Raw genomic sequence first — 144,179 nt, 5'->3', positions numbered from 1 at the left:
AATTGTTTGTTTAGTACCCATTGCATTGACATGACACTTACAAGGTTGAAGTATTGCAACTTCCTAGAAGATCTGCCTACTCAATTTCATGATGATCCAACTTTCCTTGATCCTTGGGAGAATGATGTAGGAGCATCAAGGTCAAGGTTGAAGGCATGAGAAGACATTAAGGTCTCAAGATAACCAACATGACCATGTTAGAACAGTTGATGTAATAAGACCCTGTGAAGGTCCTTTTTGATATGTTTGTAATCATTTTAGTTACATTTGAAAACATTAATTAACAAAAACCATATGTGCAGATATAAACATTAATCACAACATGTCCAATTTATTTGTAGGTATATTTTCTTGTGAAGAAAGACCACGCCTGACAATATGAATCTAGAAGAAAATAATGAGACAATGGCTACATTGTGGGCTCAATTTCGAAGAAAACCTGATAAATGTTATTGTCCTTGCAAAAAGTGTAAGGGTTTAAAGAATCGAAGAATTCTAATCACAACAGCCCAGAGTCATTGTAGGAAATATGGTCATATTGAAGGGGGCTACGATTTTTGTCCATTGCTGAATGTGGATTTCCTACTGGAGGAACATGGAGGTGTGAATATCCAAGTTGAGGATAATGCTCCCATGGAAGAAGATGGTAATGTGCCAGAGGACATGATTGAAGAAGATGGTATTGGGGCAAGTGATGAAGAGGCTCACAATGATGGTATTAGTGAATCTAATAATAATGATGAAGATGGTCTTGATATACCTTTACTTGAGAAGGCACACGAGCCCTTATACCCAGGCTCCCAAACAACTCTACTGTCGGCTATAGTGTTGTTGGTGAACTTAAAGGTTATGAATAGCATATCCAATGTAGCAATGTCACGTATGCTAAGGTATCTCATTTTTGTCATCTTCAAGGTTAGCATACAATTACTGTTCATTATATTAATAATGCATATTTGTTGTTGTAGGTTGATTAGTGAGTTTTTGTTACCACTGTCCAACATTTTGCCTCATTCGTACCGAGAATTATCTAACATTATGGATCAGATTGGAATGAAGTATCAAACAATACATGCATGTCCCAATGATCACATTGTATATCATAAACAACATGAATTTGCAACAAAATGTCCAAATTGTCATGTTAGTAGATATCGGTCAGATCAAATAACAAAAAAAGTGCCTCACAAGGTTCTTCGGTACATTCCCATTATTCCACGTCTGGAACGGTTATTCAGGTGCGCTAGCTTGGTACAATTTATGGATTACCATGCATGCAATAGAAGTCAGGATGACATTATTTGAATGCCTGCCGATGGTTCTACATTTAAAGAGATAGAAGAAACATGGTCACACTTTAAAGAAGAACCTCATAATCTGAAACTTTCATTGGCGGCGGATGGTGTCAATCCATATGGAGATATGAGATCTGTTTACTCAGTATGGCCTATTTTTGTTATTAACAATAACATTCCTCCTTGGATGTCCATAAAGAGGGAGCACATAATGTTGTCAGTGATTGTGCCAAGTTTTTTTTTTATATAGTTATCTAAATTAATTTATAAATAGTGCATGAAAATGGTTATAATAATTACGTAATGTTTATGTTCATTCAATAGCTAGGTAAATACCAAGTTAAAGATATGAACGTGTATATTGAGCCCCTAATTGATGAGTTGTTGAAGTTATGGAATGGCATCACTATGTATGACATCTCTAGACTGATAGGACATTGACAATTTCAATTCCATGCAATGCTTGTATGGACAATACATGATGCCCCTAGGCTAACTCATTTTTGCGGTATGTTATATTGTTAAAATCACATATTTTTGGTCTATTATAGTGCTTACACATTACTATCAAATGCTTAAGTTGCACATGATAATTGTACATGATCCAATTATACATGATATTTTAGGTTTTCAGACAAAGTGAAAATTTGTATGTCCAATTTGTGGTTCGAAGATGAAATGTCGTCATTCGAGAAGTTTAGGAAAATAGGTGTTTGATGAGTTTAGACACTTTCTTCACAATAATCATAGGTGTCAAATTGTCAAAAAACATCTTTTCAATGGGAAAGAAGAGACATCATCAAGGCCACGAAGAATGACACCTCATTTATGGAAGTTGGAATACGATCGACTAAATCGTCGAGGTAATGTCCAATTTGTCGTCCAAAATTTACAATTTGTATTTTGATATTGTCTTATATTTACTAATGCTATAACTGATGCTCGTGAAGGTTGTCAAGGCATCAATGACCAACTTTCTAGAGGAATGAAAAGTTATCCTACTCAATTTATTAGGCTACCATACTAAAAGGATCTCCCAATCGTGCATTTGTTTGATGCTATGCATATTGGAAAGAATGTAACAGAGACACTATGGAAAATGTTGGATGGAAAGCTTGATAGAAAACAAATTGCTAAAATTCGTATTGACATTCATGAATCTAATCATGCACTAAAAGTTTCCATTGAATCAAATAGGAATGGAGAGCACATAAATACAAGTGCCCTTCCTTGGTTATTAACAGAGCAACAAAGTGATGCATTAAAAGAAGTCATAAAAAAAAAAAAATTTCCAACAGGATTTGCTGCAAATATAAGCACTCTTCTATCAAAGAAAGGTGATTTTGGGCCAAGGTTGAAGACACATTATTGGCATACCTTCCTCAAGGTAAGTCATGTTTTCTATTTACAGTATATTTGTAAGATTGAATGTAGTACCAGTTGCATTATTTCATAATATATTAAAATGATCATTTTTTAATGATTGCAGTTTGTCCTACCTCTATCCCTTCCACAACAGTTTGACAATAGTATTAAACAAGTTATATATGATCTTGAAAAATACATGAGGTTAGAAGAGTGTTTTTTCTTAGATTTGTAGCTTTTTATCTGAAATCTATTGTATAGTTTTATTTGAAATCTCCTCTATGTGTTTTTGCTTGTTAAATCTCATTTAGGTGGTTATCATCTAAAGAAATTGATAAAAAAGATATAAAATATTGGAAGAGAAAAATTCCATAGCTTATGTGTGAAATGCAAAAGTGTTTACCTCCAATGTTTTTCAATGCTCAAGAACACTACCTCATACATCAAGTTGAGGAGATTGAATTGTGTGGACCTGTACAAGCTAGATCAATGTGGATGGTTGAGAGACATTTGAAATTTATGAAGGGCTTGGTTTGACAAAGAGCACGTCTTGAGGGTTCTATGATAGAGGGATATATGATATACCAGACCATGGTGTATATCAGTGAATATCTTCCAAAGTTTGCAGCAGGTATCCATCTAGATCACATTTGGGATCCCAACTATAATGACAAATTCAAAGGGGAGTACCTGACGGGGAAAGGTAGATTGAGGAGGGTGAGAGGTAATTATAAGTTTTTTTTTGTAATTTAACAATTCTTATCCATCATCAATATATATAAGTTGTTTCTAACTGGTGTAATTGTCTTCTTTATAGTTGGTTGTGAGTGGGATGCACTACACTTGTATATTGTAAACAATCTTGATTGGATGACAGTGTGGATTGAACAGTCTTAAAAAAATGGTCGCTCATTAACATGGGATGGTGTTGCATCGTTGGTTAAAGAAGCTCATCGTAATGGAGATCCCAATGTTACGCCAATGGTACTTGATCTAATATATGGCTTAAGAGATACAAAGGTATGCATAAGATTACTAATCATGAGACATAAGTTTAATATCAACTCACAGATCAATGAGAAGATTCTTGACATGTTTGAATAATTGCAGGTCAAACAACACAAAGCTATGTACTACCATGGCTATAAATTTTGCACAAAAAAGTTAGATGAAATGAAGAAAATGTATGATTCTGGGATAAGTTTTGTCTTCATGGTCACCAATATTTCATCTAGAACTGATATACATCCTCAACAGTCTGAAAATCGATACTGTGGCATTTCAGATGATATACTTGAGTGCGACTTTAATTCATTCAAAATAGTTCTATTTGTTGTCAAATGGTTTAGGTTATGACTGAATCGAAATGATCCCGATAGGACTATTATTGAACATGACAGTTGATTTACTATGATTAATACAAGGTCATTTGAGCCAGTCAGAGATGAGCCCTATGTTCTTCCAAGTCAATGCGAGCAAGTGTTTTACTTTGGTGTTCCAAAGAAACTAGGTTGGTCATTTGTTGTTAGACATGACCCAAGAGGAAGGTCGGTAAAGTATAATGTGATTGAAGAAGAAGATATTGAAGAAGCACACGAGGAAGTAAATGATTATTAGGAACAATAGTTACCCAGTGATGATGAAGAAGAAGATGGTGATGATTTTGGTCATGCTAACGATAGTGGTGATAATGATGATGATGATGCTGATGACGATCATGATCATGGTGACGAAGATGGTGATGATCATGGCGATGATGGTCATGATGATGATAGTGATCAAGAGGATGATGATGGTGATGAAGATGGTGGTGGTGATGACGACCATCAAAGTGACGAGTACAATGATGGTGATGATGATGATGATGATGATGACATGGATGATGATCATGATGATCAATGAAATCTTTAGGTATGATCAATGTCAACTATGATGGGGTCTTGTATGACCAAATATTTCTTTCCAAATCATATATGCACATATAAACATTAAGTAGAACATGCCAAATATTTTTTTAGATATAAACATTAGTTGCGCTAAATTTTTAACTTAAGACAAATTATTTACATATACAATCTACTTTATTATTAATATATATATTTTTAAGTCTAGTACTTTAATTTCGCTACTGATTTCTAAGACTTACTAATTTTTTTCACAGGGCGATATGGATGCACCATGTCAGACACCTTCAGTAGAGGTAAACATTAATTATTGTAAATTTTAATGTTAATATAGAAACAAATATCCTATTACTATGTTCTTTTCTTTATGACTTTGGAGTTATTTTGATTAAAGTATACGAATATTTGATGTCACAACTGATAGGAAAAAGCTACAATGATCGCTGATCAAATGCAATCTGAAATATGGGCGTCATATCTACATGACATTGGCCTTAGTACTAACCCTGTATTCATCACCCAACAAATTACATAAAGATACACTGATGAGCTTGTTCAAATTATCATCAAGGGTGACAGAAGTGAGGAGAAAGAGGCACTGAGAATAGAATTGGACCGTAGAATCCAATCTTTGAAAGTAAGCAGTAATTCGACTAAAGCAGTAATAGAAGTTCAATAGATATTAATATTTTATAGCATCTTATAGATCATGATATCTGATTTTATGTGTTCTTGTATAGACATATATGCCAGTTGCGACATCACATGCTGAACATGGTCAGGGTTGTTTCATAGTACCTTCGTGTAAGTAACACTTACCTTTTTTTTTGTCGACGTTTCTCGCTAGTATCCCATTTGATCTTTATCCATTGCAAATGTCTTTGCTAAAAATATTCTATTCTTTAGCTCATGATGAAGTGCGGACTCCTCCTTCGGTAGGTGGTCCACTATTGTCTGCTGCATTGTCGGCAACAAGGACCATGCAAACATCATCGTCTATGCCTAGTAGAACTAGTAAAACCTTGTTTTGCTATATTTTGTAATGTGCTATATTTTGTAATGTCTTTCTACAAGTTGATCAACAACAAAGTAGCACATTAGTGCTTAAATGATGTCTACAGAAGCTTGCATACACACACCACACACACACACACACACACACACACACACACACACACACACACACACACACACACACACACACACACACACACACATATATATAGCCACACATAGAGAGACATGGACATAGGCAGGGAGGTAGACCAACAGAGAGTAGTACTAAAATTGTCATTTAATTGTTATGATGTTTCAGTTGATAGAGCAATAGAGAGCAGTACTACTGAAGCTGATCCATTTCTTGGAGCCGTTCGTGTGATTAGTACTGGTTTGTATGAAGGGACATTATTGCTGAATAAGAAAACTATTTTTCCATTAAGAGAACGAAAGCTTCTAGGTGCTTTAAAATTGATTTTTTTTAAAGTGTAAATTTAGTTTACTTTTACATTACTCACTTTGGACTGATAAATCCTTTATGTTTTTGTAAGTAATAATGCTTTCTTTGAACATCTTTTCCATATGACATTGAGACTGTTTGGACCCACCATACGTAAAAGGTACGTAGTTTCATATCATTGCTACGTAATTTTTATTTTCTTCTATTTATTGTAATATATTAAAGTTATTGATCTAACAATCTATTTGTTTTTAAAAAGGTGGAATTTACAAGCTGGGGAATTAAAAAATCAGCTGATTGCATCCATTGAGGAGAAATTTGGGAAAAACATTTTTGACACTAGCCTACTTCTGAAAAGAGCAGCAAAGCATATAAAGACTATGAGGGATCAATATAGAAGGGTCTTAAGGATAACCCAAAGTACGACCGTCCTCCTATGATTCCACCAATGTAGTGGAATGAAATAATAGAAGATGCAAAGGAGAAAAGGCTATGTGAAAATAGAGATAATGAAGCAGCACAGGGCAAAAATAGGTATGTCATTATAGTATTAAGCACATTGTAATCATGCACTAATTATTGATATTTGTAAATATATAATCTAAGATGTTTGAAATTGTTCATAGATTGCAGGACACATCCGTGGCTACAAAAGCGAGAATAGAAAAGGTTGGCCAACACAAACTTGGCTTTGGTGGCTATATGAATTTGCAGTCTCGACTTATAAGTAGAGCAATGAATTTTGTTTTTCTTTTTAATATAATGTTGCAAACAGTTTTGTTTAATGAAACCATACATGGAAAATTGACCTTATCAAGCAAAAACCATAGGGCACAGATTTCAATGTGGAGGTCACAAATGAAGATAGAAAAATTGCCTTGAAGGAAGACTATAAAGTTGTGGTTGCACGCCTACATGAAGAATCTATAAGCCTTTCCCAAGAATCTAGTGCACCAAATGACATCTCATAGGTAAATTGGTCAGATGAAAAGTAAATGAAATTAAATAGTTGAGAAGATTCTTTTTTGGTATTAGTTTTAAACGTAAATTGACTACATAACAATGTGCATAACATTTTACTGCAGCCTTCATATCCTACCACAAAACCTGCTCCTGATGAAGGCCATGATGTGCATTATAGTGGTGGAGGTATTAATTTTCTATTGGAAATTAATTATGCAATTATGAATAAAATTTAACATCTTCAATTGGAATTTGACGTGTATCCTTTTTTTGAATATTTCAGAGCATGTTGAACATCATGCTAAAGGACTGGACCATGTTCCAAGTGTTCAACATGTTGACGCGGTGGCAGATCAAAATGTTAATCTACATGATGTGGCATTGTTAGGTAAGAAAAATGCATTTTATGTTGTACTCGTACTTAATTACAAACTTGTAACAGTTAGAAAAAGAAAAAGAGTATGCCAATTTATCACATTCACTTGTTCTTGCAACAGAGCCCCCTTTAGTGCAGCAACCTCCTGCTCCTCTAAAGAAAAAGATCCATCGTAATTTGACATTACACATGCCAGAAGAGGAGGAGAATGAAGCAGATATGGATGTCCCTATTAGTGTTTTTCTTAAGAGAGCTCAGAAAAACAAAAAAAAGAAATGATGTTTTAAAAATCTTCTTTGATAAACCTTGTTGGATAATGAAAGAACTTTGTTTTAAGTAATTATGTATGAATGATGCGTATTAATACAAATTTTTATTTTATGTTAATGAATATTGTTATGTGTTAATGAAGTTTTGATTAGTATTGTGTATTAATGATTTTTATATCATATTAATGAATGTTATGTGATTGTATTGATTGAATGTTATAGTTCATAAATGGATGAATTAATGAATGAAGTATGTAATTAGATGATAATGGGTACTTTAGATTGATGTTAGGGGGAGAGGGGTGAGGCCAGATGAGCTTCCAGCTTCACATGGTTGGCCTTGTTAAGTAGAGAATATTATAGTATTCTTGAAACCAAGTGAAGCTCAAATTTGTTAAGTCTTCAAACACACATCCCAATTCTCTTTAATGAGACTGAAGTTTTTTCACTTGTAATAGTCTCATTGCAGTCATCTTTTGGTTCCTTGAACATATAGTTCTTGCTTAGTTTAAATCCCAATTATTAGATATTTGTCCACATTGGAGTTAGTTTGGCATAGAAACCTGCATATATTATTATATATATTTAGTCAACTGAAAGAAATGTAGAAAGCGTTCACATAGTTGATGTCTAAAAAAAGAAGACAAGATGCATATACTATTTAGCATGGAAATACTTGTAGGTGAATTGTGTGTGTATGTAAACACACACACACATTTATGTATGTATTTATATAACATCAAACAAATGTGTAGACTCAATTAGCAAGAGACACCAACCTCAAATCCTACAATGCAGAAGGAACTGACCTTTGAAATGCAAAGTGTTTATAATGTAGGTAGATTTTCCTTAGATCTCCTTTGAGGTCTTCAACAAATTTGCCTTGTACTTATGAATAATCCACCAAGATTTGAAATATATTTTTTCAATAAATGCTCTAAACTTGGAATATACCTTCATAAAATTTTTGCCTTAGATCTGCTCATCATATTCAAAATAAGCCTTCACATGTCTGTTCACTTAGGTCTGATTTAGGTCTTCGACAAATTTGGCTTATAATTATGCTCTTGAATCTCTTAAAATCTCCTTTGTATTCAAATGATATTTAATGAATTGATTGATACAAATTTCCTCATACTTGAATCCAAATATCATTGTCATTGTCAAACATAACACAGACATAAAATCATTTTGGTTATTCGCTTGTTATATAAGTTAATCTTATCTTTTTGGTTTTCACAAGTCATGCACTGATGCATCTTTGGGATATCCACAAGCTATTAGAGATGTTTGGATGGTTCATGTCCTTATTTTTTGTGTGTTTTTTGTAGGGTTCTTGCCATGAAGCCTAAGGACAGACATGTTGGATGTTTGTGATAGACATGTCCACCTATAAGAAAAGTATCAAATGTAGAAAAAATGCAAAGAAAAGCTTGTAAGGGTTTTAGGTGTCTTTAGGCCTAGTACAACTCGTAAGGGTTTTAGGTGTCTTTGGAAGGGTTAGTGAAGTTATAAAACCTTTGAAAAGGTTAGTGAAATATATTAAAGGCATATATGATTGTAAGTTGTCGAAGTTGACACTTTGTGTCAACTAGACAACAAATTTTAGTTTATAACTAACTGGTAATAGTCAGATAGTTAGACATCAGTGGTTCTTTACTATTGTTTGGTTATTTAGAAGAGATTTTTTGAGTGTTTGGGGGAGAAGTAGAGTTGGGGTGGTGAGACAAGGCATTTAAAAAAAATTATAATCAATAAAATAATCCTGTTCTTTGCAATTCAGTCTTTGTCCCACGGAACAGTGAGTTCCTATGATGTATCAAATGCATTTTGACTAATATTTAATGTGAGAACATTTTATTATTATTTTTATCTTGTCCACACATTCTTTTAATTTTCATTGCAGGTTGAGTAAGGAATAATAGACTGGTACATTCAAACCAGTGACTGGTTAGGCATAGTCAATTGTGATTATTCTGAAGTTTCCAATGTAGATTCTCTCCTACCACTTGTAGTCACTATTATTGGTGGGAGACAATGAGGTTGTGATAATTTATTTGTACTATATTAACCAAATGCAGGAGAGTGGGAAAACTTGGTGCAAGCTCAGTGTTGGATGGTAATTGATGATGGAGGTTTAGCCTGGATTAAACACCAGTCTAATAGACAGTGGATCATTTCATGATTGAAGATGTTTGGGGGGTGAATCCTTTATGTTTGTGGGGTGTCTCTATTACCAAAAATGAGACAGTAGAGCACTGCTAGTGTTATGGTGGGAAAAATATGTCTTTCATTGTGATAGACTATTTCTAAGTCATCTATGTTGTTTCTTGCTATTGTCAAGCAGTCTTTGTTTTGCTTGAGACCATGAATAAAATTATCTACCATTTTTGCTAATGATAAAATTTTGACTTGAACAATGATAAAGTTTATTAGTAATCATTATAGTGGAACAACTTTTGACTTGTTCAAAAATTTTAGTTGAAGGTGTTGGAATTGATAGTGAACCCCAAGCTCCTACGAATCACTTGCAACCAAAATGCATGTTACATCTGTGTCTGAGAGAGAATATGATCCAAAAAGCATGCCTACTTTGGTGATTTGGCTATTATTGCAGCACTACAAAGTGCTTTTAGTGTTTTTCATTTTCTTAAATAATAGGCAATTAGTTCATGATTTCATCATATCTTATAGTGGAACAACTCCAAGAATCTTGGGTAAATTGCTTGCTATAAGAATTTCTTGTATAGGACACTCAATAATGTGGGCTAAGTGGTGGGCACAAAGAGGAACAAGAAATGATCTATACAAGTGCATGGTGCAGTAGAATTCAAAAATGAAATTATCTTAGTTTCATTCTGATTCTCCTCTGTTACCCTCACATACATACACAACTCACTTCAATTCTCCAATGCTCTTAAACTTATACACATCCCTTATCAGTAGATCTGGTCATAATTCTCCTAAAATTTACAAATATTCCTGGAAATAGCAGCCACCTAAGACTCAAGAATTATATATAAATGAGTTGAGACCAAAATTTATAATTCATGAATAGGATTGAAAATAATTTTGATTTTGTAAGATGATTTGATATGCAGCAGCAAAATTCATCCTTGTTTACTTCTGATTTATAGGACCAGTGCCTTATCCATTGGGCAAGAAATTGACTATTAGCGGGAGATCTAATTCAAATAACTTGTATAAGAATTAATCAACTACAATCACCCATCTCCATTCTTATGCAATATCCCTTTTATGAACTCATAAACCATACTGATTTACTGAAGCATTTATATAATTGCTTGAATTAAAAGCAACAATAAAACCAGCATACAACCCACCCAGACTACATTCAGCCAAATAAACCTTATTTAAATGACTTCAAAGTAAAAAAACCCATAAATTGGAGAGAGAAATTGATGATCCATAGATATAGTGTAAATACCCCTTTGTATTATCCTTTTCATATGACTAATACAATAACCAATAGAAAACTAATTGAATGCCCATAATAGATTGCCATTTCTGTCATTTCAATTTTCTTATCAGAAAGTACAATGAAAGCAAACTCAAAACCTCTGCATACTATTGGACCAACTAAATATGTACTCTTCTTGAAAGAAACAAAAAATTGCACAAGTCTCGGACCATCACAATGCCTTGAGAACTCATTTATATAGCATGAGTTGCAACAAGAAAAGGGAAATTGTGATCTAACAAGTGTCCAAGGAAAAAAGCATCATACAAAAGACAAAAAAAATCACAACAGAATGCCAGGCGTATCAAATATTCCTTCAGGTAGGCCCGTTCTAGTTTTTGTTGTGAATCATCAACTTCTAATTTGTCTCTCATTATTCTGGCTCCTCAGAATACGTGGCTACTAAGCTGGCCAAAGAAGGATGATCTTGTGATACCTCCAAATCGATTTTCTCCTGCGGGTTCTTACTGCTTTCACCCTGAGCAGGCATTATTACCTTTTCCCCTTCTTCTTTTTTCAGTTCTAGTGTAGAGGTGTCAATAACCTACACCTTGCCTTCTAGTTTCTCATCATCATCTAAACTGTCCTCCTCTAACTACTCGTCCAACAGAAGATCTGCCATCCAAGTGTCAAATTGTATATCATCCGACCAGCTGAACTATAGGATATCATTTTTCTTTTTTAAAATATAACCAACCTCCTTTTCAAAACAAACAAATTCTTGCTTCAAAGAATAAAAAAAAATTGGACTTTAACCAATTCCTCTGTCATGGTGGCCCACTGGACATGCCCCTTTTCATTAATAACTTTATTTATCCTTGTGTAGAAAAGGTCATCCAATTCTTTACTCCACTCTTCCTTATTTTTCAATTTCTTCTTTCTATCCAAGGCACAAGGAAATAGATCAAATTTTTTATTCTTGTACTTATTCAAATAAGAAACAATTTTCAATTACAGAGCAACTCTCCTATTATCAAAATCTAACAGGTCATTAGCAATATCATACAATTTTTCAACATGGTCATGGGAAGACTTTATAACTGAATAACATAGAAGGGTGATTTCATTTTCCCTTCTTCGCCATTTATTAACAATAGGCTTCAGGGTATCATCATGAGTTTTCAATTCCTCCCATATATCTATTACTTTTACCAACTGATCAAAGAATAAGGGCCACTCAATTTTTTCTGCTAAATACATTAGAGCCTTTTTAAGCTTATCCTCATACTGCATATTTAACTTGACATGTAAGGCCCATAGTTTGCTCTTCTCTTCTTCAAATTCCTCGGTTGTATAATATTCAGGCCTTTGAGGTGTGTCTGGTATCTCTACAAGGGGGGTGGATTTAAAAGGTTCCATTGAAGGACGGGGGTATGTTATTCTTAGCCTTGTGGATTTTCCCATTGCCTTGTTTTCAAGTTCAATTCTCCTTTTTACCTCCCTATTATAGGCCTCAAGAGGTGTTTCATATTTATTCTATAACTCAGACATAACCTGTTCCTCCTTCTTAGCAGTGGCCAACACAAACTTAGAAGAATCCACATTCCAATATGCTACCTGTACATGTGAAGTGTCAGCAACCCTTCTTACAAGTATATTTCCCATCAACCCAGACTCATCTGATTGTGATGGTGTGGCTCTAGATCCCTTTCTTAACAACCAACTAACCAATATAGCTTGATCTTCAATGAATGAAGTGCCTTGGAAGTCTCTTCTATTTGGGTCTTGCAACTCCAATATACTTGAAATAGAATTGAAAATTATTGCATGTGAAATATCCCAATTGGGAAATAATAAAATGTTAGATGCATTTATCATTTTCCTCCCCTCCTAAGGGCTTATATTATGCAATTCCTTCATCATTTCTTGTTTAATTTGGTTTTGCATGGAAGTTTCATCCATTTCTGGATGCTCTAGTTTCATCTTTTTACATTTCTCCTCGAAAACGTTCATGTTTGTCCTCCATGCAAACTGTTGAAAAGCCCTTGATTTCACAAAACTGTCATCAGTCAAAAATTGATGACTTGCTTGCTCTAATACAGGGTCCAACTCCCTACCTCTATAATCAGCTATTGTTAGATCCAAACTTGGGAGAGGAAGTTCTGGGGTGTTACCCTCATCTAATTCTGCTTGAGTAATAAAAATATCTCCATGTGATCCCATTTGTTCAACCTGTTCACCAGTGAGCTACTCTTCTCCAATCCTCAAAGGGGATTGGGTGGGTGAATATTCCTCATCTTGAGGCCTTTCTTCTGTCATTACCTTTTTCCTCTTAGGACTAGGCTCTTCAGGTCTCTCCTCTTGGGCTATACTGGTAGATCCTATTATTTGTTTGCCCTTGTCTATAGGAACCCTTTTATTTTGAATTATAGTATATCCAAGCCTCTTTTGTACAATTATTTTATCAGTTCTCACATTTGGAGTGAAAGCCAACCTCCTCATGACCTCTCTAGCCTTATCAGGATATGAATCAATAAAAAATTGTTTCTCTTCATTCATGACCTCCATTATTTCAGGGAAGGTATTCATGAGCTTACTTATTTTGTCAGCCTCTGTAATAGCATTATCCAAAGGATCATATTTATTATCAAAACAATGAATGAATTCTAAGACCTAGGAATAAACTCTCCATTTTTCCTTTTTAGTTTCCTACTCCTGCAATGAGAATTCATTCCTTATAATATCCTTTGGATAATAAGAATTGTGCTTGACTGGTCCCAACTTGATTCTATGCCTCAATATCTGATTGAAAAATTCCTCAGAATCACAAAAAATGGGATGGGAGACAGCCATCATATACTGCTCCAAAATTTTATGCAAAAAGATCCATCCCCCTTTTGTAATCACAAACTGATGGGCCATTGTGTAGGTAGGTAAAATTGACCCTAATTGCCTTTTCAACAAAAACATTTCTTCCACTCCCCCTAACTGCCATAAAACTTCAGCCATTCCCACCTTCAAAGGAACTTGGTAAGGCAAAACATGAGGGTTCCCCTTGAAACCATAGATTCTAAAAATAATAGAAACAGGGTAGGGGATGATATCTCCCCAATTATGTGAAACTTTCACATCATGGGGGTTATCCATAGGCATGATAAGACTCATTAGTACCCTAGGGATTCTGGGATTGTCACTCAATATGAGGCATCTCAATTTAGTAGCAAAATATCTATCAAATACGACAAAACTAGCATTACTTGCATCCCAGGTCATATCTGCACTCCACAATTGGACTGGCAGTATTTCCCCATTCTCCTCTCTATTTAGTTCCATCTCATTACCAAAATATGTCACTCCTTTGAACAAAAACATATGCATTAATAGAGAGTAGTGACCAAAAGTTTTTTCCACCTTGCCCTTCGCAATCCCAACTAAACCAATGTGAATTTCTTCAGCCAAAAAGGAAGCAAAATAAAAAATAACATCTACACCAAAGGAAGCAATCTGAACCATCATTTACATGAAACCAATAGGCATAAATTCTTGCTCATCTTCACCAAAAACTTGGCATAAGGTCCTGTATATCTCTACAGCCCGAGAAGTGAAAAGACTCTTCTTAAAAGGCTCTCTAGAGGCTATAGTAATTACTGGCAAAGTTCCTATTGTACCAATATGTGCCCTTAGTGCACCTCCCCTAATTACATCCTTCTTTTCTTTATATTCATTCTCTAATTCTAGCATATTGATTTGCACATGGTAGTCTGATAATGGTTCCAGGTGAAAAACCTCTCTAATTTCTTCAAGAGTAATCGAGACCAGAGGCACACCATCCTTTCTTCTTACAACCCTAATGGCTTGGTCATAATTCTTAGCAATGGCTTCAAGCAAATCATAATCCATGAAAACACTTGGGACTACTAACTTTCCCAAATCAAAATTCCAGACATTAGCATGCGGGGCAAACAACTTTCTTTCCGAAAACCACTTTTTAAACAAGATAAGGCTAGTTTGAGTAGTTGTTGCATCCCTAACCTAGTTCCCCTTTTCATATAGGCCATCACCAATTTTAAGCCTAGGGTTTAAGGAAATTAACTTTTTAACTTGTGTAGGCTATACAGTAGATTCTGGGAGTAATTCTAATAAATCATTGTGGACATTCCTATCCATATAATTAATTTGCCCAGGAAATGGTTTCTTAGGAAGTATTTTGATAGTATTGAGAGAATTGGAATGCCATAGAGGTTATAATATGAGTACTTACTTGACTTGCTAAACTTTTTCTTCTCTGAACTTCTAAAATTTCTCTCGAATGACAGAAGAATAGTTTCACATCTTTACCAGGCTTAACACGACACAATCAATCAGGCTCTTATGCTCAAAAAATTTGCAATCTCTATTCGCGTGGGACTAGAATTAATGAAAATCTCTGTGTTATTCTCTGTTTCTCCCATAGGTGAATCTTTCACTTATCATAAATGTGCCAAATAGAAAAATAGAGTGGCATCGCACTTTATTTTTTAAACTTGTGCCGTTGATCCTTGAAAAATCCCATGATCTGGGAATTACAACTAAGCTGACTCAACTTTCTTCTTAACACATTGGCAGTCAAGCCAATAAAACACCTCCACCTCTACCTTTCCTTCAAGGCTGGCGCTTCAAACCGAGCCCATGCATGACTATGCACACGTGTCATCAATTGGCTAACTCATTATACATAATTCTCGAGCATCTTTCCACAACAAGCTAGTGATGATCACTGATCTTACTTTAATCATGTGGTAGACAATTCAAACAACCTTTAAGAACACAATGGTGGGTCCATTGCTCGTTAACTTGGTATACCTAATTTTTACACATCTCTTTATAGCGAGTCAACAAGCGTTGTCAATCCAGACTTGATCTTGTGGACAACAATTTTACTTCAACAGTAGTGGGCCACACTCACTAACTCGCTATACTTAACTTTCGAGCACTTCTTCATAGCGAGTCAACGCCACACTTTGATCTCGGCTTGATCTCACGATAAAAAATCTTCATACCTAGTACACGAGAAGTGGGTCCATGATATTGCTGTCTATGATATGGGCCCTACAGATTTCTACCAAGCATTGGTCAAAAGTTTGACCAATGAATGGCAGAAAATGCGCTAACAATGCCAACATTTTTTGACCGCCGTATTCTTTGAAGTTTTGACCAAAAATTTTTCAACCATAGCCATCTAGTTTTCCACCATGCATTGGTGGAAATTTTGACCAATGCCTCGTAGATTTCTACCAAGCATTGGTCGAAAGTTCGACCAATGAATGGTAGAAAATGGCTCAACAACTTGGACATTTTTCGACCAACGTATTGGTCAAAATTTTTACCATCTAGTATGTTCATCGAATTTTTGACCGAAAAATTATCGACTAATTCGTTGGTCAAATTTGGTCGAAGATTGGTCAAAAAATGGGTCAAAATTTCAACCAATAAAGGTCAAAAAGTGAGCCCAAATGTACTAGTGAGAAGAGCTTATTCATAGATTGAAATGGCATATCATCTCCTTAGAGCCAAACTTCACTACCATCTTTAAGGAAGAAGTGTGATGCACGAAGGAGATGGTTATGATTGAATGCTTGAAGATGCTTTCCTTGATTTCTTCCTTAAGGAGTGATATCTTATGAAGATGAGATAAGAAAATGTATCTGCCAAGCCTCCTTTTATACTATTTTTCAAGTGAGAAAACAATCTAGGCTAACTAGGGAACAAAATAAATCAATTGGTAAACCTAAGGCATTTTGGGCCCCAAACTCAACAACTACTAGGGTAAAGGTCAACCTAGTCAACCTTGAATTGGTCTAGGTTGACTCAGGCTGACGTTGACCTAGTTGAAGTCACCTAGACCCAAAAAAGGGATAAAATAGGGCTAAAAAAGGCTCAAGAGAAGATGCAAATGAAATTGGAAGATAATAGGCCTGCCGGGACATATGGCTAGAAAGATGTCAAACAATACCTAGAAGAGCATTTTTGAAGGTGAGAGGTGACAAAGAAGTATGGGATGGAAGGATGGTGGTGAAGAAGAGACTAAAACCACATTAAGGAGGGCTAAAAGGTCTCAAAATGAAGAACACCCATTTTAAGACGATATATTTAGCTCTCACTTTAGTGGGAGTATGAGGCAAGCCACACTCTTAGTAAAGGAAGGAGAAAAGAACTACAATGTCACCACAAGATAAAAAATCACTAAGATAAAGGATGTAAGTCTCTAAACCTAGGATCCTAAATCCATTCCCATGCATAAGAGCACAAAAAGAAATTAAAAGAAAACAAAAAGGGGAAACAAAGATAAAACAAAAGAATCTTAAATGTCCAAATCAACTACCGAAAGGGACCTTGATAAAAAATGTTTTGCCACTAATACTATGTTTGGAAGGCTATTAAAAAGCATAAGAGATCACATAGGTATGGCAAGAGCATCACAAACGACCACATCCTTCATGATTATATTCCACCAATATGGAACCATAAAGAGAGTGATTATCTTGCCTAGTAAGTTTTGTGTGCCTTACTATGAATCACAAAAAGGAAGAAATGAATGATCTAGCATGTTTGTGTGCCTTATAGCCAATCCAAAAAAAAACTCAAGATCAAATGATCTAGTGGGTTTGTGTGCTTGGTAGTCGACCATATGCACTCGCTGATGACTTAAGCATGCATGTGTATGTGAATGTGTATGTGTATGCATATGTATGTGCATGTGCATGTGCATGTGTATGTGTTTCTACATGTAGATCATTTTTCTAGTATCACCATGAAGTGTGAATGTGTGTGTTACCCTAGGAGAGATTTAGCAAAAACTAAAAAACTAAAAAGGGCGTGTTTCCTTGGGATGGAGAGATTTCACTAATACCTATTGAGGATTTAGCAAACTTTTATGTGTTATTCATATAGGGTTTAACATGTGTGCTTGTGTGTGCAAAGGAGATGAAGCAACAATGCATAAATTTGAGGATGACTGAGAAATCATACCAAGCAAACAAGACTCAAGTAATCCAAGCCATACTCAGAATTTGTATTTTCTATCCCTTGGTTGTTAGAAGAAACTATGTACAAAGAGGGCATATGTATGCCCCCTCCTTAGGATGACAATGTAGAAATATACATGATAAGGAAGAGTATCAAGGATAAGTACTTATGTCAAAAAGGAGATATATTTTATCAACAATGTATACCATAAACTTAGCAAAGAGAGCCAACTCTCATAAGCTAAGAATATAGATAAATTATGAAAGGATATGTCACTTAGGAGAAGATACCCTTGAAAGGAACAGATCTTGTGTACAAGACATCTACCTTCAAAAGGAGTGTCATGAACATAGATACAACTTGAAGAAAAAAAAGGGGGAAGAATAACAAGAATGAACCTATTTATCCCCCTATCTATAAGTGGAAAAGGGATCCTTGGATGAAGTATGAAAAACTTTAAAGAGTTAGAAATTCTTTACAATAAATGACGGGGGGGGGGGGTTTGAATTAGTTATTCAAGGTCTAAATGTCCTAATAATTTTTTTTGGCTACGTAAAGTGAGCCCATTAAACTATTCATGTATCCAAGCTTAAACTTTCCTACTTAGCAAATTTCTATAAAATCAACATGCAATAATAACACATGAAGAATCAACACATAACACAATGATTTACGTGGAAACCCAATTCGGGAAAAACCAACAGTAAAATTCTACTCAATTTTCACTCTTCTAAAGTGATGCGTTGTGAAAGGCTTGCCCTGTTAAAGGCTACAACACACTGTTAAATGTGACTTGGTTAAAGAATTTCAAGCACACTGTTAGAAGTGGGCCTAGTTAGAGGACTTTAGAACATTCACTTGGAATGCCACTCTATTAAAGGATTTACAATAGTTGTTAAACCAACCTAAGTCCATAGGATTTTACCCTAACTGATACAATTGTTAGAGAGTAACAACAAGGGCTTTTGACCTGATACAACTCACAACTTAATGTGTAGATTTTAGATCTCAGTTTAGCTCTTAAATTTTTTTTGGCTTTTAGTCTCTACATCTCTGACAACTTGTCCTCCTATCAAGCTATGTCTCCTTGAGTCTCCATGCTTGATGTACTAGTGCAATCTTCTATATGGCCACTTATCAAAGTAGAGTCTCTTGTGCTCTATTCTTCCTTCTTTTTTATGCCTTCTCCTTGATACCCTTCAACAAATTTGACCCAAAAGCTCTTGCATCTTGACCTATGACTCCTTAAATAGAAGTCTAGAATACTTTTCCCACTTGAATCTTCTTGCTTTTTCTTTTAGTTTGAATGGATTAGGTAGGTTTCAATGAATCTACCCGTTATCTTATTCCTTCTAGAAACATCATGAAGAATCCTTCTGAATTCGCCCAAAAATGGTTTACCTAAAATTCAGTGCCTGTAGTTCATCATCCTTATCCTCCATCTGGTTCACAAAATTCAAGGTAACAAACTTGTCAGCTCAAATTTGGTGAATCTTTGACTTTTCAAATAATGCAATAGCTTGGCACTATCAAAATTTTGGTGCTCAACACATACTGTGTTACTCAACACCAACTACATTTTACTGAAGCTCAACACCTACTATGGATTCACTTAGCATCCACTAAGTTTTTCTGATGCTCGACACCTATTACTTGTTTGGCACCTGAACTTACTCGGATCCTTTTGTATCACTCGACACACACTAGATTTTGCATTTTCTCGACACTAACTAAAAATCTACTCAGAATGAACTAGCTTTCTCGACACCCACTAATGAACTTAGTCAAGCTTTGTAGATAACTTTGTTACCACTTATTCTTCTAGAGTTTCTAAGTGTGACCAACCTTTGTATCTACAAGTTTATTATCAATACATCATTTTATCATTGTCTTAATTTATCCTTGTACTTCATTACAAAACCATAACTCAACCTTTCCCTTAGGTACTTTTGTTACATCTTGTTGATTAAATCTTCTTCATCAATCAACTAAGTAATAGTACTTGGATCTTATAAGCAATTGTCATTCCAAAAAATAACAGGCTTGACATCAGTGACAAAACAATGATTGAAAACATTCTTTATCAACAATCTCCCTCTTTGCAAACAATCTTCTTAATTCAATAATGATCTTTTCAGTCAGATTCCAACAATCTCCCTCTTTGGCATTGATGGCAAACCAAACTAATCAACCAAGTTATCAAAATGCTAACTAGGTTAAAATAGTAAGTCAAATGCCAAAAATAAATTTTGTTACCATTGCTATTTTAATCAGCTTTCATATCTCCCTTTTTACTGATACATTGTCTTCTCCTCTTTGTTCTGCTCTCTCTCTGCTTTGTTGCTTGTCTGCACTGTTTTCTCCCTCTGAGCTACTATTTTCATTTCTCCTTCCTTTTTGCTATTGTTCTACTATTTTTCCCTCTTACATTTTGATCCTTTAAACTTCCTACTTCTCTCTTTACGCATTGTTTCTCCCTCCGTATGCATTGATCAGTTTTTGTTGATTAGTTTTTGCTCTTTCTCCCTCTTTGACAACAATGCCAAAGACATAGTATATCAGCATCTTATCATGCAAGTGTAGCATTTGGAGGAACTCCAATTTCTCCCTCTATCACCTTGCTTATGACTTGTTTGGAATTTCAGTACTTTGATTACTTCAAGAAAAATCCTAAAGTAGGTATCCTCTACATCAATTTATAAGATTTCAGCAATCAACTCCATTTGATGCAGGGTAGTCTTGTTGTTGCTCAAACAACCTTGGATAGGGGTATTACCCCTAACTTACCTCTAAGATACTCAAATGCATCTTTAGGTAATGCTTTTGTGAAGATGTCAGCAATTTGTTCCTTTGAGCTGACATATTCCATCCTCACCTGCTTGTCTTCCACAAAATTCTCTTACATAGTGATACTTAATTGCAATATGCTTTATTTTGGCATGCATCACATGATTTTTTTATATGTTGTTGCCAGTTGTGTTATCACAATAGAGTACCATAGGTTTAGTCATCTCTTCCTTCATACCTTGCAACAAATGTTTGATCCATACAGTATTAGTGCCGTTAATAGAAATAGCAACATACTCAGCTTCTACTATAGATTGTAACGTACAATTTTCCTTTTTCCTAGTCCAAGTGACTAATCTTTTGCCTAAGAAAAGTGCTCCTCCATTGGTGTTTTTTCTGTCATCAATATTACCTCCCCAGTCTACATTAGTGTAGGCTTTCAATTCAAACTTTTCACTCTCCTTGTAGTATAATTCAAAGTCATCAGTTCCTTTTAGGTACCTCAATATTCTTTTTACTACCATTAGATGATTTTCTCTTGGGTTTGCAGAAAATCTTGCCACTATTCCAACAACTAATGTAATGTTTGGTCTACTATGCACAACATACTATAACTTTCCAATCATTGATCTATACAATGTCTAATATACTTCAGCTTACTCATCATTTTTGGATAACTTATGTCTTGTTACCATTGGTGTACTAATTGATTTTGAATCTTCTAGGCCAAATGTCTTGAGTATCTCCTTGATATATTTTGTTTGGGTCACAAATATGCCATGTTTTAGTTGATGTACTTGCAATCCAACAAAGAATTTGACTACCCCAAAAATTACCATCTCAAACTCATGTTTCATCTAATCAATAAAATCTTTGCATAGGGCATCTTTTCCTCAAATATTATGTTATCAACAAAGATTTTAGATATCAAAATATCTTTACCTTTTTCTGCCTTGATATACAAGTTGTTGTTGTCATCTATTTTCTCAAATCCAATCTTCATAAGATATCTGTTCAATCTATCATACCATGCTCTAGGCACTTGCTTCATACCATAGAGTGCTTTATGTAGTTTGCAAACAAAATCCTTGCTCTTGTCATCAACAAATCCCTTTGGTTGTTCTATGTAGACTTCCTCTTCTAGTATACCATTCAGAAAAGTAGAGCTTACATCCATTTGGTAGACTTTAAAACCTTTGTAAGAAACATATGCAAGTAGTGTTCTTACTCCTTCCATCCTTGTAATAGGGGAGAATGTTTCCCCATAGTCCAATCCTTCATCTTGTGCATAACCTTTGCAGACTAGTCTAGCCTTATTTCTTGTAATCTCACCATTCTCATCAAGCTTGTTCCTAAATACCCATTTGGTACCAATCACATTTTTATTAGCTAGTCTTGGAAATAAAGTCCATGTTTTGTTCTTCTCTATCTAATCTATCTCTTCTTCCATAGCTTTATGCCAATTATCATCTTGTAGTGCATCTTTCACTATTTTGGGCTCAATCTTGCTCAGCAAACATGATTCATTTCTTAGTTTTTTCCTTGTCATCGGTCTAGCTTCCTTGCCTCTAATGATTTTTTTAGTAGGGTGATGTCTTCTCACATACTTGGATAGTCTTGGTTCTGTCCTTCTTTTCGTGTTTGATCTTTCAATTTTAGAGTCACTATGTACATCTGTTTCAGGTATTTCATCATCTCTTCCATGTGTACTAATTTTAGAATCAAAATGTGTATTATCTTCATTTTGCAAGTCAAATTTTGAATGCAGCTTGACATTCATTGGCTGTGACTCAACTGATATTGAAATTTTTTGCTGATTCCCAACTTGATTGGCAGCTTCTTCTTCAATAAGCATTCCTTCATAGAAATATACAAAGGATCTATACTTTTCTAGTTTCTTGATTTCATCAACTTGAGCTTTTGTATGCTCATCAAAATTTACATTTGCACTCTCCACAATTTTTTTAGTGTTAATGTTCAAACACTTATATGCTTTACTTCTAGTGGAGTATCCAAGGAATATTCTTTCATCACTCTTTGAATCAAACTTGTTATTTCTAGAATAGTTAGGAATATAGCATTTACAAACAAACAATTTGAAATGTTTTACATTAGGTGAGTGACCATACCATAATTCAAAAGGTGTTGCATTTATACATTTCTTGACTTGTACTCAATTCAAGGTGTAGACAACTGTACTTACAACTTCTCTCTAGTACTTTAGAGTGACATTTTTCTCCATCATTAATGTTTTGGCACAGTCTATCATCGATCTATTCCTTCTTTTTGCAATGCCATTTTGAGGTGGAGTTCTTGGTGCTAATGTTTTCTTCTTAATTCCTTTGTCATTACAAAATATCTCAGACTCTTTTGATGTGAATTCTCCTTCTCTATCTAATCTTAGGCACTTCAGACTCTTTCCTATTTCCTTCTAAACCCTGGCCAAATACCACTTAAACATTTAAAATGCATCAGATTTTTTTTTTAAGAACATGGTAGTCATCATCCTAGAGTAGTCATCCACAAACAACGTTATGTATTTGTCTCCTTGGTAGCTTTGCACTTCTATTGGGCCACATAAATTAGTATGCACTAACTCTAGTACTTCTTTGGAAGTGTAGGTTTTGCTTTTGAAACTTGACTTGGTCATCTTTCCTAGTTGACATTGTTTGCACATTGTATTTTTAGGCTTCTTTAGCTTAGGAAAACCTCTAACTTTCTTCATTTTGCAGATGCTAATCAGATTATCAAAGTTGACATGGCCTAGCCTTTTATGCCATAACCACACATCATCAATTCTTACAACAAAATAGGATGCATCTTCCATATCTAGGTAAAACAAATTATCCCTAGTTTGTTCTCCTTTTCCTATAAGATTTCCATTAGTGTTATAGATTTTGGTAGTTTTGTTTCCAAATTCTACTTTACATCCTACATTGCCTAATTGTTACACACTCAACAGATTGTAGTTCAATCCTTCAATATAATATGCATTATCACATGAAATTTTCTCTATAAGTTTAAAAGAACCTTTTCCTTTGATTAGACATGGAGCATCATTGGGTGATCCCACAATAATGGGTTCTGCTTTTTGACCAATTTTGGCTCTGAAATCAATATTTTTGCAACAAACGTCACGTTCAAGTGACTATATCTCCAAAACTATAAATAATTTCAAGATGACATAAACTAGTTATTTTGAGTACTTTGTTCCTACTTTGTAACCATATTTTTTAATCTAAATTTTTTTATTTATTTATGTCAATTTTTTTTATCTCCTCCAAAAAGTGGTACATAATAAAATTCAATATTTTTAAAAGTGACAGTCCGTTTGACACACATAATGTTTTTCCTAGAAATGATAATGAAGTAATTCTTTTTGTGTTGGATTTGTAGCATCAATATCCAGTGTCTGCATTTGGTTTGATTTTTTTTTTTGAATATTGTATAGTTTATGAAGTTTTTAAGTGACATGAACCGTAATTCAGACATACGTTCCGTTTGACATAGATAATTTGGAGTCAATTTATCATAAACCATTTTTTTTTTTTGAATAGAAATTTATCTCAATAAGCCAATGCCTCCATATTTTTCAAAATTTTTTTGACCTAATTTACTAATTTTCTCGAGGTTTCAAGGTCGGTTGATGTTCAATCGGTAATGAACCTATAATGAGTTAAACTCATATTTGAAAGTCTTAATGATTAAATTATGTAATAAAATTATAGTCGTTGGAAAGCTTGTTCCGAGAAGCACATTTTGACATTTTTTATTTTATAGTAGGAGATCATTCTCCTACAATAATGGCAGTCAAAAGAGAAAAAAAAAAGAAAAAAAGAAGAAAAGGTTAAAATTTTTTTGATTTTGCATGTTCGTGCGAACATGGCGTTTGCCCAAACATGTTTACCATGTTCGCATGAACATGCAAATCATGTTTGCGTGAACATATATATCACATATGTTTGCGCAAACATACGGAATATGTTCGCGCAAACATGATTAAAAAAAAAGTTCGCGCGAACACAATAAGTGTGTTCGCGTGAACATATGGTAAACTCAATTTCTCATTTTGAATTTTTTTTCATTTTTGTTCGTCCCACTAAAGTGGAACCCATTATTGTGGGTTCACTCCATTTCTAAATCTAACACTATTTCCATCATATTGAGTAAAGGTAACAAACTTACTTTTGTCTCTTGTCATGTGATGTGAGCATCCACTGTCTATGATCCATTTGTCATTTTTTTTCACACAGGTTACCAGTGCTATTGCCTCATCTTCATCTGATTCATCCTTCATGGCTACATAGACTACCTTATTATCATTTTCATCAGAATCCTCTTCTTCAACAATTTAGCACTTTTTTCCTTTTTTTTTGTAATCTTGGCTATCATCTTCTCTGAAGTTCTTTTTCTGTGAGCATCTTGTAGCAATATGTCCTACTTCTTTGCAATTAAAACAAATGATAGGAAGCTTACCTTTTAATTTACCTTTGCCTCTATGAAATCTTCTAGCCAGTAGTGCTTCCAATTGTTCCACATCTTCTTCATTTGTGTTGCTGCCACTGGATGCATATTTTACCTTTTTCTTCTTCTTCTTTAATTTCACCTCCTTAGTGTCTTTTAATGATAGCTTGGCCTTGAAAGTAGATTCAAGATTCTTAGGTTTATAGTTATCAAAGTTGGACAACTCGAATGTAGTGAGTCTTCCTACTATACCTTCAAAAGTTAGTGTGTTTCCTAGTACACATCTTAATTCTTGTATGGCTAAAACTCTAATAGCATATATGGGGAACAAGGTTCTTAAGAATTTTCTATTGATAGTATCATCTTTTAAATGACCACCCAAACTTCTTATTGCACTTATTACTTCTTTCATTCTAGAGGCATATTGGGTAGCATTCTCACCTTCCTCCATTTTCATGTCATCAAACTTTCCTCTGAGGCTTTCTCTTTTTTCTCTTTGAAAATTCTGATCTCCATAAATATTAGTCAAGGATTTCCACATCCTAAATGTAGAGTCACATCCCTTGATGTCATCAAATTCAACATAGTTGAGGGAAGAGGCAATCTCCAGCATTGCCTGATTGTGGTCCTTCTTTTTCTTCATATCTTCTACAGTGCTTATAGCTAGATCAACATGTTCTACTCCAATTGAGGTTTGTGCATAATTACTTATTGATCCAAGGTCTAGCTTCATTAACCTTTTCCATGCAATGAAGTTGTCTCCATTGAGCTTGGGAACTTCTCTCTTCAACATCTTGATCTTCTTGCTTCTAGTACCTTTAAACTAAATCAGAAAATGGCTCTAATACCAATTGTTAGAAATTCTTTAGAATAACTGAGAGGGGTGGGGTGGGGGGGTGTGAATCAGTTATTCAAGGTCCAAATATCCTAGTAAAAAATTTTCACCAAGTAAAGTGAGGCCATTAAACTATTCATGTATCCAAGCTTAAACTTTCCTACTTAGCAAATTACTATAAAATCAACATTAAAGAATAACACATGAAGAATCAACACATAACATAGTGATTTATGTGGAAACTCAATTTGGAAAAAACCACCAATAACATGCTACTCAATTTTCACTCTTCGAAAGTGATGCCCTATGAAAGGCATGCCTTGTTAAAAGCTACAACACATTATTAAATGTGACTTGGTTAAAGGATTTCAACCACCCTGTTAGAAGTGGACCTAGTTAGAGGACTTGAGAAAATTCACTTGGAATGCCACCCTATTAAAGGATTTACAAGTGGCTGTTAAACCAACCTAAGTCCATAGGATTTTACCCTAACTGATACAATTGTTAGAGAGTAACAACAAGGGCTTTTTGACCTAATACAACTCACAACTTAACTTGTAGATTTCATATCTCAGTTCAGCTCTCAAAATTTGCCTAGCTTTTAGTCTTTGCAGCTCTAACAACTTGTCCTCCTATCAAGCTTTGTCTCCTTGAATCTCCATGCTTGATGTACTAGTGAAATCTCCTATATGGCCACTTATTGAAGTAGAGTCTCTTGTGCTCTGTTCTTCCTTCTTCTCGATGCCTTCTCCTTGACACCCTTCAACAAATTTGACCTAACAGCTCTTGCTTCTTGACCTATGACTCCTTAAATAGAATTCTAGAATACTTTTCCTGCTCAAATCTTCCTACTATTTCTTTTAGTTTGAATGATTAGGTAGGACTCAATGAATCTACCCCTTATCTTGTTCTTTCTAGAAACATCATGAAGAATCCTCCTAAATTTTCCCAAAAATGGTTTACCTAAAATTTTGTGCATCTAGCTCATCATCCTTATCCTCCATCTGGTTCACAAAATTCAAGGTAAAAAACTTGTTGGCTCAAATTTGGTGAATCATTGACTTTTTAAATAATGCAGCAACTTGACACTATTGAAATTTTGGTGATTGGACATATTGTGTTACACTTGAAACCAACTACATTTTACTGATGCTCGACACCTACTATGGATTCACTTGTCATCCACTAAGTTTTTCTGATGCTCGACACCTATTACTTGCTCGGCACCTAAACTTGCTCAGCTCCTTCTATATTACTCGGCACACACTAGATTTTGCATTTTCTTAGCACTAATTTAAAATCTACTTGGCATGAACTAGCTTACTTGGTACCCACTAATGAACTTAGTCAAGCTTAGCAGATAAATTTGTTACAACTTATTCTTCTAGAGTTTTAAAGTGTGGCCAACCTTAATATCTGCAAGTGTATTATCAATACATCATTTTACCATTGTCTTAACTAATCATTGTACTTCATTACAAAACCATAACTCAACCTTTCCCTTAGGTGCTTTTGTTACATGTTGTTGATTAAATCCTCTTCATCAATCAACTAAGTGATAGTACTTGGATCTTATAAGAAATTTTCATTTCAACAAATAACAGGTTTGATATCAGTGACAAAACAATGATTGAAAATATTCTTTATCAACAATCTCCCTCTTTACAAACAATCTTCTTACTTCAATAATGAGTTTTTCAATCAGATTCCAACATAAAGCACATAGTAAGGGAAAATTATTATAATGAACATAGTTTTTTAAATAAAGAAGAGGTGATGATCGAGGACATGCATCTCTTTTATAAGAGAGACTCATGATCAAGATACAATTCCTTATAGGAAAATAATGCCATGTAATGAACAAATGACATTGTACTAAGGAAAGCCAATCCTTAGACAAAGAGAGAGATACATAATGTACAAAGGAACCTTTCCCCCATCTATGGTTGGATTATTAAAAAAATTCTCATAATATATGAAGATGAATCATAAGCAACAACTAATAGTCATGCGCAAAACACAAACATGTCATATCCAACAAGAAGTATTATATAATAATGCAACATCATAGATGATTAAAACAATAAACATCACAGGATATCGAAATCTAAACAACATAAAAGATATCACTAATGAATTAAATTATAGATTATTATTAAATAAGAAAAATTACTTTCAAAGGTATACAAATATATTTTCTAGGCAATAGACACACTATCATGTACATTACAATGATTTTTTGAGCCACAGATAAGAATTTACTATAACAATTTATAGAAGGAGGGCGATGAAAGGATACTACATTATGCCCATTTAGTTATCACAAAAGAGAAAATAAAAGGATAATATATCCTTGAAAGAAAAGGAAAGGAAAGTCCAATATATGTCCTAAATGAGAGATTTTATGATAATAAAGATGTACTCACAAGCATAAGAGTATATTCATGATGCTAATCCATACATAACACAATAAATACATTAAAGAAAATACATCAAATTATAAGAGAATACAAGTTCATAAAGGATTTTGGATGAATCACAAAAGAAGAGAATACAAATCACATTATACCTCCCTAAGTAGTTTCGATCTATACTAAAAATGTGATTTAAAGAAAACATAAGATTGAACTTGGTATGTTAGTCCATAAGAAATTACAATAAATGAATGCGTCATCATATGCATAGAATGGAATATCTTGAAGATCACTAAGATAACTTGAAAATAAAGATAAAAATCCCATTGAAAATAAAAGCAATGACTAAAAAAAGTAATTTAATAATGACCAAGATGCAACTGTTTTGTATTTTTAAAATACAAATATATGAAATGCAATCTATATGAAAATAATCCAAGAGGATATCTAAATATCACGAATACAAAAATAAACAAAAGAAGTAGATATAGATACACCCATAAAATACCTAATGTAAAGAAGGAAAGAATGGAGATAAAAAATATCTAACTCCAAAATCCACAAGAAGGGGGAATGAATTCGGCTTCACCAAAAGGAGTAAAATGAAAGTACTTTAATGGGATGTAAGCTTCCACTTTACTCCACTTAACCATTCAAATATGTATGTGAGGGAAAGGGTAATCTCCTAATATGATTCCTTTTTGAATCCAAATTAGATGAGAAAGGGTAACAATACTTAATTCAAATTATGGGTAGGAATACAATACAAGGAAATACACTCTAAGCCCATGTGTGATAATGTTTATGCAAAATTGAACTAATTGATTAAACAATATAAATCTAGATACTAAATGTACACAATCAACCCAATTAAGATATAGATCTAGGATAAGGATATGAGAGAAAATAAAATATAAAAGACTAACATTGAAAAATGTAGTAGAAGAATATATATTTTAGCTCTTAAAATTGTGGATCTGAGCCTATTTTTGAATATCTAACTGCAGATCTCTTAATAAAACGATGAAGACAGAACCTAGCAATTGTTCTTCTAAAAATGTAAAAGGTCAAGGTCCACCTAATTGGTCACATTCCCATGGAGTTGATGTGTAAAAGAAGCATTTTAATAGATTCAAACCAACTTCTCCAAAAATCTCTCACAAAGTAATTTCCAAATTTGCATTCAAAATCCCACTATCATTTTCCTACACATAGAAAGTGAAGGGTTTTTGTTGTTTATTGGTGAGGGCTTGCCTTGGTCGAGCCCTACATTGAGAATTCAACCTTGAATTTAAATATACATGATAAGGGAAATTATTGCATGTAGTATATTTTAATAATATCAAATAAGAGATATAATTACCTTCATAGATGCAATTTCATTTGATATGTAATCAAGTAAGTGTAATAGCCTTGACTTAAAGAAATAATAAAGAAATCAAATAAACCGAAACCTCATGTATGAAAAATGTATGTGACATGCCATGATGAATAATAGAAGATCTTGAATGGATTGGAAAAATAGATCTTGTCCTTAGAGCCAAACTCCACTACCACCTTGAAGGAAGAACCTTAATGCAAGATGGAGATACTTAGACTGGAATGCCTGAAGATTGTTGCTTGAAGAATAATGCCTAGATTGCTTGATTATAGAGTAATAGATTGTGAATATGAGATATGAAAATGAATCCCCCAAGCCGCCTTTTATACTAGTTTTGAACAGGAAAATAATCTAGGTCAACTAGAGAACAAAATAAATCAATTAGCAAAATAGAGGCACTCTGGCCCCTAAACCCCACAACCATTGGGGTCAATGTCAACTTGGTCAACTTTGACCTAGTCTAGGTTAACTTGGGTCAACCTTGACTTGGGTTGAATTGGACCTAGAGGAGGGAGAAAATAGGCTTTAGAAAGGCTGAGGAGAAGGTAGAGATGAAACTGGAAGATAATAGGCCTACCAGGAGATATGGCCAAAAAGGTGGCAAAAAAACACTTAAAAGACCATGTTAGAAGGTGAGAGATCAAAAAGAAGCATGCAACGAAAAGAGGGAGGAGAAGAAGAGACCAAAACCACACTAAGGAGGGCTAAAAGGTCTCAAAATGAAGTGTGTCCATTTTAAGATGGTACAAGATGAGATGACAAAATTGTGATCATTAGATCTAAGTTTATGTTTTTATGTTTTGTAGAACATCTACTTAAGGAAAGAAAAAAGAAGATTTAGGTATCATGAATAATGGTATCTTAGTTGAGAAATGAGAAGTGGATAGAGCAATCAAAGAATATCAACAATAATCATGTTATGATCATATTTGAGAATAAAAGATGAGCAATGGTATGTAATTATGGTATGAAGATGTAACAAATCTGATATAGCAGAATGGTGTAGACTATAGATTACTTTGTTGTTGTTACTTTCTTATCAGTGTGACTATTGAAATCACTTGTGTTGGTGTAAATAAGTATTTACTAACTACACTTTACTTAAGTTTACTTAGATTATTGCATTTTCATATTAGTTGTCATGTAGACACGTAGGAGTTTGCAGCTTTACATGAGTTGTCATGTTGAAAATGTAATAGATTATATTATATTTGAACATGTGTTGTCTATTACATCTCTTTATGAGATACACCTTTGTATTCTTATCCTTTCATTGTTGTACGTACATTCATGCACAACAAAGGATAATGCACTTTTGGTGGACATGTGCTTGGTTGGTATGATTATCTCTTTGTTGACTCCTAGGCATCTTGATTATCTTTATAAATACACTACTATGATGTATTCATCCATTATCATTTGATCATCTCTTGTGCTTCTATATATTGGCATTGCATTATTAACTTAGGAAAATTCTTACATGGTATCAGAGCTATAGGAGCATACATTTGCTAGTTGTTGGAGAGCTTCATTATCTCACATTTTGGAAGGCCATGATTCAGATCTGGGATCAACATTCTTATGGGAGTGTCTTGAAAAAAATTGACCTCACCATTGCGTCCGAGGGTCATTTTGGAAAATTTTGACTATAAATTTGGCTACCTTGGGAAAAAGTCAAATCTAAGGAAAAATATTTTTGCAAATTAGAACTTGAGGCACGATTTGCAAATTGGCATGATTTTGGATATTTATTGCATTTTCTATCTACAATTCTTCTATTTCTATTAATTTAATTTTTGGATATTATCTTTCATAATTTGCAACTATTTTTGGATTTGTATATTCTATATTTTTTAGAATATTTTATTGTAAAAAATTATGGCATATAAGGCCTATATATTTGGTGGTCGATTAGTGTGTGTGCAGGCAGATTGAACAACCAACTTTGTGACCCACCTCTCAATCAACATTTAATTCTCATAACCTACAGTAAACAATTGATGATTCATATCACATATTGAAGTAACACCCTTATCATAGTGACATCTCTCTACTTTCACATTCTGTGGATTCAACTATTTGAAGGGCTCTTCCCTAATGCACAAGGAATGTGGGACTAAAGTCTCACTCCCTTGATTGACCTTCTTGATAGGCATTGACACAACTCCCTGTTCCCCCACTTATGCCTACCACGTGGGCACAAGTAATGGGACACATGGAAAAGCCAACTCAACCCAATAGAAACCCATGTGACCTCCATGTGGTGAATACACAACATCCACATGGCCTAATATGGTTTTGACACATTAGCTACTATTAACCAATAATAATAGTAAGTTTTTGGGTCTTTGGATTCAAGTCTTAAGAATAGGGGTGCATTAATTTCCTCTTCTCTATAGGGTCGAGCCTAGTCTTCCCTACTAATCTCATTTTGTATCCAGGAAATGGATGTCCATAGTTGAATGTCTCCCACATACATTACTATAATATATTCTCTATTATTAGGAATTACTAAATTATGCAAATATACTTCACATAAAAGGTTTTTTTTAAAATTATTGAAGGAGAGTTTTGGAAAGAATGAGAGAACTCATGTGGGGTATGTAGAGATGGATTAAGACAATTTTTCTTTAAGGAATAAAGTGAATACTTATACTAGTGGTCAACATTGGAGAACTTCAAGTATCATAGTAGTAATTTGAGTAACCTTTTCTTTTAGCACTATGATCTCATCTTCTTTATCCCTCAGTTCTTGTTGCTGATTATTGATAATTTGTTGTCAATTATTTTTCTCTTCTCTCCACATAGCCTTCTCAATTAAAACATACTAGTATAGGAAAAGTCCATCTGTCAAAGATGTGGAAAGATTTGGTGGAGGTATTAGGACCTATTGTTCAATGTTTTTCCATCTAGGCTCTATGAAAGCCACTTGTTCATCATTTTATACTTTATTAGTTAGGCACCCAGTCTATAGTACTATTGCTCTTTTTGAATTCTAAACTATTGATTATTGTAGATTCTCTACCTCTAACTACTAAGCTACCTAAACTAAATTTTCTAGTCCTTCATTCATGATATGCTCAATAATTTGGTCAATAGTCTCCATGTTTATTTTAGGGTACTCATTATCAATACTTTCATTAGTTGCTATTGGAGGTTCTTCCTATATTTCTCTAGAAACAAATATTGTTTCCTCATTCACTACTTCTTTCTCATCATTTGAAGATTCATACACAACCTATGGAGCTTGTCCTCTCCTCTAGAACATAAAGTTGTGCAGTCCTGACTCATAATCACTACTATCATCCTCAATGAAGATATTTTCAATAACCTTCCTACAACTTTTCTGGCTCATTTGGAGAATTTCCAAAATTTTCATGGGGCACACATGTATCATCATCCCTATCCATGTCTAGCTCAATCAATACTTTTTTAGGTTCAAAAATAACATCATGAACATATGTGTCAATAGGGACACCACCCAAGCTAGGGTTTTTGGCAATTCTCCCACTCCTTCTAATAGGTGTATCAAACAAAGTCTTAGATACTTTTTCCCTCTTTTTGCAAGAGGAATCTCCTTTAGCAGAAACTACAAGAGCTTCTTTTTGAAATTTCTTTCATTTAGAAGGATGTTGGGTGGAAATAATGATGTATTCTACATCCTTTTATTTTCTTGGATGTTCAATATTTTCCTCCATTGGTTCTTTAATTATTTCTTCCTCATTTTTCCTAGTGTAGATGATCTAATTTTAACACTAGACCAAGGGGTAACAAAGGCTTTACGAGGATTTTTTTTCCTTCCCTTTACTAGAAGTAGGAGTAGGTGGGGATTTGTTAAAAATTTTCTTCTTAGTAGGCCTAGGGTTTTCAGAGAAATTGAAAAGTGAAGGATCAAATCTTTCTATAATCTTTTTAGTACTAGTTGTAGTGACAAATCTTCTTTATACACCTTGTCCTCTAGTTCTTACTAATCTAGGCACATACTCATCCATTAATAATAAATATTCCCAAGACATCATCAAATTTTGTTGTGAATTTGTTTCAACTAATAATTTGATCAAACAATAACAGTTACATCAACTGTGATAAGTGAACATGGTAGAAAGAGTGAATTCGGAAAAGAATGTGAAAGGCAGGAAGTTTAATAACAATAATGCTAATAGCATCCCTAATACATGAAGGCAATATGCAACAAAGAAACTAGGTTACCTAACTAAATTCAAAAATCAATCCCCTACCTCTGCAAAGGACTCCAAATCATGGAATCATCCCAAAAAAGTCTCATAACATCCTCAACAAGTAGGAAAGAGCAATCTCACACTCAAAAAATGCTATGAAATTTTATAAGCAAATCCAGAGGAACGATGAATCAATAAACTAGAAGCAAGCTTAATTACTTTTGAAACCCTAGTTTGACTCCATACAACCCAGAATGTAGCCATCATCAACAAGCAGAAGAACAAGGAGGAAGATGGATGACAGATAATCATCAACCTAAAAAATAAAAGGAACAATGCAAATCAAACAATTTCAAAATAAAAACTATAGAACAATGACTAAAAAATCAAAAAGCCTCCTTTAAGCAAACCAAATACACCAGCATTGGAGGTATGCAAAGTAACTCTTCATCTATAAGTCCAAGCCTCTGTTATCTACCCCGACCTTCAAAAATTTTAGATACAAATAATGTTCCTTTAGAAAATACCAAAACCTATTTGAATCAGTCTAAAACCCAAGCATAGAAGAAAAATAAAATACCCCAAAATATTGCAAAGCCATCTGTATACATCCCACCACATAGGAAAATATTAGCAAATCTACCAAAGCTAGAATAAACTCAAACGATGCACTATAATAGGAAAAACCCTAATGATGATAAAGATACCATTATCATCAACAATGAAGCAAGTGAAATGAAATGGAAAGAATGATTAGGCCTAGAAGCATATGTGATCTCAAAGACAAACTAATCAGGAACATAATTAGGATCTATGGATCCCAAGTAAGTAACATTATCTCCTACTATAATCATTCTTTATATGTTCAATGTCAAAATATAAAATTTAGAAATAAATTGGTAGGTATTTCTAACTTCTTTTACAAAGGATTCCAGTGGATTTTAGTGCATGGGTACCAAACTTTGAAGATAATAAAAACCCAGAAACAAAATAAGAAAATGTGGATAGAATGCGAAAACATTCATCCAAAATTAAATGATTTTGACATCCTAACTAGAATAGGTCAGTCATTAGGAGAATTAATAGGAATTGAAGCAAATTTAAGAACACCAAGCAAGATCAAATTCCTAATGAAAATGAAGACAAATCAATTAGCTATCAAGTCAAAAAAGGTAATAACCAATAGATCAATCTATAGGTTAGCTTTCACTCACTATAAAGAAGAATTTAACAGAAACAAGAGAATAGACTTTAGTATGAATAACACCAAGAACAACTTTAAAGACTCATTAAGGGAAATTAGAGATTAGGTGGGAAATAATAAAAGGAAAAGTAGAGAAAGTTGTTAGTTTGTGGTGATTGATCAGGGAAGTATTGTACATACTTCATAAATTCTTTGGGGTTTGGGGAAATTTTTTTTTTTGGGTCATGGTCAACATTGTGGCTGATGTATGGCCGACATATGGTTGACATGTTGTAACTCTAAAGTGGCATAAAATTACTTATATAAAAGGGCTTAGGGTAGGGATTTTTCCATAAGGTGTGATGTGAAAATTGCTTCTTGTGGTGGTATTGTGCTATAAGGGATTATAGATTGTAATCTAGTTGTAATCATTGGATCATAATAATATTGGACTTGTTGTTTTGTGGATGTAGCCTAGGGTTTGGGTGAACCACGTTAAATCTTGGTGTCTTGTGTTCTTCTCTATGTTATTTATTATTTCTTGGTATTATTTATGTTTACATGTAATTGTTATTTTTGTCTGAGGTTAATCCTAACAAAATCCACAAAGACAGAAGGCAAGAGAAGGAATCTAAGGAAGTAGAATTAGAGGTGCAACATGCACTTACAAATGAAGTAGAGGAAACATAACAAATACAAAAGGAAAGTAAAGAAAATCAAACTACACTTTTAGAACTAAAGACATGTAAATAATGCAAAAAAAGGAAAGGAAAGTTTAGAAGAATTGGAGCTTAGTATGAAAAAGCATGAGGTCATACTCCTCCAAAATGATATAGAAGATAAATTAACTATAGTATAACAGATCCATTTGGAACATACAACAGCAACAACAAACAAGGATTCAATAATACTACATGAAACACAAGGGAAAAAACAATGATAACATCAAAAGATACTAATAGAGATAAGTAGGGGACAACAATAAAGGAAGATTAGAAATTGCAAGAAGATTTAGTAACAAGTGGGAAGATAGATAAGGAAAACCAAAAAAATATGAGATAGTAAATGTAGAGGAAAAAAATGTTTAATTGTGACCAAAATGAAAACTCTTAAAAATAAAATTTTAGAATGGAATAAAACATAATTTAATAACAAATTCAAACAATAATTCAATATCGAAGAAAAACTTAAAAAATTGAACATAGAAGTAATGAAACATGGAATGAATAATGAACAATATATGGAAGAAAAAAAACTATTAGTAAAACACGAAGATATCTTAGCAAAGGAGGAAGTATTCTAGAAACAAAAGTCTCAGGAAAAATGGCTGAAAGAAGGAGATAGAAATAAAAAATTCTTCCATAACAGTACTATACAAAATAGAGCCTTTAAAAACATCACGAGTATAAAAAAGAAAGAGGGCAACATGGAAACTGAACTAGCCGAAATTGTGAAGTTTATGGATTATTTCAAAAATACCCTCAACAACTTTGACTCCTCAAACCTATCTATCCAAAAGGAGATGTTAAAAGTAATTCCAAAAATTATCTTGGAAGAAGATAATAAATTTCTAAACAAACCTTTCTCATTAACAAAAATTTAAAAAACTCTTTTTAATATTAACCCAAATAAATCACCTAGACTAAACGAGTTCCAAGCATTCTTCTTTCAAAATTGTTGGGAAATCATTGGATCAGATCTCTAGAAAGCAATTGAAGCCACCAAAAATGGAGAGGCGCTACTTACAAAAATAAACCATACTTTTCTCAAATTAATACCTAAAAAGAGTAACATCGAGGAACCCAAAGACTTTAGACCTATGGCACTTTGTAACACGATTTATAAAATCTTGTCAAAATCCCTAGCAACCCATTTTGAAGTTTTCCTTCCCAAACTTCTTTCAGAAGAGAAAATAGGGTTTGTACAAGGTAGATCCATATTAGATGGAATTTCCATCATTCAAGAAATAATCCACTTAGCAACAAAGAATAAGGAGGCATGTATGCTAATGAAACTAGACATTCAAAAAGCATATAGCAGTTCTTGGTGGACTAGAGATTCCTATGTAAAACCTTAGAATCATTTGGGTTTTCAAACCAATGGATCAATATTATATATCAATGCATCTCAACCCCAAAAATATTCATCCTTGTCAATGGAGCACCAAAAGGTTTTTTTAGCATCACTAGGGGTATTCAACAAGGGGACCCAATCTCACCCTTTCTTTCTATTGTCGTGGTAGAAACCTTCGAGAGATCTATTAAAACTGCCCAAAGAGAAATGAAAATCCAAGGTTTAGCAGTAGCTAACAACATTGCTAACACCACCCATCAGTAATTTGCTGATGAAAAAATCTTGTCAGGCATTAGTTCTAGAATAGAAGTAAATTTTTTTTAAATTATCATAAATAATTATACTAAAGTTTAAGGACAAAAGTCAACACTGAAAAATTAGAAATATTCTTTCTCAACACATCAATAGAAGAAGAAAATTATATTTGTCATTATATAGGATATAAGAAAGGTATATTCTCATCAAAGTATCTTGGGATCCTTCTGGAAAAAGAATCAAAACAGAATCAAGGATTGGAAAATATTCTATAAAGAATAAACAAACACATAGAGGCTTGGAAAGGAAAATAGTTAACCAAAGCTGGAAGGACCACTAAAGTTAAAGAAGTACTTACAACACTACCTACCTACCAACTATCATGGCTACAATTACTAAGAAATATCAATAAAAAAATAGAAATAAAACTTAGAGATTTCTTCTAGAAAGGAATAGAAAATAAAAAGAAAGAAACTCTCATCCGATGGGAAAAAATTTGTAGGCCTAAAGAAGTAGGGGGTTAGGAGTTGCAAATCTAGAATGGAGAAATGAAGCTTTAGGAGCTAAACAAGTTTGGCAGATGTGCCAAGAAAGAGATAGAAAATGGGCCAAAATTATGTTCAACAAATATCTAGGTTCAACTGATTATAATTATCTCCGTAGAACTAAAAGTCCCCCCAAAGGTTCTATAATCTAGAACTTCATTAAAAAATGTCAACCAATAATCTCAAAGTATGTCACCTAGAACCTAGGAAGTGGGGATAAAACCCTTTTCTGGGAAGACTCGTGGAATGGACTCCCCCACCAAGATTCCTACAATTTCCCATCAATTTTAAAAACACATTATCCTCTATATGGGGAACTTAAGTAGCTGATTATATGTACAATGATCCCTCAAATGAAGAAACCCCATGGAAGTGGAAATCACTAGCCAAATTAGGCCTACAAATTGAAGAACAAAAAAAGTTAGAGAAAATTCTCAGAGACCATCCTATCAACTTTCATAATAGGGAAGACAAGATTACCTGAGCAACTTTGAAGGACAAAACATAAAAAGTTAAGGAAGGATATAAGATAATGATCAACTCTCAAAGATGAGAAGAATTAAACATACCTCTAAATCTTTTTTGGGAACTACAGGACTAGCAAAGACATGTATCTTCCTTTGGGTAGTGTTTCGAAGCCATATTCTAACAATAGATAGGATAAGGAAAATGGGCTTTGAAGGCCCTTCAATATGCTTGCTTTGTAAAGAAGAAGCAAAAACTATAGAACATTTATTTTAGCATTGTAAATATGCCAAAGAATGCTGAGAGTGACTTTAGAGGAAACTCAATTGGACCTCCCTGCTACCTAGGGAATGACAAGAAGATCTCTCTGCCTAGCCCACTAATTCAAACAAAAAATTATGGGAAGTTATGGAATATCAACCAACTAACTAATTTGGAAAATTTGGAAAGAAAGAAATAGAAAAATTTTCAATAACTTAGAGTTGAATACAAATTCTCTTTTCAATAAGATTGAATCTAGCATAATGGAAGTCATGAACAACTACCTTAGAATAACAACTAAAGAAGAAGGCTCATTCATGAAATGGGATGTAGAAATTAAAAAGAATTGGAAGCATTTAATCAATCCTCTACTCTATTATAAAAAAAAGGATTGTAAAGAAAGAAGTGAATGTAAATGGGAGCCTCCACCAATAGGATGGAAGAAGCTCAATTTTGATGGAGCCTCAAGAGGAAACCTAGGGACAGCAGGAATCAGATTTATAATTAGAGAAGAATCTAGAAAATGGATTATGAAGAAAGCTAAACCCTTGGGCATAACCACCAACAATATTGTAAAACTAGAAGTAGTACATGAAGGTCTACTTTATAGAAATAAATTAAATATTAGAAAGATAATTATTGAAGGAGACTCCCAAATAATTCTCAACACTCTAAGAAAGAGAAGTACGCCGAATTGGATCTTAAACTCCAAGTTAGGGAGTATTCTTAGTCTAATGGATAAATTCGAAGAGGTATGATTCAAACACATATATAGAGAAGGTAAATTTGAGGTAGATCTATTAGCAAATAAAGGGGTTGATGGAGAATATATCCTATTATCAACCCTTGAACTAGACAATTCATCTATTTTATTATCTTAAAACTTTAACCTTAGTTCTAAACTTTCTCACACCCTCCTTTTAAGCAAGATCATCATGAAAACTACTAGCTTGTAAAACTTCCTAAAAACCCCCCTTTTTCATCATTATAGTTTGACACTCGTGATCATCTATAATCACCTATATCCGGTTCTCTTCTAGCTACCATCGACTAACAATATCAGTGGTTTTTCCACTTCTAGATCCTTCCTATGTGTTCGATTTTCCTATTTAACAAATGTCTCTATTTTTACTGCTCACTTTCGTCCTAATTCTTTGTGCTCGCCTTAGTTATATATTTATTATGGATTCCACTATTAGTTTATTTCACTCCTTAGAGGTTCGTACTATGGCCTTTAGAGGCAATATAAAACTAGAGAGATGAAACCTAATTTTAAACCTTGTGGATGACATGACCAAAATTTTTGTTAGTCGTGCCCTAGGGGAAAGTGTCTTTAACTATGACTTTACTTGGAGAACCAATAGTGACACTGTAGGTTCCTTTATAGGGTGTCTTGCTAGAGCCAAAGTGGAGAAATGGGCGATTGTCAAGCTTTGCTACAAATTTTTCAATCCAATTTGTGGTGTAGCTCTTAAACTAGTACAAAACTCTAAGGAGTGAAATAAACTAGATTAGTGGCAATGTTATGTGATATGCATCTATAACTTGGTGCTCAGTTCAAATATTCTTTAATACAAAAAATAAAAAATTAATAATATTTTAAATTCTTAAAAAAGACTTTGAATTTTTAAAGATGAAATAAGTTAAATCAATCTAAAAATAAACTACAATAATTCAAATATTCAAGGTTATCTGATTAAGAATAGGAAATTGTGATTTTTTTCATTCAAGAAAGCAATGAATTAAAAAAGAAATATTCAAAAGTTGACATCTAATTGTTATAATCACATAAATTTGGAAAGTTATAAGAGAGGATAACATTTTATCAATATCTTAAGTTAGTCTTTCAAATATGTGATGTACTAGTTATTTTCATTGAAAAAAGAAAAGATTTAGTGAAAAAATATCAAAGAATTCACATTTAATTGGTACAGTTGGATAAAGAGCTTATGTAACATTTCAAGGACATATGTATCTCTAATCAATGATTAATAATGATCTCTTTTTCAAGTTAGATGAATTTGAGAAATTCAACAATATACTTCAATGGTTAAAAAAGTTGTTTTTAGTCTTGTTAAAAAACACCAATGATAAACTAATGTATTCATGTTACATTACTTGTGCGCTAAGATTATAAAATATTCCTGTGAGGATTTAGAAATATTTACTAAATAATCACAAATTACTTTTATACTAAATATTTACTAAATATTCGCCACTTCTAGATCCTTCATATGTGTTCAATTTTCCTATTTAACAAATGTCTCTATTTTTACTGCTCACTTTTGTCCTAATTCTTTGTGCCCGCCTTAGTTATATATTTATTATGGATTCCACTATTAGTTTATTTCACTCCTTAGAGGTTCGTACTATGGCCTTCAGAGGCAGTATGAAACTAGAGAGATGAAACCAGATTTTAAACCTTGTGGATGACATGACCAAAATTGTTGTTAGTCGTGCCCTAGGGGAAAGTGTCTTTAACTATGAATTTACTTGGAGAACAAATAGTGATATTTTAGGTTCCTTTATAGGGTGTCTCACTAGAGCCAAAGTGGAGAAATGGGCGATTGTCAGGCTTTGCTACAAAATTTTCAATCCAATTTGTGGTGTAGGTCTTAAAGAAGCTATTAATAGCATAGATGACAAGCTTAGGATCCTTCTGCCTAAGCTCTACATGGCACATCTTCTTGGGAGCTTCAAGCTAGCCATTGTCCCTAGACACCCCTCTCTGGTAATCTGAGAGAATGCCATTTTTCTCAATAGTGGCCAAAAATAGAAGCCAATATCCATTTTCTCCTTCGATGGAGAGGTATTGTAGAAGATCATAGCAAGGCATGGCTTAGACACCACGTTAGTATCCTCAAATGCTACATTCAAATAGGAGTGGAGCTGGACAACCCTGAAGCTTTGAATTTTTGCCTCCCCAATATGGAAAATTCTAGTAGAGAGAAAAGCTCCTTTAATTTTTTTCCAAACTTCCAAACCGAGAACCCTAAGGACATAGTGGAGATTATTATGGTGTATTGGAAAAAGGATGGTTAAGTTATTTCATTTTCTATAGTTTGTTGGTTTTTCCTAGATGCCAAATTTTTCTCCTCTTAGCCACTAGCTGGTGGTTTCTTTGTTTTAGTTCTTCCTCCCCAGCCTTTGGGCTTCTTTGTATATCATATGATATTATACTATGTATCAATGGTTGGTCTTCATAAATGTTAGGGCTTTGGTTTATCATTTTGAATCCTTCCTCTTACCTTGCTTTTGCTGCTTTCTAGTATAGATAGGTTCATTTTGTTCTAGGCACAAAGTTTAAAATATCACCCTTGATCATCAAATTACTATATAAAATTGTAATTCCTTATGAATATAATACTCTATTTTGTAATCCTCTGTTTGATTTCTTGAGACTATTCATATCTGGTTCTTTCAATGTATGAAGAAAGGAAGAATTTGGATACTAACAACTTCAGAAACTTGTAATACCCTCTATCAGTTAGTATTTATTTAATTCAACTTTTACATGAATAATTAGTATCAAATATAGATATATAAAACTTGAACGAAACATATAAGGATATACATCAAGAAATTATAGTAAGCAATAAATAAGAGGAATTGGAAACATCTGATCAGTTCTAATCCTTTCCAACATAGTAAGATAAGTGAAAATTGATAAATAGGCTAATTTTCAAATCTTCACTATCAAAGTTCAAAAATTATCATAAGGACACAATCATTAAAAATTGATAAGTGAAAATTAGTTGGAACTTTACTAACTCCCAATAATATACATATATTTAAAAAGAAAAAGTGTTAAAGTATGTTATAGAGAAGGTTTCTTCATTCAATCTCTCTTTGCCCATTCAATCTTTTGGACTAATACTATTGACACCCTATGGAAAGAAAAGTCTTCTTTGCTATGCAGGTTAGTATAGATACATTATCTTAGGAGGTATATTTGACAAAAAAGTGAGGATTAGTAACATAAGTCAGAATTCGGAAAGATAGGATGAATGCAACAAGAAAAATTAATCCTGTCAGTACAAGATCCAATAAAAGCAATCAACAAAAGATTTAATAAATATTGTATATATTGGGGTATGCCCCTTTTAAAATTTGTATTGTATAGGACTTTGGTCCTGGGCAAGATTGGAGGTTTTCTTGCTCCATTCTTTCCTACCACTGCCCATTTGAATGGAGAATAGTGTTTTAAAATAAAAATAAAAATTCAAATATAATATAAAGGCTTCATCTATTTACTGATAAAAACAAAAAAACAATTTTTATTTTTTTTGATCAAATAATGATTTGCCACAAAGTTAGGCTTACCTTCTTGTACATGAAAAACCCTCTTCTTCAACAAGTTGAACAAGAAATGCGAAAGATTCATTGGTTTATTTTTATGCCAAAGTCCACGAGAGCACTAATTCCTTGATTTTTTGCACCTTAAACTTTTAAGCTGATTTGCATGTGAAATTCATGGAACTTTTAGTTTAAAATATTCCTACAAATTCTTTGTAGCAGGCACTAAGAAATTTTAGAAGGCCCCCTTCCATGAGACTACCCTTAGAACCCATCATTTGGAAGCATTAATTAGAGTTTAAAGACCTTCTATTAGAAACATAACAACAAATATTAAAATATAATATTATTAGTTTTAAAAAAAAATTATTAGTAAAATAAATTTGTATCAACATTCAGATCTTATTATATGATCTATTTTGTAAAATATTCCTTTTAGAAAGCTAATAAAAATAAAATACTGCCTATGATCCAAAAAAATTATATAAAAATATACCAGCATTAAAATCTAAAAACTACAACAAGAACAATCATGAATTGCACAAAACTATTAAATTAACAAAACTAACCCTTCGAAATATAAACGTAAGCCTGTGAAACATTAGCGGACTCTCTTAACCAAACCTCCAAATTTTGGATTTGCAGTATTATCTTCTTATATCTCACATGTTACAGATACTTGTTTCAAACTTTAAAAGAAATATAAATAGCTTATCCAATCCATTCTTGTAAAAATCAAACTTGAGTGCAAAACGATATGAAGCAAACAAGTGTGTAAAGGACTTCTTAATTTATAGCGTTCCACTCGCATTCATACCATGTCATGTAATATCAAGTAACATGATCTTTTCCCCTCTGTACATATATAACAAATAAATAGGTTGCAAGGCAGTTAATAAATCAAATAGGTTTTAGTATTGTGTCATAACCTCACAGAGAGTTGATAAAGCGGAGTTTTATCTTATGTTCACTGGTAATTAGCAATCTCTTCAATTATACTCTACAGAGACTATATATATACTCCAGACTTATACACATTCACAAAAGGCTTTCATTCATCATCTTCAGCTTCCCTCCATTTCATTCATTTTATCTGGAAATACAACAAAAGGAACATCAAGGCTGGAGTTTGGTTAAGCCTACTTTTTTCATACGCGGCAAGTTTTATATTGAAGGACAAAGGAAGAAAAATGACAGAAAGAACAGAAGTAAAAATAAACTTACCCCAGGTGAAGGGCCGTTAGCTCCTGACAAGCATAATGGTGAGCAGGAAGCATAAGATTAGGATGCATGTAATTTCTCGAGTCAAAAGGCAATGCATCATATTCAGGATGCGGTACTATCATGTTCACATTCTGGCTGTATTGGCCTTCCATTATCTGCTCATGACATAAGTTGTAGTCACAAAAAGAATTTATAGAGCAGCTATTCTATTCTCAACACGCCCTGTTCCGACATATTTAGTTCTCACATTTACTACAATGCACTACCTGTTTAGGCAGAACCCATAAACCATCAAATAAAAAATTAAACAACTTAAGTACTCTATAGAGTTCATACCTTTAGTCGAATAGCCTGATTCATTTCAATCAGCCTGTGTTCCTGAACAATACAATCATAGCTCTTAATAATGCCTACCCTGAATGTTGGTATGTTATTTGAATGCACACAATTTACTGGAGGTTTTAAGCCCTTCTATTTAATAGATTGCCATCCAACACAAAAGAATGTCAGGTGAAGTTTATATCCTTTAACTAACATTACTTACCGATCTTTGCAGCTTCTCGATTTCCTCAACACACTTTTCTTCCTATTTAATGTGATCATGAACAAAAGAGGAAATTAATTTCCTGAGTTTGATAAGCATTTCACGCTAAGTAAGATGCAACGTAAAGTTGACAATCGGATGGTTTTGAAAAGACTATTTGCCCAACCTTTCTCTTCCGCACTCTGCCATGCGCCTTGTCAATTTTTGCCTCAAGTTGTTTAAGGTCCTTCTGGCTCAAATCGGATATTCCTTGTCCCTGAAGATTCCTGACTCAAAACCAAGAGCAATTTTAGAGATTTATCGTAAATAAAAAGTTTCGCAACAAATAAAGAATTGAGAAAACATTGTGTAAGAACACAAAATTTTACTGATTTGTGTTAGTCAAGGTATCAATTTGTTGTCTCAGTTGTGCAGCTTGCTGTTGATAGTACTGCAATATTCAAGAAAATTATATAGTAAGTTTTCTGGCTTTCAGGTACGTACAGTAAAATATGAGATTTTTTAACATAGAGAAGTTTAAAAGAATAGAAATATCTTCTCATGCAAATCTTAATTTGATCAAACAAATCTCTGTTGCTTTGTCATTTTTTACTACAACAATATTTTCTAGAGTCCATAGAAGCAATCATTGAGATATTATGTACTTTTATAGTTATGGAAGATAAAATTGCATAGCATTGAAATCAAAAGCTAACCTGAGTATTGGTCTCAGTAAAGCCACCTCCATGACTGTTATCGGCGGTAAACTTCTTATATTTTTCAATTGTTTTCTTCATGCTGCATATATCAGAACAACATTGTGAATTTTCATTCAAGGCGCAAAATAAAAGAATCCGTAAAATCATACAAGGAAATATTGTCGATAATTCATTACTATGTAAATCTTATTACAGTAAATATTCCTTATCACAATGTTTAGGAAGAAGAAGTTTACAAGTGAAAATGAAATGGCGCCAAAACATTTGTTTATGCCGGAAGAAACTTTTCAAGTTATAAATAATTGTGCAGTCAATAGTTATTTTTTATCCATCTTTCAATTCTGAATAACATGGCTGATGGCCATTACTCATTATATTTTTCTCGATTCACATAACAGAAACATGAATACTAGATTATCAAATAGAAAATCTTATGATTGCTGTAGAAATTTCAAAAACGATCACAAAGCTCTTAATACTTTTATTATATATTATTTAAAGAAATTCTCAAATCAGTTTCCTCTAGATATTTCAGCTTTCCTTATATTGTAGGAAGAAATTGGAGGAGTTTCTTTCTTTGCAAAGATATTAAATATATTGAAAAAATTAATTAATTTCTAATAGACATTTGGATTAGTGGCAATGTTATGTGATAGGCATCTATAACTTGGTGCTCAGTTCAAATATTCTTTAATGCAAAAAATAAAAAATAAAAAATATTTTAAATTCTTAAAAAAGACTTTGAATTTTTAAAGATGAAAGAAGTTAAATCAATCTTAAAAAAAACTACAATAATTCAAATATTCAAAGTTATCTGATTAAGAATAGGAAATTATGATTTTTTTCATTCAAGAAAGCAATGAATTAAAAAAGAAATATTCAAAAGTTGACATCTAATTGTTATAATCACATAAATTTGGAAAGTTATAAGAGAGGATAACATTTTATCAATATCTTAATTTAGTCTTTCAAATCTGTGATGTACTAGTTATTTTCATTGAAAAAAGAAAAGATTTAGTGAAAAAATATCAAAGAATTCACATTTAATTGGTACAGTTGGATAAAGGGCTTATGTAACATTTAAAGGACATATGTATCTCTAATCAATGATTGATAATGATCTCTTTGTCAAGTTAGATGAATTTGAGAAATTCAATAATATACTTCAATGGTAAAAAAAGTTGTTTTTAGTCTTGTTGAAAAAAACCAATGATAAACTAATGTATTCACGTTACATAACTTATGCACTAAGATTATAAAATATTCCTGTGAGAATTTAGAAATATTTACTAAATAATCACAAATTACTTTTAAAAATGGCTATGACAAATATTAGTTGATCTTAAGGAACCTTTATAGGTCAATAGTTTGAGGGGGTTTAACTAAGGGCATCAAATATCTTAAGGAAGCACATGATTTGTGCATCTAAAAGTTGGAGGAAACTATGAATGTGATTCAAGAAAAAACAAGAGAAATTATTGTTGTCAGTAAATTGGTCATGAACAATACCATTAAGGGCTTCAAGAAAGTGGACAAAGAGGTAGAAGCTTTATAGTTTATATCTAAGGGCCCGTTTGGTCGCGGGCATAGGAATGGAGAATAGGCATGTAATATTGTGATAGGAATGGCTATTCCAATAACAGGGATTTTTTGGAATGGGTATAAGCTCATTTTAGAGGCAAAATGGGAATACGCATTCCTATTCCCTATTCTAAGTGATGAACCAAACAGAAAATAGAAAACGTATTCCAACTTTTCTGTTCCTGTTCCAGCAACCAAACGGGCCCTTGGAACCTTGGAGCAGCTTCTCCTTTATCATTTTTTACACATATGCTTCCTAATAAATTATCTTACCAGAACTCAAGCCTTTAAACAATAATGTAATTTCATATAATATATATTTATAATTGTCCTATTCCATAAATTATCCTATTACCACTCATTGTGTAAACATAAATAATGATGAAGTCTTATATAATAATTATTAGTCAGTTATCCTGCCTAATAATGATATATTTGTTAAAGATTTCTTTGCTATAATCTGTTATCTCTTTCCTAATAGATTACACAATTTCACTTCAATATAATAGAAACAATAATCTAATTCCATAAGACGTTTCTTTGCTTCTATGAAAGTGGTCTTTCCTATTAAATCATCCTATAAATGCTCACTATCTAATAATAATAAATAACCATGTAATCTCATTTGTAATCAGAAATAAAAATCATCATTTCATCTAAAAGAGAACATCTCGAGAGAAGACAGACATAATGCAACTTAGAAGGGACTACGCATGGGGGATGGACATTTCAGGCAATTCTTTGTGTGAGCAGTAATAAGCCCTTGGTTAAATAGTGGGAAAAATGTATCTGATTTGATTGTTTTCTAAATTAATTAATTAATTAAAAATTCATAGATGTAACGGTTCTGCAGTGTAACGGTTTTGCAGAGATTCTTTGTGAAGCCCAATCATCGTTGATTGTAACTGCTCCTCCTTGATTCTCGGAGATGCTTGAATGCATTTATATATATAACTATGAGCTGAGAGCTGCTGTATCATTGTATCAAGATTTATTTCTAATAGAGATATTGGCCCTGCTTGTAATGTGGATGTAATCCAAAATATCTGGATGAACCACTATAATTTTGGTGTCTCTATTTCTGTTCTTTTTTCTCTAGTCTTGTTATTGTCCTATTCTATTTCTATTGTTAATTAGTTTTTGGGTCTGCAACTTACTTTCAACAATTGGTATCAGAGCTTGGTTAAGCTCGTTCGATTTTTTTTGGAAATTGGTGAGGTTTTTTTAATTTTTTGCAGGCACCATGGATGAAGCAAAAAAATGGAAGATTGAAACGTTTTCTGGGCAAAACTTTGGGCTATGGAAAGTGCAGATAGAGTCTTTGCTCATCAAGCAAGATTTACAACTTGCATGCATATCCGCAGATGTAAGGAGATTTATTGTTAAAACATAAAACATGAGAGGAAGTGTCTCTCAAATACCGAAGAATCCATTGAACTGCTTGCCAATGAGTTTTTTTAGGATTACTCATAAAACCACTCACAACTCCCACTGCATGAGCAATATCCGAATGTGTGCTAACCATGGCATACATTAGACTCCCAACTGCTGAAGAGTAGGGAATACCAACCATCGCATGTTTTTCTTCCAGAGTAGAAGGACACAACTTAGAAGATAATTTAAAATGATCAGCCAATGGAGTGGCAACTGATTTGGCATTGGACATATTGAATTTTTCTAAAACTTTAAGAATGTATTTTTCTTGAGATAATTTGAGTTCTCTTTTATCCCTATCATGGATGATATCCATCCCAAGAATCCTCTTTGCTGCCCCCAAATCTTTCATGGCAAAACGAAGAGACAAGTGTGTCTTTAGCTCATGAATGACTCTCATACTGTTACTAGCAGTCAACATACCATCAACATATAATAATAAGATCACGAACTCACCAGTCGGAAGCCTTTTGTGGTATACACATGGGTCTGATTCGTAGCGGGTAAAGCCTTGCTGAGTCATAAAATTATCAAACTTCAAGTACCATTGACGAGGAGCTTGTTTCAGCCCATAAAGACTCCTCTTTAATTTGCAAACTAAATGTTCCTGCCCCTATTCGATGAAGCCTTCTGGCTGTTCCATATATAATTCTTCATCAATATCCCCATGTAGAAATGTTGTTTTGACATCAAGTTGCTCAAGCTCGAGGTCCCATGCTACGGCCATGCCAAGTACCAAATGAATTGTTTGCATTTTCACCACTGGAGAAAAAATTTCATTGAAATCCACACCCTGTTTCTGAGAAAATCCCTTCACTACTAATCTTGCCCTGTATCTTTTTTGACCTCTGTCTTTCTCTTTGATGTGATAGACCCACTTATTTTTCAATGCTTTACGATTTGCTAGAAGTGGAACCAAATCCCAAGTTTGGTTTGAGTTTAAAGACTCAATTTCATCCCACATTGAATCCATCCAGAACATTGAATTAATATCAGAACATGCTTGTTTATAAGTTTGGGGCTCTACCTGATCAGAACAGAGAGAAAATAACAGCTCATAGTCATCAAGTTTCCTAGGACGTTTCTTCTCTCTTGTAGACCGCCTCAAATTAATATTGTGCGGTGTAGGAACCTCTAGATTTGCAGCCCCTATATTTGAAATTTTTTGTTTTCCAGCCTCTGTGTCTATAGTAACTAGTAACGGTAGGGTAGTAGACGTCATAGTTGGCATAGGAGGCTGGCGAGGCAGTGTATTTGGCAGGGGATTTAAAATGACTTCGACACTAGATTGGGGATGTAGAGGTGACTCTACCAGTGGGTGAGGAGAAGTAGTGTGTAGCGCACGTGGTGGGGGCGACTATATATAAACTGCAGGGTCTACATCCTCCGCAACAACATGGGTAACGACTAATGGCATGGTGTGGGGAACCGGCAGGGGTTGCGGTGGGAATAGAGAAGCCTCTTTTTCAAATGTGGGTTGACCTGTGTGGGTGGAGGTGAGGGGAGGAGTTTGTTGAAACAGGGAACATGGAAATGGAGTAGTAAGAGATGAACTTACATTTCCTAAAGGCACACCAATAGTGGAGGGATGGAAAGTAACGCTAGGAGAATGTGGAACAGTATTGCCATTATCTGATAAATCAAAGTTAATAAAATCATCAGAATTAGACCTCTGATTACTCAAACCTGAGAATACTTTCTCATTAAATACAACATCCCTGCTCCGTATTACTTTCTAAGTGATTGAATCCCATAATCGGTAACCAAATTGATCTTCACCATACCCCAAAAATATACAATGTTTAGATTTAAAATCCAATTTCGTTCGCTGTTCTTTTGGAACATGAACATACGCATCACACCCAAAAACTCGTAATAGAGAATAGGAAATCGTCTTACCAGTCCACCGTTCTTCTGGAATGTCAAAATCTAAACATGACGAAGGAGCTCTGTTTATTAAATAGACCGCTGTATTATAGGCCTCTTCCTAGAATTCTTTCCCCAAACCAGCATTTGATAACATACATCGAGCTCTTTCTAAAATAGTCCAATTCAACCTCTCAGCTGCACCGTTTTCTTGAGGTGTATACGGGACTGTTTTAATCCTCCGAATACCATTATCTGCACAAAAATTGTCAAACTCCGTAGAACAAAACTCACCACCATTGTCTGTTAATAAGCATTTTATTTTTCTTCCAATCTGATTTTCCACCATAGCCTTAAAAACTTTAAATTTTGAAAAAACTTCAAATTTGTTATTCAACATATAAATCCAAACTTTTTGAGTGAAATCATCAAGAAATGTGACAAAATATTTAGCACCACCAAGAGATGTTATCTCCGTAGGACCAAAAACATCAGAATGCACAAGTTCTAATTGAGAAGATTTCTTCTCATGACCCATCCTTATAAAGCTGGTGCGATTTTTTTTTCCATAAAGGCAATGCTCACATAACTGTAAATCAACCAATTTTAGACCTGGAAGTTGGTCTCTACGAAGCATAACTTCAAGACCTATTTTGCTCATATGACCGAGCCTCTTATGCCAAAGTTCAGCATTACTATCCACAACCGCCATGGCTGCTCCCACTTCACCATGACACTCTAATGTGTACAAACTTCCAGTTTTCTGCCCTTTTGCTAAAAGTAATTGACCTTTTGACACTTTCCATGAAGCTAAATCAAAAGTAACATTGCAGCCTTGTGTATATAACTGACTAACAGAAATCAGATTACACTTAAGTGTAGGTATATGCCTAACATCTTTTAAAATCCATTTGCTCCCATTTTTCAATGACAATAAAATGTCCCCTTTTCCCACTATGTCAAATTCTTTATTATCCCCAAGAAAAACTTTACCAAACATACCTTCTTGGTAATTCATGAAAACACTCCGACATGGAGTTGCATGAAATGAGGCACCGGAATCAAGGACCCACGAATTTGAATTTGTGTCATCGGCTACAAGTACCAAAGCTTCATCAGTTGCAGCATTAACTCCATCATTTATGACTTTATTTTGAGCCTTCTTGTAATGCCAACACTGCTTCTTTGAGTGCCCTAGTTTTCCACAAAACTAGCAAGACCCATTTCTTCCTCTCGATTTGGAGTGATGACTCGATCTTCCTCTTGTGTTACTATTATTATTATTATTATTTCTTCCTCTCTCTCGACTTCTACCTCTATTGCTCGTGCTCACAATTGTAAGAGCATCACCAGAAGAGGGTTCTTGATGCTGATATGGTTGGAGATTTAGATAAACGAAGATCAACAATAGGCTATGTGTTTAAGTTTGTCGGGGCAGCGATTAGCTGGACTTCTCGAAAGCAACCAGTTGTTGCTCTTTCCTCTACTGAGGCTGAATACATTGCTCTCACGGAGGGGGCAAAAGAGCTGATATCGTTAAAATGATTGTTTGGAGAGTTGGGATTTAAACAATCCACTTTTACTCTGTTTTCATATAGCAGGAGTGCCATCTATTTGGCCCACAATTCAACCTTTCACAGTCGTTCCAAGCATATAGAAACCAGATTTCACTTCATTCGTCATGCTCTTGAAGAGGGAAGATTAAAGTTAGAGAAGATTGACACAGCAGTCAATCTGGCTGATATGTTCACCAAAGTTGTATCTCGAGAGAAGTTTGAATTCTGTAGAGCTTCTCTTGGCATTGTGATGACGTAGCCATAAGCACCAAGTGGGGGATATCTCTAAGCAACTCATCTTCTAGCGCTGATTGGACTTTATGAATTTTAAATTAATTAATTAATTCAGAAAACTGTCAAATCAGGTACAAATTTTTGACTGTATAAACATCGCCCAATAATAAGTGATGATATAGTCAAGTCATATCAATCAAACCTGGATGATATACTGTGTGCACTCAAACTGAGGTTTACCATATAGTACAGTGCATTTCCACAGTAGTCGAATGAGTACACGTGATCCGAGGGGCCAATTATTTACAGTTTTTACAACCTCACAGAGTGAAGTGATGAACTCATACAGTACCGGACAAAGTGACTACTTCCAAAAGTTACAAGTGGGCACGGTTCTCCACTCATTTATACAAGAAAAGTGTATTCCTCCAAACCAGTATTGATGACACAGGGCTTGAGAAACTGCTACCGTCGACCCTTTAAATTTTGGCTTTATTTTCGTGGGTAGAAATGACTCCAATTCAAGGAAGACATGAAATTAAGCAAATGTAATGGACAAGATGACGGCAGGTAGTAATATGAAAATTTGTGCTTATGCGCAGGACAGTTGTATGGAGACAAAAGGTTGTGGAAGAAGTAATGATAATCTGCATTGTATTAAGAGTCTGTTTGGTTCATGGAATTGTAGAAATTAGGATTTCTAAAAATCTTGGTTTTGCCAAATCAAGGTTTTGCAAATTCATTTCTATTTTTGGGATTCTACTTGAACTATTTGTTTCACTCGGAAAATACCTGTGAAGACACATTTTTATATGTAAGCTTGGGAGTTGAAGGCAGACTTCAAAAAGTAATCTATTGTTTTTACACTCAAAAAATATAACCAGGTTTTGATTTTCAATTTCTACTTACTTGTAGGAAGTCGGAAAGCCTGGTTTTGAGACAAAACTGGAAGTCGCGAATTCCAATTCCAATTTGTCAATTTTCAAACAAATGTAAAAAATTTCAAATCCAGGGTATAAAAAAGCCCATTTCTGTCATCTTCCACCAAACGGGACTCTAAAAGATGTCCAATATAGGTAATACAGTCACAAATTGTCAATTGGAACTAAATAGAACTTTCATTTTCATTTTGTCCACTTAAGGAAATCCAATTCTGAATTAACAAATCTAACATATAAAATATTCAGATATAACACAAATGAATATTTGCTAATGCAAACAGTCCAACAGATTTAAAAGAATATACAAGTAAACATATGAATTTTCTTCCTTAAATTAGAAAAAAAAAAAAGAATCGAGATTAAGAATAACATTATTTATAATCTTTTCTAGAATTAAATCACTTTTAAAATTCTATAAACTCTAAATTAGTGCAACCTATGATTCTGAAAAGTAGATTAATCAAATCAAATAATATTGTAGTGAAAGAACCTTGATAATGAAAGTGAAAATTTGTTTTGAATCAAAATTCACGCATCTTGAGTCTGAATGTATGTCTAAAGGAGATACCTGAATTTTATAATTCTATGAAAAGTATAACATACTTAATGAAATTTTATAATATACTAAAATTCTCTCCAAATAAAGATTGATGACAAGCTTCACTGGTCTTTCACCGAATCCAGACTCTCAATGATAGTTCACACAAACAGTTAAAGACAAGATGAAGTTCGAACTTTAGATTATAGACAAAGAATAATACGGATTCAGTAGTGACTGTCCTTTGTAGAAGCTTATTTTATTACACGAGTCCTCTGTTAACATATTTACTGCGTTTATTCGGTCATTACAATGAACTAACTCTCTATCTTCTATGCCATCGTTCCCTTCGATGCACTATCCTTTTCTGTAGATGCTTGCTTTTTTTTTCGACAGTCAATTCTTCTCCTTAGAATGACTTCCTATTCTTTCATCCATCTGTCGGCCATCTAACATCCTCTTAGTCGAGTCCTTTTCTTTTCCCTCAGAACTCCCGGCTCTACACCCGAATTATCCAATGATCAATGGAAAGCTAGATCAACAAGTAAAACTGTCAGGTTTGGAAGGAAAAACAGCCAGATGGTTTACGCCCCATTCGGTATAAATTTTTTTCACTCTGGTAACAAGAGGTAGAGTGATAGCAGCTAGTAATTGAGCAATAACAGAACACAAAGAACATCCAACAACAACGAAGGAACAAGAAAGAAATAAAATTTAAACAAGAAGAAAAACAAAAACAAATTGTTAGAGCACCCTGGATTAGTTACCTCCGATGGAATGAATTCATGAACTCCTTCTCATGAGGTCTACAAAACTAAATGACCCAGCTTCATCTAATCCTTTGTGATCCAAGACGCATCTCCAATGGAATATTTGCTCCACTTAACAGGATACTGAAAAGGTTCATGCTTATGGGTCTTCTTCAGTAGTTTCTTATCCAGGATGCATTTTATCTGTTGTGGTGTAGGTACTATTACAGATTCGTAATGGATGGAATTCTTGACCTAGTTCAATCTCTTCTACATTTTATTTACGTGGAAAGATATTTCTATTATGAAAATGAGAGATAGGTTAAGGTTTTCTGATAAAGAAATCTCAAATGCATTGACAAAACACTTCCCAAGAATATGGCAAGGACCAGTTTACTTATTGTGATTTCTTGTAGGAAAATCTTCATTTAAAAAATGAGCCAATACAAGATCCCCAACCTTAAACTGCAACTACCTCCTCCTTTTTGTATTATTAGAGTCCTCCACATAAGCATGGGTCTTCTCCATTCTAAAATGATTGCATATATCAAATATGATTCTAGGATGCATACCATAAACAACATTGAAATAACTAAAACTTATATTTTTATTTGGGGAATCATTACATAAAAATTTAGCTTGCACTAACATAAACTTCTAAATTTTGGGGGAACTACCAATGAGGCATTTTAACAAACTACCATGACTCGAATTGAAAACTTTGGTTTGACTATTTGTTAGTGGATTATAAGCAACTAAAATTCAAATTTTGTTCGACTTCCTCCATAAGGCCCTCCAATCACTCATACAATTTATATTCCTATTAAAGGTTATACTCTTTGGAATTCCATGAAATTTCAAAAAATTTAAAGAACCAATTACCAATATTTGTGGCATCATTCATTTTATTACATTGTATTAAACACACTATTTTTGAAAGGAGGGGAATAGCCTACATGTTCCCAACAATACAAGGACTTGGGATTTTCAACATCAAACCCTTCTTCAAAAGGAATTCCAATTCTATTCACATTTCTTCATTTTCTATATGTGTTAATCTATAAAAAGCTTTGTCAAGAAGAATAGCCGTTAGAATCAAAATCATGTGATGACTAAATACTTCTCACAGTCCCAAGGAAAGTTATCAAGAATATTAGAATAAATAATGTCCTCATATTCATTCAAGTTATCTTGCACCTCAATACGAAAATTCTCAACTTTTTTAGACAAGAAAACACTTCTAGGTCTAAGAGTAGTTTATTCTGAGCAAGTTGTTCCAAACACCAAAGAGCTGAAGCCACTCTTGGTGATGGCTCGCATGTGTAGCTAACTAATACAACATGTTTAGATCCAATAGGACCAATGTGGGAGTAAGAGTAGTTTATTCTGAGCAAGTTGTTCCAAACACCAAAGCATAACCAATTTTCTCATTCTTTTAATAATACAAAAACTCCTTACTACTTACCATAATTATCACTCTATTAGTGTTTTTTATTAATAAGATAAAGTAGATTTTAAGGGGACCTAAAACCACATATAATTATAACAAAATATACTGCATTTAAGCCCCACAATGATTAAGTGCTAGAAAATCCAACAACACCACAACTAAAACAAGCAAAAAAGAGACAAAAAAGTGAACTGGACACAACTAGCTAGAGATACATATAGGGACCAAACCAAAAAAAAGCAACACTACAAGCACCAAAGGTTAGGCATGCTCCTTCACAATAGCCACCATCTCCTCTTTGAAATCTATCATCCTATGCACAACACTCTTGATGTCAAGGACTTGATAAGGAGGATCGACAATAGGTTTCTTCTTCATATTTGATTTGTGTGCACTTTCGAGGTCCAACAACTTGCCTAGCAGAATCACTAGCTTCCAGGTCTAGCATGAGCATTAATTCAACATCTTGATCCACTTTACCAACAAGCATATTGAGGCAATCCATAGAGGTAGCCATCATATCTTGGAAACAATTAAGATGACCCTAGTGGAAGTTTATATTTTGTCAATTGTCTCCACTAAATGCTTAATCATCTTACCTATCTCTTCTACACGATCCACTTTAGTTGTCTTATTTCCAACTTGCAAAGTACTATGAACCTCTTCAAACCTAGCATTGAGGGATTTTTAATTCAAATTTAGATTCTTAATGGAGTTGAATGTCCATTTCTCCAACTAGAAAAGTACATGCACAACCTTTTCTATTTGAAGGATGTTGAAAGGTGGGGTTTTGGGATGTGGAGCCTAAACAAATTCAGAGGTTAATTTTTCCCACTTTATTTGACATGGTATCCCCTTGGATTTTACTACAGGGGTTTATGGGCAGCGCTTGCAAGAAGGGGTTAAGGGGCAGTACACCTTGCAACATCTTGGGGTAGAGCCCCAAGTGCGCTCCCTATCACAATACAGGGTGGGGTCGAGAGGCAACACCCTCGCAAGGGTTTTCAGTGGCAATTCCTTAGAAATACCAACAAACTTTATGATTGTAAAAGGCATCAATTTTTGTTATTCTATTGGATGACTTATTCTAGCCCTAATTTTGTAAGTGCCAAAAAGCTTGTATAAAATGGCTTAGGGTTAGGGATTTCATAATGTATGATAATATTGTAGCTTCTTGCAGGGCTATTGAGCTATATGGGATTGTAGATTGTAATCATTGGATAATAATAATATTGGGCTTTCTATTGGTGGATGTAGCTGAGGGATTTGGTTAACCATGTTTAAAAAAATTATCTTGTGACCTCTTCTGTGTGATTTATTATTTTCTAATATTAGTTATATTTGCATGTAGTTTTTTTTTTTTTCTTCCTTTTTTCTACAGTTAATCCTAGCACTAGGCTACTTTCACATCCCTTAAACCTCACATTAACCTTTTCAACATTAATCATCTTGAGGAGAGGGAAACACTACTTGCCTCTTCATACTCCTTATCCTCATCCCAAGGACCATTCTCTTCTCAATTCTTGTTCCATTTAACTATGTTAGTATAATTTATATGAAAAATGAGGTATCATGCTGCATAAAATCATCATAATCCAATAGGACACGGGTATCCTTCTCAATATCACCTTCACCCTCCATAGTCATATTTTTCTCTTTAGCATGACTTCACTCCAAGAAAGGGTATTTCTCACTCATCAAATGAAAAGGAAAGAGAAAATTAGGGATAAAGAGATCAAGGAACACTTACGTTGAATAGATTTATATATAACAATTATGTTTAATAGATTTATATATAACAAGCTATCACTAATCCGCTTAGACCTATGTTACACCCATTCAATAAATTGTTCAACTCCAAAGTACAACAACTAATTACATTTAAAATTAACTACTCATTCCACCAAATTTTTTAGAAATACAATTTCAACCTCATCCCTTTTTTATGCCATAAGATCTTGTACTCAACAAAACTTGTTTTTTTTTATCTGAATAGATGCCACCCATGAGAATGGGCCTTCAACATACAAACAAAACCAAAAAACTAACTACCCAAATGCTATATACAATTACTCTTCTTACAAAACTTACCACTTGGATTTGTACTGTCAATCTGTAAGCAATATGACTGTAGAAAAGGATGATGCAATAGAAACGAATCGCAGCAGAAATAGGGATACCTATTTCACTGCAATTGTCGGCAATACACATAGATTTTGCACAAGGATTGATGCAGATTATCTTACACAATTCATTAGTTCTGAGCTGTACACATCCCTCTAGAAACCAAAAGAACCTGTAAAAAATAAAACTCGAAGTTTGGTATTACCTAATTGTAAGCATTAACATATGCTAGATGAGGTCATAGAAGCATACACAAAAACATTAGCGAGAAAGATGGAAATGTATTACATAAATTAAAACAACCTAGAAAAAAGTAGAGATTGCATAACATAGATAAAAAACCCAAAGTAGAGCTAAGCTCACAAAACAAAGCTGAATAGAACATATATCACAATGGGTACTCACAAATAATGCAGAATTGAGAACAATAATCACAAAATAGAGCAAAAGAATCCAAACTAGACCAGAGATCACAAAAAAAGAGCAGAGTTGAGATTACTAAAAACTAGCAGAGAAGATACTTGGAAAAAAAAAACACTAATATTGGTGGGAATGGCTAAATCTCTCTCAGTAATATAGAGGGAAAAAAATCATCATCAGACCATTAAAAATTACTATATGTGAATATTTTAATGTTGTGACCCAAACTTCGAAGTGTTTGGGATATCTACGTTGCTTTAATGTAAAACCATGTGAGAAGCCCACCATATCTATTTTAAATATTCAAGCCCTTTTCACATGACCCTTCGTAGTCTCAAATTCAATTGAACAAATTATAATCATCTTACATGAAAGATTTGATAACCAAGTAATTATTCTAAATCATTTTCGCTATTTTTTCAGCTTTTCAAGAAGTGTAAATTAATGGAATCTATCTTATATAAAAAATAATTGGCGATTATGGGAAGCATATGAATAGTGAAGTGTGTGCTAATAGTTGTTTTAAAGAAGATATTGAGAGTTGTCTTAATTGCATATCTGGTTTACACACCCCTGCCCCCTAGTTATCTTGGTGGACTTTACTTTCTAACACCCCTTTACTTTGAAACTACCATAATCTCCCAAGCAATATATGACACATATTCATGGGTATTATATAACACAATCATTATCTTTATAATTTCTAATCTAGAAATCAACATACATATTCTCATTTATCAAGATTTGATGACCCTTTTTAAATAATGACACCTTCTAGGGAAAGGGATACTTATTTTTTAAAGATCTTTGAACTCTACTACTATTTTAATTTCGAGCTATGTTATTTGTACTCACACTATCAATAATAGGTTTTAAACATTTATCTTCTAACTTACATCAAGTCTTCAATAATTTCTTCCTTTGAATTGGATTCTAAACTTCATTTTAAGGTTTCAAATATAGTCTCTCTAACATTAATTGTAGAAACCCATGACAGCTCTGATACACCCTGTGAAAGGTGGATGGACAAAATAAACTAAAAAGGAAAAATAATCAATGTGCTATGACACTAATATATTTAACTAATCATTTCGTTCATATCAATAACAACATGAGATGACTTTATTTATAAAGGGCTTTGATTGCTTTCGAAAACATCTAAATTAGCTGACATAGAGCAAATATATTTTTCTAGAACTATCTAAACATAAATAATTTCTATAACTTTATAAACCTAAATATTAATTTGACCTAACCCTATTTAATAATCCTCTTACAATTTTTAGAATCCTCTATTATTCTTTTACAATTCATTTGAGGGGAGATTACACATTCCAACACTCCCCCCTAATTTCAACCTTAAATGTTGTTGCATACGAATCCAAATACTTTCTTCTTCTTGATGCTAAAAAGCTATTTTCCAATAATCTTCATATCTATTAATTTTTTTTTAATATTGTCTCCCAAGGTTGCAACCTTTAATTTTGACAAACATTTTGTCACCAATTGGCTGCCAATGATTTCCTCTTTTCATAGGATCCACTGATAATTTTGCCTCATCTATCACAAATGTCAATGATAGGATTCACCAAAAAAATTGATCAAAATCATGTCTTCTTTCAGCTACCCCTTGATAGCTTCATTTGTCACAAATGGTGATAGGGTTCTCCAAATAACCTTTCTCTTTGTGATGTTTGCTTGTTATTGCATCCCCTTGAGTTGAAGTATTGATTTCTCCTTCCTCCTAGATCTGGACTCTTTCCTTCTTCCTTTTAAAAATTATATCTGCCTCTTCCTCTTCCTCTAAATCTAGAATTTCCTCTTCCTTTGCCTCTACCAAATTTCATTTGAGTTTTGAATGCATTCTTCATTGAATTACCATTATGCTTGTTCAACCTTGTACCTTGATATGCAGTCTCAAGAATGTCCCAAGCTTACTTGGTTGTAATAACAGGCTTAATTTATCCAAGAATAGGCTTATTCTTTTGTAGATCTCACAATGAAATGATTTATATGACTTTCAATCCCCTTTCTTTTCTGCAATCCTCCTTATGCACAATCCTCCAAGCTCCTCTTTTTAACCTTGCTCTGATACCAATTTGTAGAAACCCATGACAACTCTAATAAAACTTGTGAAAGGTGGATGGACAAAATAAACTAAAAAAGAAAAATACTCAATGTGCTACGACACTAATATATTTCATTAAACATTTTGTCCATATCAATACCAACACGAGATGCCTATATTTATAGAGGGCTTAGATTGTTTCCAGAAACATCTAAATTAGCCAACATAGAACAAATAGATTTTTCTAGAATTATCTAAACATAAATAACTTCTAGAACTTTACAAACCTAAATATTAATTTGACCAAACCCTATTTAGTAATCCTCTTAGAGTTTCTAGAATCCCCTATTATTCTTTTACAATTCATTTGAGGGGAAATTACACATTCCAACATTAATGTCTTCTCATTTTGATTCATCTTTGTGACCCAATGTACTAGTCACCCACCACTTTCTTAATCAACGTACACAATCTAGATACTATTTTAAATCTTGAATTTTATTTTTGACATGATTTACCACACTCCTAACTCTTGTATATCCATATTTTTTGCAATTAGAACACTTTGCTGCAAACCCACCTCAAAAACGTAATATTTCATATTATATGCTTCCTTTACTTCATAAACCTCCTTTATCATTGAGATTTTTTTACTACAACACTTAGCTTCCTCCCCTTGATGATTTTTACACCCTCTACTTGTTTGTTGTCAACTTCCTCTAAGCCCTCTTCTTCTTATTTTCTCTTACCAACTTTTCCTTCTCTACAACTTCTCTAATGAGCTTAGAGAATTGATGTACCTTTTCATAGATTCTAGAGGACACAAGAATCTACTCTCCCTAAAGAATTTACTTTAGGAGAATTTATTATTATCTATACTGTCTACATAATCATTGAAATTAATTGATGTTACTACCAACTTTTGGAATTCCTCTATATAATACTTTAGAGATACATGTTCCTATAAACTACCCAATAATCTATGCAAATATACATCTTGACAAGTAAAAATGTTAAGTTAGGAAGGAATAATTGCAAAATAATATATGTCCCATTCAAAATGTCTTTGAGTCACCTGGGTGACAAGAGTTTCTAAGCTGACCAAAGATAGTGGCTGAGTAGAAATAAGACAATGAACATCCAGCAATAAACAAGAAACCATAAAAAAATGAATTTAAAAAAGAAAAGAAAATAAAAATAAAAATTTACAAGACCGTGATGACCCTACATGAAAACTCTTGATTGACCAAACAGATTACATAATAGGAAATTTTTCAGGTTCTATTTTGGATAAAATCACACCCCAGAATACAATTCACCATTCAAATTTCCTTTCAGATGTCACTTTAAGAAAAATTAGCTTGACTTGGGATGGGAATGAGATATGAACATTTTGGAAGCAAGAATGAAAATTTAACTTCCACAATTTAATTCTACTATATATTCCTTTTGTAATGAAACCTTTGTGTTCAATTTGCACATATGTAGCCTTATAAATGTACATGACTTCATTACCAATGTCAAACTATTTGTATTAGATGTTGTCTAAATTATACTCTCTAGGATATTGTGCAATCCCTAGTCACTAAAAATGCAGGCCTTAGATTAGAGCAGGACTCTGTTATTGAGCAACTCAAGGAATTGAACTCTATCAAACATATAAATTTTGAGGTTGTAGACATGCATTTCTCTTGATTGATAGAAATTTAAGGCATGCTAAATACTTGGGCCTCTTTGTGCAACTTTGTTGTTGCTGCACCACTTTCAGATATGGAGAAGTTGGTTCAAGGGAAGATGGATGATGAGCATATGAGGTGGACTCATTAATTAGAAGTACGAGTTTGCAGTCTCGCATCCAATGCTGAACCCTTAGCAGTTGGGCACTCCTTCCTCAAGAACCAACTTGGCATCTCATACAACACACTTGATAGGTGCTAGTTAGGCCCAGATGGCACTCTATTTATCTGGTTTCTCTCCCTCTTTGATAGGTTGTAGGAAAATAGGGTGAAGAGGAAGTTGTTCCTATTGACAACTAGCTAATAGTGATATGTAATAATTGTCATTAATGGCAACACACGATGTACATGTTGATAGGAAACCTCAAAAATAAGGATCCTTAGTTTTTGGCTATTAGAAAATTGTCTAAGTATAGAATTTGGTTTACACTAGTGTATTGTTTTGTTTATAACATGTTGCAGAAGTCATATTATGTCAAGAGAAGTTACATGGAGATAGTATACATGTTGGTGATGACATGTATGACCTTGGAAGTTTGTACGGACTGTATAGAACAGAGTTGATTGTGTTTTAATGAAGTAGGACAACAGAATTGAAGGAAAATATTGTTTTGATTGAAAAACAATTACTTGTCCAATTAAGACCGACATCCTAGATGTTTACTCTAACTTGGAAAAGTGAATTGTGGTCTTAGCCAACCCAACAATATTTTATATAATGGCATGGTATTTATGCAAAGGACTTCTTGGATAATAAGTGTGCTATTGTGGGAAATCTTGGTGTATTAGTGCTATTGTGAAGTGAGCAAACTTTTGTGAAAGAAATATATGTGAAGTTTTATCTGGTGATTCGAGATTGAGCTACAGATCAGAGATCAAACAAGGAAGGAAAATAACAGTAAATTACTTGTTTGACCAATGAGCTCTTCTTGTATTTGAAATTGCATGTTTGGACAGCAAGCAGTGGGCTCTTCTTGCATACATTATACTACAACTCCTAACAGGTTTGGAATCTCCTAACAAAGATTCAAAGTCTCCTAGCATGGACTAGTTATACTGAAATTGCTCATTGACTCCTAACAGGGTCCATCCTCTAACAAGGAACATATATATATCGGTATATTATCTAGTGGGTATCATCCCCATTGGTGTTTTCCCTTGGCCAAGGTTTCCATAGTTAACAAAATATGATGTCATCAGTTATCTTTGTGTATTATTGCTATTATTGTTCATCGTTACTTTATTGCTTTGTTATGCATGGTTTAAAGTAAGTAATAATATCTAGTTGGCAACCAAAGTTTGTAGGTTACTAATTCACCCCCACCCCCCCTCTTAGTAATTCCTATTTCTAATAATTGGTATTAGAGCGTAGTTACTTTGAAGAGGCTTAACATCTTAAGTAAGATCCTGATGGATATGCAACAATTGATGAAGAACCTCGAAGAAGCTCTTGAACAAATTAATCTCCTTACTAAAGAAAGAGACAAGTTGAAGGATAGATATGAAGACTCCAAAGTATACAATTGTCAATTGAAGGAAAAGATTGAACATTTAAAATCAAAGCCTAAATCCACTAAATATGGAACTACTGATGATGACTATTCAAAATTGAAGACAGAGTACAAGATCTTGAAGCATGAATTAAAGATTACAAATTAGAAGTTGACTTTGAAAAATGATCCTAGAAAAGTTGAATCTGATTTGAAGATTGAAAATGTAGATTTGAGAGCAAGTTTGGGAAAGAAAACATCTGAGTTTGAAGCATTGAAAGAAGATCATGAAGAACTCCATAAGTACAATACTATTGTGAAAGGTAAATTGATATAGTGCAAACAACAGCTTGAGAAACTTTATTCTAGTAGAGAAAAATTTGATGATTCTATGTCTATACAAGGACCTTCTTATGACAAGACTTGTCTTGGTTATTTGATTAACATGTCTACAAAGAAACCTAAGATTAGATTAGATCCAAAAGAAAAAGACAAATCTAATGATAAGATTGAATCCAGTCAATCTTTTGAGAAACCTAAAGAAATTGAGCAAATCAATGAAGTTGAAATCTTGGAGGAACCAAAGCAAGTTGAGACTTCCAAGACAACTAGTTATAAATTTAGAGGTAAGTGATTTTTATGGAATGAAATAGGTCATATGAAAATAGGTTGTACTAATAAGTCATTTAATCATGTTACAATGCAACTAATTGTAGGAAACCTAAGTATGATAATGATAGAAGAAATAGTAGACTGTCTAGAAATACTAACCCTATAGATAGAAGAAATTATAATGAAAGGACATCAAGAGAAATAAGATCTTATGATGACAAAAGATAGAATGTGTGTTATAAGTGTAACAACTTAGGACACATTGCTCATAATTGTCATGCACCTAATGATCAGCAGAATCCTAGAAGCATAGCACCTATATGTCAGTTATGCAATAACTTTGGACACACAGCGAGGTACTACAAAATGGACAAAAACATCAAAGATAGAAGGAACAATGGAAGAAACTTTAGAAATATAAGGAATGATAAAAGGAACCATGAAAGGAACTCTGAATCTAGCAGTGAAGAGCAAAGAAACATTGTGAGTAAACTTCAAGAAAAACTTAATGAAGCATTTGTGAAAGGAATAAATATCTCAAAAGAAAAGTTAGATGATGAGATAGGAAGAATGAAGTCAGCTATTGAGTTTGATTCAATCAAGTTGAATTAAGCTTGTTCACAACATCAGAATTTGAAAACTTTAGTTAGAAATTGAATTAGAGGTAGTGAAGTTGGGAAAAGGTGTATTTAGTCATGTTTAAATGGTACCTAAGCTCACTTGTGATTTGGAGCTCATCTAAACAAGTTATGATGAAATTTAGAGTTACTAGTACTATAGTAAAAGTTTCAATTGTGTAACAAAAGATGAAAAGTATACTTTTTCAAAGAATTTTGTGATGTCAATTTTTAGGACATTTGTCATGATGGAAGAAGGCTATAGTAAACCTCAGGTGACATCTGATGATCAGATAGACAAGTTTGGGTAGTTATCTGATTGCAGAACACAAATAACACCTTTTTCATATTTGTGAAGTACATAATTAATGCAGTTTTCAAGTTGATGGATAAATGGAGTACATAATTGAATTGCACTTCATTGTGAATACATTCGAAGTGAAGAGCATCTAGAAGTGACTTGTCAGAGAAATTTTGTAGTCAACCCTATTTTTAGAAAGAGGTATTTTATTATTTTTCCATAAAATTTGTTTGGTAAAAGATATTGTTGATAAAGATCATGGATATGTCAATTGTTCATAGTGTTGAGAATGAGGATAAACTTAAGCTCAAGGTAGTTTTCATAAAACCTAGTGATGGAAACCTTAACTCTTCATTATCTATTACTCTAAAAAACGTAGCTTACCTTGAAGATGTAGAAGGTTATTTGAATTTCAAGTTTGAGTCGATTGGCAGTGAATATATGAATAAGGATATGGAACTAGTCTTTAAGCACAACATGACTATGAAGCCTGGATTTGATCACTTAAAGGAATTTGATTTGTTTAAATATCATTTCTAACGCTAGCTAGATATAGATGAATGGACTCAAATCATATTGAGTAGGATACATGATGGTGAATTGTAGATGCAAGACAATGTAGTAGACATTTATGCTGACCTAATTCATGAGGTAACTAGTCTTAGCAAACAAGGCAGTGTACCCATAGGTGAAAAGATGGTTAAGAAAAAAGTAGAAAATTACACTAAGGTAGTATACAATAGGAAAGCCATGGTAATTAACTTCATCAAGTAGGATGATGTGAGATTTCTTAGCAGAATTATTGCTTATTCAGTTTGTGCAAGTTCTAAGATAGATGAACTTTTAGTAGGATTTATTTATGTAGCTTACAAGATATGTGTTGAGAAAGAGCAAGTTAATTTGAATGAAATATTGAGGATGCAACTCTTGGAAAACCTTGAAAAGATTAAGAGAAAAAAGAATGGTGTATTTAGTTTCCAATCACAAATAAATCACATATTCTTTCATGTGCTGAACAGATTTCCTTACTTATCAGTAATAGATATAATGAGCAATGAAAAATGCACTATGGAAAAGATTAAAAAGGTATGCAGAAGGCACCCTGTAGATAAGGTTTGGATAGTGGTGACTTGATTATGAGGACATTACAAAATGAGATGAAATAGAGATTTAGGATCTCACCTGATAGGTTCAAGGAGGACATATGTATTCTAGTTGATACAGACTATACATACATTCAAGTAGTAGAACCTTAGGAAGCAGTTTTGGATCCTTTGAGCTATGAGTTGAGTGATGATGTTGCAGTTAGCTACATTGACTTATTATTGAATTCAGATAAAGATAAAGCTGAGTATAGATTTGGAACATATTATGAGATTACATAGCATGCTCATCAAGAAACCTTGGAGAAGGCATCTCATAAGAAGGTTGAGTCAATCATGAAGAAGGCATTATTTGAGGCCAGAATGACAAAAAGTGAATTTGAGGCTATGACACAGACAATGAAACAAGGTATATTGAACATACAACCCTTGTTAGTTTTAGTTGTTGAGACAATTTTGGGATTGAGCATTCCTTATGTGACTGTGTTTGATGTTCAACCTAGTGAACATAAGAGAAAATCAGAGAGATTGGTTCAAGCAGTGTCAACAAAGACTAAGAGAGTTAAATAGATGGCTATAGGACCTGGAAAGAGGTAGAAAGAATTGTTGACAATTGAATATAGTGATGATGAAGAGCTTGAGGAATAGGAAACCAGGCAAGTTGAAAAGGTGACTCCACCTAAACAAGTAGTAGGAAAAGCTCAAAAAACATGGAAGTCAAAGATTGAGAAGATAAGCACAACAATTGCAAATGAGGGAAACTTTGTTTAGATGAACAAGTTTTATGATCTATACAATAATTTTGAGAAAGATCAAATTGATATATCTATTTCAAGACATATCATTGCAAATGATCTAAGTATGAAGGATATCAAAGGAGTAGTGAACCAAAAACTCTATGAGAGAATCATAGAAAAGAAGACTCTAGAAAGAGAAGAAGACAACGAACTTTGGAAGTCTATGCTAAGGATAATTTGCAAGACTAATGATGAAGATGAGATTAAGAGATTGTTGAATAACCTCAGACCGTAGGTCTAAGAAATAAGTTGAGGCCATTCTTATTTATGATTGGTGAGAAGGATAAGTTGAGAAAGGAGACTGCAATAGCTATTAACAAGATGTTGTCATAGTCACAGGCAGCATCTCCTCCTACTCCTAGAACCTCAGAAGTGTCAGCCAGTGGTGACACTGAAGATTGATCAAACCAATGTTACTCTTAACTCTAACGACACCAATCCATTTGGTGATTCTGAACCAAATCTACCAGACACAGAAGATGTTGAGGAAAAGTTGAAACAAATTGAGAAAGAGAAGAGGCTAATAGAAGTTGAAAAGAAGAAAATAGAGGAAGCCAAGCAACAATTTCTCGAGGTAGATAGAAAAAGAAAGGAAGATGAAGATAATAGAAGGATTGTAGAAGAAGTAAAGAAAAATAAAATAGAGGAGGAAGAAAGGAAAGGATCAAAAGAGAAGAAAGAAAGAGAGGAAAAGGAAAGGAAAGAAGAGGAAGAGAGGAAAGCTCAGGAAGCAACAAAGAAATAGAAGGAAGATGAGACTAAACCATCTAGTTCATCTATTCTACTCTCTCTTCCTAATTTTGCTATTGATGATGATGATTAAACTAATCTAATTTCATCCTTATCCAAACTTTTACAGAAAATTAAGATGGTTAAAATTTTGCAGAGATCACTAATGGAAGTGACTGACACATAGTACTTTGGTAGTACATCATACTGAGTTAGATCCCAAACTGAGAGCACATAGATTGCTAAAGTCTTTTGATGAAGATTTTGCTAATTTGTTAAATGTTACAGAGGCAAAGGGTCAAATTTCCCATGATGCTAACCTGTTTAGCACCATCTGCCAAAATATCAAGAATGACTTAGTCAATCTTGATACATGCATAAAAAAACTTCAGAAATCTGAGTAGGAAGGGAAAGCTTTGTATGTTAAGTGTAACTTATCATAAAAATTGACTAAGGATTTGGATAGTTAGATAGAGGCAAAGATGAATGTGCTAGAGGCTTTATCTAGCTTAATCCAATCCCCATCTAGCAAAGTTGATGATATTGAGAGTCAAGTTGCCAGTGTTCACACCAATATTAGAAAACTGGAACTTTGGAAAGAGAAGATATTTAGGAGAACATCTAATTTTGGAGAATCCATTTCTTTGAAGTTATCATTTGTTGAGAAGTAGCTAGAAGAATGTGTTAAGGCCAAGGACACATATACAAACTTTTTGTATTCAGATATCAATGCAATTAAGATTGCATCATATGCATTATGTGGAATTCTCACATCAGTAGACATTAGCTGAGTCTAAGAAAGAAACATTGAACAAAGGTTTGAATAGCCTAAAGATTATTTTTGATGATTGTATGAAGATAATATCAGCATAAGGAAAGACAACAGTTTCAATAGTTTTTGATAGTTTTGAACCAAATCCTGACATTTTGACCTTCATTATTAATGTCAAAGGGGTAGAGATTCATGTGAAAATTGTATACATGTCATTTTTGGGAAAGATACAAAGGGGAGAGATACATGTATAGCATGAAGTATATTGTAAGGGGGAGCACATGTAGAAACTTACCTATTAGATGTAAGGTGGTATTTACTTTTGTTATTGTCACTTAGCCAATTTTTCCTATTTTGTTGCCATCAATGCCAAAGGGGGAGATTGTTGAAAATTTTCTAATAGTGATATGTAATTGTTGTCATTAGTGGCAACATATGATGTACATGTTAAAAAGAAACCTCATAAATAAAGATACTTAGTTTTTGGCTATCAGAAAATTGTCTAAGTATAGAATTTGGTTTACAACAATGTAGTGTTTTGTATACATGGAGATAGTATACATGTTGGTGATGAAATTTATAACCTTGGAAGTTTGTATGAAACATAGTTAATTGTGTTTTGATGAAGCAGGACAACAGAACTGAAGGAAATAATTGTTTTGATTGTGAAACAATTACTTGTCCAATTAGGGCTGACATCTTAGATGTTTACTCTAACTTGGAAAAGTGAATTGTGGTCTTAGAAAACCTAACAATATTTTATGTAAAGGCATGGAATTAATGAAATGGACTTCTTGCGATAATAAGTGTGCTATTGTGGGCAATCTTGGTGTATTAGTGTTATCTTGCAATATTGCGAAGCAAGCGAACTTTTGTGAAAGAAATATATGTAAAGTTTTATTTGGTGATCCAAGATCAAGCTAAAGATTAGATATTAGGCAAGGAAGGAAAATAGTATTAAATTACTTGTTTGACTAGTGACCTCTTCTTGTAGTTGAAATTGCATGTTTGGGTAGTGATCTTTTCTTGCATAAATTATACTACAACTCCTAACAGGGTTGGAATCTCCTAATAGGGATTCAAAGTCTCCTAACAGGGACTGGTTATACTAAATTTTCTCATTGACTCCTAACAGGGTCCATCCTCTAACAAGGAACACACACACACACACACACACACACACACACACACACACACACATATATATTATCTAGTGGGTATCATCCCCACTAGGGTTTTTCCTTGGCCAGGGTTTCCCTAGTTAACAAAGTATGGTGTCATGAGTTATCTTTGTGTATTGTTACTATTATTGTTTAGCATTACTTTATTTCTTTGTTATGCATGGTTTAAAGTAAGTAATAATATCTAGTTGGTGACTAAAGTTTGTAGATTAATTATTCACCCCCCTAGTAATCCCTATTTCTAACAATACCCTCTTTCCCTTAAGATTTACTTAGACAAGGATCTCACAAAATCCTAGATGGTAGAGTTGAAGCATTCCATGAGCCTTGTCACTGAAGTGAGATGTAATGGTAAGTGGGCAGTTATCAACAACCTTAGGGTTGTTATTTTGGATTCTCCTCTTAGTGGTTGGCAATCAAAATAGGCTCTTAAGGCTGCATGACACTTTCGAAAGCAATTGGTCAAGGATAGACCCTCCTTCGACTCTCTTTTTATCAACCACTAGAATGATAATTCCTTTTTATAGTTCCTGCTAGGTCTCCTCCATGATGTTGTTGGTTATATGGATGTCCTACTAGTCATCGAGACACATGAGAGTCATGTCTGTCCTCTTCCAAGTTATGCTGGTTGTTAGTGGCTTTTAGTTTGTAGAGAGGAGGTCTAAGCTTCTAGGGGTTTACGTGGCTCTAGTGGAATTGCATGTTTTATTAGAGATGATCTATGCAGCGATATGTCAGTGGTTCATTATGATAATTATGCTAGATTCATGTGGATCCACATTCATCACACTAGCCATTGTCCACAAGATATCTTCATTGTTGCTTGTTACTTTCCATCAGTTTCCTCATCTTACACCTTGCATAGTGTGGAGGATAGGGACCCTTTTACTAACCTATATGACTACATCTCCAAGTTTGGGGCTATAGGTGATGTCATCATCTTAGGTGACTTTAATGCATGGACTAGAGATCTTCAAAATCCTTAGCATGATTGTGGTTCTGACTTGACTTGTACTCTAGAAAGAGATCTTACTAGTATGGGGCTCCAATGCTTATCCGAGAATCACAATGGGCTTCTTTCCAACTATGGTCACCACCTTCTCCATCTTTGTGATTCCTCTGACCTAGAGATCATGAACGACCTCTCTTATTTCCAAAATTTTGAGACTTTTAGCTATTGGCCTAATAGTGGGGGTGTGAGTGTAGTTGACTACATCCTTATTTTTTCTTCCTTCATCCCCCTCATCCACAACTTTATCATTTCTCGCCTCCCCTTGGTTGATCATGCTCTCTTTAGTCTTACAGTTCATTTCTCTTCTTTTTTCCACCCTTTGTCTCCTTTCTCTCATCCCCCATGCTTTGCTCTACCCCACTATTCATTTCTACTTCTGTGAGAGTGACAAAGACCTTTTCATCCTCTATTTGAGAAGATTGCTCTGTTCTAATAGCTTTACTGATCATAGCTAGCTATCCACCATTTTCCACCTACTTGCCTCTACGATATGGGAGTCTTCTCTCCTCTCTATTCCCCATCATCCCTCTCCCTGCACCCCCAAATCTATACAACGAATGGCTTGTCACATGAACCAATGGTATGATGATACCTTAAAAAATTTCCACCACTCCTTGTGCTTGGCCTTGACACTCATTCCCCTACTTTCATAGACTTATGATTCTCTTACTATTGCTTTCGTCACCATAAGAGGTCATATTTCATTGCCTTGCAGTGTAGGCCCCTTTGTAAGATGCTTACACATTGTCCCGAGCTATTTTGGTGCATCATGTTCCCCTGTCACTCCCAACCCCGATCCACCCCAAACCTTCACTCCCTCACCTCTCACATTTCCATGCTTTATGACATCCCTAGTTAGCTTGCTCCCCATCCCATCCCACCTCCCCATTTTCACCTGTTTTCCACCTCCAACATTTATGAGACCATTAGACTTATAAGATGCAGTAGGGTTTGCAAGCTGACCTCTTAAAGCTAGGTACCCCAATCCTAGATCCTTTCCTCTCTACACTCTTTAATAAAGTACTTTGTACTGGGTTTCAAGACTCTTGGTCGATGTGCACTATCCACTCAATCCATAAGTCTAGGTTTGTTTTAGACCCTAGCAACTACAAGACCATCATGATCAAGCACACCTTTGCCGAAGTCTATGCCATAAATTTGAATACCATGTTATCTAGAGAGCTTGACATGAGAGTGTGTAGGGCCAAGGGTCAAGCAAGTTTTTAGGTAGACTACTAGACAATGGACCATGTTTTCACACTACGAGCTATTATCAAGGAGTCTCACTATCACAAGATGAAAGTCTACTACTTTTTTGTGGACTTTTGTAAGGCTTTTGACTCCATCCACCATGTGGCCTTTTTTTAGAGGCTTAGAGATATTGGTATTTTTGAGATCTTATTGACAATGATCATGAAGCTATATGAGAAGGTGCTTAGTAGGCTCAAGACCTCCAAGGGCCTCTCGATCCTATCCAGATCACCATTGGGGTGAAGTAGGGTTGTCCACTCTCACCCACCTTGTCTAAGATCTACATTGATGAGCTTGAGACCTTTCTTAGTGACTCCTCTTTCTCAGGTGACAACTACCATCTACACCAAGTACTGATCTCTATCCTCTTTTTACTAATGATGTTGCTTTTTAAGCTTCTTCTCTTAAGGGGCTTCAAAAGCTTCTTGATAGACTTGCATCTTTTTGTGACTTGAGGTAGTTGTTTGTGAACCTTGAGAAGACCTATGTTATGATCTTCAATGGTCTGAAGACCTCACGTCTCCATTTCTATTTCCAAGGTTAGGAAGTTGAGATTGCTTTATCTTACACATACCTTGGGGTTAATTTTTTTGGGCCCCTGTAATGAACCTTTCCTGGTCATTCCATAATTTACCCTTTTTATTCATTTGTATCCTTTTCAATATTTATCTCTGATGCCCCCTTACCAATATTTGCATTCTATATATATATTTTCAATTCTAAGAGTTGCATCTTTTTCAATATAATAATTATATTATATTAATAATAATATAATCATATTATTTATTTATATTTATATTTATATCACAAAATATTATATTAATTATTTATTTATATTAATATCACAAAATATATTATATCAATATTTATATTATAATATACATTAATTTAATAATATATCAACTATATTATTAAATTATAATACTTTATTAATATAGTACGTTGCTACATATCTTAATCATAATTAGATTATTATTATTATTATTATACGATATGTATGATATTAATATATAATTATAATGTAATATTACTTTATAAAATATTATTATTATTAATAATTTATATAAAATATTTATTTATTATTTAAATTATATACTAAAATGGGGACATCACAATCCTCCCCTCTCGAATTTGCTTGTCCTCAAGCAATTGATCTGGCCTTCATAGTCTAGATTCATCCTCTTTCCTGCATATGTATTAGACACTTTGTAAAGTAAACATGTTAATACATAATAGCATGTACAAGAACATATGAATGAAGACACAAAGTAGACACATTAATGCATGAAGACGCAATGCAAACACGAGGTAGACACATGAATGCATGAAGACACGAAGAAGACACAAAGCAAACACGTTGATGCATGAAGACACGATGTAGACACATAGTATACATGTTAAAACTTTTCTTACAAATTGAAATAAGAAAAAGTAAGGAAATGTTTTACCACCTTGATCGTGAATGTCATGCTCCTTTCCCCTATCTCAGAATCAAAAGTTAGACTAGAAATACATATTTTCAGTAGCTAGTACTATAATAGGGTGTATCATTCCATAGTGGATGGAAGATTGCGACTTTGAGTTTGGACACGTTTAGCTTGGGACTCCTTCAAATTTTTAATCCATATTGGGATTTTTGCGCCCCAATGTGATCGATTTACTCCTCCCCCTATGCACACTCCCTACCCACTAGGAACATACTTAATTTTTGACGTGGATGGAAGATCTACTATGGCTCTGAGTTTGGACACGCTTAGCTTGGGGCTCCCTCAGATTTTTAAATCCATATTGGGATTCTCGTGCCCCAACACGATCAATTTACTCCTCCCCTTGTACACACTCCCTACCCACTAGGAACATGCTTAATTTTGACATGGATGGAAGATTTACTGCGGCTCTGAGTTTGGACATGCTCAGCTTCGAGCTCCCTTAGACCTTAGTCCATATTGGGATTCATTTTGCCCCAACGTGACCGATTTACTCCTCCCCCTATGCACACTCCCTATCCATCATGAGTTTAAACACACAAATGTTGAATAATGTCTCATTTTGAGAGCTAGAAGGAAATTTTATCCAATTTACTTATAACTTTGTCTTTTAATTTAGACAAAACATACATCACAAAAATTTATACTCGTAAATATATAATTGTCTACAATCGTGATGTATAATATACCAACTTTTTGGTTCTAATCATTAATAACATTATCCATAAATTATTGTACATCCAAAATAAAAATATGATTCAAACTTAATGAAATTAATATATTAACACATAATATATCATATTTCTAGAAAAATAAATTATATATATACTTACCTCACTAAATCATGGACCACCTTCCCTTGTAAGTTGAATGAGTTTCATCATTATCTACCAAGTCCCACGACTCTTATCTCTTATTCAACTCTTTATCACCCATAGAAACATTGTATTCATTTATTGCTCTTTCATATACCATTGGACTCGTAAACATCTCCAAAGCTCTTCTATAAGAACTTCTATAAATCTGCTATAAGGTCTTCGATAAGAATTACATAACTTTATCACAAGACTATCATAAAGTATTAGAAGTAACTTATAAGAAGTTCATTATGAACTCTTCATATCACTCATCTTAAATATGAAGTGGTCTGAGTATTATATATAATATACTCAAGATTGTCTTCTTCAAATCCTCATAAATCTACGCTAATCACAGTCAATGACTCTTAATATATATGTTTTCTTGTCTTCCTTATAAATTTGATTATAAATTATTTTGAAGTATCTCCCAATATATGAGGATTATGTTCTTCTACACAACTCCAATGATTTCGTGTTTTACAATTTTCTATAGCAACCATAACAAGATCCTTGTTCTTACTCTTCAATTGTTCTCTACCGATGCACTTACAGCTCTGTATTTTCATTGTCAGTATTCTTGTTCACATATTTCACCAAAATAGAATGACACCATACAGAGGTTGCAAATATAACCTACGTTGTTGGACTACCCATGATTATTTGGAACTGAACAATTGAATAGCAGAGACATTGTGAATGAAGCTGTACCCAAAAGTAATTTGTTTACAAGATTTCAAAAATGTTGATACCAATTGTTGCCATGCCAAGACACAAAGATTATATCAGACAAGTAGATAATTATCATTCCCACTTGTAATGACCCTTTCTAGTAGGTCAAAATTTAAATGCTCCTTGGAAGTTTTCCACCGCCCTGTTCGCACTATATATTTAATATTACTTAACCAAGTTCCACCCTATGTCTGCTATACGTGGACTTGGGCCCACGGTTGGACGTCCTTTTTATTGGGGCTGACGCTGCTTCCAAGTAATGTATTTTCTTTATCATGCACGGTTACAATGCAAGGATATTAACTTAAATCCGTTCGCTGGTATATCAAATGTTTCTTTTTTACAACTTTATTCACCAAACGCTTTTCAAACTGCCAAAACTTTCCACCAATCTGTGAAATCCTGCTCGATAAAGCCAAGACACTAGGTCGTGCACTTTGGTGAGTAGTTCTGCTCCTGCCTCATAATACCTGACGATATATGATGCAGGGCTATCCCAGTGCTGGAGAGGGCTTCTTGAACATGAGAGGTCAATACTTTGATATCTCCATATGCCTATATGGAAACGGCACCTTTTTAATCCACCTTCTTAAGCGCAGAAGTGATGTTTTGAGCAATTGCATAGGGATCCACCCCCTTTGGCACATTGCAGTTCTCTATATCCCACCACACTGATATTTTGCATTTGCAAAATCTTCGTCTGCCATTCTTATCACCTGTACAGTTATCTCATGATTCTGTTGCTAGTAACTGGTCGCTGCTTGAATCCGTTGATCTATACTTGATAAGTGTATAGAAATAGATCAGAATTTTCTCCGAAGAAGCCAAGTCGTCAGGCCATTTGACATAGAATTATCACCGATTATCATCATCGCCATTTCTAACATCAATAGGAGTTTTTAAGTTAAGATCAATTTGTTGACCTCCACTATCTTATGGCTGTTATCGTAAGTTTTATATTCAGATATTTTATATACAATGAGTCATACTGCACTAATTGAGGATTCCGTTCGACCATAATTCTGCCAGTTAATCATCCTTCGTTTAGTCTTTATACATTTACAACCTCCAAACTCTTATTCAATACTGCCACTGAGTAGATTGTCTTCATATATATACTAATGATTATCCCTTGTAATTGTATCATGCGTAAAGTCCCTGGTCATTGATTGCATCCTCTAAATAGTTGATTTATTTCATTCTTTTTTCCCATTGTGAAATATTCTCCTCTTTGATGATCATCAAGTTCCATTATGTTTTAACAGTCTCATATTTCTTCCACACCATATCTAGCAATAACTAGTACTATGTCTGCATAGGTATTTTTTTTTTTTGTGAAAAAAAAATCTTCCTTCGTTATCATGTTGCTATGAACTATATATTATTCAGAATGACCTCTTGGTCAGATTCTCGCAGTTTGTCTAATCTGATTCATAGCTTGTCACCGTGAACCCCATTCTTGAGTCCAGTTAGATTAGGATTCTTTTGAGAATAATTTAAATGATTTTTTTAATCATTTTATTTTTTATTTTTCTAACCCAGCAAGATGGCAGGATCATGCTCTGATATCATTTCTAATGAATCTTTTCTGGTCATTCCATAATTTACCCTTTTTATTCATTTGTATGCTTTTCAATATTTATCTCCAATGCCCCCTTACCAATATTTGCATTCTATATATATATTTTTCAATTCTAAGAGTTGTGTCTTTTCAATATAATAGTTATATTATATTAATAATAATATAATTATATTATTTATTTATTTATATTTATATTAATATCACAAAATATTATATTAATTATTTATTTATATTAATATCACAAAGTATATTATATCAATATTTATATTATAATATACATTAATTTAATAATATATCCACTATATTATTAAATTATAATACTTTATTAATATAGTACATTGCTACATATCTTAATCATAATTAGATTATTATTATTATTATTATACGATATGTATGATATTAATATATTATTATAATGTAATATTACTTTATAAAATATTATTATTATTATTATTAATTTATATAATAAATTTATTTATTATTTAAATTATATGCTAAAATGGGGACATCACAGCCCCATTTTAGCTTGTGACTAGTCATTTAGCCTTATATTTGCAAAGTGTTGGTTTCCCTTGCCACATCACTTCTAGGACAACTTGACTAAGTTATCCCTCCTTGATTCCTTAGTTAGACCTAGAGTTCTCTATGGTTTGATGGTATGGGGGCATTCCCATTTAGACTCGGATTGGACCTTGATCGAGCATATCTAGATTTTTCTCCTTCGTCGAATTATCATATGTCTAGGATCCACCCCCACAGTGTTATTTTGGCTGAGTTTGGTGGCCACCCTTTTAGACTGGCAACCATTTTTTACCTGATCTAGTTCCTCCACCACCTTTGTGGCTTTTTAGACTCTTCTAAAGGCTAACATAGATACTGTCACTTTGCATACTACTCTTCAGTTGCTATTACAGACTTTAAACCAACCTCTAGGGCCCACTGTTGCTACACTCAAGCTACTATCCTACTAAGACCAGTCAAGATAAACATCATCTGTCTCCCTTCCTACTAGTTTTTACTGGATGCTCCATCTCACCTCCTCCCCTCTCAATAGGAGTTGAACAGATATGCCAGACTAGACATCTACAAACTATATTATCTAGACTTGGGTTGATCCTCTAGGGAGTTTATGCCCACTAATGACATTCTATGTTGAAGACTTCTTGGATATTCGAGATGGGATCATTTGGAACCCAGACTACTTACATAGAAAATGGACCCATTCCCTATGTATCTCCCATGGCTCCTTTAGGGTGGGCTCTGATCGACTCCAGATTCAGATCGAAAACAATATCAATAGAGAGAATTAGGTTTGTAGACTTTGTACCATGGCAGAGGTAGAATTAGAGACCCATTTCCTTTTTAGATGCCCCATATACTATGAGATTAGAGGAAGATTCTATTTTTGTTTAAAGAGTGTAGATCCCTCTCAGACTTCTTCAACTACACAAATTATCATTATAAATCAGTGTTTCCTTACACTCTATCTTCATGAATCCATATAGCTCTGCAACCACACTTTGTAGCTATCTTTCCCCAAGGGTCAGACCTAGGTATAACTTATCATGACCTTCTTCTTTCCCTTATCTTATGCTTGGGGTATGAAGTGACTGTATAGTTTCCTTGACACCAGCCACTCTAGATTAATGAAACCTCATAGTGTTTCTCTTTGTCAGTGACACTTCTCTTGTAGCACTTAGCGATAGAACAGAGCCCCTGGTCTCCCCTATCCATCTCATTCATTTTTGTCATTCTTCCCTTTGAGGAAGGATTCCTAAACCCTAATCATGTTTGGGGCATCTCTTACTCTCTTCTTCATCTTCTATTTTAGGTTTGTGCTTGCTCTTTTGTCGACATTGTTTGGTGTTCCGTTTGATGCTATCTTCTTGGTTGTAAGCTCCCAATCCCATAGACCCATGTTGTGGTCTCTTGTTCGACATTAATATTATCTTAGCTTATCTTATCTTATCAATTTGTGTCAATATTCATCTCAAAAATAATAAAATGATGACATCAGATCTTATGCTAGGGTATGTAGTATCAAAGGAGTGGGAGAGCTTCCACTTTACCTCTTTACTCATTTTTCCACAAACTTGTTATAACATATTTTTGGAAATATTTTGCAACCCATTAATTTTTCTTAATGCAAGTAAGGAAATACTAAAAAATGTCACAACTCTTATTCTAAAGTTGATTTTTTCACTATAATTTATGTTGCATGTGTATTACTCTCATAAGTTTCTATTATAAGGGATCCTCTAAAATTTAATCAAGAGAGGTATAATTTGAGTTTTGCATTGTTTGTTTTCACCTTATTTTTGAGACATAATTTGAGATAGTATGGGAATTATGCATGTAATAATGAACTAAGATAGAGTTCATCTTTCTTTTTTGGTGGGTTGGTGGGGTTGAGTGGGGGGAGGGCTAAAGATGGGAAAGGGACTATCTTCTATTGCAAAATTTTAATTTCATCCTTTTTTCTATTTGGATTAATTTTGAGTTCTATTTTTCTTCAAACAAGGGATATTGAATCCTTTTCATGGAAATAATCTATCATGATCTCTATAGGCTCATTCTTTGGACATGTGACAAATATCAAAAGCATAAGCTTCTTTTTTTTTTTTTTTTTTAAATAACAAGGTTTATAGACCAATAGGCATTATAGTACATGAGGGACATATTCATTGCATTTAACACATTAGTTGTGCTTTTTCAATTCTTGGTCCATAAACAACCTATTATTTGGAGATCTTGAATCTTAGACAAATTATGATGTTCCCTTCACTAAGAAACTACACATCCTAAGAGAGTGATCTATTTTCATGTTATGCTCCTTCACATACTTATTTTTTCCATATTTAGGACATTTCATCTCATGTACTTGATGTTATTTCATCTCCTATAGTTGAGGATATTCATTTACTCTAGTTGAGGATATCTTGTTTCCTCTAGTTGAGGACACATCATGTAAAAGTTTCTACTTCTTGACAACTTCCATGTCTAATATAGTATAGTTTTCATAATATTTTCAAGATAGATCATTGGAATAAAAATATATTAGACATTGGATATTTTCTAGTAGATTCTAAAAACTTATACTTGGAAGGCACCATTAAGGGTATTCATATCCTCTCTTGTGATATCTTAAATGGAGTTGCATCATCTACTTCCTATGTTATGGGCACATACTAAAAAACTTTGTTTTCATCTATACATGATGATTTTCACCATTTGACATTTGTGTTGAAATCATGATCATTATTTTTTAGCTATGATTTTTGTTAGTACTTATCACATTACATTGGTGTGTGGAGATTAGACATGTGAGTTATATATACTTATGGTAGATGAGTGGTTTTGTGATGTGATATTAATTAGGTTATAATATTCTCTTTATTGGTTAGTAAAGAAAGAAAACATTATTTCTCTGGTAGATGTTAACTATATTGGGTGAACTAAATTTCTATATTTTTTCTTTTTGTTTCTCTTATTTATGCATTATATTGATATCTTTTTTCTCATTTTTTTAAACTTCTAACACATTCCAGGTTTTCATCTTCATTATTTTGGCATACAATACTTGATTAAAGAGAGAAAAGTTCAAAGGTCTCCTTCCACTTGAGTTTTGTATCTCATATTTACTTCAAGAAAGGGAAGACAAATTACAATTTTCTACAACTCTATTTTATGCTAAGGGGTGGAAGGATATTTTCCAAGATTGGATCACCTTCAACATGATAATTTTTGAGCTTCTTCCATCACTAAAAGATTTTTAAGTTGAATTTCCCTTAGTCTTTCATGGGAATCCATTCCTTCTCATACATTAAAGAGTTAATTTTCCTTTATTTAGAAAGAAATTACTCTCATAGGGGGTTATCCTCTTTTTTTTGAGGTACATTGTACTCACATAATTCATTACACACCTCCATGTCTTGACTACATTGTCTCATCCCTCATCAAATATGATGCAAGAGCATCTTGGGCCTTAGAGAATTCTTGCATCAACCAAAACTATTTCAAGAATTTTGTACTCATCTATTATTCATAAAGTAGTCGTTGCTACTTATTTTCCATGTTATGCACAGTTGCCATTATCTTTGCAGTCTTATTTGCCAATTGTTTCCACCTTGTGTAGCATGTTGTTCGATTTGGTGCAGTTTTGATTGATGACATGGCATCTTGCATAGTAAGGAGCTAACTCTTAATACATGTCTGGACCTACCTTCATCTGTGCATCATCTTATTTATTTCTTACGCAGATTGTGGTTCAATTATGGACCTATATTGTAAATAAATTCTTGACTAGCCAAGTTGTGGCTTAGGTTTCTATAAAAGAAGCTTGGTTAGATGTAAGAAAGTAGCATTCTTAGAGAATAGAAGATAGAAGATATGAGCTAAGGCTCTATGATTAAATACTCCTTCTTTTGTATAAGGCCTCATAGTCGGACATGTTGTGGTATCTCTATATGTGAAGTGAAATAATTACACCTATGTTGTATTTGGCCTTGTGTTCTTTAATCAATGTGTAGCTTCCATGTGTGACTTTGAGCAGCGAGTGTCAAATGTATCAATTTGAATTTATTCCACATGTTATCAAATTTTCTCACTTTATCCCTATGTTAGGGGATATTAGAGAGAGTTCCTTCTTGAGGCTTGGGTCATAGAGAACCTTGTTGAATTTGGTTTTAGGGTGGCAGATCTAAAATCTAACCTATAACTTGTAGAAGGTTATTATCTTGTAGGAACTATTGTCAAGATGGTTTGTGGTAGAGGAAATGTTGACAATGCTAATATCGATAGGTTGAGGTAGATTGTAGTGAGACTTGAAGTTGTGGAGATAACATAGAGAAGAGGTGTACATCTTGAAGATGTTAGCGATGATGAAGAGGTAGCCCAAAATCATAACCCTAAACCTAAGAAAGAACAAGATGAGGAGAGGCATATGAGGGTTTTGTTTAGGGTGAATGCTAGACCTATTGTTGAATTTTCTTGCTATGATGGAAGGCTTGAGACTTATGTTGTGTTAGATTGGATTGTTGACATGCATAAGTTCTTTGAGTATGAAGGTACATCTAATAATAAGAAGGTTAAGATCATAGGAGTCACAAAGTTGAAGGGTCATGCTTCACTTTGGTGGGATCATTTGCAAACTGAGAGGTAGAAAAGGGGAAAAGAAAAGATTAAGATATGGGCAAAGATGATTTGAAAGATGAAAAAAAAAATTTCTCCCTATTGATTATCAAGTAATCTTGTTGAGAAAAATGCAAAACATGAGACAAAAGGACATGAGTGTGAAGGAATATATCGAGGAGTTCTAAGCATTGTATATGAGATCTAGGCATGCAGATGATGAATTTGAGAAGGTGGAAAGATACCTCAATGGTTTAAGGACATCAATTCAAGATGAGATAGTGTGGAAGAAGCATATCAATCCACTTTGAAGGTTGAAGAAAGATAACTAAAGAAACATGTTCAAACACTGAGAGGAAGAGGTAGAATATTTTAGAGAAGCAGAGGTAGAACATATGGAGAAGGAAATATATCTTCCAACATAATGCAAGAGAAAGGAAAATCAGAATGAAAGGAAGAATGTGATTATAGAAGAGGTAACTACACAAAGGTAGCTATACTAGTTACATTGAGAATAATAATGGTGCAAAAAGAGAAGATAGATCTTGGTTTAAAGGTACTTATTATAAATGTGGAGAAGAAGGACATGGGACATTTGAATGTACTAACTCTAGGAAGAATATTGGAGGTAATAGTAGGAGCTCTTTGTATTGTCAAGAAGTTGTTGAAACACCTAATGAACCTAAAAATGCCGAGAACCTAATGTTAGGAAGGATCTTATGGAATCAGGAAATTGATGGAAAACCTATTTTAAGAAGAAGTATGTTCAAAAGCAAACATAAAGTATCTGGAAAATGATGCAAGGTAATCATTGATAGTGGACATTTTAACAATTTGGCATCTAAGGAGCTAGTTAACAAGGCATAGTTGTAGACACTAGGAGATCCTAAGCCTTATCATGTTGGTTGGATCTAGAAGGAACACAAATTACTTGTAAGTCAGAAATGCCTTGTTAAATTCAAAATTAGCAATTATCATGATGAATTTTTGTATGATATTATTGTTGGAAATATATGTGATAGGCTAAGTTACTAAGAGGGGAGGGGTGAATTAGTTACTAATAAAAATTTATCCTTTATTAGCAATTAATATTTCATATGTATTCTGATCTAATTGCATGCATGAGAAACTGAAAACATAAAGCATTCATAACACTTTGACACACAATTTGGTGACCTAGAAACCTTCCAAATAGAAAGTAAAACTGGGGTGGGAATGATACCCTCAAGCTTTAGTACTACAGTATAAAGTTGGCCTATTAAGGCATACAATGATCACTTCTGATGATCTACCTTCTTAGGAGCAATAAGGACTACTAGGTCCACCTTGCAAAAGGATTTACAAACATACAATGAAGTATGCACTTGGTAAAGAGATTTACAAAAGATTGTTAAGTCTACCTTGTGAAAGGATTTAACTGATCCACCCTTTAGGATGAAACAATAGTTAATCTCTTGATCTATAAGTTGGTTTGCTAAATGAGATTTCTTGAGTGTAACAATCACCTTGTTGTAATAGATAAATCTTTGTTTCTCCTTATACTATTGTAGCCCTTTTAATTCACTCTTCTTCTCTTCTCTACTTGTTACATTATATCACACTTATCTCATTGGATGTGATACAATACATTACATATATACAAATCCAATTTACAAATCAATAAAGTCAACTACAATACAAGTTTACACAAAATACACAAAGTCTGCCCAACTATAGGAACTTTGGTTCTAAAGACTAGCTCAGTGAGGTTTTGATACTTGACATCCACTATTAATGCTTGGTATCATAATGCACTTAGTAAACATAGAAGCTTAGTCCATATTGATCACTTCCAAATTGTCTTGAACTCAGTCTACACTAGTGACTCGACAAATATTGTGAAACTCGGCATATCAACTGAATCACTCGATTCATACTACATAGCTTGGTCAATGCTATCACAACAAGTATAAACTGAGTCATTTGGTTAACACTGAGTGGCTTGGTCAACACTACATTCACATTGTTGTAACTATGAGCTCGGTAAGTACTGAGGAACTCGGTAAACCTTATTAAGCTTGATTTACACTATTGATCACCATTATAGTAGACACTACTCAACGCAAGCTGAATATTGTCCCTTGGACTCGATAGCAACTATACAACTTAGTAGAGTCTGAAACACTTGGTTAATACTATTAACTATACAATATGCTCGGTAGATACTTAAAATTTGAATAAGTTTATGTCACTAATAACAAACATGAATGTAATGTCAACAATCTCCCCCTTTGGAATTGGTGACCAAAACACTTATCAGCCAAAACTGAATTTTAAAAAAAAAAATGTCAATGAATACCTTTTATTCATCACCTTGTGTCTCCAACTTAGTAGAGTACTCTATTTTAAAGATTTTTCAAAATTGGTTTTGTAAGAGATTTATCTATGGGTATCTATACATGAATAATATTATAATGCTCCCCCATACATAATATACAGTATACTTTACATCTTTTCACAATTGATATATAAATTTTCTCCCCTTTTATGCATACTTCCTCTTATAATATACATCTTCTCTACAATATACAACCTTCTCATCCTTTTTGACATTAATCCCAAAGATGTATGATATCTATACAATAATGCCAAAATGTGAGAAGAAATCTGCATGTACCATTAGGATTAGTGCCATTATCTTGTCCCAATTCTCTTACAAGACCTTGCATGTGTGCAATGCAATCTACAATTCTGCTGATAGTTCTATCATGTTATTTTCAATTAAGAAGTTGTTGTCATGGATGAGCATTTTGGCATGTGCAATATGTTTCTACAATGCATCCATGTGTGAGAGAATCATGCTTAAATGTCTATCAATGTAGCTCTTATTTAGGCTTCTTCTCTCAGCAAATTTTCCTGCATATCAGTTAAGAATTTGATCTTGTTGTAGTGGGTAAAGTTGTAACTCAGGTCAAGTTGCAACTATTGTGCACTTGCCTTCAGACTTTCATCAATCTTAGAAATTTATTTTTAATAGCTTTGGTGAAAATTGAAATGTCATAGAGTTTACCAAATAGTGAAATACATTGTTGCAAGAAGTCTCTAGTGAGCCTAGAATAGTAGATAATTCTACTGGATGAATAGCAATTTGCTGAGCAATAAGTTTCAAAACTTTATTCTCAAATTTCTTCTCAACTCTTTGCAACAATTTTTCTTGTCCATTCAAATCTTCATTGAATTTTTGGACTACCTTTGCTAACTGATTCAAAATTGGTTGAGAAGTTTCAACCTCTATGTTTAGTGCCTCTGCTAGGATATTCTTTGCATCTTCAATTATTTGGAATTCCTTATTTCTTTCATCTCTAAGCCTTTGTTGCTTAGCTTTCTTCTAAAGAAGTTCTCCAAAAATATGCATCTGATTAGGATTGAGATTTGAAATGTCCAATTTTGGAATAACAATCTCCTCATCAAGATCTATATCTTCTTCTTTCTCTTTGCCTTTACCCAAAGTTTTTTTACTTGGTTGAGATTTGATCTCATTAGTCCTTGCACTTATTATTTGCTTGATAGGAATGGAAACAATAGTAGAAATGGTAGGACTTGCTGAAAAAGTAGATACTGCACTTATTGCCGAAATACCAACTGTACAAATACCTAGTGTAACCAAAACTAATGTAGAGGGAAGGGGTGAATCGATAACCAATAAAAAATTATCCTTTATTAGAAATTAATCCTTCATGTTTATTCTGATCTAATTGTATGCATGAGAAAATGAAAACATAAAACATTCATAACACTTTGACACACAATTTGGTGACCCAGAAACCTTCCAAATAGAAAGTAAAACTAGGGTGAGGATGATACCATATGCTTTAGTACTGTAGTATAAAGTTTCCATGTTAAGGCTTAGAAATATCACTTCTAATGATCTGCCCTATTAGGAGCAATAAGGATTGGTAGGTCCACTTTGCAAAATGATTTACAAACATACTATGAAGTATGCACTTGGTAAAGAAATTTACAAAATACTATTAGGTCTACCTTGTGAAAGGATTTAATTGATCCACCTATTAGGATGAAACAGTAGTTGATCTCTTTATCTGCAACTTGGTTCACTGAATGAAATTTCTTGAGTGTAATGATCACCTTGCTGTGATAGATAAATCTTTGCTTCTCCTTATATTGTTGTAGCCCTTATAATTTTCTCTTCTTCTCTTCTCTGCTTGTTACATTACATCATATTTATCTCATTAGATGTGATACAATGCATTACATATATACCAATCCAATTTACAAATAAATAAAGTTGGCTACAATACAAGTTTACACAAAATACACAAAGTCAGCCCAACTGTAGGAACTTAGGTTTTGAAGACTAGCTCAATGAGGTTCTAATATTCGACATCCACTTTCAATGTTCGGCATCATCATGCACCTGGTGGACATAGAAGCTTGGTCCATACTGATCACTTCCAAGTAGTCTTGAACTCCATCTACATTGGTGGCTTGATGAATACTGTGAAACTTGACATATCAACTAAATCACTCGATTCATACTACATAGCTTAGTCAATGCTATTTCTATGAGCTTGGTATAAAATGAGTCACTTGGTTAACACTGATTGGCTCGGTCAACACTAGATTCACATTACTGTAACTGTGAGCTTGATAAGCATTGCACAACTTGGTTTTCCCTGAGGAACTTAGTAAACTGTATGAAGCTTAGTTTATACTACTGATCACCATTATAGTAGAAACTGCTCAACACAAACTAAATACTCTCCCTTGGACTCAATAGCAACTATAAAACTCGATAGAGTCTCAAATGCTTGATTAACAATGTTAACTGTACAATATGCTCGGTAGATACTTACAATTTGAATAAGTGTATGTCACTAATAACAAACATGACTATAATGTCAACAATTATGCCTATGGATTGTTGTCATATTCTTTTGGGTAGACCTTGGTAGTGTGATATACAAGTTTTGCATGATGGTAGATTGAATTAGTATACTATTTCCCATAGATGGAAAGAAACAATTTTTTTTACCTTTGGTAGAGAAACCCGAGGAGAGTCATTATACCATAGTTAGAGTATGTTTGGTTGAAGGTAATTAATTTTCTAGAGATGTAAAGGAATATATTGTTTTTTTTTCTTTGATTCCTAGAAAGACTAAGAAACATGATGAGTTAGAGCATGCACCTAAGATTGAATCTTTGTTAGCAAAGTTCCAAGACATAATTTATGATAATGTATCTGATGGTTTAATACCTCTGAGAAGTATAAGTCATTATATGGATTTAATACCTGGACCTAGTTTTCCTAATAAAGCACCGTGTAGATTGACACCTAATAAAAGGGTTGAATTGAATAGGCAAGTACATTAATTTCTTAATGGTCTGATTAGAAAAATTTTGAATTCTTGTGCAATACCTATAGTATTAGCACCTAAGAAGAATGGAGAATGGAGGATGTGCACTAATTTTAGAGCTATAAACAAGATAATAGTGAAATATAGATTTCCTTTTCCTAGGATGGATGAAATAATGGATAGTTTGAGTGGAGCAAAGTATTTTACCAAGATTGATTTGAAAAGTGGCTATCATCATATAAAAATTAGAGAAGGGGATGAATGAAAAACTGATTCTAAGACTAATGAAGGTTTATATGAGTGGTTGGTTATGCCCTTTGATTTGACTAATGCACCTAGTAATTTTATGAGGTTGATGAATTTGGTCTTGAAAATATTCTTGGGTAAATCTTTGATTGTATACTTGGATGATATTTTGGTATTAAGTAAGACTAAGAAAGAGCATCTTGAGCATGTTAGACAAGTATTGCAAAGATTGAAATAGGAGAAATCATTGATTAACCTAAATTAATGTTAATATATGAAAGAAGAGATTATGTAGCTTGATCTTGTTATTTCAGCTAATGGTTTAAAGATGGATCTTGAAAAGGTAAAGGTTACTCTTGGCCTACACTTGAGAACATTGGAGAGGTAAGATCATTTCATGGATTGGCAAGTTTTTATAGGATATTCATCATAAATTTTAGTTCTATTTGTAATTCTATGATTGCAACTATTAGAGGAGATAAAAAAGCATTTCAGGTGGACACATGGAGCACAAAAGAGTTTTGAAACATTTAAACAAAATATTGAAGAATTCGGGCTACACTTGATTTTCTTGATTTTAGTAAGTTTTTCAAGTTGAATGTGATACTAGTGGAAGTGTTATTGGATTTATTTTGAGTCAAGTAGGAAGACCTGTAGCTTTCTTTAGTGTGAAATTTAATGATTCTAAAAGAAAATATTTAGTTTATGATAAAGAATTCTATGTTATTGTTTAAGATTTGGAGAAATGGAGATACTATTTAATGCCTAAGGATTGTGTGTCGTATAGTGACTATAAAGCTTTGTAGTATTTGGAAAGTAAAATAAGTTGAATTAGAGACACATGAAGTGGGTTGAGTTTTTGCAGAAATTTTCCTTTTCTTTGAAACATAAGAGTTGATAGACAAATAAGGTCGATGATGCTTTGAGCCAAAAGAGGAATTTGGTGAAAGAAATGAGAATTGAGGTACTTGATTTTAATGATTTGAAGTATTTGTATGAAACTAATACCTATTTTTCAAAACCTTGGAAAGTTTGTAAGGAATAGATGGTAAGGGACAAGTGGACTGAATATTTCATTTAGGAAGACATGTTTTTTAAGGGAATTCAATTGTGAATACCTAGAGGATCTATGAGAATGAACATCATAAAAGAAAAACATAGTGGTGGACTTACTGGACATTTTGGGATTGATAAGAGAGTAAAGTTGATTTCAAATAGTTACTTTTGGTTGCAAATATATAAGGATGTCCAAAGTATTGTAAGAAATTGTCGAATTTGTCAAATAGAAAAAAGGCTAGTCAAAATTTGGGATTGTATTCACCATTGCCTATACCTTATAAGCCTTGGGAAGATATCAGTAAGGATTTTGTTCTTGGTTTTTCTAGAAATTAGAGAGGTAATGATTCTATTTTAGTTGTAGTTGATAGATTTTCAAAGATGGCTCATTTCATACCTTATAAGAAGATGTTTGATGTTGTACATGTAGCTGAACTATTATTTAAGGAAGTGGTGAGATTGCATGGATTTCTTATAAATATTGTTTCAAACAGAGATACTAGATTCACTGGTTATTTATTGAGGGCACTTTGGAAGATGTTGAACACAAACTTGAAGTTTAGTTCTTTATTTCATCAGAAAACAAAAGGACTAAATGAAATTGTGAACAAAATTTTGGGTAACTAATTGGGATGCTTGATTGGAGATAAGCCTACTAATTAAGACTTGTTTTTGGAACAAGAAGAGTTTGCATACAATAATTATGTGAGTAGAAGCACTAAGAAGACACCTTTTGATATTGTTTCTCAAATCAATCATAAAGGAACTCTTGAATTGAGAAATCTAAATCTTGAGACAAAGAGAAGTGTCAAAGCTAAAGAGTTTGCAAATTTCATGGAGGCTTTACATGAGGAAGTTAAAAGGAACCTGGAAGACAATAATTTGGAATACAAACATAGAATAGATAAGAGAAGGAGACACAAATATTTTGAAGCTAGTGATGAGGTAATGATTCACTTGAAGATAAATATATTTCTAGTTGGTACCTACAATAAGCTAAGGATGAAGAAGTTTGGTCCTTGTAAGATTCTAAGGAAGTTTGTTAATGGTAATGCCTTTGCAATTGAATTACTAGAAGACATGGATAATGCACCCATATTCAACATTGCATATATCTTTGAGTATTTTGAATTAGATGATAAGTTGGAAGGTAACCTAGATTACCCTGAGAAGAAAACATATAGCCTCAAGAAGATCTTGATTAGCCAAATAAGTAAAACGACCGGACGAAAGGACTACATGGAATACCTAGTTCAATGAAAAGACAAACCAATTGAAGATAGTTTGTGGATTACACATGCTAAGTTTGATCTCTTTGATTCTAGTAAGAATATCTGTCATTTTTTATGTGCACATCAGTTATTTATTAACCCCAGGTGTCTGATGCAAGAGAATATTGGGTTTTTGAGAGATCTTGCATCAATTGAAAATATTTCTAATTTTTTGTACCTGTCTATTGTTTGTGAAGTACTCATTGTTGCTTTTGTTTTAATGTTATGTGTAGTTTCCATCATGTCTCTGATCTATTATAGAGTCTTTTCCTAAGAGCACAAATTCTTATGTTCTATATTTCTTGAGTTTTGTGTCAATCTTTGCAGTCCTATTTTCCTAATGTTTCCACCTTGTGTAGCATTTTCTTTCGTTTGGTGCAGTTCTGGTTGATGACATGGCATCTTACATAGTTAAGAGTCATTTCCTAACACATGTATGGACCTACCTTCATGTGTGCATCATCTCATATCATTACTTGCACGGATTTTTGTTTACTCTTCCAAGTATCCAGACCTATATTGTAAAGAAATATTTGACTAGTTGAGTTGTGGATTAGTTGGATATAAAAGAAATTTAGTTAGATGTAGGAAAGTATAATTCTTAGATAATAGAAGATTTGAGCTGAGGCTCTATGACTAAATACTCCTTTTTTTGTATAAGGCCACAACCCAAATTGCATCATAGTCGGGCATGTTGTGGTTTCTCTATATGTGAAGTGAAATAATTACACCTACAAATATGTTTCATTTGGCCCTGTGTTCTCTATGGTTTTCTATAATCAATGTGTAGCTTTCGTATGTGACTCTGAATAGGGAGTGCTAAATGTTTCAACTTGAGTTTATTCCACCTATTGTTATAGTACTTTCTCCCTGTGTCAAAATACAATCAATCTTTGTTTGGTTTTCAGTTATCTTTTATTTATAGCTTTCATTAGCCTAGTGTTCTTGGATAAATGTCAATTTTTAGAGTGTTTCCCTATATTCTATTTTAAAGTTAAATGTATCACCTAAATACTAGATATTGTGTTTGATACCCTACTTTAGTTTGTAGAATAATTGTATGGGATTTACCCTCTATTAGTGAATAGATTATCTTCCAAATAAATACATACAAATTCACCCGAAAATGCCCAAACAAGAAGACTTTAATCAGCACTAACAGTTGGGTCACTTCACTATTGAAAAAGCATAAGTGCCCTTTGAATTTATCCGAGTACAACTCCTCATGTAAGATTTACAATAAATCAACCACACTATGATTGATGATTTTAACCTGAAAGCAAGAAAGGTTTACAAATATCTATCTATAAACATGACATAGATGCAAAAAGACTAACCGACTAAAAGAAAAATAAGTAGTAAATGACACAAAGTTCATGTACCCAAATGCTGCATTACAAAACAGACATAGAGAGAAAGATGAATGGTCTTTTCCAAACACAAACAATTAAAGCACAATGTCCAAAATATAACTGTGACAGTAATCATATATATATCAAACTGCATGCAGAGATAACCAAGAAAATGCAAAGATCAACATTGATTAGAGATTTAAAACATAAACTCAAAGTTCTGATGTATGAGAACACTCCTCCTCTAAACACAACAAAATAAAGTTGACTTTACTGTTTGATACATACAAAACCACTATCTAGAAAAAAATATTTCCCTTCTCTCCCTATATTTACAGCCTCTAATTCTGTCGTTGCTGAAAGTCTCCCCGGCAAAATTCAGAAAAACTGAAACCCCTCTTCGTTTGATTTTCCTCAGTATATAATATTCTCAAATTACAGTTATGTCTTTGTAACTATTTCTTGAAAGTGCTTTTATACATTTCTCCCTTTCATGAAGATTAGAGCATTTTGATAACTTTATGTCTTTGTATCATGCATATTGATGCCTACACTTTTTCACATGATTTTGGGAAACATAATTAGATCAGTAGACAGGTGTCAATGAAAAAAATATGCCACGATGTTGCTTTATCTACGTGTCAGGCAAGAAAACTGCTTGATGTCACCGCCCATGATCAAATAGGATTGCAAAGATCATGGGTATTATGTTAAACACATTGTATAGGTTATATGCGTTTTTCCACAACTTATACTAGCATCTCCAATCTGTTACTCATATTTTCTAATGCTGGAGACAATGCTTTGACATTGGTTTGTGCAAGCATTGATCATGGTTACAGTGAGAAAATATCTCAAGGTGTTCAAAATGTGACATAGCTCAACTGAAATAGTTGACCAAAATGTGTATCATATGCAAATTATTCTTCAATCGAGGCCACGTGACATCCATTGGAGTGTGATCTGTATCAAGAAGTACTTTTGCCTTCTATTTGAATGCCACAGCTTTTGAGTCTCCACAGAAATCATTACCATAAACCGAGATCGAGTCACGAATTGTATTTGAGCTCTCGAGCTGCATGGGAGTGAACCGAGTAAAGGATCGGGGTCATTGTTCAAACACATGGAATGCATCCTCCATACCATGCTTCTACTCATGACTGGTTTCAGTATCTACCCTATGGTCTGGTTATTCATTCATCGTGGACAGAAAGGTTAGACCTTGACCATGACATTCAGTTTATACCACAATCGAGTGCGTGGGTGTCTTTCATCAAGAGGGGGACCAGAATGTCACCTTATTCTTAATGATACTAATTATATTTGAAACCTTATTTCTCAAAAATGATATGAGACATGACCTCTAAGATCAACTCAATATTACATCGAATGATCGGCACTCCATCTACAAGCATGACTGCACTCCATCTACAAGCATGACTGCACTACTATCTTCTTGAAACACCTACGGTCGCCTATCTTTCATTGATAGATTCGCATCGCAACTAAGCTTTCTCTGCATTTTTTTTGATAAGAGGAATGTCGAGGCTGACATATGCTGAGGTGAGCACCTATGTCCACAAGGTCAGCAGATCGCCCTCGTTCTTCGAATGTCTTTATGTAACATTCCTTCATGCCCAAAAGACAATCCATATTGCTCAATCGGGTGCGATTCGCAAATATGAAGATGGATCGGGCTCTGCAAGATTCCTTGTACCTCAAACTCGGAATTGTGAGCTGAACACTCCACCTCAATGCTCTTTGTTCCTTCTTTTTGAAACATTGTAACTGACTCCATCCATTATGAGCGAAATTTTGCCCCTTATTTTCCAAAACCCGATAATCTTTTCTACTATCTATTCCAACTGTCATTTTGGTTCTTGGAATGTATAATAATGTGAGCAATGACTCATCTTACTTGGCCTTTATTCATCGCTATCATAACTCGAACTCCATCAGCTTAAGCTTTTTGTCAAACAAACTTAGGTACTATCAGTTCCTTCAAATTGTCCACGGATTGATTTGCAAATTTCACTTATTTGAAGCTTTTTATTCTTACTGACATACATTGCATGTTCTGCTTCCTCCAAGCTCAATGTCGGATGTTCGGATTTTGCTTCCATAGTCAACTCATTGACTCCATTGAGAATTTGTATAATATGCAAGGGGATGCAGGCGGTTTTGATTTGACACATGTAAATAACATCAATTCAAAACTTTAGATTTTCAACTTTAGAACCAATGGGTTTGACCTCTGAAATGAAAACACATGAATCTAGACTCTACATTTCTTACTGCACTTCTGAACTATTTGACTTATCACAACCATGAGCTTTGAATCCAGACCATGAAGTAGGGCCACCAGAGTGTCCGTAATGTTGAAATTGTTGAGTCTGAACCTGAACTATTGAATCAGGACTGAATTTGGGTATTAAGCTGAATATGGATTTTGGACTTTTCTTGTCCATTTCAATCTTTGAGCTTCAAACCACTTGAACCACTTCAAAATGCTTTAAACCTTAGTTCAAAGAGGTTCAAGATTCCACACACTGGAAATTTTAATCACTAGGTCTTTATTGGGTACCAACACACTCATTATAATGTCAAGACACATAAATAACAACCATTTATATCATTAGGTGAGTAACCATATTAAGGTCCCCATAAATTTGTTGGTCATTGTGATGCAGAAATTGTAAAAGAGAAAAGTGCATCCATCATTTTTACCATCTATTTACAAGGTAGTTAAGTAGGACATGTGATACAAAACTATTTTGAATTATATATAAAAGAAAAAAAATAGAAATCATTACTTCCTACATGGAAATAACATTAATTGGCACATAAGCATTGTGTTGGAGCTTATGTGGCTTATGTTGGAAATAAATGGTTCAATAAAAGAGAATGAAAAAGACTTGTCTAGAAAGTAATTTCCTTAAAACATTATTAATTGTTTAATGAGAAGTGTCCCCAATAGTTGGGTCATTACAAATATGATCAAATATTAAAAATATATGCATAACATGTTTGAGGCTCATAACATGCCCATGTTTTTTGTGAAGGTAACTATGAGGATTATAGGTTCGATGATATTAGTTTAATTTCACAACATAAGATTAATTAGGATGTTAATGACCATAAAATGTATATACACAATAAAGTTGGGAAATGTTTTTTATTAAGGAAAATAGGTTTTGAAGGGTGCCTGAAACCCTTTACACAAAATATTTTCAATGGAGCTCGAACAAAAGATACCACAGACAAAAGGAGCAGTGGGTCACCAACCAACAAATCGTGACTAGGGTAGCCCTGTAGATATCACAATACATTTCTACCACCAATTACAACTCAAAACAATTAAGACCTCCTACTCCCAAAAGAGTGAGATCTAAGAAGACAATCCAATGACTATTGGGGATGTTTGTATTTTTTACCTTTAACCTTTGTCCAACCTTCCTCCACCAAAGATGCCTCCTCCCACACCAAAGCATCGCCATCAGACCCATCTAGAGAAACATGTCAGATCACATCCGAAACTTTGTCCAACAGAACCTAAACCCCAAAGGGAGGGGAAGTTTTTGTAGCCAAATCCATCAAAGAATCAAGAATAGGTCTAGTTTGTATAAGGAAACTAGCACCCTCAACAACCACAAACGAGGGGGCATCCTTAAGAGAAACATGTTTAAGGATAGAGTAATGTTGAACCAAAGCCCAAACTACCAAGAAGGTCTTTTCATTGATTTCCTAACTTCCACAGGGTAGCAAGTAGAAATATGACCAGTCCTATATTAGACCCTACAATGGAAAGTAATTCTTTCATAGTTTAGAGTCTGAACCCAGGAACCATTAGGGACCTCAAGTTTGATCTTCTTAGCTAGTGTCTTCGACGTATCTGATGCAGAGCCACACCTTGGAAAGCTCAGGAGGAATACTCACTCAACTGAGTTACTTCAAGGGGCACGACATCAATCAGCCAGAATCTAACTCGAACCAAACTCAAGATTGGATTAATCAGAATATATAAATCTCCATAGTTTTATCTTCACCCACACACCAAGATCTTTAACCCGAAATGTCCTCAAAGAAAATATATTTGCACTTTTACAAGAGAGACCAAGATCGAATTGCTGCCAAACTCCATAGTCGATTATCTATATCCTTTCTAAGGCAAAAACTAAAACTTTCTCTATTACCCAAATTCGAATTCCCTCTTACATAGCCAACCGGCTTATTTAAAACTAACTCTCTTTTTCTAATAAAAGGATGAGAAACATTTTTTCATCTTCTATCCAAGAAAAGGATAAGAATCCGAAACTGCCTACTACCTATTATTGGAATCTGACAATCATGCAGTAGGCCACATTTTAAATATCCACGTTTTTTTTCGTCTTCTATTCAAGAAAAGGATAAGAATCCAAAACTGCGTACTACCTATTATTGGAATTTGACAATCATTATCTACGAATTAAAACTATTCTAATTTTAAAAACCTATACCTGGTCCTAGGTGGCTATATCTGGAGAGCTCATCGAACTGCTACTCTAGGTATGCCACCACATGTAGGACGTTTATTGAAAACATTAAATTTAAATATTGAAAACATAAAACATTTCTTATTTTATTTCCCGCTCTACTATTGCAGCAGTATCCACCACCACAAGGATGCAAGCATAAGTAGTATGCAAGATATTAGAAGATTTGGAATCCACCATTTGGAAATCACCAATGACATCTCCCACAGCTTCAAGAACCACATCTAGCCATAGGTGAAGGGGAAGATTAGGGAGTCTAACCCAAAGAGGCATATGAGTAAAAGATTTTGTTGCCAGATTGAAGCCCTCATGCCAGGGTTTGGCCAAGAGAGGGTAACGGTACTCCCAACTAAAGTTGGGAAATGTTAATATGTGCTTTCTTTTGGAAATAATACCTTTATGTGTGAAAACGAGTTCCCTTTTGAAGGTTTTTTATTAATGAGTGGAGAATTGTGGAAATGATATTTATAGTTATTTTCTTTACTTACCCTATTTTCTAGTTTATGGATACTTGTTATGCTTGTAAAATGGTGGTAGATTATAATAGATTATAACACACAATTTATGATAAATAGAAAAAAAATTAAAGTTAAAATATTGTGGAGTGAACCATCTACAAGAGGGTTTAATTTCTTTTCAAAAGCCTTTATAGTAAGGATGTTGAAGTTAAGGAAGATTCTATAGAAGAATGAAAGGAGGCTACTCTTAAAGTGTATGGAGTGGAATTGGAAATAATGGAGAACTAATCAATAAGAATTTCAACATTTTTGTTGAAGGAAATAATTTTTACAAAGAAAGGAAGTTTTCTAATGAATTGGTGGAGATCTCCTTTGATCCGGGTGAAAGAGATAATGTTACCTAAAGAATAATGATGGTGATTTTGAAAGATATTATCTAAAGAAGTTGTGGCTAGATGTGGTTAAGGTACTTATGTAATATCGTAGCCAACATGAAAAAAATCTATAATATGTTTAGGTAGCACTGTGTAACCTTAGTTGTTTTAGGCATAGAAATCACATATCTCTTTCCATTTCTATTTTTTATCTTTTATTAATCACTCTCCACATGTACATGCTAAAATATTGACTTTCCCTATTCTCCATGAGGGTTTGATTCTTTTAATTATGAAGCATGCTAGGGCATTACATAATAAAGGAACCCACCCCCCCCCCCCCAAAACTAGTATTGAGTTTAAAAAGACTTTGAGGATGCAACATGGTGATATCTCCTTTAATCAAGGGGAAGTTAATTTTGAAAATTACGAGGTCTTTAAAATATATAAAAATAAATATCCCTTGTATACTCCCCCTTATCATAATACTATTATCATAATACTATTATCATTTCTAAATATGATGACGATTCTAATTATACTTCATTGATTGAAACTACCCTTAATTGTTTGGACCTCTATCCTTATTTGGTTGTCTACTTCAAGAAAATTAAAAAAATTGATATGTTCCCTCCTAGCCACTTTTAACCAAAGAAGGGAATACTTATCCAAGCTAACCCTTTTTTGAATTCTCTCTTTGAACCAAACCCCTCCCACATTTCACATCATCAAAAATTAAATGATATAGATATGGGAATCCATATGGATATCCCCATTGAAATGAAGAAGGATGCTCCAATTGGGAAGTGCTTACTAGAAATCCCTAGTATTGAAAAACATGTACTTGACATAAGATATATAGGGATCAATACTTTCTTGGTTTATGGCTAAAATAAATGATATAAAATATGGACAATCTTCTTCAAATCAAACACTTAAAAACATTATGAAAGTACCCAAGCCTTAGCCAGAGGAAAAAAGACATGAATAAGACCGTGAAAAATGCATTAAAAAGCTTGAGGACTATGGGTTAGGAATTTAGGAAAACCTAAGAGTTGTTGTAGTAGGTAGTAGAAATATTTTGAATAACACCACTAAGGGTTCAAAAAATTGAATGAATGTGCATAGGCTTTGTAGGTTATGTTTGAAGGTCAATTTTCTTAATCTTTTAACAATGTGAAATGATACAAGAAATCTCACTTTATGGTGATAGAGAAGGAAAAGAAGAACAAGGGTTGCACCAAAGACTCAAAAAGAGGACTGAGAATGAGTGAACTATTGGGTCTACGGAACTTGAAACCTATGCACGTGCTTTGGAATTTTTTCTATAAATAGATGATATATCTATTATTGTATAATTGGTATATCATTTATATCTGGTTGTTATTTTATTCATTTGATACTATGAAAATTAAGTTAATTTAGATTTGTACACACATCGTTTAATAGGTGTAAAAAGTGATTGATAAAATGTAGTCTTAAATTTTTCTTTCATTTTAGCACACTTTTTGGTGGTATCATTATTGATTTGTTGTATTATTTATTTGGTCATTTTTCCCAACTTGATAATCCAAAATTTAAATTTTGTACTGTATTACTTCATAGCACTTGATTCATAAAATTGTTGATATAATGTTCAAAACACTTTTAATATTTAAGTAAAACATAACATTAGAAATATGTCTATTCCTTGATTTTTGGATTCACGTTTAACCATTCTCAAAACCATATCTTCCAAAAAGTGTTACACTGCTCATTAGCTAATTGTTACGAATTTTTCTAAACTTATTCCCATATCGTGTAATTAATGAAATCACCTAATCAATTATAATAATCAAATAAATATTAAGTTCAAATAATAAAAAATTAAAATAGCATATCAAAATCACATTTATCATGATATTTGCCAATATAGTTAGTGGATTCTACTATTTCAAAATTAATATCTAGCATCTCTTCTTATACTCTACTAATTAATCACAATTAAAGTAATCCACAATTCACATTGAGCATGTTGATTTCCCTTCTCATCTCTTATAGTGGATTACAATTGTACTTTTAATAACACTACAATTTCCTTACAAAAATAACATCTATGAAAATATTCCTTCTAGACCGTAAACATATGATTAGAAAGAAACCATATCATTAAAACAATCTTACACTAACTAGTGTAGATGACAAATGTGACACAACTTGTTCTTGTTAAATTATTAGATAGTACTACATTCAATTCTAGATTTTGAATTTGGTATCTTTGTTATCATTACTAACACTCAAAATTCATTAAGAATTTTGACAATATTTTCCAAAGCTGGAGGTTGAGCTTTGCAAGGACACATGGTTGGAAGATGTACTATGTTTGCCAAGGCTGGAGGTATAGCCTTATTTGGTCTTATATTTTTGTTTAGGGTTTTGATAGGGGTGATTGATTTGAGTTTAACCTGTTGTTGTTATGATGACTGGTAGTTTTAAAGGGCAAACTCTAGTCCTTTGTTGTTATTTTTTGTTTAAGTTTGAAGCTATTGTGGGGGCTTGTCCCAAGATTTTCAATGACAACACTGACCATGGTGGGTCAGTCGCTTGTGGACCTTTGTCTTTAACAAAGGAAGATCTGATCTTATGGCATCTTTCATTACTAGGCACTAATACAATTCTGTTACTGGTGTCTAGAAGTCTAATTGTACTCCAGATCAACACCAATTAATTACTACTTTTCTTAATAAAAAAACACTCAAAATTCACATAATACCGATTTTCAAATAAACTCCACAATCTTCTAGCTATTTAGTTTATTTCTCAACTCAAATTGCTCATTTATAATTTTGAAATCATTAGAACGTACATCACTTTTAGTGACGCTTGCATCCTCCTAATCCCAAAACGAGCAGCTTTTTGTTTTCTTAATACAAATTTTACATGGTTCTTTGAGAATGGTGGGAACAAACTATTTGCCCCCACCCCCATAAAATATTATTCCGCTTTACGGTTTATTTTTTTCGGAGCTATTCTGGCTGTCTCCAAGGATGCACATTGTCCGCTCCACACATGTAGTATAGAGTTTGGTGAGGAAACGCTACGTACTTGGCTTACATAATTGATAAGATGTTTAGATGTACCTGTCCTGACGATCATGAAACATGTGCAGGTCCTTTGTTCTATAAATGGATATTCTAGCTTTAATACAGGCTACGGCTTTCATCCTACCACGGGAACTTTCCTGATTTGGTGCAATAATGAGATTTGAATTCGAAACTTTCTGAAGCTCCAAATGAATCATGTGTGACAAACTATTTATATTCTTAGATAACTCGAACACAGAACGCTCGACAGCTCCTTCAAAGTGAACTAAGACATAAGTTGCATCTTGATTGTCATAATTCTTTCTAATGTTCCATTATTTTCAGTTGTATAGTCTAACACAATTCTTTTATAAGAGCTCTATTAAGAAGGCGTTGGCTTGTGTTACAATAAGTATATCATAAGCACATTAATAATTTATTAAAGACATAAAATATAAGAGTTTAGAATCTAAAGAACAGTCCTACCTCTTTAAAAAAATCAACTTGAAGAAAGTACTATGCATACACATTTTTACAAAAAAACATCCATAAAAAATCAAACATAAAAAATAAAAAAGTTTAAAAGTATATGGAATTCAAACAACATGTTATATCACACAGAACCATAGTTCAAACTTAAACAAAAACTAAGACTGGAATCAAAAGTAACATAACCCCTAGGGCTAGTAGTCTTGTCACATAAACAATAACATCAATTCCCACCCAACCTCTTAGACAAAAAAACAACTTTGTCATCATTGAGGAGCTTGAACAAATCCTTAGCGTCCCTCTCTTGTGAGAGGTAACCATGAGACTTTTCCTCGCATTACACAGAGGGTAACTTGGCATTGGCATGCATAATCTTCAAGGTGAGTTTGCTAACATCATTGAAGGGATTATTCACATGACAAACATCTCTTCTTTGAACTATTTCTCCGAACCACCAACCGTTTTCCCTACAATATAGATCTGAGGGGATATGAAAGGGACAAGAAGGGGAAAGGGTATTGGAAGTAGGGGTTGGGGAAGCATCCTTACCCAATCTCAATTGTCTTTATAGTTTACTTGATTATAGTAACATAAAATATGTCAATTATTTTCTTGGAAATTCTTTATAATGAATCAAGAATTAAAGGGTATTTATTTTGTGAAATCTTTTTGTGAATTAATCTAATGGTAGTGTATATATGTTGTTAGTTCTTGCACTTATCAATACATAATCCCTAATAGACTTGTTTAGAGTCATTCATTACTACAAAATCAAGAGCATTTTGGCAATGCTAGTAATTTCACCTATAATGTGTATTCATAAATGATACTTTGTTCTTATAAAAATATAAGAAAGAAATAAGAAAAACTCAACTAGATACCCATACATCTAGTCAATTTTTTCTTCTAAGGTCTTTGTCATCCTTTTGATGCAAAATAAATAAAAAAAGACAAGCAATTATATATAGAAACATTAAAAAGTACAAATACAATGACATGAATCTCAACTTTTAAGAATAAATTTTTTAATTTGGACTAAACATTGAATTGTTTTAAAAAAAGTAGTAATGAAGTTTGAATTCTTGAAATTTTCATTCTATTAGACCCATTTATAACACTTGAGAAATTGTTTCTTTGAAGCCCTTGACATGGGGGATATGTTTCATCAAGGTGGTTAGGGGATTTTAGGCACAATGACCTCCTTTCTTGAGAAGATTTTTTTGATGTATTCTTGGATATGATTTTAGTAGAAGGGAAGCAAAGACATATTAAAAAATAGAGACAAAGTGGCAAAGGTGGCTAATGCAAGGAAACCACAAGCTTGGGGATAGAGAAAAAGTGAGACTTGGCTTTCTAAAATGTTCTAGATGTTTTCTTGTTGGAATATGCATTAAACCTAAATAATTGAAAAATATGGGACAACTCTTTGTCTATGTTGTCCTCATAACATAGATGATAGGCCCTTAGAGATAAGTTTTGAAGAATTCAATTTTTTAGAGGGCTGGTGATGAGAAGAGGAATAGATATATAGGTGTGCACAAGTGAAATTCTAGAACACACAATGACCAAGGGAATCATATGAATTTTTTAGCAAAAAAATGTCAAGAAAAGATAGATAATTGACAAACTCAAGTTGCTTGATGAAGGGGAGACATGATGACAAGTTGTCAAGGTGAGTATGAAAATCCTTCAATTTATCAAGGCCATGAGGAGAACAAACATTGATGCCATTAGCATAATATTTTTGTCACTTTAGCTTGGAGGGAAAGAGCATAAGACCAGTTCCTCAAAGTGCTTCATACAAAGATTGGCTATGATAGAAGAAAGTGGGGAGCTCATGCTATGACTGTTAACTTTCCCTGTTTTGTATAAGTAGTATTATCTTGGTACAATAGAATCTCATTCATTAGAGAGAATCGCTTCCTATTACTGCATCCAATTCAGTTGTTATAATTGTATTATGATTTCTTGAGAAAATATATCTTGTATAGAGAAATATAAATTATAATGTTTTTATTCTCATATAAAATTTAGTTTTTATGAAAAAACCCAAATCTACATACATTATTGAGGTAATCTTGAAAAAATTATTAATTGTAAAAAAAAAAAAAACTATATCATAATTGTATCCATTATATTTTTCTAATATTTACAATAATTATTTTTTTAAAAAGGATTCAACATCCTATTTAATTTACACAAAAAATATTGAGGAGGAAAAAATAATAGATAGATGTTCTCGTTTCATTTTTAAGACCTCCTCAAGTGCAATCTTATCAACATTTCTTAGTTAGAGATCTAGTGAAGTTAAATAAATTTAGATGTTCATATTTCTGCATTAAGTTAGAATGTGTAATTAATGATTTATTATTAAATTTCTAAATTATTAATATTATAGAGAATAAATTAAAATTTGAATATTACATTTGACTATTATAATTATCGTGTGATAAAATTTCTAAAGTATATTCCACACTTATCTATAATTTAAAAAAATTAGATTACTAAATTTTCCTTTATAAGCTGTTAAAATTACAAGCTTTTAGCGGTAAAACAATTCAAATTACCCAATAGAAGTTTCATGATTTCCTTTATCCCTTTACGAAGTTGCTTAAAAGGAATCACCTTACTCCCTAGGGCACAAGTCTGAAAAACTTAGATGAAGACTACCGTATAGAAGTTTCTCCGACTTAATCCCTTTGCAAAGTCCATTGGAAGGAACCAAGCCTATCTATGGCATAAAATTATCTGTTTTGTATCCCTTATTTTTCATGTTCAGAACGGTACTATGCATTGATTTTATTTAGGAGCTAATTCATGGTCTCCATCTTCAACGCGTTCTGCAAGGACCTAAATGTCATAATGGTCCTCCTCCTCATACAAAACTCACACTTCCAAGGGTTCTTTAGGTTTTTTGGCCTTGATATTTCCTGTTCCTTGAGCCTATGTGGATTTGGACTCTCGCTCACTTAATTTAAATTACACTTTATTTCTTGACTTTCCATACCATCGGATTGTTTGGACTAATACAGCATGCTATTGTTGCCCTACAGCTCCATGACCACTGCTCATGATTTTTTGCTCCGCATTAATTAATTTTGTGGTACTTTTCTTTTTTCCCTCTCCATATCGTTCTGACTTTAATGTTGTATTCATTGTAAGAAAACCAGTGAGTAAAAGCACAAAAGTCGAGAGGAAGTGTGAAGGGAGGGTCGGTTTTCAGGGAGATTTCATAATCCTGACCTGCAATGAATATGACAGTGCAAACATGTGACTGAACAAATACGAGAAAAATGTGACTAGAAAAGAAGAGGACGTTTACTGTCAAAGAAAGTGATAGTTTTAGTAGCAATATTTTCGCTCTTATTGTCAGCGGATGCTATTTTGAGGTAATCAGAGAGAGTGCTCCCAAAGAAACACTTATTCATTTGACAATAATTTGAACTATTTAATTAACATCCGCCAGTAATTTTCGCTTCAAAATTATATAATTGAATTCTATGAGTTTTATTATATAATTATAATGTTCACTTTATGGCTAGGTAGATGATCTTGAATACGATTTTTTATAATTAAAAACTATATATAGTTTAAGAAACTCTTTAGATCAAAATATTTTTAAAAGGTATTAGAAAAAAAAGTTACATATTAATATTATATTGTAAAAAATCTGTAATGAAATATTATATATATATAATTCTTAAATGGAGCGTCATAAAATATAATAATATTAAAATTATATTTAACTAGTATAGTTAAGAAAATAATTAATTATATTTTGTTAACATGATTTCTTTATTTATAATGATGTTTTCAAATAATATTATTTTAAAAGAAATGTTTAATTTTAAGACTTCAATATTAAGAAAATGTAAAAATTAAATATAATATGTTATAATTATTCTATATACGTGCAAGGAAAAATAGATTCTTATGAACTTAGATAAATAATTTCACCTAGAATTTATATTACCATAAAATGACATACACTAATTTAATAAACCTTTAAAACATAACATATATAATATAAATTTTAAAGAGCTTTCTATAAATTTATTTTATATCAATAAAATTTATTTGAAAATTTAATATTGTATTTGAAACTGTTTCAAAACAATTTAAAGGGTAAAATATTGAGAAAAACAAAATTTTAGACCTTGTTTTATTATTATTATTTGAAGCTCTCCTTGAAATAAATGATCAACAGGTGGCTCAAGTTTTCTAAAATATATATTTATATTATTTTGCATACATATTGAATATATAAGATAAGTTTGTGATTCATTTTTAATGGTATATTTTTCAATTTGACATTTTTTTAATATACAAATATAAAATCTTATATTATGATTATAAGGTTTATGCACCTCATTCAAATTTGGTGATTTCTAGGCAAGTTATCCACTAAAACTATCATTGTCCTCAAATCTAGTGCCATTCAAATTTGATCATAAATCTAGTGTCATTCAAAGTCGAACGGTCACATTTCCCACTGACTGGGGATGGTGGGACACCCTAGCAGGGGTAGGGTGTTATGCAATATAGACGTAACATGGGCCATAAAATAGTAGGTGGGGGGGCATGTGACCCCTAATCATAATTATATATTTGTATTGACCATGATTTTTAGAAATTATTACAAAATGAGAATTAATAGCATAGATAAATGAGATTTTAAATATTTCTATTTAAGGTCCTCAATAACATGGAGGAGAAATTCAAGACAATATTTAGTACTAGTACTATGCAAAAATATATGAATTTGGATCTCTTTTGAAAATATAGTTATTTTAATTACCACTTTTTGACAAATAATTTATTTTCAAAATGGAGATAAGAGGAAAGAGTTATTTTTAACATGCTTAGACCATGATAATCTTCCCTTGTCAACATCATTTAATGTCTCATCTCTCCATATTTTAGATTAATTTGTTTGATCTCTATGAAAATGTGGATAATTATAGGCTACCATATGCTCTCTTAAATATACAAAAAATGAAAGTTCTATATATATGGAATTTGAGTTCATTGAGCTTAATAAAAAATGATAAAACTATAGAAAATTACTTGTACCGAGAAAACCTATGCGGTCTTCAAGACCTTTATTTGAGTTTCTTGCAAGGATTGAACCTTATCCTAATATTTTATTACAATATGTAGTACATTTCAAGTTGAACTACCCATTGACTTCTAGTATAGTTTGAAGATATTAAAGAAAATTATTTGAAGTCATGTTAGATGCAAAATAAATAAATAAATTATATATTTGACCATTTTCATATTTAAATTAAGGTGTGTCAACCTTTTGAGAGTCCTAGAATTAATATTTGGATCATATTTGATGTATATTTCATGATATCTTGATAACTTCATAGGTTGTCATATCACTTTGTAGGACCCACATATGAGGTTATCCCTACATGATGTGTGAGGAGATATCGATAGAGTAGCACATGTGACTTGGGTTCTCATTTGAAGAGAAGTTGTTAAAATATTTTCAAATTGTGTGCTTCAATGGTCCATGTATCTTGACCTTATCAAGTTGCCTACAACAATGTCCTATTTTCAAGGAAATTGGAACTTTTCCAAAGAGTCAATTTTGGAAGCTTCTAATTATGTGAGATTTATGCAAAATTAAATTTTTATTTCATGTTGAGTATACATGAATTTTTTTGGGGGTCTTTGGAGATGTAGTTACTCTTTTGGTGGGTGTACTTTATGTTGCAAGTTTGGTACAATAATTTGTTTGTTACATATTTTGCATGAGTTTTCAAATAGAAGTAACATTTTGAATGTATGATAGAACATGCATCATAATGCTTAGGGATGCGTTTTGAAAACTTCACATTTATTGTAATATAAGATTTATAAATATAAATGTTTGATAGGGGGCTTAGATAGAGGATTGATTCACATTGGTGCTATACTACTATATTTCTTCCAAAGAAGAAGAATGATGCAAATATAAATCTAAAGCCGAACAACCTATTTTTAAAAAATTTTGTTGTTCAATAATAGATAATCATTATGTTTTGAGTGTGCTTTCTTTCACCAAAAATAAGTTACTCCTTGTGTATATCTATGATTTTTCTTCTATCATTTTTTCATTTTTTTATTATTATAATGTCCTTAATCTATATATGTCATAATTATTTTTATACCTTGTTTATTTGCAAAGATCTATATATTGCATCATCTTTTATTTAAGGTTTGATTTTTGGGAAATCCACATTGTTTCTTTCTCTTTTATTACTTAATCTCATTTGATTGCAATAGCTCATTAGAATGGGGTGTTCAAATTTTCTTTCAATCAGTATCAAAGCTTTATTGTGTGATTTTAATGGTACTTCAATGTGACAATTCATGTGTTTATAATTATGGATATTAGTTTTTTCAAGGTTCCTAGCTTGGAAATCTTAAGGATTACTATTCTAAAGGAATCAAATGATGATCAATCCTATGATAAGTAGTATTATTGCAATTGATTTACATTCTAGGAGACACCATTTGTAATGAAGGTTGGAGAAGATGATGTCTTTTGGAGTTGACCATGTTGATATGTTATTGATTTGGATATCTTCCCAATAGTCTAAAATAATTGTGATATTGATATTAGGTGTCTATTTGAGGCTTCCTTGTAATATGGAGAAATCCAAGTTATCAAAACTATAGTGTAATGTACTTATGTTTGGTTCTTCTTGTAGTTTATTGTAGTTGAATGTATTTTTTTTTCACTAGCAAATAAATTTAATTTATTTATCTGATCATTCAATGATATGGAAGCTTATAGAATAACCTATCTCCCTCCAATGAATGTTCATGATTCAAGTATTGAATTTGGCCTAGAAATTGCCCTAGATCTTGAACCTCTTCTTTCTCATTGATGATTTTATAAATTGAATGTATCAAATTCATGTTGGTTGGATATGTAGTTATCACAAGAGAGAGATGAATTGGCTAGGGTGAAGGACATGCCTATGAATCAAACAACCTTGCAAAGATAAGACAATAGAAGAAATACACACAAAGATACAATGACAAAAGGAGAGGGAAATACAAATATTTTATTCATTCATACAATTATCATTATAAATTCCTTATTCTAAGGCCTTTTGGGTTACAACCAATATAGTGATTCAAATAAACATCAAAATGCATCCAACATGTGAGATCTATGATCTCCTTTCTAGATTCTAACACTCATCTTATTTACTCTAGACTGAATGATTCTTAAACCTAGACCAAGACTCTAATTTATACATGCCAAACAAAATTATAGAAGATTCTAGATCATCATATGGAGAAGGTTGACCATTAAATGGTCTATATGCATCCCGACAATTGATCTAGTACATTAAATGACTAACATAAATTAATTACATAAATCGGCTCACAAATGAGAACTAACTAGACAACTCAGAAAAAGGTAACACTAAATAATAGGAGGAATGGTCACTGAGTCACTTGGTGAATATAGAACATGATGCTCAGAAAAAGAAGAACCCAAGTCACTTGGTTATCTTGAATCTGAGTTGGATTGAGAAGAACCCAAGTCACTTGGTTCTCCTAAATCCAACTTAGATTGGGAAATCTACCCAACATCCTCAACTAACATATTTTCTATTTTACCGAATACTCCAAGTAATCCTTTCCTCCTGTACTCTTACCAATTCTCTGATACAAAATCTTCTCTATCTCTAAGGTGTACTTATTAGGATAGTCACTCAGTAGTATCAACTCATCCTTACATTAATCAATACTTGCACAAACCAACAACATTGAATACATGAGATATATCCATGCCATTAGGTAACAACTTCGTTAGTATTACTATTGTCAAATTTCTTCAAGATTGTACATGAAACAAAGTTGTTTATCTATAGCTTTCTATATGTGCCATCATGAAATCTTCCCTTCTTCAAATAAATGATCAACTCGTCACCAATCTCAAAACTCATATGTATTATGGACTTATCCACATTCCCTATGTATTTTATATTACTCTATTCCAACTTGTGTTTCACTTCCTCATGCAAAGACTTCATAAATTCAGAAAATTCACCACCTTCAACAGTTCTGTTAATTTCACCAACCACATTCCTCAAATCTAATATGCCTTTAGGTTGCATTGCAATAAAAATCATGAAGGGCATCTTTCCCATACTCTTATTTACATAATTATTTTATGAAAAGTTAGCTTGTGCCAATACTAAATCCCAGTTATTTGGTTTATCTCCCACTAAATATCTAAATAAATTACCTAAGCTTCTATTCACAACCTCAGTTTATCCATCACTCTTTGGATGAAATTTAGAACTAAAATTCAAATCAATATCGAACTTCTTCTATAAGGTAGAATATAAACCAAAGAAATTGAAGAAACTCACAAGAAGAGGAAAGCAAAACATAAGGTAGAACAGAAACCAAAGAAAACAACAAAGAAAACTATAAAGAATCCAACTACACCTTTGACAGGGTCAAGCACAAGGGGTGCCACTGCAAAACTAAAAAAGATAAAGGAAAAAGGAAAAAGAAAAAGTGTCATAGTAGAGCTGAGTCTACCTAGTAAGAAGCCAAGGAGAAAGTACAAACCTCAAGATGAATTAGATGATGAGAAGACAAAATTTGATGACTTAAGTCAATTCAAAGTGGTAAGCCACAATCTCTCATTTGACATTGACAATTTATATGAAAATGTAAAGACCAATGCATATTTATTTGGTTTTTCACATATTGATTTTGATAAGTTAGGGAGTGAGAATGAAAACTACCTTGAAGAGGCTATTTATGATATGATGGACACATTTAAGACCACTCTAATAGACATTGTTAACTCTATTTCTAAAATCCTATATAAGAGAGTTGAGAAAAAGTGGAAGTTCTATTTGGAGACTAAAAAACAAATAAGAGAGGCTAATTTAGCCAAATTTATGCTTGAACTTGATAAAAGAATGATTACAAAGGCTATAGAGAAACACAAAGAGAGATTTTCTCCCAAGTACCAAGCATTTAACATTTTGAGAAATAAAGTAGAAGAGGTAGTAACCCAGAGAAAGTTACTATGGAAAATTATCTATGGGTTATCCACCAAATCTATGAAAGAGAAGGGGGACCAAGAAAAGGAAAACACAATAGCAACAGGAAAAGAAAGATGATATTGTAGAGGGAAAGGATGACATAGTTGAGGTAACTACACAAGATGCACATGGTGCTCAAGTGCCAAGTACTAGTCCCCTACATATAAAGAAAGAGTCTGTAACTATTGAAGATATACCTGATAACTCCACTTAGATTGTTAATCCACTATGCAAGGAGGACATAAGGCTAATTAAATATGAATCCACAAATATTGTTCTACAAGGCACAAATACTATATTGGTAAGGATTGATGCATCTCAACAAGTTGAGTTTGCATCCACTTAGAATGAGAAAAAGAAAGATGCATCATCACTACCATCAAGTGTTATTGAGGTGAAAGGAAATCAGCCACAAGAAATTTTACCTAGATTTCCCCAAATTTCTATCACTTTTCTTTATCTTCATTAAATAATGATATACTAGGATTAGTTTGCAATTTATATTATGAATCAGTATAAGTTTCTCTTCCACTATATTTCTACATCTTAATTTAAGAGTATGTTTGTAGAGTTAATATTCAATGCACACATTTGTATTGTTATCTCTGATGAATAAAAATGATCAATTTTATGGTTAACCAAATCAAGAAATTCTAATTATTCTTACATTTACTATGAAATATTTTTAAAGAAGGTTACACATTAATCCTTGTGTGTGTTTTTAAAATACATAAAAATCTTAAGAATTTAGGAAGATCCATATCTAAGTCTCCTTTCAAATAGAGGTGTTGGTTCTTCATCTTTTGGTGTTGACTTGTGTAATACTAAAAACCAAAGATTCTTGATTTACTTTTGAATAAGAACCCGCAATCCTCACAAATATTTTAAAATTCATAGTAATAATACAAACATTACTTTATTATTGAATAATATGTTTTAAATCTTATGATAGAAGATTAAGTTATATATATATATATATATATATATATATATATATATATATATATATATAATATTGTAAGGAATTTTCTTTAAATTTTTAGTTTGACTATATTCTTTATTAATAAGAGTTCATACAAATATTGTTTAAGTAAATATACTATAGTTTATACTATACTAATAGGGGAATTCTTCTATGGTGTAGGAGTCTTCAAGTAAATATTTTGGCCATTGTTCACTACTAGTGAGATAGATAGTCATCTCTTAATCAACTACCTATTCACAACCCATTTTTATAAATAGCTATCTAGATGAATAAGAAAATTATTTTTGATGGTCATCTAAGGAAATTTCATGACAAAGTGAGATTGTATATAGAATGATAAATGATAACGGTAAAACAATTTTAGAATTTTAAAGATTTTGATGAAGATAACTCTTAATATATACTAAAATACATTCTCTATTATTTTTGATGTACTGTTCCTCCACTTTGCATTCACACATAGCATAATAACTTGATAATAATGCATAAATTCACAAGATATAACTTGCCATATACTTCTCAATGAATTGAAATATTTACATGTGAATTCATATGATTTAGCCTAGTGGGATTTTCTTTACCTAGTTGGGTCTACTTCACCATTATGAATTAAAAAAAGATAACATTCCAAAATTAAAAATATCACTCAAATTTAAATGATCAAATAATTTCTAAATGGTTTGATCAATATTGGATGGTCTATTCACCTATAGATGACGAAATAACTAGCACAAGTTCCAATTTATATCATTCTCCTTCCTCTTGGAAAATCCATACCCATTTAGAATATGCAACACATGAAAATTAGAAAGGTAATGCATGACTAACAAAAAGTCGCATCAACTGCTCCAAGTTTCCTTCCTAATAAATTTAACCTTCCTTTATTATTTGTCCCCAATATAAGATTATTTTCCTTCCTCAAAATACACAATTATAAATCATGCCTCTATGTTTATTTTCTTTAACCATCACAAAATTTTGTTTTCAAGGTATTTCCCCTTTCAAAAATGTATAAGAAAGTGGTAAAAAACTCAACAAGTTTCTTTATAATAAGTAGTGACATGTGTCCATTAATATTCAAAGGCATTGTTATTTGACACAAGTTGTAAGAATAATTTTTATATCCTATGTCACCTTGGAAAAGAAATTGTTTTTGAAGTATTAGGTAGTAGCCAAAAGGATGGGAGTTGACCCTGAAGTACAAAAAGGCTAAGGGATTAGCCGAAGGTTACCTCCTAATCATCTAACCAATACATGTTTTATACTTCAAAAAGAAAATATGATCCATCATAGAACTACCAACTTCAATTCTACTACTAATAAGTAGATAAAAAGGAAAACCCTTCTAATAGAAAGGAAACATACTACTACTATCAATCCAATAATTAAACTTATACATATAAAATAAGGCCATGTAGAGCATCAAGTTCAGAGTACTAAATATCATAGCTATAAAAATAAAAATTAATAGTAGGGCTAACTGCCCTTCTTCTTCTTAGGTTCCTCATCATTCTTCACCTCAAGCTCATCCCTATTCACATCCAATTACTCCTCTTTAACAAGTTTTTCCAGAAGAGTCTTTAGCCAGTCCTTTGCCAGGAAGTTGTATAAGGAGTGGGTAATCTCACTCTCCTCACCCTAGTCTTTGACATCCTTATTTAGCTATAGGAAGTAGAGGGTAGTCGCCATATAATGCATGACTTTACAGGAGAAATCCACCAAATTTTAACATTTTTGGCATATGCCAAAGTGATTGTATGCTAACTCCTTCATCAAATACTCCACCCTATCAAGTTGAGCCTTGCCATGCCTCTATCCATGGATGTGCTTCCCTTCAAAACCCAACCCCCCCCCCCCACTCTTTAGGAGTACCTTTTAGGGGGTGGTTATGTCCCCCCCACCCACTTCTAGCCAAGGTAGGGTTAGCTTCAAGGGTATAAAAAATGTGGGAGTAACTAGGTGAGCTAGAGATAGGCTTCTTGCTAATGTCTTCATTGGGCTTCTTCCTCCTAGTGGGTTTAATGGCACTTTCAGTAGATTCCAAGATAATATCCTATTTGGGGAGGACTTAAATTTCTCTAATTGGAGATATTTGCTGGTTCTCCAAGATCTCTTCTTTCTCTTCCTTGTGTCCATATCAAAATCAATGATGCTAATTTTAACATCAGGGATGGGGGTTTTCTTGATTGTTTTATTGCTAGGGCTAGGGCTAGGGCTAGGGTCTAGAAAAACTTGGGGAGTAATAGTAGCCAACAAGTTGACTAGGAGCGATAGATCTAGAATAAGGTGGTGAATATACAATTTATTCATTAAACCCTAGTGGATGAGATAAAAGGATTTTCCCTCCTTCTTTTACCTAGCTTTGAAAATACTATCTTCCATTAACTTTAGCAAAAGGAATGGAAAGGAAATTTCATCTAGTTTTCTAAAACGGTTGAGAATGGGGAAATAGTAGAAATAAAGTACCTCAAATCAATCCTTGAGGGTAATGTATATCATAATAGCATAGTATATCATGTCCCATGGCTTAGGAAGATGTTCCCTAGAAAACCCACCCTACATTTGAACCAATTCTTTATCAAACTTGAAGAACTTCCATAGACTGATTTCATCATTTAGGCATGCTTTCTTGTGTTAGTTCTTGCTTCCCATAGGAAACCCCCTAACCTTAGCTATAACTTCTTTAGTGATTTCAAAACTCATCCTATTGATGGTGCCTTTTATATCATTCCATGATTTGAGGTTCTGCATCGAGATGTTCTCATCATGTTTTATCATCCCTTTCATAAAAGGTAATAAGCCACCCTCCTGCAGAAAAAAAAATTGTCACTTCACTCTTAGGAATGCAAGCCTCCACTCCCATAGGTTCAATATGATCATTGGTGCCCATACCACCACCTAGCTCAACCACCACCTCCTTCGAATTTTCCACCAACTCCTCTAAATTTTTTGACATTTCCTTATTATAGGTAAGGTAGTCTTTGTTAATTAAATAAAATATACCCAAGATAAAAATTTAAAGGAAGTAAAAAACCATTGTAAGGCCACAAGGTTTCCTAAAGCCCAAAAAACCTCTCTCCATAGCACGTGTTACTAGTCCCTTTCACTCCATAATCACCCAACGCCAACTGTAGTTGGAGTGGGCTATGAATGAAGTATTATTATTATTTTTGTTAGTTTTTTTTGTATCTAGGAAAATCCACTACCTTCATCCTTTTGTGGAAATAATTATAGCTCATGGGAAGAGGATCATAAAAGCATATGCATATACAATCTTGCCAAACAAAAACTTTATGAAAAGAAGCCCACTTTCCTTCCTAGTCACATAGATACTTAAGGATGTGCCACTTGGTGTGATGATTCATAAGGAATTGTGAGAAGTGCACTCATGTTCTATCATCACTTGAGTTGATGATGGAATTAGGCTGACCTCCTCCCATTCGATTAGCCACATGACAATACGGTTGAATTAAGCCAAACCATCCACTACGTCATTGCCTTTACGATAAATGTGGCCCACATGGTTTTCTTAATATCCCTCCATCAACTTACAAATTTCATCAATTGTTTCCTTGATCTCCCAAATACGCCGGTCTTCCCCTTTAATAGCTTTAATAATTAACATTGAATCCCTCTCAATTCCTAACCTATTAATTTCACATTTTCTCGCAATTCCCATTCCACACAGAAGTGCCAAGGCTTCCACTTCATTGTTTGAGCCCCCTCCATAGTTTCTAGAATAGGCAACCACCATTTTCCCCATATACAATTGCGTAAGACACCCCCAACAACTATACTTCCCATCAGTTGTTATTTGACTAAGTTGTAAGAATAATTTCTTATCTCCTATGTCACCTTGAAAATTTTCTAAGGTGTGTAGAGGCACATAAGCCTACATTTATCCTTAAATTAAAATTACTCAACAAAATCAGTTGAATAAAATATTTTTTTTGGTGATTTAATATTTCTCTTACACAAAAACATGATCCTATATCATAAACTAGGGGAAGAATGTACAACCTTTTTTCTCATAAAATGGAGATGGGAGATATATCTATCATTATAGTCATAGAAAAACTTCACCAAACCTCATCACTATAATAGGTATCTCAAAAATCCTAAATTTTCGTCTTCCAACAATGAGGTAGAACAAGAATCATTCTCCTATAAAAATAAAAAACATAACATATACTATTATTCTATATTGTAAAATCAATACTACCAAGACATTAATTTTTCCTTCAAATATTGGTCCACTCAAGTTTACTTATCATCTAGCTACTTAACATTATTCTTCTCTTCTTCATAGGTTTTAACACACCCAATTTTGTCTACCTCCATTAAATATACACGACAATCTCATTTACACTCACTGCATCAACATATACACCTATCTAGAATCACTAGGACAACACATGGGTAAGTGCACCAAGTTGTGGTGCCAAAAGGGGGGTATAAGTGGACACCTTTTTCCTGAAATCAGTAATTTCTAGACTTCAACAAGAATTTGAAGATAGTTATGCTCAAAATTTTAAGATATGACAAAAAAAAAAGTCATAGTCCTCTGAATCTAGTTTCTAAACTACTAATTTTTTTTCAAAATGGTTTAGTTTTAGGTCCTCAAAAAAGGGGGCCACAAAAAGTGGTGTTGATTTTTCTAGAAAAACATAATATAGTACAAAGTGTGGTCCCCCTAAAATTTTAACTTTTTTTTTGAAATTCTTTAATCGCTCTAGTCAAAAGTTACCTAACACTATGTAGTTTATCCTAGATTTTTTGGGTAATTTTATAATATGTATTTTTTTTTTATGAATTTTTTAATTGGACACATTCGAAAAATGTGAAATATCTATGTGCTCCCTCTATAAATGATTGAAAGCTAATCTAAAATCAAAACTTCTTTTTTTCAAAGTGTGTAGAATGGAGTCTAGTTTCTAAAAAACTAAGTTTTTTCAAAATTCGATGAACGAGCTAAAATCTATAGCCCAATTAGTACATGTTGGTTTTTGAAAAAAAATGGACATACATTCAAAAGAAATTATAGATGAAAGGCTTAAAATAGTTCAAATTAAAAATAAATTATATGGTTGTGTAGCTAACAAAGAGACCTACAATGTCATGTAACCTGATTTTATTGATGCTCAACCACAAAGAAACTAGACAGAGAGCACACAAGAAAAATCAATCTTTTTTTGTATGTTTGCAGCAAAACATGTCTCTGACCAGTTTATGGACTCCAAAGCTTTGGTTTGGATTCCCAAAGCAATACCAAATTTTAGGCTTGGTAGTATTTAAATCTTTAAATAGCGCGTGCGTGCTATAGTGCATGCGCACTATTTAAAGCTTGTTAAATTTACTTTCAAATAGCGCGTACGTGCTTTGTAAATTATTTTTTTTAAACAAAAAATGCGCACACGCTATGGTGCGTACACACTATAGTGCGTACGCACTATTTAAATATACTTTTAAATAGTGCGTACGTGCTTTGAAAAATTAATTTTTTAAAAATAGCGTGCATGCACTATAGCGCGTACGCACTATTGTTTAGCACACCCAAGCCATAGTGCATGCGCACTATAGTGCACACACACTATAGCTCGTGCACACTTATTGAAAATAGAAAGGAAAAAAAGGGTGTCATCTTTTTGGCACCATAACTCGGTGCACTTACCCACATATAATATTTTATTCCTTAGACTATTTCTAAACTCTCTATACTATGTTGCACTCCACATTGTCAGTCAATCTCATGTCATCCAAAGTATATTTCACAAGTTCATATATACTTTTCTATATTTCTTTTATAACAAAATGTGCAATTCAAACATAATTCTCTATCATTTTTTTTTGTAAAACACTTAGTATCCTTTATGACCTCAATATCTAGACTCTCAATATCACCATATAAATTATATGTTCTTACAACTTCATCATTTGGTAAAAAAATTTCTTTATTTTCTCATCTCCTCTTTCTATAATTTCTTCCTTGTATTTAGGGTCATCTGCTAAGAAGATATTGATTATTATTATTATTTCTTTGTTCAACTTGACATCTTTATCTTTGTTCAATATTCGCTTTAGAAAAAGAACCCTTAAACAACACCATCTTCATCTCTATTGCAATAGCCTTGATCATGTTCTCCATGCTTTTGAATATATATATTTTAGAAGAGTGTTCTTCATTAAAATTTAATTTTATAACTTCAAATCATTCTACTACAATATCTTCTTTTTTATCCATGCACAATGCACTCTCTCGTGGCATTTTTCTTTCAGTCAAAACATCATTACAAATAAAATTACCCACAAATATTTCCCTTTTTATGTTTATCTATTCAATATCTACTCTTATATCATAAAAAATCTCATAATTTCCCTATATTTTCTAAGCTTGATAAATTCCCATTATCTATTCAATATGAAATCTTTTTTCCCCCTCTTTTACATACTTAACTTCTCAAATCCTTAATAATATTATGCATTATAGAAAATTAGCATTGTCTACTTATATATTTAGGAAAAAATGGTCGATAACTTCTCTAGGTACATCCTCTTTCAAATTTTTCTTACACTCCACACCATTAATATTCATGAAATTTTTCCACACACTTCACATTTTTTCACTATGGAGGAAAATTGAGTAGCTAAACATAGTTAGAATTGTAGAGTTTACAATATTGTTTTTGGAGAAGGTGAATATAATTAAAATATAATAGGTCCATATAATGAAAAGTTAATACTATGATAAAATTTTTCAACTCATAGTACATTAAGAAAAAAAAGTAGAGATCATATATTTATACTAGTCTACTTAAAAAAACTTAGCCCCTAATACTATTGGTTGGGACATGATTGTGATATTAAATTTATAGATTGAAAAATTTTATCATAAAAGGAAATTATATTAATTTGGTGAAGGGGGTAGTTATCAAAACACAACTTTATCCTAACCTAAAATAAAAATAATTCTAGAGGTCTTGTGTAAGTTTTCAATATTGTTGAAATAATTGGACATAAGACCATACATGACATTAAAATTGAGACTTCCATCATTGAACTTACCAATTATTATGTTTTGAATTTAAAAAATAAGGAGGCTATGATGTCTCATTGGGATGAGAAAATGAGAGGCAATTGGGTAGGTCTTGAATTACCCCCTTTTTTGGAGCAGGGGGAATACTCAATCAGTTTGTCCACTAGCATTTTTAAAACTTGTTACAAGGAGTTATGGAGTTTTGTAGGTTTTTAAATTATTCTATAAGGGATTGATCATGATATATTTGAGGAAATTTAGTACATAAATTAGTCACCACATGATCTTTTTTCACACTCCCTAAATGACATAGCTTTGAATGATTATATAGACTAATGTGCAAGATCCATGAATGGATACATTGTATGTTACATATTGTTCTTTCCAAATCGTTATACTAGAGCAACCCTATATTAGAACTTATCATTAAGATATTTTTTTTCATTTAAATATTTATTCTTAGTTTGAGATTATAAATATCTTGATAAAAAATAAAATATTAATTTCTAACTAAATTTAATCTTAAAAATAAACTTATATGCAATTTGATAATAAATTTTTCTTTACTAAATAAATGATATTATGATTCTTCATTGGTAAAAATGATAAAATTATATTAAAGAAATTAATTGTACTAAGTTTACTAAAATTGAGATTTATAGATAGCCATACCTATAAATAAAGGCCAAGAAGAAAAATATAATGACTATTGATATTCGATCAAACACAAAAGAATCTAAGCACCAAACCAAAATAAAAGTATATCAAGATTGGTCGCACTGAACTTTCTAGAGGACTTACAAGTTATTTTGTGGGAAAGATCACTATCATGTGACCTCCAACTACTAAAGATATTAAGTTGAAAGTAAAGAATGGATTATTTAAGGGAACACTTTACCTTCAATAGTTTCTTATATTGAACAAATTTTATTTTTTGTAAACATAGAAAAATTTTCTAGTAGTGAATGATCCTATATTTTCTCTATATTTGTGTTTAACAAAGAAGTTCAAGAAAATTTTAACACTAAGAAAGACTTTTACAAATAGTAGATTTCATATTTATTTAAAATGTAAATAAAAAAGAAGCATGAATGATAGATGTGTTCCATCCAAAGAAATATTTCTATGACAATATTTCTTAAAATTTAAATATTGGTAGCTCTGAGAAACTACATAAATTCTTTTAGTGATAAAACCTTAAGAAAGATATAACATTTCTCTAAGTATTTGCATGTTATAACTTCAGGAATAAAATCAAAAGTATTTTGAGTTTTGAGATGAGGCTCCTTGAAGCAAAATTTTAGGTTCCTTTTAACATCATTTCATAGATCTTTTCAATGCTATAAAACTATTAATACTTGTAATAGTAATCTAACTTGACATCTAGATATTTTAAATTCAAAAATTAATGATGGAGGAATTGGAAAATATTAGATGGAAATAATTCCAATGATCCCTCCGAAAGGATTTTTTATTGTTTCCAAACAAAGTGCCACTATAATGGAAGCTTAGCTTCAATATATTTTTAGACCAATAAACTATTTCCAATTAAATCCATACTAGAAATATTATCATTACAAACTCCTATGCAAACTTAAAATCAAGAATATTATCCCATTATATTTTTTAATAATTACACTATATGTAATATAATATTGAAGTAATATTCTAAACATTAAACTAAGACTGTTACACACTAAAAATTTGATCCCAACTAGCTAAATACAATTTTTGGGACTCTAATTTACTTATAATTTTCTCAAAAGATAACCTTCCTAACTATATTGGATGAATTTATAAATATGTGGAATTGGTGCGAGCATATATTATTATGAACTAATATAGTGAGGTCTTATCTTCCTTGCCCCAACTTGTATAGATGTTGACTTTTTATGTGCCATAATAACAAACAACATAGGATCATTTTAGTGAGAAACTATAAATTCAAGATACACATTATATTAAAAAAACATGAGATATTTGTAGTTGGGGAGATTCCAAATTTAATATATATAACCTTGTTCCATGGTAATACATCTCTTTATAGCAAAGCATGTGTTTCCTAAATGGGAGCACTAATGATATGTGATGACATCTTGAGGAATTTTGTGCATTTGGTATTGCACTACCACTACGACCCCTCCATAATCCATGAGATAATGAGATATTTATCTTTAAGAATAAATTTCTTTAGAATGTATCCCATCAAACTGTGAAAAATGAGGACTACATAATGTCTCCAAAATGTCCGAGAAATGTCTAGGTGTTCCTTGACACAAGAAATGCACAAGCATGTCCTAGAACCTTATGTTATTCTTTTTTTCTTTCAAAAGTTTAATATATAGCTTTAAGTTGGAGTAAGATCAATTCTTACCCTCCAAACCTAACAAAAAATACTTTATGAGTTCAAGTTCGATTAATTTTTACAAATTTTCTTATAAGTATTTTTTTTGATGAATAGACCTTTCCTATTAATTAAATATTAAAGATACGTATCGACAAAAAATTGGCCAAATACTATTTTTATTTACATTTTTCGATTGTCACCACCAAAGTTTAAGACCAAATCTTCTATCTTCAAGACTCATCCCCTATTCCCCTATCAAGAAATTCCACAAAACCTCAAATATTAAAGATTAAATTATTAATAATGGTTAGAAATATTGTTATCAATGACCTTCTATGCATGACCCAAGTATTAATGTGTTATAGGAGCCACAACATATAAATATGCAAAATATTCTTAAGGAAAAATAATACTTGAATATTTTTAAATAGCAACATATCCACATTAAAGGATTGTGGTGATCACTTGGAAAAATAAACCTTGGATGGTACAACCCTTCAAATTATTGAAGTACGAAATTTGTATGTTCAATGTGTAAAATATTAAAATATTCAAATTTAGATAATTGTATCTCTGATATCATTTTTTTTCCAAGAAATTAGTGAAAATTCTTCATTAATTTCCTCTTCACTATGAGCTCAAACATTCTCATCGATAGATAGGTTACTCAATTATTCTTTAACAAATAGATAGGTTTTCATCACTTACATCGCTCTCCTTCTAGCATGTGGACATATTTATATCACAGGTGTCATATAGTTTGAAAAATCTTGACCACATGACAATTAAGAATGCACTTTAATAGTTTCCACATATACTTGATTATACATCTAAAACATAATCAAATATTGAGTAAATTTATCTTTCTTCCTTTTTAAATATTCAATAGCTTTTTTATACACGATTGGTGAGCAGTCTCAAATACATTGGTCCTTTACGTGTTATTGTTCATCTGAACAATAGTAAATTTCTCATTGGAATGGGTGTGGTAAGTCATCGATTACCTTCTCTATACTTTCGAAATGGTTATGAACAAGTAATTCAAGTTGATATATTCCTAAATAGTGTCTCTATAATCTCCATCTTGAGAAATCAATATATCAAGAAGATGAAGGTGGGTAGCTCTTTAAGAACAAATTCTACAACAATATCCTTCTGTAATAGAGATTGACTTCATGAATTAGATGAAGTTCACATAATTCAAGTTTGTAATACATAGCTTATGATTATACTATGAATACTTAGGAGATTCTAGATATTTTGAGGTACTTATATGATTTTCTATAGTTGTGAATGTATGTAGAATAAATTCAATATTTAGAACTATATGCTTCCAACCTTGAGTTAACAATTAAGTATTTATTTTAGTTATTTTTCTAGATCATATATTAGATCAAATACTTTACTTATTGATTTTCTATATTTCATATCTTAGACATTTTTAGGATTCAAAATATTTGCTTAGAAAGGGGTGAAAGAACTACAATCAAGTATAAGGAAAGGAAACAGAGAAATATAATTAAAGGAAATAATAGAAATAAATTATTTTAAAATTTATTATTGTGCTGATTAATATTATATAATATTAAAATTAATAGATTCAACTATTTTTAATAGTTTAATCTCCTATTAAATATATTCTTATCCAATTTATTGATAAGTATCTTTAATGATAATAATTTCTTTTTAATTTGACAAAGTTTAAATGAGATCTGTTAGATTTCCACAATCCATGAAAATGAAATTTTTAATTTTTGGATTTGATGGTAAAAGAGCTCTACACAATCAAATCCAAAAATTAAAAATCTCAATGTTTAAATGATCAACACAATAGATTTTTATAATATATATTTAGATTTAGATATCTTTCAAACTTAAAATCTATGTTGATTTTCTTTAAGAAAAAAGATTTTAGATATCTCATATGTAACTAAATTAAATTATCCCATCTTCAATATAGAAAAAAAGAACATACAAAATATAATAAATATTAAAAATTTATTTCATTTATTTAAACTTCTCCAAACATCCACATTTGTTATAAATAATGAGCTTTGTAGTTTGAATATTATATTACTTAAACATAAATTATAATATAATTTAATAATTAATAAATAACATTATTTTTAAATTATAGTAAAAAATTATAATATAATATAATATTTATTAAATATTAAATTAGAATTTAGAAAATTATTAAATAATATTATATTAAACTTTAATTTTCAAATAAAAATTAATATATGTAAATATTTATTTAAAAATATAATTCTAAAAATAATAGTTTATTAGATAAGTCTTAAGAAAGAACCATTTATAAAGAGCATAAAGAAGATATATCATATGAATAGGTATCATTATTACTATCTTGATCTTAAATTATATATCAATTGCTGTTTTTAGATTATATATTATAAATATAGTTAAAACATAACTCAATTTAACATTACTGAAATCCTTAGTTATATTCAATATAATTTTATCTATTATTTTATATAACCATTATTGGATTTATCCTAAAAATATTTAATTAATTTCTAATAACGTCTCGAAAAGTTTTATATAAGACAAGGAACACCACCACTGTCAAACACTTGCACAGTTCGATTTATAGTAATAATAATAAAACCTTGAAAAGTAGACGAGAAGTTTTGCAATTTGTAGACACCATTGAGGGTTACCAGTGTTGACGAAAGATAGCTCGAAATTTGTCTGCCTTAAAGCATGATAAGTACGTTATTTACTTTGAGGCCGAGCGGGTCAGAAGGTTTTACTATTTATATAAGCTATTTATTGAAAACTGCCTTCCGCTGACAGACGATTACACCTTTTCGCACAGAAAACGTTCAGCAATTCTTGTGACTGGAAGTCTAACGTCCAGCGTCACGCCTCGCAAGCGGCCTGAAATTAATAGAAAGACAGGTCTAAATTACTCCCGCATTTCTAAATTTCATCCCAGGCTTTGGTGCGTCTTTGTAAATTCATTACAATCTGTTTTTTTTCTGTTACTCCGAGGATTAAGGATTATGAAAAATTATTTTTGGCCGGATTTTGTATAAGTTGACCAAAGTGTGCAATACGGTGATACTGCCTTTATTAAGAGGTATTCACAGACTGGTTTTGACCCGGGATTTCCAAGAACTTTGAGATTTTTTTCATTTTGACCATGCGTGCAATCGACTGTGGTAAAAAAGGACAGTGAAGATTTTGATACGCTTGTAGACGTGTTCGATTTGATCGCAGCAATAGTTGCTGAGTCTTTTGGAACCGTTTGTTATTCGTTTCTTTGCTTGATTTGGCCGTCTGCAAAGGGGCTGGGTGCATCCATTTTCAAAGTCTAACAAACATCTTTCTGGGGATGACATTTGTTAAAGGAGGGGAATGCTAGTTCAACTCTCGAACTGCTTTACAAGCGGAAGATTCGTGGCAGTTAAGAATGTGGACAAATAGAGCAAATTCGCGGACTTGTTCGCCGCTTACTGTAACAGCTTGTTCAGAAAGGGCAAAATCCGAGAATATTTCTTCTGTTGAATACCTGGGAATGGATATCTCTCTTTTTGTTTAATATGTACTCACGAACTCTCAGCGCATTTATTGTAATTTATTCTTACTAAGCAAAGGTTAAGCAAGTGTGCAATGGAAATACATCACTGCGCTTTAAGGTTTTAGTCGGCTTTATTTGTTGATAAACTGCAACTAACCGTGCTTACTAGCTTATTTGTACATATTTTAACCGGCGCATACAAATAGCTGTGAAAATCATTGAAAAATAGTCGGAGATTTCAAGACTGCAAATACAGTTCTAATCTGGCCGTTCTGCTGAAAGGATCTTAACCAGCAGGCACGCAGCAATCCCTTTGTTATTGCGAATAGATTTGATTTTAAAGTTGTTTCATACCATAAAATCGTTCAATTTGAAAATGAGAGGTTGAGAGGTAAATTTTCTTTTGCTTAGCTCCGTTACTTTACTGGATTCATTAGATGCGGATTAAGCTCAGGTAGAGGCTTATCATATCTTTCAGGGATGTAAAATATGATGAACATTGGTCTGATCTGTTATTATTTATTATGACAGCCACAGTTCCGCAGAAGAGAAATACGATTGATGGAAATTTGGGCCGTCTGATAGTTTGAATACGGCAGGAGCTGGAAAGAGGGCTAAATATTTATTAACGACGGAGGACTACAACTACTGTACAGGCGCTGGCAGATCTAAATCCTAAGTACCTACCGTAGAATTTACATTCGGAAAATAAAACAGGAACCACGCGGATTGTACTCAGACCTGGTATACGAAAACAAAACCAAACGTGAGAACGAAAGCTAATGAAAAGACGTTTTCACAATATACTTTGTTTCGAGAAAGAGAGCGCGCGAGCACTCAGAGCTCTCCCGCGGTGAAGATTTGACGTCTGAAGCCATCTGGCACACTCAATGATTGTTTTAACTTATTTCATTACCAAAATCACTTCGTTAACATCATAACGCACCTCCATAACAAATATTTTCGCAGAAATAATAAGCGGTAGACCACAAATTAAGAGCTAACAAGGATTTAAATGCCGGGAACGAAACCCACAAGGCAAATGACTCCAGAAATACAAAAAGAGCTGCTGAATTCCAGTCCATTCGGTAAAATAACGCAAAGCTTTGTTCAAAAGATCAAATTTAACACCAGAAAACACTGTACTGCCAGAATTTTATATGTAAAAGAGTAAAATTTCAGAAACTCTTCTAAAAAAGGAGCCGGATTAAAAGGAACAAGGGATAAATCGCGGTACCTTTGTTGGCTCGAATACTCGTACATTTTTCCTCTGCTGGAGAAGACAACCAGGGCGACTTCTGCATCGCATAGCACTGACAATTCAAATGCCTTCTTGAGCAAGCCATTTCTGCGCTTACAAAAGGTCACCTGGCGGTTTGTAGTGTTTTCTATCCTCTTTATTTCAATCTTTCCACGCCCCATGACTTTACCCTAATAAACACAGGAAGATCTACAGAATCGGAGAATTCCCTGAAAAACAAAGACCGAAAAACACCTGAAAGTTACGTGGCTGAAACCCTTGCTGAAAGAAGAAGCGGAAGAAAAACTAAATGATCAGAAGCCGTTTTGGTGATCTGCTAAATAGGGTTAGGGTGGGGACTGATGTCCATTTAAGTACCTCTAAATCTAAGAAACTCGGCTAATGTGGGTGCCGCTGCTTCAAAGTGGGAACAAGTGCTGAAAGACGGAAGAATTTTTTTTCAAACGGGATTAGCAGCAAGCCTTTTTTGGCGCTGATTGTTGTTTTTGGTAGGTCTATGAATATACGTCTCCTAACAGATCATGATCATAATCCCTGCCAAATCATAATGATGAGATCGATGATGATTTAGCAGTAAATTCTGCAGCCATGGACGGACAGAACAACAGCAGATGCAGATGCACTGAGCAAACAAGGAATGGCGGGATAGAAGAACAAAGCTACTACTCCATCCAGACGAATATATCTTTGCAGAAATGAGGGAGGAGAATGGAGATTAAGTATTTCATGTCCTCGTCTTACAATATGAGTGTGACGTGTGGAGGAGATTAATTGGTGTAATTTTAGGTTTGGGAATGGGGGTATTTGGTAGCGACCCCCATGCTCCACAACGACGACCTATCTGAATGCGACTCCCATGTGAACCCTGACCCCACTCATAACATTTTTAGTAAAATTAGAAAACTGCACCTCTTACACTGCATTTATGTTAATTCCTCTTTTATATCCCCCTCTTTTAAAATCCCTATTCTCCTCCTTTCCTTTCATAACATCCTTCCATGTAATGTCCTCGTATTCCATCATCCATGTCTCCCCCAAATTGAAACCGAGAAAATGGCTAAGCACATACAAGGATTACTTCGATATATATAGGAATACATTGAAGGTTATAATTAAAACTTCATAAATTATCATTTATTAAAATGAATAATAATAATATTATCAAGATAATAATTTATTTATATTTACAAGTTGGTCACATATTTAATTTAAAGGGAAGTACAATTTTATTTTAAATATGATGTAAAGTTTCTACAATTTTTGCGACTCAATATAGACTACATTTTATCTCCTTCTTCTCCTTGTGATTTGATTGAATTAGAAATGTAATTCAAAATTTTGTCTTTTACTTTTGCAATTCGAATGAGGGCAGTAATGACTAAGGAGCAGACTTGTCTTTGTTCTTGTGTGCTTTTAGACTTCATCCTTACCCTCTATAAGTATACGAGTCAAGGGACATGTCCTTAGAAAGGACATGCCTCTTCCAAAGTTATTTTCCTACTGTTTAGAAGTTGGCAACTTTCTAAGAATGATTTAAGTTTAATCACAAACATTAACAATTAAGTTTAGTTTAGTCTTATACCAAAATCCTAAGGATAGACGCCAGCCTTATAAAAGAAACATAGCAAAAGCTTAGTCCTTTACTTATCATGCCATACCAGATTGGTTCGATCATGCCTCTTCCAAAGTTATTTTCCTACTGTTTAGAAGTTGGCAACTTTCTAAGAATGATTTAAGTTTAATCACAAACATTAACAATTAAGTTTAGTTTAGTCTTATACCAAAATCCTAAGGATAGACGCCAGCCTTATAAAAGAAACATAGCAAAAGCTTAGTCCTTTACTTATCATGCCATATCAGATTGGTTCGATCAGATTAGTATGCTAGCAAGTTATAAAATTAACTTGCTAGCATAATCAATCCCTTCTTTCTGAGAAAATCCTCTAGCTACAAATCTAGCTTTATACTTCTCAATGCTACCATCAGCAACATGCTTTATTTTAAATATTCACTTGGAAGAAACAACAGATTTTCCTTTAGGTCTTGGAACAATTTCCCAAACATCATTCTTCATAATAGATTGGTGTTCTTCTATTATAGCTTTATTCCAGGTTGAATGTTTAATAGCATCTGAAGGATTAGTTGGTTCTATTTTGGACAGATCATTCATGTTTTCTATATAACTAGAAAATCTTTAAGTCTTTTGCTTTCTCTAACTATTCTAGAAGGTGTAACAAAGTGTTGTGCTCTCTCTACTATTTTGATGGCCCAAAGTGGTCTTTTCTTTGAATTTTGAATTTTTTCAAAATTTAGATTTTTAATTTCATCTTCAATTTCTTCTAAGTTCTCCTTCTGAGACTTAGTATTTCTTTTAAAACTTGGTAAAGAAGAAGGTTTTTCAAAACTTAGGGCTCTTTTGAATGCTAGATCTTTTTCAAAAATTACATCCCTACTTAGTTCAATAGTTTTCTATCTAGGTATGAAAATCCTATATGTCTTAGATATTTCACTATACCCTACAAAAATACATTTCCTCTTGGAGGGTTCTAACTTGGTTCTCTTTTCTTTTGGAATATGGATATATACAGGGCAAACAAAAATCCTAAGATGACTTATATTGGGTTTAACCTTAGTAAAGACTTCTTCTAGAGTTTTATCTCTAAAGTAAGCGTGAGGGATTCTATTTTGAATATAAATAGTAGTACAAGAGGCTTTTACACAAAGATAATATTCTAGATTTTGATCAAATATCATAGCTCTAGCAGCTTCTATAATTGTTCAATTATTTCTTTCTACTACCCCATTTTGTTCTGAATTATAAGGAATTGTGTACTCCTTCTTAATTCTTATTTCTTTATAGAACCTTTTAAACAAATCTAAGATCTAATCCCCTCCATTATCAATTCTAAGAGTTTTAATTTTATGTCTTGATAAGTTTCTAGTTAATGCTTTGAATTCTTTAAATCACTTTACGATTTCTTTTGGTTCTTTGCATTTTAAGTAGTAAATCCATGTTTTCCTAGAGAAGTCATCTAATGAAAAAAATATAGTACCTAAATCCTCCAAGAGAAGGAACAAACATAGGTCCACATAAATCTGAATGAATTAATTCTAAAACATTATTTATTTTTCTAGTGCTATCATGAAATGGACTTATGGTGTTCTTACCAAGTGCACACCATTTGCATATGATTGAGTGGTCTTTATTGAGTTTAGGTAAACTAGTAACCATCTTCTCCATAGTTGATAAGGTTTTAAAGTTTAGATGCTCTAATCTTCTATGCCAAATTTTATTTATGTCTTCAACTTCATGAATTAAGGCTTGAAGAGGTCGACTAGATTCTGAATTCAATTCATACAAATGTCGTTTTCTCTGACCAATCAACTTTGCTTTCTTGATTGAGGAGTTCTTTTCCCAAGTTATTAATTTTTTGTCCACAAATGTAACATTATGCCCATTATCTTCAAGTGCTATAATTGAGATTAGATTTCTTTTAATTCTTGGTATGTATGAGTACACTTTTAAAAAGAAGAGAATTTCTAGATTTTAGTTTCAAGGTGCAATTTCCAATTCCTTCGACAAGATGTGTTGAATTATCACTAATGCTAACTTTGCCATTGACCTTATCTAAAATAGTGTCTAGTACTTCTTTGTACATATCATGTTATATGTCTACAAGATCCACTATCAATTACACATGCTTTATTTGAGATTTCATTTGATAGTGATGAATATAATACATGATTCGTAGGATCATAATTATCTTCTTCCCTGGTAACACTTGTACAGTTCGCTTGTTGTTTAGAATTCTTACGAAAATTAGATTTGTAGTGTCCAAACTTTTCACATTTGAAACACTTTATTTTATATATATCTTTCTTGGGTTTTCCATTCTTTTGATTTCCCTTTTTCTTCTTGAAATTCTTCTTCTTGCCCTTATAAGAGTTTGTATTAAGAACATGAAGTTCTTCAACTTCTATTTTTAGTTTCCCTCTCTTTAATTTTATGGATTCTTCTTGAAGCCAATCACCCTTAAGTCTGTTGAAGTCAAGAAGTTTATCTCTGGCATTTATTCCTTGTGCAAAAGTTTCCCATGAATCTAGTAATCCATCTATTGCCATTAGTGTTAGTTCCATGTCACTAATAATGGTTCCTATAGTTTATAGTTCATCTCTAATGCATGCAACCCTTAGGAAGTAAGAGTTCATCGATTCTTTGATTCTCCTTTCTTTATTTGAATGTGATTTAGTTTCCTTTTTAGTGCAAGAACCCTAGTTGGATTATTGACCTCATATGCATTTAATAATGCATTCATCATATCAAATGCTATTTGATGTTTTGTAAGCATGGGTACAATATCATTTTTTTACTCCATATAATATGATTTGAATTTCTTTCCTATTTTGTTTGCTCCATATAGATTTATGAGGTTCAATTGGAGGTTGTTTGGATGATTTATCAACAAATTGTTTTACATTGTTCTCTTCAAGAATTATCATGATTATGAATTTCTAGGCATCAAAGTGTTCTTTCCCATCAAACTTGTCCTCGAGTCTGATTGTGTATGCCACTAAAGATAGGAGATAGTTGCTAGATATATATAAAGTCTGATTACTAAATTTTGTAGAGCCTAGGTTTGACTACCAGAGCTCTGATACCATGTAAATTTTCTACGATTTTTGGGACTAAATATAGAATAGATTTTATCTTCTTCTTCTCCTTGTGATTTGCTAAGAATAACTTCAAAGTATTGTCTTTTATTGAATTAGAAATGTAATTCAAAATTTTGTCTTTTACTTCTATGATTTGAATGAGGGCAATAATGACTAAGGAGTAGACTTGTCATTATTCTTGTGTGCTCTTAGACTTTATCCTTACTCTCTATAATTATAGGAGTCAACGAAAATGTCCTTAGAAAGGACACACATCTTCCAAAGTTATTTGCCTAACCTCTAGAAGTAATCAACTTTCTAAGACTGATTTAAGTTTAATCATAAACATAAATAATTTAGTTTAGTTTAGTCTTAAACCAAAATCCTAAGGATAGGTGCTGATCATATAAAGGAAACATAGCAAAGACTTAGTCATTTACTTATCATGCCATATCAGATTGGTTCGTTCAGATCAGTATGCTAGCATGTTAAATAATTAACAAAAGAAACATAGATCAATTGTATGAAGGGATGTGTCCCCAGTTTAATATAGAGAATTTCTTTTGCAGTAAATTGAAACCCTTTCTTAATAATGATTTCAAAACTAACATATAACTTTCTCTCTTCTAACTTGCTTCTAATAGATTTGATTAACAACTCACTATTTGGTCTTTTCCTCTTTTTTTAGTTGGGCTATAGTATGAGAAGGACAAATGACTTTCATCTTCTTCTAATTTTTTCAAAATGTTACTAATTGAAATTCCATCATCATGCTTATTTGGCCATCAAAATATACTATTAGAGTAACCTAACTCTCCATGAAATAGACAACCATTATATTTAAAGTAATGTAATCCTAGGATTCACATGTTATTATATGTTGGAGAGGGGATGTTCATAGGAAAATAACCTTTGACTTATCTAATTTGAAATTTGCATTAAACTAATCATTTTTAAACATATATTTTTAAGTAATTAGATAGTAAAGGAACCCAAAGAAATTTTAGAAATACTTCGTGTATAAAAATAAAATTCAAGGACTCCTCAGTTTTTAATGTATTATATCCAAGTTGACTATGAGGAGAAGATTTTTAACCATGAGTCCAACTATATTATGATAAGTATTACTAATAGAAATTCTACAACAAGTGCCACATAGTGGCGTGTAATTGTCTTTATAGTTATAATGTAGTTATAATTAATAAAATACATATATAATTATAATTAATAGAATACATATGTAGTTATAGTTAATATTTTATATTTTATTGTATAGGTTATAGATAGTTTAATTATTTTCTTGAATATAATAAATGTAATATTTGAACTAATAATAAATGATATCATTTAATTATTTTTGCAATGAAGTTAGTTTGAATAATAGATAATTAAATTGAAAAGGTGATATAAGTATTATAGTATATTAATGGAATACAATGAAAATAAAAAGATTCATATAGAATAGAGATATAATGATTTACATGTTAATACTTCATATTTTTAAATATATAAATTAATAAATAATGTTATAGTAATTTATTATTTATTTAAATTTTATGTTTATATAACTAGTAAAGAATATCATAGTTTTGTTAAAAGAAAACCATTAGCATTTATGAGGTTAAGGATAGTTAATAATCTCTATATATCAAAAATATTTCTGCTAAAAATACAATATGGTGCAACTTTGAGAAAAGGGTTCCTATAAGAAAAAACAAATTGAGCCAATTGTATAATTTATATAGTTTATAAAATATATACTTAAATAATTAAAATTTAGAAAAATGTGTTTAATTCAAAAATAATTTTATGCTATTGGCTAAAACTAATTGAATCTTTTAGCAAACTGAATGCAATAGTAATTGCCTACGGCAAGTACAATAAGAGCCTAACAAAAATCTTAACTATCAAAATAATAGAATAGAGAAGATTTTAAATTGCCCCTTTTCATATGTCCTAGATTTTATGCCAACAAATGAGTGTATCCAACATATGTCTATTTATTTTAGTTTTTGTTATTTTTTTGTCCATTTAAAAAGTATTTTGTAATATATTTAATAATAATCTTAGTTTCAAATATATTTCAAATAAATTAAATTATGGACCTAGCCTAAAAAAAAGGGGGTCCTATAACACAAAATGAAATCAACCAATGAAATTGGTGGAATTTTTTTTTATAACATACGAAATTTGCATATAAAATTATAAAAAAATTAGAAATATTCAATTACCATAAAAAAAGTTCTTCATGATTAGGAAAAATTAATTGAGTAATTGATGAAGTGAATGCAATAGTATTTTCCTACATCAAGCACAAAAAAATCAATAACTTGTGATCTAAACATAGATCTAACTGTTCCAAACAAGAATTAGTAATACCAAATCTAGGTGATATATCTAGTATTTTTAATGGAATGGAAGAATTATAATGAGAAGTGGAGCAAAAACTTGAGTAGGTTCATTTGAATGATTTTGATTGGCCTACGATTAAAAATGTAATAAATGACTATGAAATCCATCATTTAAAGGTCAAATCCCTTTCTTTCTTTGACTATATCATGGAACATGCTCTCCCTCAACTCAAGAAAAATGAGGGTTATAGAAAGGTTTAGAAGAAGATTTCCTTGTCTATAGAAATTATTAAAATAGTTGTAAGACTTAAAAGGAATTTCATTCTCATTATAAACCCTATCAATTGGTGAAAACACATTTGATCATGATTTATTTATTTTAATTCTTTCAAGTAGATTTAGAAACCCTTTGTACAAAAAAATGATAGAGAACATAAACTTATTTACAAATTGTTTATCCTTAGATATTTTATGAAATTTACATAAGATTTTATACAAAGAGTTACAAACCTCTCTCTATATTTTTACCTTTTTACTTTATCAATATCTTTTCATTTACTGCTCACTTCCACTCTGAGTCATTTTTAATTAAGTAATATTTATAATTTCTATTGTAATATTATGAAACATTAATTCAAATTACATATTTAATATTGAAATATTTAAAATTTAGAATTTAAAAATTTGAAAAAAAAAAATTTCCTTCCACATTTTCTATCAATCATATGTATGTATACAACTAATATTCTATCCATAATATGCATCCTTAAAAATTTATAGTATGTATATGTGTTTTATAAGAGAATGACTAATAGAGAAGATAGATCACCAAGTGTGATAAAAAATGATACAATTAAATCTAGAAACATGGGCAGAATTCTATAGAAAAACTTTATATCTAGCATATTTTTGAAATAATATAATTATAATTCATATATATACAATAAAATGACCTATTCGTTAAAAAAACACTCCACTCAAATTTATACTAGCTTTTTATCAATTCGATATTAAAATTTTGAATGATAAAGTCAATGTTTTCGCTAATATTAAATAAAAATTCAGTTACATATTTGCGCTATTAAAGAAAAAATTAAAGTTCCTCTCCACGGGAAAAGACTTCCTTTTAGAAAAAGAAACTGACCGTGTCTAAGCTCATAGCGACGACTTTAATTAACTAGATAAAATAAATACTGTATGTTGACAAATGTACTTTCTGATGTGTTGGGTTCAACTATATTGAGGACCACAAAAAATAAAGCAATCATTTATGATGTCATTATCGCAAGACTTTTGGACTTTTGCATTTATAATAAGAAATATTGTTATACTTAGTGAGGATCGCTCGTAGATTAACTTGGGTTATAAAATGGGGATAATGTGTGGCATTTTACTTTAGCTTGGCAAGTAGTTTATTTTACATAATTGCAATAAGTATTTAGTTCGTGCAGAGCATAACTTTTTGTTATGTGATTTTTTTGAATAATTCAAATGGCTAGTTATGTTGTAATTTCTTTTGGAAATTTAATCTAATTTTTGTATGAGTGATTTTTATTTTTTAAAATAATGTTCATTGGATGATGTATCAATTTTGATATTTTAACTAAAAATGAAATGTATGCTATATTGTATAAGGTGTAAGAAAGTTTGTAAGAAAAAAGAAAAAAGAAGGAAAAAACGAAAGAAAGTTTGTAAGATGATTATTTTAGTTATTATAATATTTGCATATGTATTTTTATCAAGTTAAGTGGGAAAGAGTGTTAATTTGTTATAAATCTTCCCAAAACTAATATGTTTCAACTAGATAAGAACTTATTTAAAAAACAATAAAATTAGACAGTTAACAAAGATTTAAATTTTTTTTTTTTTTGGAGCAAACTATGTTACAAGTAATTTGAATCAAGACTTTGTTTATGTTAGTTTAACATCCTAACCTAATATTTCCTTTAACATTATTCAACTATCCAAGTATATGATTTCTTACAATTAGAACAACTTTAAACCACAAAGAAAGGGTGGGTCAACGAAAATGCATTTAAAATGAGTCACATCATTAAATGGAAACTAACATTATGCTAATAAGCATCATAAACATAAAAGAAAACCACAATAGATGCAAACAAGTGAATTTGAAGTAGAAAGATCCTAGTAAACAACAAAAGAAGCATATATGTGCTAGCACCTAGTAGAAGAAGCAATATTCATATTCATACATATTTCAATAGCAAAAGAAGGTTTGGGTAGATAATCAATGCTTACAAGTAAATAAAAAATATTGTAGTATTAGAAGAGATAAAAGTTAGAGATAGCCCTAGATATAATGTAAGCTCAAGAAAACTAGGAGGAACCACATAGGAGAAAAATCACAAGTCCATCGTTCAAAATCATGAGAAACATCATCATCCTTAGAACCAACAAGATAAAAAATTGAGATCGGTCTTATTTCCCATATCAAATTAGAAACAAGATGAACCACTAAGGGCTCAAGGGCCTTTCAGTATTTTTTCTAGGTGTGATGATCCTTCATAGAAATTGAGCCCTCTAATGAAATTGAGATTGAAAAATGGAAGATTAAAGTATAGAAAGAATGAAAAGAAGAGTTTTAAGATGGACAAAATGATAAAGAGAAGATAGATCAAATTTGTATCTTAAAACAAATCCTAGGAAAAATAACTAACCTATAAATTCAATTTGAAGAGGATTGAGAGGCACTATGGAAACTTGACTTGTCCCATGCACTTTCCAACAATTTTTTTTGCATTCTATAGTTAAGGTCTTGAATTTCCCACAATTGATCATACCACAAGTGCTAACTATTATTATAAACATAAAAGATAATAAATACTATGTAGAGAGGGGTTTTCCTCTGTCTAACTCTAGTTGTGGAATCAAACTTAAAAAATGAAATAGAATGTTCTTAGAAGGAAATATTCTTGATATGAAGTAGAAGCTATATCTAAAGTTGAATAAAAGTTCTTGAATAATACTAACATCTTTGTAAGAAAAGGAGAAATGAAACAATATGGATTATTGAGTTAATGATTAAGTATAGTAGAAAAATACTTTTGGAAATGAAGATAGATACTCCCCTTATTAACAAAAATACACACAATAGAATAGAGAAATAAAAACAAATTGGGAATTATGATCCACAGATTTATGATATGAGTTCACATAATTTCATATAGGTGGCATACTAAATAGAGTAATAATGCTTTGTTGTGTTTTATTTTTACTTGTGCAAAAGCTACATGTGATCTTCACATTATTCCAATAGATTATTAGTAATTGGGAAATTAGTTAGCTAGTAAGGATTGTGTTGCTGAAAACTCTACCATTTTCTATGGTTTTTCTCTGTCAAAGGTGAGGTTATGTTAGACTCCTTAGAAGAATTGGTTGTGGTTTTAGGGGAAAATGTAGAGATGAGTGGAAATCCTATGCATATTCACCTAAGTGAAGTTGAGGAGTCCATAAAAATAATGATGCAACTTGGGTGTAATGGCATGAGGGGGGCTAGTTTCATTCATGAAATGTATTGAGGGCTATGACGAGAATATCTCCATGCAATTTATCAATCCCTAGAATGATTGACGTGTCACTATTAATTGGATTTAAATTGAGACTATTGAAGAAGTGATTGGTAGAGCTATTGGCCTCTCCCTCGAGGATAAAAAATGGAAAAATAAAGAGATGGTTTTAGATGAAGTCAATTTGAGAAAATTCTTCCACCTTGATGAGGAGCCAATTTGTACACATAGTGGATTTGAGAGAGAATCTCTTCCTCCCCCCAGGGATGAGGTATGTTACACTATTATGCGTTATCTTACATTGGATGATCAATTTCAAATTCTATATTACTACCATTTTGTTTCCTTAAACCACTTTAGGAACTATGATCTTATTTCCTTTCCTCACCTTATTCTCTATTCTATGTAAGATAATATTCCTAAAAGTGAGGAAGAAGAGATGCGAGGGTAAGTCCTACACTATGGTTCACCAACCCTTCATGTTATGAATGTATAATTTTCATAAGGATCTTTGTCCCCCTCATGCCATTTTTTTTTTCAAGTCCTCTTGATGGCTTGAATTTTCATGTAGCCAAAAATTTTTGTGATACCTTGTGAAAATCAAGAAGAAACTACATTTCACACTAGTACATTTGGGCATCATTTTCGACCAAATTTTTTGATGGCAGGCCAATTTGGCTTGTCAAATTCATTTTTTTAAAAATATAATCCTGATAACATTAAAATTTTGATGACACTTAAGTTACGTCAAAATTTTGACGTTGTCAAGGATATAAAAAAAAGAAGTGAAAATTCATTTATTCACGTGGCAAAGTGTGGGTAGGAGGGAGGCTTCACCAAGATTTTTACAACACTGTTGAAGGTAAGCATTTTCATAAAACAATTTGCAAGGGTTATTGTTTCTCCACATCTTTGGTGTCTTTATAGATTGGCCATTAGAGTTACCCTTGAATGAGATACCCTTGTCTTTATAGACTAATCTTTAGATGAACTTGATTCATTCATAGAGCAACAGTCTCTACAGAGCCATTAGTAGAGATACCCTTGAATGAGATCGAATCTCTTTGGCATGTAAATATTATTAGAATACATTAAAATCCCTATAGTGATTGATTAGGGTTTTGAGATGAATAATAAAACTAATGACGATTCACTAGACTCTAGTGATTGGTTATAAACTTGCATGATATTTACATGAATGACAAAATCTAATAAGCCTATAGTTAGGAAAATCTATTAGACCATGAAATTTAAAGGAGACCATGAAATTTGTTAGACCCAAGGCTAGAAAAGACATAAATTTCCTTAAGAAAATTAACCTTGAGGCTTGAAATGTACACTTACCTTAAAGCTTGAAAATGATTCAATAAATGGAATGAGACACCACTATACCCTTAATGTAGATTAAAATTTTCTTCCAAGGCTATTGAAAAGAGCATCCCAAGAAATGAGTAGACATAAGAAAATCATCAAAAGGATTCATGAATTTCATTAAGGAAAAACTAAATAATATTTTCCCACATAGGGCCATTTGGGCTAAAGAATAGCATTCCAAACATATTTGATATAAAAAAGGAAGAAATCATATATATATTGCCCATGATAGATTAGGAAGATTAAAGCCTTTCTTGAATAAATTGTTAGTATTCAATACCTTATTTTGAAAGAACAACTAGTAAAAGATATTTATTTTAGGAATTAAAGAGTTAATCCAAGCATTAGACCAAAATGAACTCTCATAGTCTTTAAAGTTCATAGATAGAATATTAGAGAAATACCCCACAATTTCTTCCTTGATATCTTGATCCTTATCAAACTTTTCTCTATCATGCTAAGTGTTATTTATTATATTTTTTACCTTATGCTTAAGAGCTACCATATGGGAATATTGAACATTTCTATCTTTGGCCTTCAACCATAAATTTTTATATCTTTTCCTTCAAAATATCTACTCTTTAGACATTATATTGCAGTACTTGACTAGAATGTCATTCTCAAAATTTATTATATGTTTAGTGTAGCCCTCTTCTGAAATTTGATCCTACATAATTTTAAGATCATTTTGGATTTCCGCATTCATTTAGAATATGTCTCTAAAGACTTCCTTATTCCAATTTTTGATCCTTTCTTTTACAGGTCCATGTTTCTTTTCCACTTTGAACATAGTTGTGACTTCAACTTAAATGCTTCACCATTCATGTATGCATTTTTCAAACCAACCACCTTCTTTCAAACTTGAAGGGGTAGTTAACCTTTCTAGAAAAACATTATTCTACAAAGGTTAGAGGAAAGTGATCTAAACCAATACAGGCACAAAACAAAAAAATACATTTATAATATCTCTGAGCACATGATATACTAAGCCTTCAAGATAAATAATTTTTGCAAGTGCATAGGACATTGTTAATTTTTTTTCACTTGGATGAATCAAACAAAAGAAAATACCAACATGCATCGACCATTAAAAGAATCTAGTACCTTGTTTGAAAGCAATGCACATATGTAAGAGACCTTTATAATACTTCAAGAGCTTGAATGGAAGAAACAAAATAGCATTATCAACTCCTTGAAATAGAAAATTAAAAACTGTAAAAATATTGTATTGAAATGTGGGCTATTTAGGCACAGAATCTAGAGAGACAAAGGCTAAAATTATTTACAATATGAGAAGGCATAGGAAATATGGAACTCGTATCTTGGAAATTGGGTGTCTAATGGTGAAGACATAGCAATCTACAAAATAGTTACCTAAGATTACAAAAAAACCTTATTTATGACATTTATTCTGAACGCAAATGCTAGTGTCTCATTTCTTAGCCAACCAGTAAGTCACTATTCTATTTCATGAATATTCAAACCTCCTTTAGATGTATCATTGGAATCATGATCATTTATTCTGCCCTTGTTGTGACTCTGTCTTTTGGATAATCATGCTTTTTATTAAATTTTTAATAATCTTCCTAACATGATGTGACAACATTATTCCATTTTCTTATATTATATATGAATTGTTCATTCAAAATATTGTCTTTATCTTTATATCATTGTCTTGGAGAATCGATGACATTATTGAATATAACTGTCCCAGTCTTGACTATAAATATTTACTCTTCTAATCATTTTCAACACCAACATGGATATCTATGTATTGGATGATGATTAAGAGGTTATTCAAACTATGCATTTATGTCATACATATTTGTGTTCTTTTAATTGCCACTCCCAAATAGTCACCTATGAATATCATTTAGTGTTGTCATCACTTTAGCTTTAGGTCCACTACCTGATATATTTATTGTTATCTTTGTCTTATTTAAGTCTAAAGAATTATATAGTAGCATTCATGTCCTTTACACAATGTGATGTCTTCTTCAAAATAGAGGGAAAAGATTCATTTTAAATCTATATGTTGACTATTTTACTTCTTAAATATTGTTTCCTTGATTGCCTATTTGGAAAAAGAATATTATTGCATTAAATAAATATTTATTTTATGATAATCATTCATAAATTGTGAACTAAAACTCACCAAAATCAATGTAAAAGTCAAGCATCATGTGGTATCCTTGAAGAAGAAAAAAAATCCTTGGATCAAGAGAAGGCACATAATACATCATTGAGACTTCACTTTGATTACAAAATGGATCAAATTACAATCATGGCATAGCCCATTAAAAATGTAGAAAACATGTAACCAATGTATGACATTTATTCTAACTTTTGTAAAAATAGTTTTGATCATGAGGTAGAATCCATTTCACATGAACTCAATAACATAATTGAGTCTTCCTATGTTTGTACTCAAGTTGATAGTAGCGCACATGAGATATCCATATATATCAACTGCAACACTTTCCTAGTTTGAAGAACATTCATTTATAGGCTATATCTCTTGACCTTACATATTCATTCATTCTTGTTTGATCAAAACAAAACTTTAACTATTGACCTTCCAAATTTGCCAAAAAAGTTGCTCAGCAACAGTATTTGTTGCATGACAACTTTTTATCAATTTTTGCAACTTTTCCATATTTCTAATCTAATGTCTTCCAATGCCTTCCAAGGTGATAAAATTGAATATGTAGATGTATGTGTGTGTGTGTGTGTGTGTGTGTGTGTGTGTGTGTGTGTGTGTGTGTGTGTGTGTGTGTCTGTGTGTGGGTGTAGATCTTGTGGATTGTGGAGATCAGTGGAGATCTAGTCTTTTGTTGCTATGCCCTTATGACCGCTAGGGTATTACAGGATTGTAATTATAGAAAACCATCTAATTCGCTCAAGGGGGTGTATGATGGAGAAGAGTTGTATTAAGTGAGTAAATCTGACCATGAGTTATAGTAATATAGCTACATCAAAATAATTAGTAACTAGAACTACACATTCATTATAGTGTGTAGTTCAAGGGGCTTGATCCCATGTATATGGATATGTAGGAAGCCTAGTAGGCAGAGTATGCCTCGAGTGTGCAAACACTTTTGACATAGTTAAGTAGTCTTGAACATAGTTAGGTGGCACTTAATCATGTATGTATGTATGTATGTAACTATTCTCTACTTAATAGTGCCATCCACATGGGGGAGGGGGGGGGCTAGTTGAGCTTACACCTTTGACAATACTTTATTTCCATTATTTTCACTCTCTGAATCAAAGGTATATAACTTTAGCACTTGTAACTATAATTTTTAAATATTACAAACCATAATAGTTTCTTATAATTCTATGGCTCTCTTTGTAAGTTTATAAAATTGAAGTTTAAAAATGAATTGCATTTATGTACATCTTTTTCAAATTTGATATTTCTCTTTTCCCTGACTCACAGTTCAAGAATAATTTTTCAAAACAAATACTGACCAATTGGAGATTGAGCCAAAAAACTATAAGAAAGATTGTGCCAAAAGAGCTAAAAAAATGATTGTGCATGATAATCATCTTTTTATGATAATCATCATTTTACATTATTTTTGGAACAATTGTTCTTACATTTTATGATTTTTGGTGAGAACAAAATTCCAAACTAATCAAGTAGGTGTTCCAAAATTAAATCATAATTGGTTGAGGTATGTTTAAATACCTTATTTCACATGTTTCTTGAATGTTTAGGGTAGTAACTTCTTACACTCAACTCTTCCTTGAAGTTGTTCTCACTACCACAATGACATTACCTCTAAACCATGCCAAGGATGTTGAAGTGTTTCTCAACCTTGAAACACTCTTATAACTTAAGAAATGGAAAAGAAAATGCAGATGCAATACATGGAAAATCACAACTTGTAGTCTTTATATATACATAGAGATATTTTAAGGTTTCTTATTACATATTAGCACAAAAAAATAATTGTTCCAGCTAGATACATATTCCAAGATCCAAATAATAAAACAATAAAACTCACTCAACCTATGCTAAGTGAAAAGACATAACCTAGTTCAATTGGTGTAGTTACTAATTTTTTGGGTTGATTATAAATTCCTATAGAAATATCGTCAAATTAGGTATGATGCAAGGAAGGATAGGGAAAACTAGGGCCAATGGCACACCCAACTCTTTGAACCACCCTGCAAGAGTTAACACAACAGAAGCCAACACAAAGAACAAGAACCAAAGGAGGAAGAAGATTAAAATACTTTCATTGATTCTTCAAATATTCAACATACATCCCCAACTATAAGGCCTTCTGGGTTATGAAAAGTACATTCATATACAAAGATCCAACAACAAATTCGCACTTTCTAGTTCTACTCTCAAATCCTCTCTTAAAAATCACTAAAAATTGCCTAGCTCTAAGCCTAAACACTCTATTTATACTAGCCAAAATAGCTTATAGATAATTCTAGAACATAGAGAAGCTTTAATCAACTCTTAGTAAATATTAAATGAAAATAAACCTAACATTAAATTCTTGAAGAGTGACAAGTCGATCTGCATCGGCAATTAACTATCTAGAAGTTGATGTCTGAGAAAAAATGCGATATATCCTAGCTCCAATTGAGTTTGAACTCATGCTTCGAACTATGGGTAGTATTCTAGGCCCTCTAAAACCTCTTAAGTGCACAAGGTTTGATTTACCAAGGAAAAGTGTGCATTCACATCAAAAGTCAAGCACAGGAAACTATCATGCAGAACTGCCATAAATTGATGCTCTGAGAGAATTGCCATATCTCGAAAATCATATGGAGTTAGAAATTTTTCCTTGGACCATAGATATTAATCTAGGTTATCTTCAATCTTGGAAGTTTTTAGCTATTCATTAATTATGTAAAATTAGTTACATGGTTTGAAATGGGTACCCAGAAACTAGAAAACACAATTTCAACAGAGCACAATTTCAATGACAAGATAACAACTAAAAACATGGAGGATAATAATGCAACCTAGGATGCTTCTACAAGAATAGGATAGAGAAGGTTCAAATTTTAAACCCTTGGACCAAAAACTTGGGAAAACTAATCATGCCTAAGATCTTTGTGGATGTTTACTTAGTCAAAGCACTAATAAAATCATACAATCCAGCCAGCAAGGCCTTCAACAGAACAGACAGAAGCATATTCTTGACATTGGACAAAGAGATATTCATAGGAGATTTTTACTTGGGAGGTCCAATATCATTACCAATTTAAATGGAAAAATTGAATGAAATTTTTTAAAATTAGAAGAGCTTCTACATGGGTAGAGACATGACCGAACATATCCCAATGTCAAGGAAAGAGAAGGGAGAGATACCTAAGAAGAAGGAGGTGGGTGACTTCATGCCTCTTGAATTATTTCAGAGATATATGCAGAATACTATCTTTGGTCTAAACAAAGCCCAAGGTTTAGATGGAACCATGAATTCTCTTGGTGGGCATTATATCGTAGATTCAAACATTCAAGAACCATACACAAATGTTGGGTATGATTTTGTTACATGCATCATCACCAGGATCTATGATGAGATTGTTACAAAATAGGAGGGAAGGATGGAGAATTTTAAGTTCCATCATTATTCCTTGATCATGCATCTCATGCATCTGATTCTATATATAAATTTGTAATTCTTCGATCATAGTTTCTTTGAAAGTATAGAGGAATGGCGAAAGAGATTTCCTATAGTGTGCTGGACAAGGGTATGGAAAGGATTCTACCCATATTAAAATGCCATTTCTTTTTATAATGATTTTGTATACCTTGTTTTGAATATGATAAGAGTTGTAATTGAATGGATACCTAGAAATGTTAGAAAGGTAGTTAAGTCCAACTTGTTCTTTGATGAGGGAAAATAGATAGGGCATGATTCAGGAAGTGTTTTTGTTTTTGAAGATTATACATTCATTAGGGTTTATAAATGCCCTTAGCCACTCCACCTTACAAAATATGTTCTAGAGAGACTAGGATTCATAGAGGTCTTTTGGAAATCAATTTCATTGAATAGAGAATTCTTAGGTTGAACTTTCAAGAAGGGAACATTTTTATGTATATGTACCAAAATTAGGGATTTTGAGATAGGGGATAATTCAATTGAGGAAATTGATGCTTTCCTAAGGAATTACAAAGTGCCAATTGCTCCTACTAGAACTTATGATCCATTCAATGTAGCTAGAAATGCTTTCAAGTAGATGAGGAGATATAATTTACCTCCAACAAAGGGTTTATGGGAGGAGGATGTAATTGCATATTTTTTGAATGAGAATATCTATAGGGAAAGAATAATAAAATTTAGGGATGTAATGAGTTTTAAACAAGAAATGAAAAAGGCCGATCCATCCTTTTAGGGATTTTATCTTGAAGTAGACTACTAGTCTAGGTTTGATAAGTGTGTTGAGAAATAAAAAGAGAGTAGACCCTGAGTCTTTTGATCTGGACATAATTGTAGAAATCAGTGATGATGAGGATCAAGCAAAAATCTTGAAAAGGTCTCATCAAAGAGAGAAAAAATAAATGGTTGAAATTCCACAAAAGGCCAAAGAAAATGCCTTGCAAATTATGCCAAGAAATAGTCAATATTTTGACAATGCAAGGTGATGTTATTTGATGGCTAAAGCCACTAAGGATGAGAAGAGGGCCAAAAAATTGTAGCTTCAAGCTTAGATGCTTGATGACAGAATCATTTAGCCCAATGAATTCATGAGTGATGAAAATTTCATCAAAACAAAAGAAATTTAGAGTTTTTGTTCAAATTAAAGAAAAATGAACTATCACTATAGATGAAACCAGGTGACTCTAATGAGGCAATAGATGACATGGTTTAGAAACTACAAGAGTATGACCCTACTAGTGAAACCCTCACTATATAGGAAGTAAGAGAACTGATATAGAGGAGTGGCATGATTGTCTTCCTAGGATGGGATATTAGTTCCTTATTCTTGCTAGATCAAATGAGAAGGTCGGAAAGAACTATCTCATTTCAAGATGAGAATTGGTTGAGGTAGTTGAGTGGATCTCAGTACAACATTGATGCCCAAACTATGAAAATATCGAGTATAGATCTAGAAAAATAGAAGCCAACCCTAGGGGGAGTGTGATATTTTTGAATGTTCATTCTACTTCCAGTAATTAGATTTATGGATTGTTAAATATAGCACCACTATTAGGCAAAAACAAGATTGCTATGTTTTTAGAATAGTTAGAGGGAGCCTATGAGAGGTACACTAAAACCAAGAGGCATGGTGAGGAAGAAATGAAGAAAACCTATGTTCTAGAGTAGAAAAAAATCTTCAATTAGAGAATGAGATAGCAATTTTGAAAAAAATTGCTAGATCCACTACTAAGATTGAAGAAAACGGTATATAAATAAAGGGTTATGAACTTGAAATAGAGGATATGATAGGCCAAGTAATGGTAGTTGATGAAGAGGAATTGGAGTCCAGCAAGGATATAGAAATCAAAGCAATCAAGAACTTGCTAATCTATAAGATAAGCTCCTTGAAATTTGTTTTTCAGAATGTGCATACCAATTATCTTGTTTTGAAAGGGGGATAGTATAATTTTTTTGAGGCAATTGCCTTTTTATCTCCCTTATGCACCACATGGCCCCCCTACACCCAATTCATTTAGATCCTTGTACCCATGCTTACACAGAAGAAGGATTTACCAAAGAAGATAACTATTTTTGTTAGGAAATCGATTCATAAGGTGAAAGTGTTAAATGATTTCTTTGTGGGCAAGTTGCAGTTGATACAAAATAAAATGAAAATAATTACCATACGAACACCAAATTTTGTACCTAGCA

General features: G+C 32.6%; 1 protein-coding gene across 2 annotated transcripts; it reads right to left on the bottom strand.

Moving 5' to 3' along the window:
* Window positions 1-43,949: 43,949 nt before the first annotated feature.
* LOC149568983 (agamous-like MADS-box protein MADS1) lies at window positions 43,950-125,226 on the bottom strand. 2 transcript variants are annotated; one of them, XM_089817672.1, is made up of 9 exons: window positions 124,806-125,226; window positions 124,425-124,657; window positions 45,655-45,736; window positions 45,328-45,389; window positions 45,126-45,225; window positions 44,960-45,001; window positions 44,752-44,793; window positions 44,416-44,570; window positions 43,950-44,284 (listed from the first exon to the last, which is right to left on the bottom strand). In XM_089817672.1, exons 2-9 carry the CDS (start codon window positions 124,607-124,609, stop codon window positions 44,281-44,283), a joined length of 672 nt encoding a protein of 223 aa, XP_089673798.1. In that variant the 5' UTR covers window positions 124,610-124,657; window positions 124,806-125,226; the 3' UTR covers window positions 43,950-44,280. The 2 variants fall into 2 exon arrangements, with proteins under 2 accessions (XP_089673798.1, XP_089673799.1); XM_089817673.1 differs by lacking the exon at window positions 43,950-44,284 and having other exon boundaries at window positions 44,412-44,570; window positions 124,806-125,103.
* Window positions 125,227-144,179: the final 18,953 nt, after the last annotated feature.

This window comes from Cupressus sempervirens, chromosome 3, assembly GCF_028749045.1.
Source record: "Cupressus sempervirens isolate cs-2001-9-10 chromosome 3, ASM2874904v1, whole genome shotgun sequence".
Taxonomy (NCBI): Eukaryota; Viridiplantae; Streptophyta; class Pinopsida; order Cupressales; family Cupressaceae; genus Cupressus; species Cupressus sempervirens.
The sequence above is the reverse complement of the archived record's forward strand: the minus strand, read 5'-3'. Positions and strand labels throughout refer to the sequence as shown.

Coding starts and splice junctions, on each gene's coding strand:
- LOC149568983 (XM_089817672.1), bottom strand. CDS start 124,609: ATGGGGCGTGGAAAGATTGAAATAAAGAGGATAGAAAACACTACAAAC. Junction 45,226..45,327: donor ACCTTGACTAACACAAATCA/GTAAAATTTTGT, acceptor GTTTTGAGTCAG/GAATCTTCAGGGACAAGGAA. Junction 45,002..45,125: donor GCAGAGTGCGGAAGAGAAAG/GTTGGGCAAATA, acceptor CACATTAAATAG/GAAGAAAAGTGTGTTGAGGA.